Source organism: Bufo gargarizans, chromosome 6, assembly GCF_014858855.1.
Source record: "Bufo gargarizans isolate SCDJY-AF-19 chromosome 6, ASM1485885v1, whole genome shotgun sequence".
Lineage (NCBI taxonomy): Eukaryota > Metazoa > Chordata > Amphibia > Anura > Bufonidae > Bufo > Bufo gargarizans.
Window position 1 is genome coordinate 132,009,525 of NC_058085.1, and position 121,896 is coordinate 132,131,420.

The 121,896-nt window shown below is 46.5% G+C and overlaps 5 protein-coding genes across 10 annotated transcripts; 2 read left to right on the top strand and 3 right to left on the bottom strand.

Annotated features, from left to right (window-relative positions):
• The first annotated feature begins 25,121 nt into the window (after positions 1-25,121).
• ATXN7L3 (ataxin 7 like 3) lies at positions 25,122-42,840 on the top strand. Of its 5 annotated transcripts, none has more exons than XM_044296999.1 (12): positions 25,122-25,156; positions 25,979-26,096; positions 28,017-28,149; positions 30,498-30,669; positions 31,649-31,767; positions 32,022-32,044; positions 33,310-33,355; positions 33,781-33,812; positions 34,546-34,617; positions 37,177-37,292; positions 40,237-40,370; positions 41,548-42,840. In XM_044296999.1, the coding sequence occupies exons 2-12, from the start codon at positions 26,046-26,048 to the stop codon at positions 41,688-41,690; spliced, it is 1,041 nt and encodes a 346-aa protein (XP_044152934.1). In that variant the 5' UTR covers positions 25,122-25,156; positions 25,979-26,045; the 3' UTR covers positions 41,691-42,840. The 5 variants fall into 5 exon arrangements, with proteins under 5 accessions (XP_044152934.1, XP_044152933.1, XP_044152935.1 ...); XM_044296998.1 differs by having other exon boundaries at positions 25,141-25,226; XM_044297000.1 differs by having other exon boundaries at positions 25,141-25,226; positions 34,549-34,617.
• Positions 42,841-47,778: 4,938 nt separating this feature from the next.
• TMUB2 (transmembrane and ubiquitin like domain containing 2) lies at positions 47,779-69,789 on the bottom strand. Its single transcript, XM_044296435.1, has 3 exons — positions 69,685-69,789; positions 50,984-51,630; positions 47,779-49,215 (listed from the first exon to the last, which is right to left on the bottom strand). The coding sequence occupies exons 2-3, from the start codon at positions 51,625-51,627 to the stop codon at positions 48,852-48,854; spliced, it is 1,008 nt and encodes a 335-aa protein (XP_044152370.1). The 5' UTR covers positions 51,628-51,630; positions 69,685-69,789; the 3' UTR covers positions 47,779-48,851.
• A 22-nt stretch (positions 69,790-69,811) lies between these two features.
• SPRTN (SprT-like N-terminal domain) lies at positions 69,812-79,177 on the top strand. The gene is made up of 5 exons (XM_044296434.1): positions 69,812-70,175; positions 70,447-70,546; positions 71,228-71,356; positions 75,432-75,702; positions 76,741-79,177. Exons 1-5 carry the CDS (start codon positions 69,916-69,918, stop codon positions 77,394-77,396), a joined length of 1,416 nt encoding a protein of 471 aa, XP_044152369.1. The 5' UTR covers positions 69,812-69,915; the 3' UTR covers positions 77,397-79,177.
• A 1,675-nt stretch (positions 79,178-80,852) lies between these two features.
• Positions 80,853-95,875, bottom strand: ASB16 (ankyrin repeat and SOCS box containing 16). The gene is made up of 5 exons (XM_044298441.1): positions 95,481-95,875; positions 94,594-94,861; positions 87,001-87,493; positions 86,146-86,259; positions 80,853-81,313 (listed from the first exon to the last, which is right to left on the bottom strand). Exons 1-5 carry the CDS (start codon positions 95,788-95,790, stop codon positions 81,128-81,130), a joined length of 1,371 nt encoding a protein of 456 aa, XP_044154376.1. The 5' UTR covers positions 95,791-95,875; the 3' UTR covers positions 80,853-81,127.
• A 5,085-nt stretch (positions 95,876-100,960) lies between these two features.
• Positions 100,961-118,509, bottom strand: HROB (homologous recombination factor with OB-fold). Of its 2 annotated transcripts, XM_044297268.1 has the most exons (10): positions 118,391-118,509; positions 117,106-117,159; positions 111,541-112,410; positions 107,706-107,789; positions 107,441-107,581; positions 107,233-107,341; positions 106,829-106,914; positions 104,401-104,502; positions 103,738-104,014; positions 100,961-102,095 (listed from the first exon to the last, which is right to left on the bottom strand). In XM_044297268.1, the coding sequence occupies exons 1-10, from the start codon at positions 118,391-118,393 to the stop codon at positions 102,055-102,057; spliced, it is 1,767 nt and encodes a 588-aa protein (XP_044153203.1). In that variant the 5' UTR covers positions 118,394-118,509; the 3' UTR covers positions 100,961-102,054. The 2 variants fall into 2 exon arrangements, with proteins under 2 accessions (XP_044153203.1, XP_044153204.1); XM_044297269.1 differs by lacking the exon at positions 103,738-104,014.
• Positions 118,510-121,896: the final 3,387 nt, after the last annotated feature.

Sequence of the window (121,896 nt, forward strand, 5' to 3'; positions counted from 1 at the left end):
TTAGAGGTCAAAAAGAATTGCTCTCACCATCTTGAAGTCTGCAACAAAGAGGAAGTACGAAGGATCTTCCAGAGGATGTGATGTCACAAAAGAGGGAGGAGAGAATTGCAATGGAAATCTACATAACACACTATAAATGAATTATAAGAATAACCACAGGGTGGCAGCGTTACACAACATAATAAATGACAGGATAATGCGAACACAGCAATTAGTAAAATAGAAGAATAAAGCTGGAACAGCACAATGTTATTATTTTTCATGCAGGTGGCAATGTGGGTAAGGTAGGCATTATTGAGCTGGCATTTGGTATGAAACGGACCTTAGTTAGAATCAGGCGGTTGTTTCCTGATGCCAGTCTGTTTTTTCCCGAGATGGTTCCGAAGTTATTATAGCTGTCCTATGTGAATTTTAAATATTTAGACAAAATTAGAATTCGCATAAACAGGATTATGGCTCGCTTTATGCCGCTAATCTGGTGATTTTCTTTTAGACACATTGACTTGGAAGGTAGTTTGCCCAGGCCTATTTTTCAGACAAAATTCATCTTTCAGAAGTTGGTTTGGACATTTTTAACTTGAAGTGGCGAGCGGACAAGTTGATTCAGGTATTTAGGCCGAGCTTATGGCTGGTCTAATTCAGCCTTTGTTAATAATCTTAAATTGATATGGTTATTTATTGTTTGAGCTGTTCTTTAATAAAGTTGGCCGTGGCCTAATTCTATCCATTTATAATTGTGTCCATGTGTCTTATTTGTAGCATTATTGGTTTAATTTAAGAATATTGATTTAATTTAATCTATAATACCATGTAGAGATCCCAAGAATCCCATTTGGAGGGATCTGCATGGGATTATGATTATCCCATAGGTTGCTTAGGGCATTTTTGGTGGGATTTTTCCTGCCAAAGTCAGGGTAAAGAAGGCTAATTTTAGTATGGTTGCTGGGTTGCGGGGCAGATTACACGGATTGGCTAGTTGGGTTGTCCTATAGTGGGATTGCTGAGGCTGGGAAGTTTAGGGTGCCCAGAAACAGTTAGGGCATTGGTGGATGGGTTTGGGGGTGTGTGCATATAATGCGGTGACCGCCAGCATTAGGCTGTCTGCCAAGCCACATCTTTGTTCAGCTGCCCCTTCCACCCTCCCCATTATTTTGTCCTGTCACGGGCACTTTATTAGAAGGAGGGGTAAAGTCTCTAGTCAATAAGTGGCGAGCGGACGACTTGATTCGAGTATTTAGGCCGAGCTTATGGCTGGTCTAAGTCAGTGGTTGTTATTAATCTTAAATTAATATGTTTATTTATTGTTTGAGCTGTTCCTTAATAAAGTTGGCCGTGGCCTAATTTTATCCATTTATTATTGTGTCCATGTGTCTTATTGTAGCATTATTGGTTTAATTTAAGAATATGGGTTTATTTGTAATCTATAAGCCCATGTGCAGGTAGATAGATACCTGTGAGATGAATTGAGGTCAGATAATAGTCTTTCTCCAAAACACCATGAGTGATCAAACAGTCTTCATTTTAAATGTCCTATTCACCAGGAAACTTTCCCTTTCTCTGAAGATGATACTGCTGCTAAAATACTGCCTTTTATATACATCTCTGGAGAATGTGAAGAAAAACTGGATTCTCGTCTGTGTTGAGGAAAAAGACATCCAGAGGGAATTCTCTGAACGTGAGTGCATAGACTCTCCTTATTGTTAAGGAGACCCAAGTGTCTGATGGAGTCCTGGACCAAAGAGAGAGACGTTAACAGTCTGGCCCCTATATGTACACCCATTTGCCTGGCATGTATTCTTCTTGCTTCCTCTAAACCTTGGCAATCTTCCATTTTGCCCCCAAAAGGATCGAACGGGGCCCTCCTCTTTAGTGACTGCAAACTTGTCTTCCTTAACATTGTTCAGAGACTGAAATTTTCTTTACTTGGGGAACCTATAATGAACCTGGGTGAAACGCAAATTGCAAAAATGGTTCTTGGATGGAACATCACCAGGCCACTGTTTGATCCAATTAGCTCTCCTGGAAGCATTAGTGAGTTACAAGAATCCAGGGCAAATTTATAAATCTCAGAAAACAGTGATGCATACTTCAGTAAAGATGAGTTCTGTATGACCTCTTCTGTAGGTATCTTGACACAACTGGCCCAGTTAGATTTATAGTGCCCTTGCCACAGAAACAGATGTCGGGGCCATTTTACAGCCATCTAAGGTGGAGTATAATATTCAATAGTGAATATGTTTTCCTATTCATGGGTTCCTACAGGAGTGATGACTCTTCTGAGGGGGACACAGCTTTTTGTAGATTGTCTTGCCTCTGACAAATAAGTTTTTGGGGACAGCATCCCACACTTCAGAGAATTTTCATTTAATTTGCCTGTTTCAGTCATTTATACAGTACTGGAAAATCTCTCTCATTGGTTTTCAGGAAGAAGAACAGTCTCTCCCATCAGTGGCGTAGCGTGGGTTGCCAGCACCCGGGGCAAGCCAAGTATTGCGCCTCCCCCATCTGTGGCCACGCTCCTTTTACAGATAATGCGGTGGATATCACTTGCAGTCCTATGTAACACCACAGATAACACAGTGATAACTCTCTGAGTACAAATAATGTAGAAGATGGGTGTGAGTCCCCAGAATTCAGAACAAGCACAGAAGTCTGGGGCCGGACTGAGGCAGCGTGGGCCAAATTCTATATCCCCAATCCCCCCCAACCCTACCGTGAAACAGATATTTGGATGGACATTACATGCATTGCAACGAAATATACAGGAGAATACAGCAGCACATACCTCTTACATCCAGTGACATCACCTGTCATGTAGACTTTCCTCAATGTCTTCATTCAGAGATTAGACCACCATGAGACTGTGCACAGAAAATCTACTGCTAAACTAGATAGACGAGGCGGCAGATCATAATGAGGTGGTTATTATGGGGGACTTCAACTACCCAGATATAGACTGGGAAACTGAAACCTGTATATCTCATAAAGGAAACAGGTTCTTGGTAATAACCAAAGACAATTACCTCTCCCAACTGGTTCAGGACCCGACTAGAGGGACGACCATACTGGACTTAGTATTAACCAATAGGCCTGACAGAACAACAGATGTGCAGGTTGGGGACACCTGGGAAATAGTGACCATAAAGTAATAACCTTTCAATTATCATTCAAAAGAGCGTTTCTACAGGGAGGAACAAAAATACCAAACTTCAAAAAAGCTAAATTTAGCCAACTAAGAGAGGCCATAGGCCTAACTAAATGGTATATAGTCCTCACAAATAAAAATACAGCCACAAAATGGGATATCTTTAAAAGCATCCTAAAATCTCATTGTGAGAGGTACATACCGTATGGTAATAAAAGGTTAAGGAACAAAAAGAAACCAATGTGAATAAACAGAACTGTAAAGAAACCAACGTGGATAGAGAAAACAGAGGGTGGTTATTAACGGTACACACTCAGATTGGGTCACTGTCACTAGTGGGGTACCTCAGGGGTCAGTATTGGGCACTATTCTCTTCAATATATTTATTAATGATCTTGTAGAAGGCTTGCATAGTAAAGTATACATTTTCGCAGATGACACTAAACTGTGTAAAGTAATTAACACTGAAGAGGACAGTATACTGCTACAGAGCGATCTGGATAGATTGGAGGCTTGGGCAGATAAGTGGCTCCATATGGCCATATACAGTGCTTACATTGCCCTATAGCACACCTATACATGTATGGTTTGGTACCTTTGTCTTTGTCTTCAGACTTGCAGAAGCTGGAAAAACGAACTTTGATATGCAAATGAGCACTCGCAAGTGCCCAGGGGCGGCGTTTACTGTGTTGGTGCCCAGGCTGCCCTGCCTTTTTTCATTGTTCCCCCGCCCCAGCCTCTGCATAAGCCCGCCCTCCTATTCCCTTGCGTCATCCTAAAGTCTGACTGAGATCCTGCAAACCAGCCGGAGCATGCACAGTAGTTAAAGCGATGTCGTGCCAACAATGGGCATCACAGTGCGCATGCTCCGGCTCTTCTAGGCAGTGCACAGTCGCAGGATCTCGGACGGACTTTAGGATGAAGCAAGGGAATAGGAGGGCGGGCATATGCAGAGGCTGGGGCGGGGGAACAATGAAAAAAGGCAGGGCAGCCTGGGCACCAACACAGTGAATGCCGCCCCTGGGCACTTGCGAGTGCTCATTTGCATATCAATCAAAGTTCGTTTTTCCAGCTTCTGCAAGTCTGAAGACAAAGGCACAATAACATTCATGTATAGGTGTGCTATAGGGCAATGTAAGCACTGTATGTGGCAATATGGAGGTGACAGACTCCCTTTAACACTGACAAATGTAAAGTTATGCCCATGGGAAGGAATAATGCAAGTCACTCGTACATACTAAATGGTAAAACACTCGGTAACACTGACATGGAAAAGGATCTAGGAATTTTAATAAACAGCAAACTAAGCTGCAAAAACCAGGGGTCAGTACAGAGATCTATCCCATCATCTATTTATCCCCAGGACTGTGACTGTGACGAGGGGACATCCTCTGCGTCTGGAGGAAAGAAGGTTTGTACACAAACATAGAAGAGGATTCTTTACGGTAAGAGCAGTGAGACTATGGAACTCTCTGCCTTAGGAGGTGGTGATGGTGAGTACAATAAAGGAATTCAAGAGGGGCCTGGATGTATCTCTGAAGTGTAATAATATTACATATAACTTCTAGAGAGGGGTCGTTGATCCAGGGAGTTATTCTGATTGCCTGATTGGAGTCGGGAAGGAATTTTTTATTCCCCTAAAGTGGGGAAAATTGGCTTCTACCTCACAGGGTTTTTTGCCTTCCTCTGGATGAACTTGCAGGATGACAGGCCGAACTGGATGGACAAATGTCTTTTTTCGGCCTTATGTACTATGTTACTATGATACCTTCTTTCAGCCGCTTCTCGTCTCTGCAGAGTTTCACAGAATCTTTTTTTTGATTCCTCACTTTACTATCATCCTCCCCTTCCTGGTGCCTAAACACTGTCATCCTGCTGCTACCTCCAATACTGAGCTAGTTCCATTCAAATAGTCCCCCATAATAATATGCTCCCAAACTGTCCTTAATGGTATTAGCGTTCCCTACAGCAGTGTTCCTCAACTCCAGTCCTCAGGGCCCACCTGACAGTCATGTATCCAGGATTTCCTTAGTATTGAGCAGATGATACAATTAGTGTCACTGCATCAGGAATTACCTTCGGTATTCATTCTGTGGGATACTCTCAAATCATGACCGGTAGGTGGGCCCTGAGGACTGGAGTTGAGGAACACTGCCCCACAGTACCTCCAATAGCATCCCCATTAATATGTGCTCAATAATAATGCTCCCAGCAGTAACAAGGCCCCTCTATAAGATCAATAGTAATAGTCCCCTATAGTGTCTGCAGTAGTTATAATACCTCCTATAGTGGTCCGAGTATTTATAAAGACCCGCTGCAGTGCCCCATGTAGTTAAAATGACCCTCTGTAGTGCCACTAGATAAGACCTCCCCTCCCCGTAGTGCCCATATGTATAATGCCCGCTATATTATTTTACTATATAATGGCCCCTCTGTATTAATATTATTATTAATATTATAATGGCCCCCTGTGTATTATTATTGTAATAACGGCCCCCTCTGTAGAATTATTGTAATAATTATGGCCCCTCTATATTATTATTGCAATAATTATGGCCCCTCTGTATTATAATTGTAATAATTATGGCCCCCATTCATTCTATATATGATTGCCTACTTTGTACAATGTCCCCCATCCCCATAGTGCCCTCAGTCCATTGCCCCCATTCTTTCTATATATGATTGCCTCCTTTGTATAATGTCCCCCAGCCCCATAGTGCTCCCAGTCCATGGCCCCCATTATTTCTATATATGATTGCCTCCTTTGTATAATGACCCCCAGCCCCATAGTGCTCCCAGTCCATGGCCCCCATTTTTTCTATATATGATTTCCTCCTTTGTATAATGTTCCCCAGCCCCATAGTGCCTGCCCGCACTCCATGGCCCCCCATTATTTCTATATATGATTGCCTCAATTGTATAATGTCCCCCAGTCCATGGCCCCCATTCTTTCTATATATGATTTTCTCCTTTGTATAATGTCCCCCACCCCATAGTGCCCCCAGTCCATGACCTGCCTAATAAAAAAATACTCACCTCTCTTCCTCACTCCGTCACAGCTTATGGCCTGTCTTCAAGCGTCCCGGCGCAGGCGGTCACGAACACATCACCGCATCATCTCGTGAGAGCGGTGAGACCTGGCGCAGGAGGTCACGGTGAGGAAATTGCGATCTCCTGCACCGCTTTACTGCCTCATAGGCTTTAGGTCACTAGGCTGATTTTGCGCCCGGGGCAACAGCCCCCCCACGCTACGCCACTGTCTCCCATTTAATCTTATTCTGCACATTTTAGTCTGTTTCTGTGGTATCTTTAACAAATCACACCGTTTGTCTTTGAGCGTGATATAGCAATCTTCAGGGTCTGGTGCAGAAGATCTGATGAAGTATACACTTGTACAGAAAAGGAATGAGCAGATGATTTTCTGACATTTAAAGGGAACCTCACAAGTAGTAGGTAGTAGAGCAGCACAACCGGACCTTTAGACCAAAAAAAATGAATGCAACAGCAGCGATGGAACCGCAGATCCACAGCAGTCCAGGAACAGGAATGAAGAATGATAGTCACAGCAGCATATCCAGTGCGTCATTTATTGGAAGCCTTGAGTGCGTAGCGGAAACGTCGTACTTTGTTTGTGTGTGCACTCAAGGCTTCCAATAAATGACGCACTGGATATGATGCTGTGACTATCATTCTTCATTTAAAGGGAACCTGTCACCTCCAACAAACATCCCAAGCCGGCAGCAGTACCTGAGAGTATCCAGTAGCGTGTTTGTAACCATTATTTTCTTCCTGCAGGCATAGAAGCAAAAGCTGTAAAAACGTTCTTTAATCCCATGCCGGCGCGCTTCTCTAGTCAGGCTTGAAGTCACGGGGGCAGCGGCCTCCTTGCTTCAAGTCACGGTAACCACGCCCCTTCGCTGTTACTTCGCTGTTACTGAGCGCTTACGCACACAGTTTGGCTGGCTTTGCCGAACTGCCGGCTGTCAGTCACAGCGAAGGGGCGTGGTTACCGTGACTTGAAGCAAGGAGGCCGCTGCCCCCGTGACTTCAAGCCTGACTAGAGAAGCGCGCCGGCAGGGGTTAAAGAACGTTTTTACAGCTTTTGCTTTTCTGCCTGCAGGAAGAAAATAATGGTTACAAACACGCTGCTGGATACTCTCAGGTACTGCTGCTGGCTTGGGATGTTTGTTGGAGGTGACAGGTTCCCTTTAAGGATTGCATGACACTTTTACTTTCTCAAGGACAGCACCTCTGATACAGACCAGAACCTAGCTGAACTCTGCTTAGCTTCTCCCTTTAAGCAGAGTTGGGCCGGTTCAGGATTGAGAGGATTGAGGATTGCAGACCCACTGGTTAACAATTTTAAAACTAAGATATAAAATTCCCTGGTTTCATTATGCTGTGAATAAAGTCTATGTGACGGACAGGTAGTACACGCATGAGAAGCTCAGTCTTCTGGTAAAGGCTGCTGGCATTTCCTGCGGTGTCTGGATTTCCTAGACCTCTTCCTGGAGTCTTCATGAGAGCCAGCCATCTAATAAGAAAGCATACCCATTGCATGAGAACTCTAGGGGTGAGCACAACATAGCCAGAACAGATATAGTAACATAGTTTATAAGGCTAAAAAAAAGACCATCCTGTCCATCCAGTCCGGCCTGTTATCCTGCAAGTTGATCCAGACGAAGGCAAAAAAAACTACTGTGAGGTAGAAGCCAATTTTCTTCACTTTAGTGGAAAAAAAATCCCGACTCCAATCAGGCAATCAGAATTAACTCCCTGGATCAATGACCCCTCTCTAGTAGCTATAGCAGGGCTGGCCAACCTGTGGCTCTCCAGTTGTTGTAAAACTACAATTCCCACCATGCCCTGCTGTAGACTGGTAGCTGTAAGCAGTCTAGGCATGCTGGGAGTTGTAGTTTTGCAACAGCTGGAGAGCCTCAGGTTGGCCAGCCCTGAGCTATAGCCTGTAATATTATTACACTCCAGAAGTACATCCAGGCCCCTCTTGAATTCCTTTATTGTACTCACCATCACCACCTCCTCAGGCAGAGAGTTCCATAGTCTCACTGCTCTTACCGTAAAGAATCCTCTTCTATGTTTGTGTACAAACCTTCTTTCCTCCAGACGCAGAGGATGTCCCCTCGTCACAGTCACCGTCCTGGGGATAAATAGATGATGGGAGAGATCTCTGTACTGACCCCTGATATATTTATACATAGTTATTAGATCTTTCCTGAGTCGTCTTTTTTCTAAACTAAATAACCCTAATTTTGATAATAATTCTTGTAGTTTAACGATTCCAGTTATTACTATAGTTGCCCTTCTCTGAACCCTCTCCAGCTCTGCTATGTCTGCCTTGTTCACAGGAGCCCAGAACTGTACACAGTACTCCATGTGTGGTCTGACTAGTGATTAGTAAAGTGTCAGGACTATGTTCTCATCACGGGCATCTATGCCCTGCCTGACACTGGTTTCTACAGCTTAATTTGCTGTTCACTAAAATTCCTAGGTCCTTTTCCATGTCAGTGTTACCCAGTGTTTTACCATTTAATAAGTACGGGTGACTTGCATTATTCCTTCCCATGTGCATAACCTTACATTTGTCAGTGTTAAACCTCATCTGCCACTTATCTGCCCAAGCCTCCAATCTATCCAGATCGCTCTGTAGTAGTATACTGTCCTCTTCAGTGTTAATTACTTTACACAGTTTAGTGTAATCTGCGAAAATTGATATTTTACTGTGCAATTCTACAATATCATTAATAAATATATTGAAGAGAATAGGGCCCAATACTGACCCCTGAGGTACCCCACTAGTGATAGTGACCCAATCTGAGTGGGTACCATTAATAACCACCCTCTGTTTTCTGTCACTGAGCCAGTTACTTACTCCAAGATAGCATCTCTTAGAAAACCTTCAAACAGTTTACCCACGACAGATGTTAAACGTACCGGCAGGGCCGGACTGGCCATAGGGTAGACCGGGCATTTGCCCGGTGGGCCGGGCCGAACACAATCAGCTTAGCATTAGCCGGCTGAGTTTTTTTAATTTTTTTAATTAATGTGGCAGCAGCCGGGCAGGAGTGGAGATGAGTGCTTCCAATGTGTCCTCAGGACAGCGATACAGATGAATAGAGCAGGGGAGAGGCGTCTCCCTCGCCCATTCCTCTGATAGGCTACAGGCACTAGGCCTGTAGCCTATCAGAGGCCGGTGCAGGCGGAGCGATGATGTCATCGCGCGCGCCGCCCGAGCCGTACAGTGCGGGACACAGGCTGGAAGAGGCCTGCATCGCATCGCTGACAGCAGCATGGAGGTAAGTATATGAGTTTATTGTTTTTATTATTTAATCTTATACTATACTGTGGCAAGAAGGGGGCCCTATATACTGGCACAATATAGGGGGAGGTCGGCACTATGGAGAAGAGGGGAAGCACTATGGGGCCATATATACTGGCACAATATGGGGGGTCTATATACTGGCACAATATGCGGGGGGCACTATGGAGAAGAGGGGAAGCACTATGGGGCCCTATATACTGGCACAACATGGGGGGGCACTATGGAGAAGAGGGGAAGCACTATGGGGTCCCTATATACTGGCACATTATGAGGGGGCACTATAGAGAAGAGGGGAAGGAGCACTATTGGGGCATGTACTGGGGGCCCTATATACTGGCATGCATTATAGGTGGGCACTATGGAGAAGTGGGGGACAAGAGCACTATGAGGGCATTATATAGGGGCATTTAATGCTGGCACCCATTTTGATGCCACTATGGGGAAGGGAGGAAAGGAGCATTATGGGGGTATCTATGTGGGGCAGTCTATAGGGGCATTTTATAGTGCCACATTATGGAGGGCACTATGGAGACGGGGAAGGAGCACTATGGGGGCATCTTCTGTGTCTCTCGTCACTTGTGAGGCAGCACGTAAACGCCCTCTGTCTCACCAGCCTATGGCTGGATTGCAGGGAGTATTTAAAGGCGCTTCCTGCCCCAGGAAGGTGCCTGAGCAATCTTGGTCACTAGCTTGTCTAGCTCCAAGTGTGAAGGTGTTTTCAAGTTCTACTTTGGTGTGTACCGGAACCCTGCTTTTAAAATTATCGGAATTTCCCTGTTTGCCGCCGGCCTCTGACCTCAGACTTCATTCACAGACCTTGCTTGTTGCCGCCTACCTCTGACTTTGTTTACAGACCTTGCTTGATCGCTGCCTTGACCCCAAACTTTCTGACCACGTACTTCCCCTCGGTGCTTACACCGATATCTCTGACCCCCTGGTCAGCTGCCACTGACTCGGGGACTGCTCTGGAGTGGCAACTGGCAACTACCCTAACGGCCCAAGCCTATCCTCACCATCAGAGGCTGTAGTGAAGACCAGGTAGTTGCTTAGTCACGCCCCTCCAGAGTATAGCCAGTCAGTGGCGCAGTGGGTCCACACCCGCTTGCATAACAATTGGTACCACATTTGCTATGCGCCAATCCTGTGGAACACTCCCTGTTATTATAGAGTCCTTAAATATCAGAAATAAGGGTCTGGCTATGACATTACTTAATTCTCTTAGGATACGGGGGGGGGGGGGTGTATGCCATCTGGTTCCGTCAATTTGTATATTTTCATCTTTTTAAGGCGCATTTCCACTTGTTCCTAGGTCAGACAGGGCACTTTTAATGGGGAATTTACTTTTATATTCTGCATTTCATCTGACAGTTTATTTTCCTTAGTGAATACAGTGGAGAAAAAAATATTTAATAGCTTTGCTTTCTCCTTATCGCTGTCTGCAACTCGGGAGAAAGCAATGGGGGGGGGCCTCATCACTCTGTAAAGGGCCTACATCTTCAGATTTATACTTTTTACCATTTATATAATTGAAGAACATTTTTGTGTTAGTTTTAGGCTGCTTTCACACTAGCGTTCGGCTGTCCGCTCGTGAGCTCCGTTTGAAGGGGCTCACGAGCGGACCCGAACGCCTCCGTCCAGCCCTGATGCAGTCTGAATGGAGCGGATCCGCTCAGACTGCATCAGTCTGGCGGCGTTCAGCCTCCGCTCCGCTCGCCTCCGCACGGACAGGCGGACAGCTGAACGCTGCTTGCAGCGTTCGGGTGTCCGCCTGGCCGTGCGGAGGCGTGCGGATCCGTCCAGACTTACAATGTAAGTCAATGGGGACGGATCCGTTTGAAGATGCCACAATATGGCTCAATCTTCAAGCGGATCCGTCCCCCATTGACTTTACATTGAAAGTCTGGACGGATCCGTCCGAGGCTATTTTCACACTTAGCTTTTTTTTGCCATTTTAATGCAGACGGATCCGTTCTGAACGGAGCCTCCGTCTGCATTAATATGATCGGATCCGTTCAGAACGGATCCGATCGAACGCTAGTGTGAAAGTAGCCTTACTCTCTTTGGCAATGAATCCCGGTCTTTAATTTGGCTGCTTTTATTTGTCTTTTACATATTCAATTTTTTTCCTTATAGTTTTTCAGTGCTTCCTCGCTACCCTCCTGTTTTAGTGATTTAAATGCTTTCTTTTTGTCATGTATTGTTTTCCACTGCGCTGATCTCCAGGGAGCAACGGCCTAAGGGAGTACACGAAAACAATTCATTAGGGTTTTTACCACACCCATCCTTTGCATATGGACTAACAGGATCTGTACAAGGTATGCTCTACTACATCGCCTTATTGGCTCATAGTGCTCTGCTTTACGACAAGTTTTATCTGGTACACATTCCCATTCTTGTACTAACAGACTCCGCTGTATGGAGAGAAGCGATTGATATATAACGATTGCTTGTCCTTATAGAAAATCATTATTCTTGGGCAGTAGATCATTGTTTCGACAGAACCATCTGCTGCACAGGAACGCTGATTTTTGGTGCTGGCAGAACGACATGATCCCCTGATGAACGAACGTTTGCTTGTTCATCGTGTGACTGCCGACACCTTTCACACAGGCAGATTATTGAAAACGAGCATCTATACAAACACTCATGCCCAATAATCTGCCAGATGATCAGTCCGTGTAAAAGGACCTTAAAACCCATATGTGATCTTAGCAGTATTTACAGTCAATGGGAATTTACTATGAGAATAGACAGGTTATAAGGATACTGTACATGAGGTGGGGGTCCAGTCTCTGTGACCCCCCCCCCCCCCCCCACTGTCCTCACCCAAAGGGCAAGATGAGCTTGAGCTGTCTCTTTCCACAATTATAAACCACAGTTTTGGGGACACAAAGGGACATATTTCTAATATGTATAAGATTTGAAAAAAGAGGCTTTGTTCCTCCAGAAAGAGTGCCACCCTTCTCCACCGGCTGAGTCTGGTACTGCAGATCGGCCCAATTTATGTTCCTAGTGTAAAGATAACACTTCCCAGAAGATCTGTATAGACTTTGGGCCACCCAAGAATTATGGGAGATTTCAGCTCTAAGGTCTACAGAATTGTGACTGCAGCACTGCAGTACACTATTATTATTAAAGCACCATTCATTCCTATAGCACTGTACATATGATAAGGGGTGCACATACACTCACCTAAAGAATTATTAGGAACACCATACTAATATGATGTTGGACCCCCTTTTGCCTTTAGAACTGCCTTAATTCTACGTGGCATTGATTCAACAAGGTGCTGATAGCATTCTTTAGAAATGTTGGCCCATATTGATAGAATAGCATCTTGCAGTTGATGGAGATTTGAGGGATGCACATCCAGGGCACGAAGCTCCCGTTCCACCACATCCCAAAGATGCTCTATTGTGTTGACATCTGGTGACTGTGGGGGCCATTTTAGTACAGTGAACTCATTGTCATGTTCAAGAAACCAATTTGAAATGATTTGAGCTTTGTGACATGGTGCATTATCCTGGTGGAAGTAGCCATCAGAGGATGGGTACATGGTGGTCATGAAGGGATGGACATGGTCAGAAACAATGCTCAGGTAGCCCGTGGCATTTAAACGATGGCCAATTGGCACTAAGGGGCCTAAAGTGTGCCCAAAAAACATCCCCCACACCATTACACCACCACCACCACCAGCCTGCATAGTGGTAACAAGGCATGATGGATACATGTTCTCATTCTGTTTACGCCGAATTCGGACTCTACCATTTGAATGTCTCAACAGAAATCGAGACTCATCAGACCAGGCAACATTTTTCCAGTCTTCAACAGTCCAATTTTGGTGAGCTTGTGCAAATTGTAGCCTCTTTTTCCTATTTGTAGTGGAGATGAGTGGTACCCGGTGGGGTCTTCTGCTGTTATAGCCCATCCGCCTCAAGGTTGTGCGTGTTGTGGCTTCACAAATGCTTTGCTGCATACCTCGGTTGTAACGAGTGGTTATTTCAGTCAACGTTGCTCTTCTATCAGCTTGAATCAGTCGGCCCATTCTCCTCTGACCTCTAGCATCAACAAGGCATTTTCGCCCACAGGACTGCCGCATACTGGATGTTTTTCCCTTTACACACCATTCTTTGTAAACCCTTGAAATGGTTGTGCGTGAAAATCCCAGTAACTGAGCAGATTGTGAAATACTCAGACCGACCCGTCTGGCACCAACAACCATGCCACGCTCAAAATTGCTTAAATCACCTTTCTTTCTCATTCTGACATTCAGTTTGGAGTTCAGGAGGTTGTCTTGACCAGGACCACAACCCTACATGCATTGAAGCAACTGCCATGTGATTGGTTAACTAGATAATCGCATTAATGAGAAATAGAACAGGTGTTCCTAATAATTCTTTAGGTGAGTGTACATAATACAGACAATTGCATTAATCATAAACAAGACGAGTTACAAACTGGTACAGAAAGAGAGAGGGCCTACAATCTACATGGTATGGGAGAAGGACACAGTAGGTGCGGGTGAAGTTAGTCATAGCGGTATGGAGGCAGCAGGGTCACTGGTTATAGGCTTGTCTGAAGAGGTGGGTTTTCAGGTTTCTTTTGAAGGATTCCACTGTAGGTGAGAGTCTGATATGTTGGGGTAGCGAGTTCCAGAGTGTGGGGGATGCACGGGAGAAATCTTGGAGTCGATTGTGGGAAGAGGCGATAAGAGGAGAGGAGAGAAAGAGGTCTTGTGAGGATCGGAGTGTGCGTGTGGGGTGTATCGGTAAAGTAGTTCAGAGATGTAGGGAGGGGACAGGTTATGGACGGCCTTGTATGTATTTGTTAGTATTTTCAAGTGAATTCGCTGGGCAATGGGGAGCCAGTGAAGGGATTGGCAGAGGGGAGAGGCAGAGGAGTAATAGGGTGACAGGTGGATTAGTCGGGCAGCAGAGTTGAGGATAGATTGGAGGGGTGCGAGAGTGCTAGATGGAAGGCCACAGAGGAGAGTGTTGCAGTGGTCTAGGCGGGAGATGATGAGGGCATGTACAAGCATTTTCACAGATTCAAAGTTAAGGAAAGTGCGGATGCGGAAGATGTTTTTGAGTTGGAGGCGGCAGGTGGTGGAAAGGGCTTGGATGTGCGGTCAGAAGGAGAGGGCAGAATCCAAGGTCACTCCAAGGCAGCGGACTTGGTTGACCGGGGAGAGTGTGCAGCCATTGATACACTACACACTGTAACTCAGGATCAGCACAATTTAAGTATTGTATTGTATAGTTACATAGTTAATATGGTTGAAAAAATACATAAGTCCATCAAGTTCAACCAAGGGATAGGTGGGGATGCGAATCCCAGTTACTCAACTGTTTGTGTTCATCTTGGAGGGCAGGTATCATACCTTGAGGTACGGGTCAGGGAAGTATGGGGTCTGGAACACCAAAGCTTTTAGGGTCTCTGGTGTAAGAAGTTATCTTATATAAGCATGTGAGGATTCCAAGTCTGGGACTACATCTTAAATAAGAATTTCTGGGCATGCTGGACATAACTGCTTATTGCAGACCATGTAAGTGCTTTGCCCTTGTCACCCCACTAGAGGGAGTGCTAACATATTGCTAGGGCATGCTATTACTATTTGATCATTGAGAGTTCCGTGGCAGCCATCCATAACAATCCTCATAATGAAGGTGCCGCAGTTTTTCCCTGCACAGCACCACTCTCTTCCTGGGCACTTCACCTTAATGGACCTATGTTGCTGTGGATGTGAGTGGTACTGTGCAGAATCCCAAGGGTGGACTGGCCAAATACCCTACAGGGAAATTTCGGTGTGGGCTGATGCCCATGGGGCCACCCCTGGCCTCGTTAAGGCTGTTGGTACATACCGATCTGATGTTCTCAACGTTAATTAAAGGAGTTGTCCGGGTTCAGCAATGAACCCGGACATACGGTATACCCTTCTTCACCCAGGCAGTCTGTATCGCGCAGGGCAAGGGCTTTTTTGTTTACAAGCTTACACTGCTAGGCGGAAGCCTCAGCCTAGCAGAGACCTGTTCAGAGCAGGGCAAGGGAGAGCATCGGAGCATGCAATGCTCCACTCGGAGTGGATATGTCCGGGATCTGCTCTGAACCCGGACAACCCCTTTAATGCTAGGAGCATCAGACACATATGCACCTGACCAGTGGCCTCAGGTGCCCTCCTGAATACAACTGTGTCACCGTCCTCAGTATGGTGATAGGGCAGTATTTTATGCTGCACCGTGGTATTTGGTTTTGCTGGGGCGGTATTGCTGGCCCTGCCTACTTCTGTTGTCCCTGCCTACTTATGGCTTGTGTTGGTTCTTGCCTCATCTTCGGTCAATTTAGCCTACAACTTGGGTTCAATTTTACACTTTCAGGTCCCAGTCTGCCCCTGCAGGATCCTCCCGCAGCCTGTGTGCTCTTCTGCTCAGCTCTGCAGGCACGATGACGTCACTGCACCTATACCTGCTGCTGGGGAGAGTATGAAGTGCTCTGTTCAACAGGGGAACGGAGCTAGGCGAGTATTACTTTTATTTATTAAAGGGGTTTTCCAAGATGTTAATACTGAAAACCTAACCTCTGGATAGGTCATCGGTATCTGATTGGTGGGGGTCCAACAACCGGGACCCCTGATGATCAGCTATTTGAAAAGGCACTGACACTCCCGTCAGGCCTTCTCTGTGTTCACCAAGCACCGCGCCATACTTTGTATAGTGGCTGTGCTTGGTATCGCAGATCAGCCCCATTCACTTCTATGGGGCTAAGCTGCACCTAGGCCATGTGACCGAAGAACGAGGCGTCACATGGCCTAGACAAAGCAGTGAGAAGGCTGCGGCACTACTGTCTTCTCGAACAGCTGATCGTGGGGGTTCTAGGTGTCGGACCCCCACTGACCAGATACTGATGACCTATCCAGAGAATAGGTCATCAGTATTAACATCTTGGAAAACCCCTTTAACAATACAGGGACAGCACTACGGTAAGGGGGGCATAACTACTGTTTGGGGGCATAACTGTGGGGGCACTTACAGGGCACACTGTGTGGGAACATAACTACAGTGTAGGGGTGCTAAGAGGACATTATTACTATGTGGTTCAATTTGTGTTTATTGAAAACCATAGTAAGCAATAGATATAACGAATCACAGGTTGATTACATTTTCGAATACAATATTTCCATACAGACATGAATCAATAAATCATCAATCTAAAGATGAGTGGAGGAAGTGGGGGAGAAAGAGATGCAGAAGAAAGGGGAAGGGAGGGGGGTGGAAGGGAGTATACTAGTAATCCAGACAAAAATTCAAAGTAGTAGGGCTAATTTAAGTAAAGGTACCTGAGGTCAACCAACCTGAGAAATTAGCCGATGCCCGCAACTGGTACCAGGCTTTCCATTGTTTAGAGTGTGTAGCGCCAGTTCCCTGGTCCTCGGCACCCAACTCCTCCAAACGTGCCAGACAGTCCAGAGCTTTTACCCAAGTAACTCTAAGAAGGCTTTCTGTTGAGCGCCATGCCCGAGGTAGGATTTGGCGCATTGCTATAATAAAGAATCTAAGAATGCATTTTTTTAACCAAATTGGTTCTACCTGGGTAAGCTGAAAGAAGAGTTATCTGGGGAGATGGGGGGGGGGGGGTATGGGTCCTATAGAGGTGATCATGGAGTGTGAATATATCTCACCATAAGGGAGCAACCCCTGGACAATCCCACCAAATGTGTAACATGGTGCCTCTAGAGCTCAGGCACCTCCAGCATGTGTCCGGTACAGAGGGGAAAAACTGGTGAAGCTTAGGCTACTTTCACACTAGCGTTTGATCGGATCCGTTCTGAACGGATCCGATCATATTAATGCAGACGGAGGCTCCGTTCAGAACGGATCCGTCTGCATTATATTGGCAAAAAAAAGCTAAGTGTGAAATTAGCCTGAGCGGATCCGTCCAGACTTTTACATTGAAAGTCAATGGGGGACGGATCCGCTTGAAGATTGAGCCATATTGTGGCATCTTTAAACGGATCCGTCCCCATTGACTTACATTGTAAGTCTGGACGGATCCGCACACCTCCGCACGGCCAGGCGGACACCCGAACGCTGCAAGCAGCGTTCAGGTGTCCGCCTGCTGAGCGGAGCGGAGGCTGAACGCCGCCAGACTGATGCAGTCTGAGCGGATCCGCATCCATTCAGACTGCATCAGGGCTGGACGGAAGCGTTCGGGTCCGCTTGTGAGCCCCTTCAAACGAAGCTCACGAGCGGACAGCCGAACGCTAGTGTGAAACTAGCCTAACCGGGGTCCTATACCATCCAGACCAGATCTTGTAACTGAGTTCCTGTATCTTACAGGATATCGAGGACTTATGAGTGAATAATAGAGATCTCCTCCACTGGTCAGGTGTGAGGAAGCATCCCAGATCATTCTCCCAGGATTGAATAATTTTCTTAACCGGAGCAGGGAACTCCTCCGTGTCATCCCCGATCTCTCACAAATTAAGTATGGCATATATGAGAGATATAGGATGCCCAGGCGCAGAGGTAGCTAGACATATTTTCTCAAATTCGGATAAGGGGGATTGGAGTTGCGAACCGGGTGCCAGAGACCTAGTGAAATTGCGCAATTGGAGATAATGAAACCAACGTCCGGGTGAATCGGGAATGAGGTGCCCTAAGTCTTTAAGATCCATTATCCCCCTGGTGGAATGTATGTCCTTGACCCTGACCTGGGGCTTGGTTTGTGACCCGAAAGATGGTAGGGCCGAAAGCGTGGATGGTAGTGATGGATGTCCAGATAGGTTTGTGAGTGGTCCAGGAATCGTGGCTAGCTGGAACTTAGAAGCGAACCCAATCCAGATATCCACTATGGAGGATAAAAAACGCGAGAGCCGTTGGATGGGCAATTGGATCAAGGTGGTTTTCGGGAACCAGAAGACACCTGGACTTAGGCCTGGGGCCAGGGCATGTTCTAATTCGACCCATAGTTTTCTGTCAAGATTGTGTGTGAGGTCAATTATGCAGTTGGCAATCGCCGCTCTGTAATATGATAGGAAGTTGGGTAAACCCGTGCCTCCTTGGGTCTTTAATCTAGTCATTAGGTTGTAGTTCAGTCCGGCCCTGGACCTACCCCATACAAAACGAGAAGCTAGTCTCCTGAGTCGAGTGAAATAAGAAAGAGGAACCCGACAAGGGATCGTCTGAAATAGATAGAGGCGCCTGGGCAGGATGTCCATTTTCCATGACATTATTACTATGTGACGGCACAAAGGGGACTGGGCAGAATCAGGTGTGTATAGATTGGCACTGGGCAGAGTAAGAGCTGTGGCTTAGTGTAAAACAAGATGCCAGATTTGGTTCCGTTCTCCCTCCTTTGAGGGGCATGTGCTTGGCTGTTTCCATATTCCACATCCAGGTTCAGCCATCCTGAGGGGGGACCCTTTAAGGATAGGTCTTTATTACAAGATCAGGGAGGCTCCAGCTGACTGAAGGAGTCACTGCATTCCTTTCATTGTTTACCAGGCACCACGGGCATAGCTTAAGGCTCATGGACCCTGGTGCAAGACTTCAGTTTGGGTCCCCCCCTTCCATCAGTGGTTTGTGGCAAGGGGCAGGGAAGCACATAGCCTTCATGCTGGCTGAGGCAAAATTTGAAACTGTACCCCATGCCAGATTCTCAACCTTAACCCCTTCCCTCCAGCCAGATGTGTAACTTAACCAGCATGGACTTTCTATAATACCGGTGTCTTCTTGTGCAGCACAAGGGTCTTTGGGCCCCCTCAGGCTCCTGGGCCCGGTAGCGACTGCTACCTCCTGCCAGGCACCACCAAAGTCCTAGACACCTTTAACCACCTCCGGACTGCCTAACGCAGATGTGCGGTCCGGAGGTGGCAGCGCTGCGCAGAGTCACGCATATACGCGTCATCTCGCGAGACGCGAGATGACGCGAATATGCGCATGCGCAGTTCGCGCCGGCATTTCGTACAGGAGTATTTCGTCAGCAACCTGCCAGCCGCGATCATTGGCTGGCAGGTTGCTGATTTTTAAAAAATCCAATCAGAAGCCAGATAACAGATCATATTTGTAAATATGATCTGTTATATGGCTGCCTGCTCCTCTGCTGGTTCTTTTCGTCGGTTGGATCCAGCAGAGGAGCAGGCTTCACAGTGAGTACACCAAACACTACACTTTAGCCCCAGATCACCCCCTGAACCCCAATTAACCCTTTGATCACACCTTTGATCGCCCCTGTCAATCACAAGTGAAAAGAAAAAAGTGATCAGTGCAAACTGTCACTTTTTTTTTTCACTGGTTTTTTCACTGGTATTGACCGTTAGGTTTCAGTATAGTTTAGGCTCCTTGGTTAGGTAGTTTAGGGATCGGTTAGCGCCCAGCCCACCGCACCGCAGTCCGTTATTCGCTGATTAGCGTATCGCTAATCAGCATTTGTACTTTTATAGTATCTGGAAGTGATCAAAACTGATCACGGTCAGATCTATAATTGTATTAGTGTCACTTTAGTTCTCCCTCCACCCAAAACGCAGTGTTTGCCCGATCAGGCCTGATCGCTCGCCCACACGTGCGTTCGCCCACACCCGCCCCACCGCAGTGACAAAAAAAAAAATTTTTTTTTGATCGCTGCACATTCACTTTACACGCACTGCGGCGATAAAAAAATCAGTTTTGATATTTTTTATCAACCGCAGCGGCCTCCGGTACTTCGCTAGCCTCCCCTTTTGTAAGACAGGCTTGCTTTTTTTTCTTGGGTAGTCTCAGGGAATACCCCTAAATTTAGTTGCCCACATGTCTAACAGGGGGTATTCTTCTGAAGAGGCCTACAGGCTTCTGACCCAGTCGGATGAGGAATGGGAACCCTCATCTGATGAATCTAGCGGGTCAGAATACGAACCTGTAGAAAGCAGTGGCTCTCTGACCCAAAGTTCGGACGAGGAGGCTGAGGTCCCTGATAGCACCAGGCGTACCCGGCCCCGTGTCGCTAGACCGCAGGTTGCGCAGACAAATTTCGTGTCTATGAGGGAAAAGATCAGACCCCGGAGCCGGTCGGTTGCCCTGACTACCTGGGGAGCAATGGGAAGACAGTTTAGGACTTGGTGTCACCCTTATTCGGCAAGGGGTACCATCTTTATGTGGACAATTTTTACACAAGTGTGGCCCTCTTTAGGCATTTGTTTCTACAACGGATTGGCGCCTGTGGTACCGCGCGAACTAGTCGCGCGGGCTTCCCCCAACGGCTCGTTACCACCCGTCTTGCAAGGGAGCAGAGGGCCGCACTGTGTAACGAAGAACTGCTCGCGGTGAAATGGAGAGACAAGCGTGACGTTTACATGCTCTCCTCCATTCACGCAGACACGACAATACAAATTGAGCGAGCAACCTGTGTCATTGAAAAGCCCCTCTCAGTCCACGAATATAACCTTCACATGGGAGGGGTGGACTTCAATGACCAGATGTTGTCTCCGTATTTAGTTTCCCGCAGAACCAGACGCTGGTATAAGAAGGTGTCTGTATATTTAATTCAATTGGCTCTGTACAATAGTTTTGTTCTCTACAGTAAGGCTGGGAGAACTGGATCCTTCCTCAAATTTCAGGAAGAGATCATCGAGAACCTCCTGTACCCAGGAGATTCCGTGGCCCCATCCACCAGTGTAGTTAGCCGTCTACACGAGCGACATTTCCCCAATGTCGTTCCTGGTACCTCAACCCAACCGTCACCCCGAAAAAGATGTTGTGTCTGTAGCAGGAGTGGAATAAGGCGTGACACCTGCTATTTCTGTCCTGACTGTCCTGACCACCCTGCCCTATGCTTTGGAGAGTGTTTCCGGAAGTACCACTCACAGGTACACTATTAGCATAGGGATCATCTCACCAGGATAGGCACACAGGGCTATTAGGGCCCATTCACTCACACAGCTGCTGCAAACGTCTCCTTTCACCTGGGACAAAGTGCATAACGCACTCCGCCACATCTTTGGGCGATTTGCGCTTTGCACATTGACCCATGGGGAAGGAGAGGTTTGTTCTATAAAGGTAAAAAAAAAAAAAAAACACCAGTAAGCAAAAAAGTTAATGTTCAGTTAAAAAAGTTAAAGTTTATATGTTCTGTTGCAAAGTTAATAAAATTATTGGGTTGCGGCCTGGTTTTTTCTTTTTTTTCTTTCTTTTTTTACCTTCCAGGTGGACCAACCGATCGATTAGCTGCAGCACCGATGTGCATTCTGACAGAAGCATTGCGCTGCTGTCAGATTACACGCAAGTCGGTGTATGCGGCGCTGCAAGACGAGATTTCTACTCTGCAGTAACAGATACGTTTGCCGATGCATACGAGCTGAGGAGGAGGCGGCGTTCCTATGCTTTGGCAAACACTTTGTATATATATATAAAAAAAAAAAAAAACCCCGGCAATGATTTATTCAAACCAGAAATCTGGTTTGCCAGGCCATACGAGCTAAATGGGTATGGATGTAGGGCGGAGCTCCTATGTCCTGGCAGACGCCTTTCCCCTCCATTTTTTTTTTTGGGCATAGATTTTTTCATCCACATTGATCGATGCGAATAAAGAAATCTGTGCCGTTCATTTTTTTCTTTCAGCCCAGAGGCTGAACGGAAAAAAAAATCTCATTACCTGTATGCTCAATATAAGGAGAATAGCAGAAACTCCTAATGCTGGCCATACATGTAATGATTGCGGAGACCCTCAAATGCCAGGGCAGTACAAACACCCCACAACTGACCCCATTTTGGAAAGAAGACACTCCAAGGTATTTGCTGAGGGGCATATTGAGTCCATGAAAGATTTTAATTTTTGTCCTAAAAAACAAAAAAAAAACAATTTCCGCTAACTTATGCGAAAAAAAAAAAATTCTATGAACTTGCCCGGCCCCTCATTGGATACCTTGGGGTGTCTTCTTTCCAAAGTGGGGTCACATGTGGGGTATTTATACTGCCCTGGCTTTTTAGGGGCCCTAAAGCGTGAGAAGAAGTCTGGGATCCAAATGTCTAAAAATGCCCTCCTAAAAGGAATCTGGGCACTTTTGCAGCCTAGATGCGCAAAAGTGTCACACATCTGGTATCGACGTACTCAGGAGAAGCTGGGGAATGTGTTTTGGGGTGTCATTTTACATATACCCATGCTGGGTGAGATAAATATCTTGATCAAATGCCAACTTTGTATAAAGAAATTGGAAAAGTTGTCTTTTGCCAGGATATTTCTCTCACCCAGCATAAGTATATGTAAAATGACACCCCAAAACACATTCCCCAACTTCTCCTGAGTACGGCGATACCAGATGTGTCATACTTTTTTGCAGCCAAGGTGGGCAAAGGGGCACATATTCCAAAGTGCACCTTTCGGATTTCGCAGGCCATTTTTTACAGATTTTGATTGCAAAGTACTTCTCACACATTTGGGCCCCTAAATTGCCAGGGCAGTATAACTACGCCACAAGTGACCCCATTTTCGAAAGAAGACACCCCAAGGTATTCCGTGAGGGGCATAGCGAGTTCCTAGAATTTTTAAATTTTTGTCGCAAGTTAGTGGAATATGAGACTTTGTAAGGAAAAAAGAGAAAGAAAAAAAATCATCATTTTCCGCTAACTTGTGACAAAAAAAATAAAATTCTAGGAACTCGCTGTGCCCCTCACGACATACCTTGGGGTGTCTTCTTTCCAAAATGGGGTCACTTGTGGGGTAGTTATACTGCCCTGGCAATTTAGGGGCCCAAATGTGTGAGAAGTACCTTGCAATCAAAATGTGTAAAAAATGGCCTGCGAAATCCGAAAGGTGCACTTTGGAATATGTGCCCCTTTGCCCACCTTGGCAGCAAAGAAGTGTGACACATCTGGTATCGCCGTACTCAGGAGAAGTTGGGGAATGTGTTTTGGGGTGTCATTTTACATATACCCATGCTGGGTGAAAAAAATATCTTGGTCAAATGCCAACTTTGTATAAAAAAATGGGAAAAGTTGTCTTTTGCCAAGATATTTCTCTCACCCAGCATGGGTATATGTAAAATGACACCCCAAAACACATTCCCCAACTTCTCCTGAGTACGGCGATACCAGATGTGTGACACTTTTTTGATGCCAAGGTGGGCAAAGGGGCACATATTCCAAAGTGCACCTTTCGGATTTCACCGGTCATTTTTTACACATTTTGATTGCAAAGTTCTTCTCACACATTTGGGCCCCTAAATTGCCAGGGCAGAATAACTACCCCACAAGTCACCCCATTTTGGAAAGAAGACACCCCAAGGTATTCCGTGAGGGGCATGGCGAGTTCCTAGAATTTTTTATTTTTTGTCGCAAGTTAGTGGAATATGAGACTTTGTAAGAAAAAAAAAAAAAAATCATCATCATTTTCCGCTAACTTGTGACAAAAAAATAAAAAGTTCTATGAACTCACTATGCCCATCAGCGAATACCTTAGGGTGTCTACTTTCCGAAATGGGGTCATTTGTGGGGTAGTTATACTGTTTGGGCATTGTAGAACCTCAGGAATCATGACAGGTGCTCAGAAAGTCAGAGCTGCTTCAAAAAGGGGAAATTCACATTTTTGTACCATAGTTTGTAAACGCTATAACTTTTACCCAAACCATTTTTTTTTTTTGCCCAAACATTTTTTTTTTTTATCAAAGACATGTAGAACTATAAATTTGGCGAAAAATTTATATATGGATGTCGTTTTTTTTGCAAAATTTTACAGCTGAAAGTGAAAAATGTCATTTTTTGGCAAAAAAATCGTTACATTTTGATTAATAACAAAAAAAGTAAAAATGTCAGCAGCAATAAAATACCACCAAATGAAAGCTCCATTAGTGAGAAGAAAAGGAGGTAAAATTCATTTGGGTGGAAGGCGATAAACGGTGAAAGGAGTGTAGTGCCGAAGTGTAAAAAGTGCTCTGGTCATGAAGGGGGTTTCAGCTAGCGGGGCTGAAGTGGTTAAAGGGATTGTCCGGGCTACAGATACTGATGACCATGATCCCATACTCATGGGGCGCTGCAGCACCCTGGCACCCCTACTATACAGTGGACAGAATCCTCTGCACTGTGTAGTTTTCTATGGGGTGGCTGCGCAGGCTGGACTCCCACCAATCTGATCCTGAGGGCAGGTCATCAGTATCTGCAGCCCAGACAACCCCTTTAAGTCAGTCCCAAGAAATGCTCCTTGAAGTACTTGGAAGGTATCACAGTGGACGTACATCATGCTTTGTAACCAGCCTTTAAAAATGAAAAGCCTGGCTACCTCTAGGAAGGTTGTAGAGCCGGACACATCAGTAGTCACCCAACTTTCTCAGAAACAGATCAACCAAACACAAGGGTTTCTATTCATTGGGAATTTCTTGGTTCTAGATAAAGACAATTAAAGGACGGGTCGCCGACCAGTACCTATAGTATCATTAACATGCTGCTCTCACATGAGCCCGAACCGAACTCACTGCCCTGTTTCCATGACAACACCCTATCACCACTCCCCCTCTGCCTCCTACTGGCAGCCGCTCAACCTTCCCCAACACTTTCCCGCCTCCTGATTGGCTGGCCCACTTTGTCCCCACCCAGTGCCGCAGTGGATAGATCGCCGAACATGGATGTTGATGCTGCTGTTTACAGGCACGCCCAGCGGGGCGTGGCCTCTGGCTCGATCTTCTCAGCCGGTGATTGAGTCCGCCTGGTAAGGTAAGATGGCGGATGGTGCTATTAGGTGCTAAGGAGACCGGACAGAAGAGGCAGGCGGGGGTAATGCTGGGTATGAACAATGAAATCTCTGTCAGGGGCGCGTCGTATACTTGTGTACCCCCTGGTTCTGTGCCCAGGATTGCTGTAGGCTGCTGTATACTCCCATAGCAGTGTGTATTGTGCAATGCCCTGGTATTTAGCTGTTACTCCCCATAGACTGGCAGCACAGGGGCATAGCAAATAGCTCAGCATGTGGTTTATCCAATAACCATAAGTGCCAGTCATTTAGATAGCCTTCCAAGCTTCTGGAGGACTACAAAGCACAGTATGTCTTGTTAACTGCTTGCTGAGAGTTGTGGTTCCCCAGAAGCTATGTTGCCTGCCTCACTGTCCACCATTGGTTACGCTGAGGCTACACAGTGACCCCCGTCACATGATATCTCTCGCAGCTCTTTTCAGTTTTCTCAATGGAAATGTTCCGCCGCTAAAATCCGGTCGGCCGCATCGTTTAGTGGCGGCGGTTGTTGCGGTTCACATTGGCCAGAATGTCAGTTTCTGCAAATCAAGATGGCGCACAGCGTATAAAACATTAGGTGCAACCCATGGCGTACCGGACACACTCCTCATTATGCCACGTCATGAGATCGATGCCAGGTGTTTAACTTGGCGTGAGCGTTGCGAGCTGTTTATCCACACCCCTTTGAGGCATTGGTTACTCAACGGTGTCATATATGGCGCATTTAGTTTGGTTGTGTGTGTCGTTCCCCCCCCCCGGCGTGTCTCCCATGTGGTTAACGTGTCCTCTCTCCTGTTGGATTACAGATAGCGGGCGGTGGCTGCCCATGTTCTGCCTGGCCAGGCATTGTCATCCCCCAAGTACTGGACGCAAATGAGAATGGAAGACATGTCTCTGTCTGGCCTGGATAACAGTAAACTGGAGGTGAGGCGGCTCAATAGTGTTGTTAAGGCTACGGCTACATGGCGACTTATAGGGTACAATCGCACTTTTTATAATGCTAGTCTATGGTGTCGCACTAAAATCCACCTTGGATGGGCTTTTTGTGACGTGTTGCCATCTCATGTGTATTGGGATGTCCACACCGTCCCCGATGGCAGATGTTTTCAAGGGAGAAGCAGTCGTAAGAGGTGTCTGGCAGCGACTGATTCTCCCTGAGAACACACGCACACTCTGAAGGAATAACTATCAGCCAAACATTCAGCTGCCAGTTATCTGTACAGGTGTTTGACCATGAACAACACTTAACCGGGGTCTGACTGTTGATCGCAAGATTGGGGGTCCTAGGGTCGTGCATAGGACTGCTGGAAATAACTGAGCGCTGTACTCTGTTAGGCTACTTTCACACTCGCGTTTGGTGTGGATCCGTCATGGATCTGCACAAACTCTTCCATTCAGATAATACAACCGCATGCATCTGTTCAGAACGGATCCGTTTGTAATATCTGTAACATAGCCAAAACGGATCAGTCCCCATTGACTTGCATTGTGTGCCAGGACAGATCCGTTTGCCTCTGCATCGTCAGGCGCTGCAAGCAGCGTTTTGGTGTCTGCCTTCAAAGCGGAATGGAGACGGAACGGAGGCCAACTGATGCATTCTGAGCGGATCCTTTCCCATTCAGAATGCATTAGGGCAAAACTGATCCGTTTTGGACCGCTTGTGAGAGCCCTGAAACGGATCTCGTAAACGGAAACCAAAACGCCAGTGTGAAAGTAGCCTTAGCTTAAAGGTATTATGCCCCTTGCAGACAAGCGTGTATGGATGCGTTTCAGATGCTTTCAGTGAAAACTGCGCGATTTCGCAAGCAAGTCCATTCAGTTTAGTATGCAATCGCGTTCAGTTGTTATCGCACGGGTGCAATGCCATTTAATGTGTTTTTCACCCGCGTGATAAATAACGGAATGTTTGCAAACAACATCTCTTACTAACCATCCATGAAAAACGCATTGTATCCGCACTTGCTTCCGGATGCAATGCGGTTTTCTCGCAGCCCCATTCACTTCTATGGAGCCAGGGTTGCGTGAAAATCACAGAATATAGAACATGCTGCGATTTTCATGCAACGCTGAACTGATGCGTGAAAACCAACGCTGATGTACACAGACCCATTGAAATAAATGGGTACGGAATCGTGCGGGCGCAAAGCGTTCGCATCGCGCCCGCACGGAATACTCACTCGTGTGCAAGGGGCCTTATCCGACTCTTTGTCGGATGAGCATGGTGAACATCTGATCGGTAGGGGTCTGACACCCGGGACCCCTGCCGATCATCTGATTGAGAAAGCGCCGGCGCTGCTGTGAGCCAGTAACCGTCACGACCATCGGTCTCGTGACTTAGGCGCAGCTCTGCCCCATTCATAAAAAAAGCAACAAAAAAATGCTGCTTTTTTTTTTTTTAACAATTTAGTAAAAATGGCTATGATAGCTTGAGTCCGGATACACAGCTGTAATATGCTTTTCCTGTGTTCACAGGGACACTATAAATAAAGTTAATTGAGTTCTTGAATGCACTCACCCTTTACCATATTTTAGCAAGTCTACATTTATCATTGGAGGTGGTAGCTTACATTACTTTGTTAATTCCATCTTATAAAGTGCTGTTACTAGGATATATAATTTGGTGGGGGTCCGACCTCTGGTATACCCCCGGATCCTGAGAATGAAGGGGGGGTCACAGCACTGGTTTAGCGCTGCGTTCCCTGCACACTGGTGTTCCCCGACGCCCTTCCCCATGCAGGTGAATTATGTACCACCTTAACCAGTCCCTGATGGTTATACATTGATATCTGCCTGGTGGATATGCTTATGTGCCACTTACTGACACTAATTCCCCCCCTTTCTTAGGCTCTTGCTCATGACATATACACTGACCTGGTGGAGGACACGTGTCTCGGGCTGAGTTTTGAGGTTCACAGAGCTGTTAAGTGCGGATACTTCTTACTGGACGAGACGGACCCTGAAAGTATGAAGGATTTTGGTAGGTAGCTATTTACTATGTATGTGTAATCTGTCTTGTGTCACATCTTAAATAAAATAAAAAAAATAAAAACACACACACACACACACACACACACACACACACACACACACACACACACACACACACTTAGGTGCATATCTATTTGGACAGAGACAACCTTTTTCGGATTCTTGTTCTGTACATTACTACAATGGATTTTGACCAAAACAATTCAGATGCATTTGAAGTTCAGACTTTCCGCTTTAATCCAGTGGGTTGAACAAAATGATTGCATAGAAATGTGAGGAGCTAAAGCATTTTTTTTTAAACTCAATCCCTTCATTTCAGGGGCTCAAAAGTAATCGGACAAATTAAATAATTGTAAATAAAATGTGAAAACCCTTTGTTGGCAATGACTGCCTGAAGTCTTGACCTCATGGACATCACCAGACGCGGTGTTTCCTCCTGTTTAATGCTCGGCCGGCCTTTACTGCCGCGGTTTTCAGTTGCTGTTTGTTTGTGGCATTTCTGTCTGAGGTTTAGTCTTTAACAAGTAAAATGCTCTATCGGGTTTAGATCCGGTGACTGACTCGGCCATTCAAGAATATTCCACTTCTTTGCTTTAATAAACTCCTGGGTTGCTTTGGCTTTGTGTTTTGGGTCATTGGTCGGCGTTTCATAATACAGATGGACAATCAGTTTGGCTGCATTTGGCTGGATCTGAGCACACAGAATGTCTCTGAAGACCCCAGAATTCATCCAGCTGCTTCTGTCCTGTGTCACATCATTAATAAACACTAGGGACACAGTGCCACTGGCAGCCATGCATGCCCAAGCCATCACACTGGCTTCGCCGTGTTCTACAGATGATGTGGTATACTTTGGATCATGAGCTGTACCATGCCTTTGCCATACTTCTTTCTTTCCATCATTCTGGTAGAGGTTGATCTTGGTTTCATATGTCCAAAGAATGTTCTTCCAGAAGTGTGCTGGTTTTTTACGAAAAAAAATAAATATATATATATATATATATATATATATAATATATTTTTTTTTTTTTTTTTTTTTTTTTTTTTTTTTAGCAAAGTCTTATTCTTGAGGCTTATGAGTGGCTTGCACCATGCAGAGTGAACACTGTCTTCTCTTTATGGTAGATTTGGTATATTGATACGTCTATCCCGGAGAGTGTTGTTCACTTGGTTGGCTGTTGTGAAGGGGTTTCTCTTCACCGTGGTAATTCTTCTGGCATCATCCACCACTGTTGTCTTCCGTGGGCCTCCAGATCTTCTTGCATTGTTGAGGTCACCAGTGCTTTCTTTCTTTCTCAGCATGTACCAAACTGTAGATTTTGCCACTCCTAATAGTGTAGCAATTTCTCGGATGGGTTTTTTCTGTTTTCGCAGATGAAGGATGGCTTGTTTCACCTGCATGGAGAGCTCCTTTGACCGCATGTTTACTTTTCAGCAAAATCTTCAAAATGCAAGCACCACACCTCAAATCAACTCCAGGCCTTTTATGTGCTTAATTGAGAAATAATGAAGGAATTTCCAACACCTGCCCATGAAACAGCCTTTGAGTCAATTGTCCGATTACTTTTGGTCCCTTTAAAAACAGGGTGCCACATGTAAAGGAGCTGAAACGTCTAAACCCTTCATCCAATTTTAATGTGGATACCCTCAAATGAAAGCTAAAAGTCTGGACTTTATGTCCATGTCCATTATATAACTATAACTTGAATATGTTTTAGTAAACAGGTAATAAAAACTAAGTTTTTTGTCAGTGTCCAAATATCTATGGACCTAACTGTATAATGTGTAGTATGTCTCTTAACATCAGAGGATATAGGTGACATCTGCCTGTACAGTGGCATATGTTAGAGGCATCCCCCTGAGGTGTACATTGAACAATTCTCATTTTATACTACATTTCTTCTGAGGTGCCCATATACCACACATGACTCTGCAGCCAGTCACTGGTCAGTCTTTGACATCAAACAGCACGTGTAAGGCCTCTTTTACACTTGCGTTGTCCGGATCCGGCGTGTACTCCACTTGCCGGAATTACACGCCGGATCCGGAAAAATGCAAGTGTACTGAAAGCATTACATGGGTCGTTCAATTGCAGCACCCCCTGATCTCCAAATATGACACCCCCACAAGCAACAGGCAATCTTTAGTACAGAAAGTGGTATTATGGGACTAACAGTTTGTGTGACAGAGCACAAACAGTACAGCGGGGTCTATGAGAAGCAGATTGCCCGGTTTATTTCATAGACGTGTAACTGAACATCATTCCTGCATACTACGTTCCAGAAGACCGGCCTCTGTTCTCATTTTGTTTTCCTCTGCTCCTGTCTATTTTTGCAGAAATCATAGACCAGCCGGGTGTAGACATCTTTGGCCAGGTCTATAATCAGTGGAAGAGCAAAGAGTGTGTGTGTCCCAACTGTAATCGCAGTATAGCAGCCTCACGCTTTGCCCCCCACCTCGAGAAATGTTTAGGCATGGGCCGGAACAGCAGCCGCATTGCTAATCGAAGGTAAGTGGGGAAAAGGGGGGCTTGCTGGCAGTCTGTAATGATAATGTGTGCCCTTCTCCTCTCAGACACGTGGAAGGAAAAGCTGAATTGTGCATGCAGTTATTCCGCCCCCCCCCCCCCCCCCCCCCCACTTAGATAGGCATAACTGATTCTTATCTGTATCTATTTCTAAAGCTTGGTGATCAATATGGCCTCCTTTCTAGTTTCCATGGGGTTAGCACTCAGCTTTCCCATATTCCTGAATGTTAAGTTGGTGCCTAGAAAAGCTGGGTTACAACCCCCCCCCCCCCATTATCTTTTAAGATGACTCTCATGACTGGAGGATTTCACTCATAATACAAATGGCCTGTGAATTTACTTAACTCATCTGGACAGGATCCCAAAACTTTGTCAGATGAGTACAGTGCTCGGCTATTTCTACCGCTCCTGTAGAAACGAATGGAGCAGCGACGCATATTTCTGGCTAGCCTCTGCGTCCATTTCAGGCGAGCTCCAAGAGGTATGGGTTCCCTGTTCTCGTGATTGGTGCGGTAGGACCCCCACGATCTAATAGTTATCCCCTATCCTGTGAATGGGGGATAACTTTTTCTAAGTGGAAAAGCCCCTTTAAATCTGTACCTCAGGACCCTCCACTCACGGCTAACAGTGGTTCTCATTCTGTGAATCAGGCCTATACGATCAACCATTTACCTGAATGACCAGCATATAAGTGCTACATTTTCCCTGCATGTGAAGTGTACTACCACATGTGTCTGGAGCTCGGGGAAGCTGATCAGTTGAATCTCATTTTTAAGCGCTAAGTTTGGGGACTGACCTTCCCTGCTCCAATCAATAGATGGCTTCTTACAGTGCCGCAGAAACTGCATGGTGTCCTGGACTTCTTGGGTTGAACCCAGGCTGATTGCAGTGGCAGGCGCTTGTACCTACATGACATGTCCTGTGACCATAGATTGATTATGGACTTGTAACTGATTTTCAGGATTGCAAGCAGCAACAATATGAATAAGTCTGAGAGTGACCAGGAAGACAATGACGATGTCAATGATAATGACTGGTCATATGGAGCAGAGAAGAAAGGTGCGTTTAGTCAATCTGGAGGTAACTAACACGCTGCATTTATTACTATACTGCATTATTTTTTTGTTCCATACATTGACCCAAACTGAAAGTTTTTGTTTTGTTTTTTTTTTCCTTTTTTTTTCGCCCTTCCTCTGTGTCTTGTGTTCCTTTTCTTTGTCCTGCCTGGTAAACCTTTTCTACTCAATATGTTCTGTTCCCATGTTGTTTCCTCCTCCCCTGCTGTGTCCTGGATCACTACTCCTGTTATATCTGTGCCCACCTTCCTTCTGTAGCTAAGAAGAGAAAATCAGAAAAGGTAAGAGATTTTCCTACTCTGTCTCCTTAAGTCAAATACAAAAATATCTTACCTTGCATAGAAGTAAAGCAACATTTTATGTAAAGGAATTTATATTCCGTGTTATATACCTAGTGCAGGACCTGATGGAGGTGGAGCATGAGCGGGGAAGAACACCAGAGGATTTGTGTCATGCTCCACTCCCTCAAGCACAGCACTTGGCATACAGCTATGTATTAATTATGCCTGGAGTGTTCCTTTAAGCCATGGGTGTCAAACATGCGGCCCGTGGGCCGCATGCGGCCCGCAATGAATATTTTTGCGGCCCGGCAGTCTAGTATCTCTGAACATGAGCGCGCTGCTATCGGCGCGCTCATGTTCTCTCAGCAGCACAGGGAGAAGGAAGCTGTCCTCCCTCCCCCTGTGCTGCTGCCGCTGCCACCAATGAGAAGAGAGGGGGCGGAGGAGGGGCGGGCGCACTGCGCCACCAATGAGGAGGGAGGGGCGGGCGCACTGAGCCATCAATGATGGGACTATTCCCATTTCCTACACAGAGCGGCGCCCAGCGATGTCTCAGCACTCACCATTAGTCCTGGGCGCCGCTCCGTTCGCCCGCAGTGCCCCATTACTGTCTCCTCTCCTGCTCCACATGCTGCTGATTACTATCGGAGCGATGGGAGGAGACATCAGCTTCACTAGTGGGCGTTCCTTCTCCCTGGTAAATTAATTGTTCAGAGTATTTTGGTCGTGTGGATACCTAAGTGTAGCTTTTTCTTCTTTTTTTTTTTTTTTTTTTTTTTTTTTTTTTTTTTTTAGTATTTTATTTTTTGGTACTTTCAATTTTTATATTTACTTATAATGTATTGGCTTACTTCTGTACGTTGATAGATTATGCTGTGTCTCTGTGGCACAGGCTGTGGTTAGGGTAACACTGGTGTGTCCTAACAGCAGGATTACTGAAGTTATAGTTCTGGTGACTATTCTAGATCTTCAGGGCTGACTACAGAGGGTTTACTCAGATCAGATCACTGGGACACAATCAGAGGGTGAAATCCCCTTTGATCCTGCCCTGCTCACATACTTCAGGGTTAAGAGTTGGGATTGGAGCTACCTCTGATCCTGGCTGTAGAGCAAAAGGCTGTTCTAAGAACCAGAGCTGTTACACTTTAGTCGTCGCTGTACACGCTCCTGCTCTACGAACAAAGACTGGTGATTATTTTTTATTTATTTATTTTTTTTTTTCATACACTATCAATGTGGTTTTATAATTTTCATTCTACTTTCAGAATCCAAACTCTCCGCGGCGATCAAAATCTATAAAACACAAAAATGGTAAGTTGTACATTTAAAGTAAGAACTAACACTTGGCCCTCTCCGTTTCTATAGACTAGAAGAGAACTTTTCTCTTGAGGACCATATGCGGAACCATTCATTTCTATGGGTCTGCAAATAAACTAAACTGAAGTTACGCCGTGTGCATTCTGTTTCCATATGTCCGTTCTGCAAAAAAAAATTGAACATGTCCTATTTTTGTCTGCATTATGGACAAGGATAGGACTGTTCTATAATGGGCCAGTTGTTCCGTTCCACAAAATACGAAATGTATACAGAAGTCATCCGTATTTTTTGTGGACCGCAAAATACATATGGTCGTGTGCATGAGTCCTAATAGTATTGGGGGAGGGGGGGATATTTACTGCCTCTGGAGGCTGCACTGTATGTTCTATCAAAAGTTCATCCTTTTCCTATTCTCCTAGGGGACCTCTCCGTAAACACAGACTCGTTTAAGGTACTTTTTATAACTCCCATGTAGATGTGGTTATCTATGTTTTTTCTTTTTTATTTGGTTAGTCATTTGATGAAATTCTTAGGCAAAGCAATAACACTAATCAGCAGTGGTTTGCTGCACAGCGCCATTCATGTATGTGTGGCTGTGCCTGGTACTGCAGCTTAGAGCCACTATTTGTCAGTCATCACATTGACGAGCATTAGTCAGCATCTCCCTAGCCTGAAATGGCTGATAACAGGCAACAATGGATTCCATTCAACTGCAGAGCAGAGGACAATCAGTTTCTTTGTGCCCATTTAGGGGGGGAAGGAGGAAGTCATTTTGATGCACATACTGTTGTAAAAATAGAAATTTATTGGTATTTTATTAAATCCATAATTTTTCTTATGACTACGTTCACATCTGCGTCGCTAATCCATTCTCCTGTCCTAGTATAGTAACTGTACAAAAAATAAAATAAATGAAGCACCAGATGCAATATATGCAGCACACCAGCCGTGCCCAGCGGATCACATGGACTGTATTGGGATCTGTTGGGTTTACGTAATTCTGCCAGACAAAATACTTCCATGTTTGTCCCACTTTTTTGTTGGAATCAGCAATGGAGACTCCTGACAGAATCCCCGTCGCAGATCTGAACCAGGCCTAAGAATTGTCAGCCGCCAAAATGACGTGCACGCTTACGGCAGAGCATTGTGCAGATTTTTCATGATCTTATATCTTTTCTCAACAGCAGTACAGTAGCAGTTCAGGAATTAGTTATGAAAATCTGGGTCCAGAGGAGTTACATACCCTGCTAACTACGGTAAGAGAACGTCCTCGTTAGCCTGCCATGCCTTGCGTCAGGCTCACTCCCCAGCTTTTGCCTTTTGAAACTGATTTCTTCTGTAGATTTTGCATCTTCACGATATATCAATGTAAAGTGAAATCTTCCCAAACTAAGGGTCCATTCACATATCAGTGTGTGTGTTTTGCGGATCCGCAAAACACGGACATCGGCAATGTGCGTTCCGCACTTTGCGGACCGCACATCGCCGGCACTTGATAGAAAATGCCTAATCTTGTCCGCAATTGCGGACAAGAATAGGACATGTTCTATTTTTTTCGGGAATGGAATTGCGGACCCGGAAGTGCGGATCCGCAATTCTGGATCCGGGCAGCACATAGCGCGGCCCCATAGAAATAAATGGGTCCGCAATTCCGTTCCGCAAAATGCATAACAGAATTGCGGACGTGTGAATAGAGCCTGAAGCCTCTTTCACACGAGCGATACGGATTGTGTCAGGATCTCTTCGGGGAACATCTGAATCAGTTAATTCTGCAATTGCGTTTTTTTTCCCCCAGACGGATTGTATCCATTTTTTTTTTTTTTCACGTGCATGAGGGGAAAACTGAAGAATAACAGAATAACATCTCCTAACAACCTTCAATAAAAAATGCATTGCATCTGACCGATTGTATACTGATGCCTTCCGTTTTTCACGCAAGCTCCATTAACTTCTATGGAGCCAGAGCTGAGTGAAAAACTCACAATATAGAACCTTATTTTTATTTAATTTTTTCTCCTGAACGCAAAGGCGATGGGTGAAAAACTCAGAGCCATAAAAATGAATGGGTCAGGATTCAGTCCGGATGCTATGCGTTTGCTACACGCATCACATCCGGATGGAAAGCTTGTTCTTGTGAAAGAGGCCTAACCATAATTCAGCTTTAGAAGGCTTCTGCACTTTCATTTTAACTGATGATCTATCCTTCTGATCGCCAGGGGTCCGACACCCGGGACCCCCGCCGATCAGCTGTTTGAGAAGGCAGCGGCGCTCCAGCAGCACGGCCTTCTCGCTGTTTACCGCTGGCCCACAGACGTCACGACTAGTATCAACTAGCGTGGGCGGGGCTAAGCTCCATTCAACTGAACAGAGCCTAGCCCCCCCCCCCCCACGCTAGTTGATACTAGTCGTGAAGTCACTGGGCCGGCTGTAAACAGCGAGAAGGCCGCGGCGCTGCTGGAGCGCCGCTGCCTTCTCAAACAGCTGATGATCTAGCCAGAGGATAGATCATCAGTTAAATGAAAGTGCAGAACCCCTTTAATGAGTGATAATCACTTAGGAGAATAGAGATAAAAGCCAGACAGTCCGCCATCACGCTGCTTCTCTGACTGATTTCACTGACCAGGGGACAGGCGTATGTCTATAGAAGACAATCGGAGCAGAATGTTTAATGAAAACCTATTAGAAAAATGATTTTTAGCCCATAATAGGTGCAGTGCAAGTATAGTTTTTTAAATCCCCCAAAGATTATATAGCCTTAAAAGGGGTATTCCCATTTGGACGTTGATGACCTATCTTGAACAGGACCTCACTGGGCGCTGCAGTGAATGAAGAGCAGGTCACGCATGCACAGATCGCCATTCACTAATATAGGACTAGCGCACTGCTAGTTTCAGAAGTCTCATAGCAGTCAACTGAGAGAGCCGCACATGCTGCTTTCCGTTCTCTGTAGCAAGTGAATGAGCCTCGTTCTTGAGATGGGAATGTGTCCCAAGGTGAGACCCACACCTGTCAGACCTTTATGGGGCCCAGATGGGAACGGCCCTTTAAGTATACCCAAGGTATAGTGCCCTGGAAAAATGGCATCTGGAGCATTCTTTGAAAAGGGAATCTGACATAAAATATGAAGCCCATAAACGATGTTGGCAGCATCCGGAACATGCGCAGATGAAGCAGAGGCCTGTAACCCATACTTCGCTAGAGCTCTGCATGACTACTCCGGAGACCACGACCGCCCACATAACTATTCACAATGCAGTGTGCTGCTTCATAACTTTCTTTTTTCCATTTGTGCTGAAAGTGATATTTTAGAAAGTGACATCCTTACAAACCTATTACCAGCCTAACATATATTACAATATGGTGGTGGTTTAAGGGCTGCATATGTGATGACAGGTTCCCTATGAAGGAGGCCCCTATGTTCTAACTGCATCGTATACATAGCGTTGTGCATTATGTCAAGTGGTTTCTACAGGGCTCTTTACGCCTAGGAAAGGGGGCCATTTCCAGCATGAATGTAATAAGCGCTCAGCTTCTTTGTGTGAATGATCTTCAATTGAGTCATAGCAACACCTCCTCACAAGGCCTTCATACACATCATACGTTGTATACTGGTATTTCCAGTGTTGTTACTGCCGGTTGTGGCATAAGTATCTTGGGTGGCAAACCTTGATGCCACCTTGCATAGCTTGTTACTGAAGCAAGCTGGGGGTGTGGCACTGCAGGCACCATCATGCCCAACTCTTGTGTTTGAAGAACATAAAAAACACAAGTCTTTAGCCTCAAATGTGTCACTAAAATGTGTTTTTCATTCCTAGCAATGTGGTGTAATATCCGAGCATACCAAGAAGATGTGTACCAGGTCTCTACGCTGCCCCCAACATACTGATGATCAGCGGAGGTCAGTTCGGGTTTACCTCCTCGGATCTTCAGCGTAAGTGATTTCTGTATAGTTCTAGACCCGTGAACCTGTAATAAAACACTTGTTGAATTTTACATAATCCCAGCTTGACTGGAGCTGGAAATAATAAAAAGAGGATGTCTGAGGTCCCTACAAGCAGAACCAGTACTACCTACCTCAAGTACTGTGAAGCAACCTGGAGCAGACCATAACTGTCAGGCTAAATGCAAATTGCTGATCCGCAAAACTTGCGGAACAGCATGGACAACCTTTAGGCCCCTTTCACACGGGCGAGTTTTCCGTGCGGGTGCGATGCGTGCGGTGAACGCATTGCACCCGCACTGAATCCTGACCCATTCATTTCTATGGGGCTGTGCACACGAGCGGTGATTTTCACGCATCACTTGTGCGTTGCATGAAAATCGCAGCATGCTCCTCTTTGTGCGTTTTTCACGTAACGCAGGCCCTATAGAAATGAATGGGGTTGCGTGAAAATCGCATGCATCCGCAAGCAAGTGCGGATGCGGTGCGATTTTCACGCATGGGTTCTAGGTGACAGTCTATTCACTGTATTATTTTCCCTTATAACATGGTTATAAGGGAAAATAATAGCATTCTGAATACAGAATGCTTAGTATAATAGTGCTGGAAGGGTTAAAAATAATAAAAAAGTTAACTCACCTTCTCCTCTTGTTAGCGTAGATCCCGGTCTGTTCTTTAGCTGTGGCTAAAGGACCTTTGATGACGTCAGATCACATGCTCCATCACCACGGTGATGGACCATGTGATCTGACGTCACCACAGGTCATTCAGTCCACAGCTAAAGAACAGACCGGGATCTACGCTAACAAGAGGAGAAGGTGAGTTAACTTTTTTATTATTTTTAACCCTTCCAGCACTATTATACTATGCATTCTGTAGTCAGAATGCTATTATTTTCCCTTATAACCATGTTATAAGGGAAAATAATACAATCTTCAGAACATCAATCCCAAGCCCGAACTTCTGTGAAGAAGTTCGGGTCTGGGTACCAAACATGCGCGATTTTTCTCACGCGAGTGCAAAAAGCATGACAATGTTTTGCACTCGCGCGGAAAAATCGTGCATTTTCCCGCAACGCACCCGCCTCTTATCCGGGCAAAAAACATGACGCCCGTGTGAAAGAGGCCTTAATGTAACTGCCTATTCTTGTCTGCAAAGCGCGGACAAGAATAGGACATGTCATTTTTTTTTTTTTTTTTTGCGGGGCCACAGAACGGAGCAACGGATTGAATTGAATGGGTCCACATCCGAGCCGCCAAAACTGTGGCTCGGATGCGGACCAAAACAACAGCCGTGTGCATGAGGCCTCAGGCCGCTGCACCTACCTAGGCATTAGACTTTGTTCACATCCTGATGCAGTTGAGGTTTAAAGAAGTTTCTTTGTTCTTACATTGATGGCCTCAAATACATCCATGGGTTTTAGATGTTTTTGCTGGCATTTTTGGAACATTTGTAATGTGAGTGAGCGAAAAGCCAGAAAAAACCCTACCAAACCCAGAGCATGCTGGCCCAGATTTACTAATCTTATAAATGAGGTAAACATAGACAAGCTGTTAGTCCTGCACCATATTTATCACAGGGTTCAGGCTATATTCATCTATACCAGTGGTGCCCAACCATTTTTCATCTGAGGGCCGCACTAGACATGGTATAAATTTTGCGGTCCAGAACCAGGTTGCTTTGCCAGAAAGAGATGCAAACCCTGTGAGGGGGCACGTGTTAGCATTACTAAAATACATAATATGTACGCCTTCAAATCTGCGTTGGAGGCTGCGTTTGGAGCCTCTGTTGCAGATTTTGTCGAAAGAACAGACAAAAAATCCTTGAATTGCAGCACTTCTGTGTCTAGTAAAAAGGAAGGATCGTGAATGGAAACTGAACAGATCCCATCATAGTCAGTGAAGTCTGTTCAGCTTCTTCCCTGTAGGGTGACAGGAAGAGGGGGGAGCAGGGTCACTAGTAGGGTGACCGGGGACCAATCACATGAGTCCACAGCTCCTTACCTCTCCAGCGGCTCTAAGGAGCTTTGCTATTGGTCATTTTTAAGGCACAGACAGCATCGCTGTGCTGCCTGTGCCGTTCACAGCACTCACTGCGCTGATGAATGTGGGGGGAAAGTCTAAGGCGCAGAGGTTTTTTTCACCCTGGCTACAGGTACTTATCTCAATTAATAAAATCCGGTGAAAAGTCCTCTTTAACTCTTGTGGAACACCTCAGGGGTTAACAAAGTTTGTAACATCAGTTTTGAATAATTTGAGGGTTGTCATTTCTAAAATGGGGTAATTTTATGGATGGTTTATATTATGTAAGCCCCACAAAATCACTTTATATCTCAATTGGTGCTGTTTTGGACATTTCCTTTAAATTCTAATCCTTAGAACGTCCTAAAAAATAAATGACATTTACTAAATGTAAATATAGAGTAGACCTATGGGGAATGTTGACTGGTAACTATTTTATGAGATATTACTATCTGTCTTAAAAGCAGAGAAATTCAAATTTTGAAAATTGTTAATGTTTCCAAATTTTCTGTAAGGTTTTTAAAAAATTTTTATAAATAAAAAAGAATATTGACCCAATTTACCGCTAACATGATGTACAATTTGTCTCAGAATCGGTTAGATAAGTAAAACCATTCCAAAGTTATTACCACATAAAGTGACACATGTCAGATTTGCAATAATAGGCCTGGGGCAGGAAGGTGAAAACTGGCCTGGGGTAGAATGGGTTAAAGTAACATATATGGTTGCAGTGTTTTTGAACAAAATTAAAAAAAAATGCAGTGAAAAGTAAGATTATATATGATTATTTATTTATTTATTTATTTTGCCCTCCACAAATTATACTGTTAGCGTAGTCCTTTAAAATGTATGCAAACATGTCTGACATATGCCCCAAATGTGATGTGGACACCTCCCTCTCCCTTCCCACGCAGCTCTCTCCCGGAGCCTGATGGCAGTACGGATAATGACAGTTTTGATGTGGTGGAAGGACAGGCGTTGATGGGTCGATTGCCGTGGGATGGCTCCTCTGATATCTCGCCATCTGATTCTGTCTCCTCCAAAGCGAGTAAGTGGTTTTACGAGAAGGCTAAGAGACATCAGCTGCTTCTTACAGGGGTTGTGCCAAGTTCTTACCTGTGGGGCTCTGACTGCTTGGTCCTCCACGATCCTGAGAACACCCCACCCAATGAATGGAGAGGCAGGTTGCACATGACCAGTGCCACTCCATTCATCTCTATGGGAGTGCCAGCGATTGAGGAGCACTGTACATCAGTTTGGCCCATTTCAACCATAAATTAAAGGGGATGTGTGGGATTTTAAGAAATATGATTTAGCAATCGCGGTCCTCAGCTGTCACGTGCTGTACATGCAAGCGTCACCACGCAGCTGTCATGTAAATGATGTACGTGATCTCAACGCTGCAGGACTGTTGGTGAAATTTAACAGGTGAGTAATGGTGAAATTTTAGTTTTTGTTTTTTGATCCAAACACGGATCCTGGCTGTGTGCATGCTGCCATTTAATAAAAAAAAATATTTTTTTTTCAAACTCCTGTAGAAATGTCCTATCCTTGTCTGCAAAACGGACAAGAATAGGACATGTTCAGTTTTTTTTTTTTTTTTTGTGGAAACGGGGCTATGGATACAGACATGCGGTCTGCATCTAATCTGCAAAAACATGCGGACCGAAAATATGGTTGTGTGCATGAGGCCTGAAGGGCATCTGTCGGCAGATTTGTACCTGTGAAACTGTCTGACGTGTTGCATGTGTACTTGGCATCCAATTTGCCCACATTGCTGAGAAAAATCTAGTTTTAATATATGCAAATGAGCCTCTGTGAGCAACGAGGGTGTTGCTGTTACTCCTGGCGGCTCGGCTCTCTCTTTAACTGCTGTGCCCTTCGGACATTGACTGCCAGAACCAGGTAGTGTAAATGTGATCACACCTGTGAACGTGGAGAGGGCGTGACAGCTGCAGGGAGAGCTAAGCCTCTAGGAGTAATGGCAACGCCCCTATTGCTCCTAGAGGCTCATTTGCATGTATTAAAACCCCATTTTTCTCAGCAATGCGGGCACATATGAACATGGGACCAACACAGATGCCTTCAGATGCCAAGGTCAGTCAGTTTCATAGGTACAAATCTGCTTTACAGATGCCCTTTAAAATCACAGCATACCCCTTTAAAGCTTTACGCCCGCTTAGATGTAATTGAATTCTGATTGGTCTTTGTTATCCTACGCTTAGGTACAAATAACTCCGATACACGGAAACCCAAAAAGAAAAAGCCAAGTCACATCAACATGAGTAGTGCAGGGGGAGCCAGCAAGAAGAAGAAACCCAAAGCCCCTGCACCATTAACGCCAGGAATGTACAGTGAACTCAACTGAGAGCAAGAGACGTTGTGTCATGGATCCTATGGCTCTGAGCCTGTGTCTACATGGGCTGTTACCTCTGCCTGCTTAGCCCACTGGCTGCAAATGGTTAATACCAGGCTCATCCTCCTCTCCCTCCCTCCCTCCCGTGATAAACCCTTTACTGTGAAAAAAACGAAACATGTCCTATATCAAAGGAAGAAAAACGATGCCTTCTATGAGGCAACGTCCTCCTTCCCACCACTTGTGGTGTCTGCGTGCTGCCATGTTCTGTATGCTGCATCTGTGCTGCCAGTGATGTCAGAACTATAATGGGTGGAGTTTGTTGGGGGGGGGGGGGACCACAGAACGAACGGGAGGTTATAATGGAGTCCTTCGCTGAGACTAAAAGTGTTAGACCCCTGCTGCTGAAGTTGAATGGAGATTTGGGGTCTTTCAGCAGATAACTGGACTGTGTAACACAACGGGACTCCAGTTTGCCCGTGCTAAAACTCTCATCTCTGGAACATTCTGGAATGCGAGACCTAAAACTTGAAGATTTTCACACAAAAAAAAAATCATGCAAGAAAAAAACGAAACAAACAAAAAAAAAAAAAACACGTGTGACCTCATCACTTCTGAAAAATAGAAGTGCTATAGGTGTTTGGGTGCGGGCCCTGACACATGCCCATGGGGCGACCAAGTGTTTCTGCCCCCGGCGGGTGAAGGGTGGGAGGATATCTTGCACGTATTAAAAATTCACACTAAGTATTTCCTTGCAAGCAGCTCTGCTTCATTGTGTATATAGTGGGAGTATCCGTCACAAGAGCGTCTGCGACGGGCAAGGGACTTCAGCAGCTTTCTTCCTTGGCATGACAGGGTTCACACAGGAGATTAGATTGCACTTGTATTCAGTGTTCTGGTGTCATGGGCAAGAGGTGGCCATTGTGCGGTCATCGGGTATATGAATGAGCAGACAGTGCTGAAACGGCAACCCCCAGCTTGACTTGACAAGTGCAGGCAAGCGGCTCATCTGGATGTGCATATTAAATGGAATCTCCGCTTTGGGCAGTCCCTACTACTAAGAGGGTGCCATTAACAAGGAGCACTCAGCTGTAATCGATGGGGAAACCTGGCAGTTAGGCCTCATGTACATGACCGTATGTGTTCTGCGGTTTGGCTGTGTGCATGCCGAAAAACAGAGATGGATAGGACTGACGGATGCGGACAAGCACACCAAGTTCTGTCTGCATTTTGTGGCCCCGTTGAAATGAATGGGTCAGCATCCAGTCCTCAAAAACAGCGGATCAAAAATCCGGTCGAGTGCATGAGGCCTAACTCTTCCCTGCAGCGCTGCCACAGGGGATACTGAGAATTACACTTTTCTGGTCTGTGTAAAACAGGACAGATCCTCCAGAGGGGAGCTGCTCTTCACTCTGGCCAAGACATGATCCTTCACCGCGGACCCCACTTTCTATCAACTCAGAATTTGCTAATGGGAAACAGACAAGTGGGCGCCATTTATCTCTGAAGGAACAATAGAATAGCCTTCCCATTACATTCTTCCCTGATGTAGATGTTAGAAGACATTAGATTGGGTGTGGGACTTGTGGCTAACTATCTGCTTTCTAGGGTTGCTTAAAGGAGGCCTACCAGAAGTGTATGAGAAGCCTTGAATATGCATTTTTCTGTGCTGGGATATGTTCGCTTGAGGCTGCACTACCAAGAGATTCTTAGGAAAACTTTTCCCTTTTTGTAAAGTTTTGGCAAATAGAATATAAGTGCACTAGAATTGCCATCCAAATCAATGTCTACATCTTAGGCTACTGTCACACTAGCGGCACAAACCTCACCTGTCGGATCAGTCCTGCTGCTAGTGAACGTGTGCCCCCCCCCGGACTGCCGCTCCGTCCCCATTGACTATAATGGGGGTGGGGTTCCGGTGGAGGCACGGCAAGAGGCTGCCGGAATAAATGTCGGACATGTTGTAGTTTTATTCCAGCAGCCTCTCTCAGTGCCCCCGCCCCCATTATAGTCAATGGGGACGGAGCGGCAGGACAGATCCACTAGGCTGTTCACACAACGGAACAGCCTGCTGGAGGTCCGTGCCGCTAGTGTGAAAGTAGCCTCGCTGCCTGACGATGTGGAGCCAAACGGATCCATCCTGGCACACAATGTAAGCCAGTGGGGACGGATCCGTTTTCTCTGACAATAGAAAACTGATCCGTCTCCTATTGACCTTCAATGGAGTTTAAGACTGATCCGTCATGGCTATAGAAGACATAATACAACCGGATCCGTTTATGACGGATGCATGCGGTTGTATTATTGTAACCGAAGCATTTTTGCAGATCCATGACAAATCCGCAAAAAACGCTAGTGTCAAAGTAGCCTTAATATGTGTCTAAATGTATGACGGTGGATGGAGATTTGAATCCACAGAAGGTCTCCATCACAACGCTGCACCGGAATAAAATCAGAATAGGAAAGGTCATCAGAATTTCAGTGGTGCAGCCTCAGTGTAATAAGCCAGAACTCTATTGTGACACCTTGGCCATTACTCTCCTTATAGCCCAAGCATCTGGCACTGTAAGTGCATTAACATGCCCCTTCTGCTGCGGATGCTGGCTGGTTGCTATGGTAACTACTCCTCTTTCCCCTCACATAAGTATTGATTAATGTCACACACAGTGTTTGTTGGTGACCTTGCTGGTAGATCACTGACAGATTTGGCACTTTACAGGACCCCAGTCTTGAGACGCTCCTGTGTGACTGTACGCTGCTTCTGTGCCCCAGCTGAATGGACAGATGTGCAGCACAGTGATAAGGAACTGCCGCTGTGTGCTCAGCCGTCCAATTCAAGCGGCTCCACTCTTAGTGCCCCCCTTAGGGTCTCCTCACGGATGCACTTTACAAGTTTAGTTTAGTCTGCATGTGTCGTTGCCAAAAGCAGGATAAAAGGTAACATGTTTGTCTGTCTGCAGCCACCACTAGGGGGAGCTCCTTGCAGGCGACATATACATTGAATTCCATAATGATGCAGGAAGCTCTCCCTAGTGGTGGCTGCATGCAGACAGAATTTTATATTTTTTTAAAGGGTTTGTTCCATTATAACAGCCGCCAAAGGATAGGTGATATCTTGTGATCCCTCAGTGGTCAGACATTGAACTGTGTGAAGGGTTTTAGAAGAAAATAGCTGCTAGAAAAATAGTGCCACACCCATCCACAGGTTGGGTGTAGTATTGCAGCCTATCCTCATTCATTTCACTGGAGCTAAGCTGCAATGCCAGACAACCTGTAGACAGGTATCGCATGGTTTCTGGAATCAAACAGCTACGTTTTTCTAATTGTGGACAATTCCTTTTAATTCCTCTGATCAGTAATGATCATCTAAGTGAAGCCTAAGCCCATCTGTCACTTAATATATAGATACAATCTACATAAACAGTGAATCACATAGTAAATGCATTACTAGCCTATTCCTCGGCTACAGCCTTTATTAAACTCCAGAGCAGTATTCACAATTCTGCTGCGTGTTTTTGGAAGCAGTCAGTAAGGTGATGTCAGACATGGATGTGCGAATATGTTCTGCACTACAGTCTGGGGCTGCTTGGTGTAAATGCTACCCTTTCTAGAATGCAAGCTCTGTAGAAATACTGGGGAGACTTCAGATACATGTCACTAAACTTTTTACATAGATTAATATGTAAAGAAAAGTTAATGCATTACATATAGTACATACCAGACATAGATGGAAATGGGCTGCAAGGGCCTCGCGTATCAAAATGGATTCAACCCAAATGGGAGGCACTTGTATGTGGGCCCTAATCACCATGTGCCCGCCAAAGCTCAATGGGCCCTGGCATCTGCCTGGTGCTGATGTCTGACCTAGACAGAACATATCCTTGTTTTTACCCCTGGCAACCAATTGGTCTTGAAGTTCAAGGAACAAAAGCTGAACTCTGCCCCCCTAGCTGCCTGCAACAGAAACGACAGCATTTGCAGTGTGGCCGACGAGGTAGTTCTCTATTCTACGTACCTAGAGAATAACCAATGGCTGGACTCAATTTCATATTTTGAAATTCGTTCATGCTTTGTTTACTGGTAAAAGGTGAATTGCGTTATGGATTCAGTTACCACGGACCATAATGCATTCCGTCATAATAGAAGTCTATAGGCTGCATAACAGATCCGTCCCGTTTCCGTTACGCAGGGGCGCCCTCTCCTCAGGCCTTAGACTTCTATTATGACTGAATGCATTATGGTCTGTGGTAACGGAATCCATAACACAATTCACCTTTTACCAGTAAACGAATTTCATAACCGGAAATTCGCTCATCTCTACCTATTACGCCTCGTCTGACTGGCATTAGATACGGGCATGCACAGTGCCTCACACTGTCCTTGTTTCTCCTGTGGGACTGACCGCTGGTTCTGGTCACTATATAAATGGATATCATACTGTAAGATATAATTCATGTACTGTATATATAAGGGGATCCATTCACCTATCCTGGACCTCCTGAGGAATAGGATGTTGCATATATGACTCTGTAAATTTTATGTGTAATAAAACAGTGTGACAAGTGCGGTAGTATTACTCTCATCATTGCTTTTGAAGACCAGGGGTTGTCTGGATGGTTGGTTGTTGGCTGCTCCGCTCACTACCTATGAACATCTTTACACAACATATTCCACACGTAACGTTCAGTGTCTTTGCATCACTTCTCTTGTCCTTGAGTTACCGCAAGTCCGTTGTCCTCCAGGGATGTATCCCCGATGCTAAGTTCGCAGTAACACCTGCTGGTTCAGTGTCTATACAAAGCATATCATTTTTTTCTAAATGCTGTTATTCCATTTACTAAGTTCCTAGAATGCAAGGCAGGGTTAAACGCCTTAGGGACTGGCCTAATTTCGGTACTAATGACCTAGCAAATTTTTTAATAATTTAGCTTTTCATCTGCGTATTCAGAGAGCCTCAAAGGGGTTTTGTCACTTCAGCAAATAGCATTTATCATGTAGAGAAAGTGCATACAAGCCCCTTACGAATGTCTTGTGATTGTCCATATTGCCTCCATTGCTGGCTGGATTCATTTTTCCATCACATTATACACTGCTTGTTTCCATGGTTACGATCACCCTGCAGTCCAGCAGCAGTGGCTGTACTTGCACACTATTAAAAAAAAAAAAAAAAAAAAAAAAAAGCACCAGTCCAGGTATGCGCCCCATGGTCCCAGCCACCAGAGAGGCCGGCACTTATCTATAGTGTGCAAGCACGACCACCACTGATGGATTGCAGGCCGGTCAGTCATAACCATGGAAACGAGTAGTGCATAATGTGATGGAAAAATGAATACAGCCAGCAAAGGAGGCAAAATGATGAACAGGTTAAAACGTGGCATTATTGCATCCATAGAAAAAGACAGCACCATAGCCTAAAGCAGCTTAGAACCTACCGTAAAAAAAAAAAAAACATTTGTGGTCACTTAGGGGTTAATCAAAGCTGTTATGGGTGTGTCTGTCTGCAGTGTTGACAGATTCCACGTAGCCAATTGCATGATTTTGAATGTGGCCCTAGATACGACTGTGGTACAGGATGTGCTGTTATGAAAGATCCCTACAGGCTAAATGTAAGCTATGAGGTTGTCTCACTTCACGAAATGGCATTTATCACATAGAGACAGTGAATACAAGGCACTTACTAATGTATTGTGATTGTCCATATTGCCTCCTTCGCTGGCTGGATTCATTTTCCATCACATTATACACTGCTCGTTTCCATGGTTACGACCAGCCTACAATCCATCCACTATAGAAAAAAGCACCAGCCTACAGAGCTCCCATGGTCCTGGCTACTGGAGAGGCCAGCACTTTTTCCCTATAGTGTGCAAGCACGGCCACCACTGCTGGATTGCAGGGTGGTCGTAACCATGGCAAAGAGTGTATGATGTGATGGAAAAATGAATCCAGCCAGCAAAGGAGGCAATATGGAGAATAATAATACATTAGTAAGTGCCTTGTATTAACTTTCTCTACATAATAAATGCCACTTGCTGAAGTGAGACAACCCCTTTAACTTTATACATTCTCTGGAGTAAAAGAAATAAGGCTGTCAACCCTAAAATCCAGTTCATGAAGAAGCAAAATTATTTTATTCATATAACCCTGTAGATTTAAGTTTAAAATAGGATGGAAATGATCAAACCCATCCCCCCCTGTCCCCTCCGGGGTCGGAACAAGTAGAGGGGGTGATGCAACCTTCTCATCAGCAATGCTCTCATGTCTTACTTTTTGTCCTTCATGGAAACATCTACAGGTCTCACCATTTTCACTCCATCAACAATACAGCACAGATAAATAATATCGGATTGTAAGACAATTCAATGGACTCCAGATTGTGATCACAAGGCTTTAGTTAACGACCACCCCATCGGTGTCTGGTTGAACCCTGAATGACACGTAGTAGGCCAAACGATGAGGATTATCGGGGGTGTAGTACCATCCCCATTTTTGAAGCAGTCTTCTCAATGAGATGAAGTGCATATACTGCTATAATAAAACCTGTGTGGGTCCTAAAATAGTGCATCACAACATGCACACAATTCCCAAAATCTGTGGTTTGCTCAGCGTTAACATGCATCATCTGAATGTCATACAAGATGTGGAAAAGAACTCAAGATCTCCAGAAAGACCATGTGCAAGGGCCATATATTATGGTCTGAATTTGACTTTTAAGGTGGCACACAGGAATAGAATGTATAAATATTGCTTTAGGACCAGAATTCCACCTTTACAGGAGTCTTATTTCCAGTACAGTATGATGCCTTCTCTTCTGGAGGTGGTATTGTAGTCTAAGAGACCATGCCTGCAAGATATAAAACCGTGCCACTTCCTCTACAGCACAGCAATGACCTCAATGCCTGCATTGCGTCTTAAAGGTTGTGGGGTGATGTATGGCATACTATGGACCTATTAAACAAGGCCTTTAGAGATAGATCAGGGCACCATCACAATAGGCATATCTGATACCGCACAATAATTTTATACCGCATAAAATCATAGTACCACCGGATTAAGTCTGATTAAGGTACTGTGAACTGATACAGAATACATATCAGAGGCTTTCTTGGTTCATCCCATAGAGTCATTCTACCCAATAGTCCAATGTTCCTGTACCCTCATTGCCCAAGCTCTCTCTTATCGTCCATACATGCCAAAGACCAAAAAACTGAAGAATACAGTGACCCCCACTAAGGAGACAGTGGCCGGAGCCGTGAAAAACTGACGGTAATTGATCCGGAAATACCAGATCAGTGCCAACATAACCACAAAGACTGGGATCATCAGGTTCCCGATGGGCGGCGTGAGGCCAGCATGCTCCTGGGAAGTCCCTCCTGATTCAGGTCCTACAGGAGAAGCGGAGACAGTGGCCTGAGAACGGTGGCAGTGGATCACACAGTTGTCTGTAATATGGAGGGAGCGCAAGGTCTGGGTGGAGTCATGAAGAAGCTGTCCCTGGAAGATGAGCTTCATTTGCGGCTCCTGACCCGGAAAGTATTTACTGAGGCAAGAAAAAGAATAATGACAAGTGAGATAAGAGAGAAAACATGGAACAATGGGGTAATTCAGATTAAACTCAACATTAATATACAAATCTCTGTTCTCAGCATCTTCACTCTGATCCAGCCTCAGAAGTGCTAGGAGGTAATGATGTACATTTGGCCATATATGTCATTTGAGGTTTTACTCTCCCCCATTAGTTAGAACAGAGTTCCCCTTGGTAGTTTAAGCTGTGCTCTTCCTCTTCCCCTCTAGTAGTGAAAGTCCCCTATTGTTCTCTCTACTTCATAGCAGATCACTACTTTCCAAATATTCACATCAGAACATCAGTTTGTCTACTTCCCCATTGGTCACAGCAGTAATCATCTTTCTTCCGCTGTAGTCACAGCCGTCCCCATCACATCTGAGAAGTCACACCAGCTACACTCCTTTCCCTAGGAGTCATAGCAACATTCTTCCTTCTTCCCCTGCAGTAACACCTTAATAGTCACAGCAGTCCCCATATTTCCCTAGTCGTCACAGCAGTCCCTTTCTACTTTCCCAGTCGTCACAAGAGTCCTCACCTAGATCTAAGTAGTCACAGCAGCCTCTTCCTACTTCCCCAATAGGCACAGCAGCCTCTTCCTACTTCCCCAATAGGCACAGCAGCCTCTTCCTACTTCCCCAATAGGCACAGCAGCCTCTTCCTACTTCCCCAATAGGCACAGCAGCCTCTTCCTACTTCCCCAATAGGCACAGCAGCCTCTTCCTACTTCACCAATAGGTACAGCAGTGCCTCCTTTATACTTCCAGAACAGGACTAACAGCTTAAGGGCTCATGCACGTCACGGTTGCCGTTTTTTGTGGTCCGCAAATGGCAGAATTGCAAGACACAGATACCGGACATGTATGTTGTGCATTTTGTGGAACAGAACGTCCTGTCCTCTATAGAACTGTCCTATCCTTGTAAGTAAAATGGATAAGAATAGGACATGTTCTATTATTTTGTGGAGCCACGGAACAGACATACAGATGCGGACAGCACATGGTGTGCTGTTTGCATCTTTTGCGACCCCATTGATAAGAATGGGTCTGCATCTGACCCGCAAAAAATGCGGATTGGAGGCGGACCAAAAATATGTTCGTGTGCATGAGAACTGCCCCGAGACCAACTCCTCTCACAGTAGTTACAGAAAAGAAACTCCCACTCCCATTATGTTCCTTCTGCTGGAAGGCTACATAAAAGCACCCCTTTGTCGACTGCTGTATGTGGTAACAGACCAATGCAGGAGGACCCTATTATTGTAAGACAGTTTGCACATTTGATTTGATACCCGACTTCTGGAATTTATCCAGTTCAAAGCCATCCCCTCAGAAGAGCATCCCAGACCTCTTCATTTGGAGGCTTTCAATATCTGGTTTCTCAACATTCTTCAGGGAACTCCACAGAAATGGCTCATGTATACAGTAAAGATACACGGTACTGTGAAGACATTACATGCACAGAGCTATCTGTACACAGCGACGTCTTCTACAAGCCACCTGGCTTATGAGGTTAACTGGCATAACAGCACATTGTAACCAGCTTGCCAAGCATGGAGAACATAAGGTGTCCAGCAAGAAACAGAGTATGGTATGCCGTACTTATAAACTAGAGCTCCAACCTGTAGCTCTCCAGCTGTTGTGGATATACAACCCCCAACATACCCTACAGTTGTCAGAGGATACTTATAGTTGTGGTTAAGCAACAGCTAGAGACATGCGTTAAAAACCAGACAAGATCTCCTCACCTTTTTAATGTGCCAATCGTGTCATCCGGCCTCACCAAAGCCAGTTCTTCGGTTTCGTTCAGGAACTTGAGCCTAACTGTGATCATTCCTTCTTCTGGCTGGGTCTGCTCCTGGACTGCTCCACCTTTTTTCTTCCATTCATGATCTCTGCCTATACTTCTATGTCCAATACTGTTATCCTGCTCTTTACCTTCTTCTTCAGGATCTTGACTTCTAGCTACTCCCTGAGAACTATCCTGACCTGCAGCATCTCCTGCTCCCAGCAATTCCTCCTCCTCACTCACTGGGGGCACTGGCTGACCACGCTTAGGCACTCCTTGGATATCCAGCATCTGATCAAGGGTGGCATTTTCGGTATCTGTATCTTGCTCACCGCCTTGTTCCCCTTCTTCTGGTTTTTCTACTTGAGGCTCCACAGCCCTTGGTGGTTCTGGACTTGGAGGCACTGGGTTACTGAGCCCTAGGAGAGGTTCTCTACGTCCAGTGGGTATCAGGCTACCCAGCAGAGGATCGCTGCCTTCAGCTACATAAGTGGACAGCCATGCCAGGATTAGTGCAAGGAGTAAAATAAAAATTCCCACTACAACAGTCACCTCATCGCCGAGCCCCTCTATCATGGTGGGCGGGGGCGACTCCATGCCCATGTCCTATGGGGAAAAGGGAAAATTACAATAAATTAAACCTTTTATTAAGCGTACACAAGGCTTCACCAAACGTCACACTACCAAGAAGTCAGGTTTTGAGCAATAGAGGTAACCTGCTACTGAGATGGATGGATCTGAACCTTAAACTTTTTCTTTCTGCCCAAGACAGGCAGATTCAATGACTTCCACTGACCAGTATATGTAAAGAGCTGCTACGATCAGCTGTCACCGTGGAGGTGCACCTTGCAGTTCACACAGTGAAATCAGTAGGTGCCTACTGATTTCTATGGGTGCTTGCAGTGGACCAGGTGCTAGCCATTAGACGTGTAGACCTATCACAGGACCCCATCTAACAGTATCACACATTTATACTAGTAACAGTGCCACACTTGTCCAGTATTGCAGCATGTCATGTTGGCACTCCACACCTGCTGCCGTTCTGCAATCCAGGGTGGGCGCCACATCAGTTACTATTTCCAATCTGCTCAGTGGCCGACTCCTGCAAGCCCTCCTCTGGCAGGATCGGTCGCTGGAATCTTTGGTTCTCGGCTGGAGGCCTCTTTCCTTGTCACACACACCTCCCTGCTCTTGAAGGGCCAGAGCACCTGTTCTGTATTTTTAGCAGCCAATGGCTGGACATCTTTAAGGTGTTTAAAAGGGCTATCCCGTGATTTTTGTAAAAAATTAAAATCAGGCATCATATAGTACATGACATCTCTTTCTAACAAAGCTAAAACCAGCCCAGTACCTCACATGGGTCCAGAGAACTCCCTATTCATTGCTCTGCAAGATTTATATCAAGCAGACAGTGGGTAGTTTCTTTGTCCAATGAGGCTTTAGTGCCAGCTTTCTGGGAGGGTCTCTCTGGGCGTATAAAAGGCAAGTTGGCAGGTCATGATGTTCCCACCACTTTGGACGACCTGGTCTCCCTGGGTGGGGTAGAACGTCAGACGGAGTCTGCACGAGAGAAGAGGGTTCCCACATTGGCACCGTCTTTCCAGAGGTCCATGGTTCCTCCACCTTCAACTTCTGCCCATTAGTCTTTGCAGGTCAACTGTCTGAGGAGGAACAGCAACATAGACAGTCCAGTGATCTGTGCATGTACTGAGGAGCCAAAAGGCCACTACATCAGAACCTATCCTATAAAGGTGGGTCTCCGGCACCTTGGGTTGATTGGAGAGATGACAAATTCTCTCTGAAATTATCTCTACCTGTATCACTGAAGTTTACTGAGACACGGTTTACCGTGATGGCCTTTCTGGACTTCCTTCATCATGCTTTGGTAACCTGATACAGCATCCCCACTAAGCGCCTGGAGAAATCCTTGGTGGGGACATCTATCAATGGGATGATTTTCCTAAAGCCTATAGAGTATGTCACTGAGCCCTTGGAGCTCCATGCTGGAATTGTACACACTGGGAGGATTTCTTTCTATGTCTTGCCTGTCTCTACTACGGTTGCACCGAGTATCGAATTATTGATACTTTTTTGATACTGTGATACCCAGTTCGATACCATACTGGAGTGGGAATGGCATTTTTTTTTTATACTAAGCTGCACTATTGTACAGCTTAGTATCAGTCCCTATCAGAGAACATGGTGCGCACAAAACGGCCGCACAGTGGAGACTGTCCCTCCTTCCTCACTGAGACGCCGTAGGCTACTGCCACCATTGAAATAAAGAAGTGGTCCAATGGGGGGGGGGGGGGGTATGGGGGAATTAACCAAGATCCTTGCAGTGCTGGATGCTGATAAGTTAATGGACCTTTGATGAGGTCATTGGCATGTGACCAGTAACATGCACTTGTTACTGGTCACATTGTGATGACATCATCAGAGGTTTTTTAACTTATCAGCATCCAGGGAGATCTAACTGCAGGAGGAGTTTCCTGCAGCTTTATAGGTATGTGCTTTACGCTGTATGCCTGCATTAATGTGAGGCACATGGTCCTATTACTTTAGTGCCTCCATGTGCCTCACATTAATAGCAAGTGACCCTATCATGTACTACTTCATAATGGGCAACATAGGGGTTAATGATGGTGTCACTATTAATATGAGCCACATGGAGGTTTAAAATTAATTACGCCATGTGCCTCCTATTAATCCTTTAATGCATAATGCCGTACATGTAAGGCATTATGTGCAGGGAATTGTATGGAGTGGGCTGCTGGCTGTATAATACAGTAGGCATCCGACCGCAAAGCTAGGGAACGCATTCAACAACGAGCCCCCTTCTGCCTTCCAATCTGAGCCCCACAGTGGAATTGCGGGGCTCCGATCGGTTACCATGACAACCTGGGTGCTGCTGAAGCTTCCCAGGCTTGCCATGGTAAACTGTCTGCTAAACTGTGCATGAGGCAGATCTCAGCAAGGAGTGCGTCAGAATCAGTGATGGTCAGTTCGCAGTGTTCGCCAGCGAACACATGCAGGCTGCCATCTTTAGTAAGATGACTCACCCGTCCGGCGATGCACTGGTAAGCCCTTACCTGTGCCTGTGTCGGAAGCCAGTCTGAGAACAGCCGGAGCAGGCAGTTCCGAGAACAGCCGGATGAAGGTCCCCGGAGGCTTACCTGTGCATCGCCGGACGGGTGAGTCTATCTTACTAAAGATGGCAGCCCGCATGTGTTCGCTGGCGAACACTGCGAACTGACCATCACTGGTCAGAATTCCATTCACCATCATAGATCTCTATTAGGGTGAATTGGACAAGTGATCAAAAGATACCAGGTTCTAGCCCCCTAAGGAAGCTAAACATGTAAGCTTTTTTTTTTTTTTTTTTTTTTTTTTTTAAAGAAAAAAAGTAAAAATAAATTAAAATAAACCCACAAAAGTATTTAACGTTTAAACCGCCTTTCCCAATTTTACATATAAAAATATAAACAATTAAAAAAATAAAACATCTCAGGTATCGTCGGGTCTGAAAATGTCTGAACTATTCTGTGTGGTGGACGCTGTAACATAAAAACTATACAAGTTTTGTTTTGTTGTAATCGTATCGAGTTGGCAACATGAGGTTAATGTGTGGGTATTTGTGACTTTTTTTTTGCGTTTTATTGAATGGTATTGAGTATCACAATACTTTTTCTTAGTACTGAAACCAAATAAAAATTTTGGCATCATGACAACTCTAGTCTCACTCTCTACTAGTCCCCTCCTATTGGGCCTGCCATGGCTCTCTCATAAACTGGAACTCAAGGCAGATCCTGCGCTGGGGTGTGGTCATTCCCATTGTTTCACTTCATTGAGTCTGCCCAAAGATCCTCAGGTTCCCAAAGGTTTACAAGGTCTACCTTATGCCTATGCCTACCATGCTGATGTCTCTGACAAGGAGGAGGAAGAGACTCTACCACCACATTGGCACTACGACTGTCCCACTGATCTGCTGCCTGGGACCAAACCACCATATGGCCGGGTCTATCCACTTTCCCTGCCAGAAACACAGGTCATGTATGAGTATGGCCAGTTTCACACTGGCGTTTATCATTTTCGGCAGGCTGTTCCGGCAGGGGAATGCATGGAGCAGTATTTGTCCGGCTGCCTCTCGGCATATGGGGCGTGCTGCGGCCGGATCTCTGCCCCTTCCCATTATAGTGAATTGGGCTGGGCGAACTTCCGGCAGCACACGTGTGCACATTATAGTACGGATCCGGCAGGCTGATCCCATGCCGGAACACAAACGCAAGTATGAAACTGGCCTATGTCAACGAAAATTATGATTACTTACCGGTAATTTGATTTCCCAGAGCCCATGACAGCACCACGAGAGAGACAGGAAAATTGCAGAATAAAAGGGCGGACACTCTCCTCCCAATTCAGTGTGATATCGAAGTATCGGAGGAAGTCCGCCAACATAACGTTAGATAATCCATAATAATTTTTGTTTAACAAGTTTTTTGTTTGTTTGTTTTTTTGCTACACCCACGTGAACATAAGCGAACCATAAAAAAAAAAAAACAGCAGGGAGGGAATATAAGGGTGCTATCATGGGCTCTCGAAAATCTAATTACCGGTATGTAATCATTATTTTTCCCTTCACCCATGACAGCACCACCAGAGATTTACCAGAGGAAATTTCAGGGTGGGAGAGTAGAAAGAAGCACCTTTTCCCCAAAGGAAGACCCCGAACGGGAGGAGTTGAAATCAAACCAACAGTGTTTGAAAAAGGTTGAAGGAGAAGACCAGGTAGCTGCTCTGCAAATATCCTCTATGGGAACAGAGGATCTTTCCACCCAGGAGGTAGCAACTGCCCTGGTAGAATGTGCCTTAAAGGGAACCTGTCACCTGGATTTTGGGTATAGAGCTGAGGACATGGGTTGCTAGATGACCGCTAGCACATCCACAATACCCAGTCCTCATAGCTGTGTGTGCTTTTATTGTGTAAAAAAAACGAGTTGATACATATGCAAATTAACATAAAAGAGTCACATCTTACTTGTGTGACCAGAGAAGAGTCATATTTTCAAGCTTTGACTCATCTCAGGTTAATTTGCATATGTATCAAATCTGTTTTTATACACAATAAAAGCACACAGAGCTATGGGGACTGGGTATTGCGGATGTGCTAGAGGCATTCTAGCAGCCCACGTCCTCAGCTCTATACCCAAAATCCCGGTGACAGGTTCCCTTTAAGACCCACCGGAGGAGATAACCCGGATGCAAGATAAGACAAGAATATGGCCGAAACAATCCACCTAGCAATAGAGGCTGCATTACACTTATTCACTCCTTGAAAGAGAAGATTTGCGCCAATCTTTAGTGCGAGATAAATAAGTAATCAAAGCCCTTCTGACGTCTAGGCAGTGAAGGGATCTTTCTTCTTCTGACCCAGGGTTTTTAAATAGGGTAGGAAGAACAATTTCTCGGGACCTTTGAAATGTGGAAACGACTTTTGGAAGAAAAGCCGGGTCTGGACGTATCAGAAGTGAACTTTATCTTCTAAGATCGTGGTATAAGGAGGATTGATGGAAATGGCCTGCATCTCATTAATTCTGCAATTAGAAGACATAACTTCAAGGTGAGACATTAAATGGAGCTGGTCTTCAGAGGTTCAAATGGAGGTTGGGTTAGGGCCTTTAAAACTAGGTTTAAATCCCAAGGAGGAGGTCTAGCTGAAGTTGCCGGAGTAGATTTGGCTACTGCTCTAAAGAACCTCGATACCCATGGGCACCCTGCAATGTCTTGATTAAATAGGCCCAACAGGGTTGAGACGTGTACTTTTAAAAGGTACTACCCGCTAGTCCCAGATCTAGTCCCTTCTGAAGAAACTCGAATATTAGATGAATGGGAGCAGAAAAGGGGATGTCATTAATTTGGATATAAGCAAAATCCCAAAATCTCTGCCATATCCTAGAATAGATGGCTACTCTTACCTTTTTTCTACTCTTAAGAAGAGTAGAGATCAAGGCATCAGAGAATCCGTTCCTCCCTAGCAAGTACCTTTCAAGTTCCAGGCAGTTAGGTGGAGATTCTTTATGCCTGGATGAAAAACTGGACCCTGGCTCAACAGACTCCGGATCTCTGGAAGAACCCACGGATCCGAGATTGACATGATCTGGAGCCACGTGAACCAAGACTTTCTCAGCCAAAACGGAGCAATGAGGATAACCCTCGCCCCATCTTCCCGGATTTTTCGTAGTACACAAGGAATCAAGGGAAGAGGAGGAAAGGCGTAGGCTAGGGGAAATTTCCAATTCTATAGGAAGGCATCTATCCCACAAGGAGATCCCGTTGGATCTAGGCAGAAGAATTTCTGAACTTTCTTGTTGTGGTAGGTAGCAAATAGGTCTATGTCTGGCGGTCCCCAGAGGGCTGTTATTTTCTTGAAAATGAATTGGTCTAAAGTCCATTCGCCCTGAGAGAGAAGATGACGGCTGATAAAGTCTTTTTCTGCTAGTAAGAATATCCTCTGGGCTTCCTGCATTAGAATTTTGCACCTTGTGCCCACCTGTTTGTTCAGGCACGAGACTACTGTTTTGTCGTTAGGGGGTGCTAGTTGGCGCTGACTGAGTCACGCGCATAACAAAACACAAGGTGTATATTCAAATATATAACACTATAATTATTATGACTAAATAAACTGACTAGGGTCTCTGCTGCACCGTACTGTTTTTTTCGCCCTATAAGACGCACCTAGGTTTTAGAGTAGAACAATAACAAAAAATATTTTTCATTACACCTCAAGTCAGACCAGCAATCAGACCCCCAATGTTAATCAGACCTCAGACCAGACCCCCAATGCCTCAGATCAATCCCCCAACCTTTAGCCATCCATCAGCCCCTTATGTCAGCCATCAGGGCAAAAAAAAAACACTTACCTCTCCTGCTCCTGGTCACCGTCGCGATCCTCTTCATCCTGTTGTCGGCTGTGTATGGCGGCGCACAGTGTGAGGTCACAGAGCAACCTCACGCTGTGCACAGCCCTACACAGACGATAGCCGAGCCGAGGACCAGGAAGCGGCGAGTACAGATCTTTCACAGCTTCCTGGTCCTCCTGTACTAAAGAAGCGCTTCCATTAGGGGTGGGCGATATGGCCTAAAATCTATATTGTGATATAATTTTAAGCATGTGCAATATGCAATATATTCTAGATTTCGGGGAGGGGGGGTTAAACTTTTTAAACTATTAGCCTCCTTAGGGGCTAGAACCCTTGTTCTATTCACCCTAATAGAGCTCTATTAGGATAAATAGGACTTCACACTCTCCCTGCTGCCCTGTGCATAGCAGCAGGGAGATTACCATGGCAGCCAGGGCTTGAGTAGCGTCCTGGTTGCCATGGTAACCGATCGGAGCCCCACGATTACACTGCTGGGGCTCCGATCAGAAGCTGCCACCCTGGGTCCACTGCCACCAATGATTAAATTGTGTGGAGGGGGGGCCCACAATGAATATAATACTTAGAAGAGAGGGAGTAGAAGGGAGGGGCTGTGGCCACTGCACCACCAATGAATATAGTTAATATGCCTGAATACAAACGTAGCATTAATGTGCCGGCCATATCCCATACCTGGCCTCTATTACTGCGTGCCGTAATCCGCCTCAGAGCTGAACCCGGACATATCGCCATTTTCACCCAGGCAGCCCCTCTGACTTGAGCATCGGTGCAGTTCATGCTTTGATGCTCTCCTTTGCCCTGCGCTAAATCGCGCAGGGCAAGGACATTTTCTGGAGTTCCGGTGATGAACCGGGCTCTCCTTAGAGCTACCAGGCGGAGGCTTCCGCCCAGCAGTGAGCCCAGTGACGTCACCGGCACTGATGAGCAGGCTTTAGCGCTGCCATAGCCTGTAAAACGGCTAGAGCAGCCCTAAAGCCCGCCCATCAGAGCCAGTGACATCACCGAACACACTGCCGGGTGGAAGCCTCCGTCCGGCAGTGTGTTATTGTAAATAAAAAAGCCCTTGCAAAGATGCTCCGATGCTAAAATCAGGGGGGCTGCCAGGGTGAAATTATGGGTATGTCCGGGTTCAGCTCTGAACCCGGACAACCCCTTTAAAAGCCCCTAAAAGCCCTCCTTTGGCAGGGTCAGTCACCCAAATCCTTAGTCCCCCAGCTGGTAGACCTCTGTCCTTGTCCTGTACGGCGCTAGCCCCTCTTGGCTCTTAAAGGGTGTATTTTCACCAGCCAATAGTTGGACAACTGCGGGTAGTTAAAGGGGTTGTCCAAGTTATAAAAAAAAAAATATATATAGCACTGTAAATCTGAAGATCAGCAATATATAACTAAGCTAAACAAGTTTTAGGCCCAAAAGAATATTTTCTGTGATTTCCCTGGTTCTCTTCTGGCCCTTTGCTTACCTGTAGTAACAACAATCTCTGCTCCTCCCCTGCTCTGCAAAGGGAGTGAATACAAGAGCTGCCCTGAGTGACATGTGTGCCTGCTGGGAGACTCAGCAGCATGTTGTATGTGTAGGACAGTGGACTACAAGTCCCAACTGTACAATGACACTGCTGATACACACAGGATCTTCCCACTACCTGTTCTTGTGCAGAAATCCTCTAGTCTGTAAGCTCCTGAGCCCAGAATTTGTCACCTCACTGCCTGTTGCTACCTTGTAAAGCCTTCAGCCCCAAGTCTGTGCTGCTGAAAAGGTTAAAGTTTTTCCTGAAGAATCCAGGAAGAGAGCAATAAGCAGCAGACTGCAGTGCAGGGGGCGTGGCCAGCACAGCGATTTCTCCTGTACAGACACACATCTGTTCTCTCAGGCTTGTGCACAAAACATCATCAGAGCAGGGAGAGAAGTTGACATCACAGGGGGACCTACTAAAAGGAATGAAACAATGGAATGCCCATAGACTTTAGCAGGAAAGGGGAATGCTCATAGAAAATAATGGACCAGAGTGGAATGCCCATAGAGAATAATGGAAATGTAATATTTGAATTAGAGACAAAACCATTTGGCATATCTAATAATTATTTAGCAGACATACTCTCCAAGTTCAGTGGGATTATTTAATGGTCAGATTAAGTGGAATTATCACTGTTTTCTGCAGAATGTCGAGTGTGAATGACACAAAGGAATGCCCATAGACTATAATGGAAAGTAAACTATGAGCTCATTTGCAGGTAAATCTGTGTTATGTAGGACATTAACCTTTACTGCAAGTGTTCCCTGGGTAGAGTAGCACATTGTAAAATGAAAATTACCTTGGATTATAACCGTTTTCTATAGAATGCAAATGTGATGGAATGGCTATAGACTATAATGGGAAGTAAAATGTGACTTTGTGTCTGAACTAGGGGCAGTGGCGGATCCGGGGGGGGGGCAACGGGGCAATTGCCCCCCCCCCCCCCCCCCGAGCTGGCGGCGGGCAGCGGCGGCGGCTGGGCACAGGGAGATGAGCGCTTCCATTGTGGAAGCGCTCATCTCCAGTCATCTGTATCGCTGTTCTCAGGACAGCGATACAGATGCCTGCCTGTGCTGCGGTAGGGGAGGGAGAGGCGTGCCCCTTTCCCTTCCTCTGATAGGCTGCAGGCACTAGGCCGGCGCAGGCAACGCGATGACGTCATCGCGCCGCCTGAGCCATACAGCGTGGGACACAGGCCAGAAGAGGCCTGCATCGCATCGCTGACATGGAGGTAAGTATGTGGTTTTTTTTTGTTTTGTTTTTATTATGTACAATACTTTTACTGGCACCTGGGGGCTGTTATTACTGGCAAAGGGGGGGGCTGTTATTACTGGCAAAGGGGGGGGCTGTTATTACTGGCAAAGGGGGGGGCTGTTATTACTGGCAAAGGGGGGGGCTGTTATTACTGGCAAAGGGGGGGGCTGTTATTACTGGCAAAGGGGGGGGCTGTTATTACTGGCAAAGGGGGGGGCTGTTATTACTGGCAAAGGGGGGGGGCTGTTATTACTGGCAAAGGGGGGGGGCTGTTATTACTGGCAAAGGGGGGGGCTCTTATTACTGGCAAAGGGGGGGCTCTTATTACTGGCAAAGGGGGGGCTCTTATTACTGGCAAAGGGGGGGCTCTTATTACTGGCAAAGGGGGGGGGCTCTTATTACTGGCAAAGGGGGGGCTCTTATTACTGGCAAAGGGGGGGGCTCTTATTACTGGCAAAGGGGGGGGCTCTTATTACTGGCAAAGGGGGGGGCTCTTATTACTGGCAAAGGGGGGGGGCTCTTATTACTGGCAAAGGGGGGGGCTCTTATTACTGGCAAAGGGGGGGGCTCTTATTACTGGCAAAGGGGGGGGCTCTTATTACTGGCAAAGGGGGGGGCTCTTATTACTGGCAAAGGGGGGGGCTCTTATTACTGGCAAAGGGGGGGGCTCTTATTACTGGCAAAGGGGGGGGCTCTTATTACTGGCAAAGGGGGGGGCTCTTATTACTGGCAAAGGGGGGGGCTCTTATTACTGGCAAAGGGGGGGGCTCTTATTACTGGCAAAGGGGGGGGCTCTTATTACTGGCAAAGGGGGGGGCTCTTATTACTGGCAAAGGGGGGGGCTCTTATTACTGGCAAAGGGGGGGGCTCTTATTACTGGCAAAGGGGGGGGCTCTTATTACTGGCAAAGGGGGGGGCTCTTATTACTGGCAAAGGGGGGGGCTCTTATTACTGGCAAAGGGGGGGGCTCTTATTACTGGCAAAGGGGGGGGCTCTTATTACTGGCAAAGGGGGGGGCTCTTATTACTGGCAAAGGGGGGGGCTCTTATTACTGGCAAAGGGGGGGGCTCTTATTACTGGCAAAGGGGGGGGCTCTTATTACTGGCAAAGGGGGGGGCTCTTATTACTGGCAAAGGGGGGGGCTCTTATTACTGGCAAAGGGGGGGGCTCTTATTACTGGCAAAGGGGGGGGCTCTTATTACTGGCAAAGGGGGGGGCTCTTATTACTGGCAAAGGGGGGGGCTCTTATTACTGGCAAAGGGGGGGGCTCTTATTACTGGCAAAGGGGGGGGCTCTTATTACAGGCAAAGGGGGGGGCTCTTATCTTATTACTGGCAAAGGGGGGGGCTCTTATTACTGGCAAAGGGGGGGGGCTCTTATTACTGGCAAAGGGGGGGGGCTCTTATTACTGGCAAAGGGGGGGGCTCTTATTACTGGCAAAGGGGGGGGCTCTTATTACTGGCAAAGGGGGGGGCTCTTATTACTGGCAAAGGGGGGGGCTCTTATTACTGGCAAGGGGGGGGCTCTTATTACTGGCAAGGGGGGGGCTCTTATTACTGGCAAGGGGGGGGCTCTTATTACTGGCAAAGGGGGGGGGCTCTTATTACTGGCAAAGGGGGGGGCTCTTATTACTGGCAAAGGGGGGGGCTCTTATTACTGGCAAAGGGGGGGGCTCTTATTACTGGCAAAGGGGGGGGCTCTTATTACTGGCAAAGGGGGGGGGCTCTTATTACTGGCAAAGGGGGGGGGCTCTTATTACTGGCAAAGGGGGGGGCTCTTATTACTGGCAAAGGGGGGGGGCTCTTATTACTGGCAAAGGGGGGGGGCTCTTATTACTGGCAAAGGGGGGGGGCTCTTATTACTGGCAAAGGGGGGGGCTCTTATTACTGGCAAAGGGGGGGGCTCTTATTACTGGCAAAGGGGGGGGGCTCTTATTACTGGCAAAGGGGGGGCTCTTATTACTGGCAAAGGGGGGGGCTCTTATTACTGGCAAAGGGGGGGGCTCTTATTACTGGCAAAGGGGGGGGGCTCTTATTACTGGCAAGGGGGGGGCTCTTATTACTGGCAAAGGGGGGGCTCTTATTACTGGCAAAGGGGGGGCTCTTATTACTGGCAAAGGGGGGCTCTTATTACTGGGGGCTGTTATTACTGGAGGCTCTTATTACTGGCTCAGAGGGGCTGTTATTACTGGGGGCTGTTATTACTGGCACAGAGGGGCTCTTATTACTGGGGGCTGTTATTATTAGCACAGGGGGGGCTGTTATTACTGGCACAGGGGGGGGCTGTTATTACTGGGGGCTGCTATTACTGGCACAGGAGGGCTGCTATTACTGGCACAGGAGGGCTATTATTACTGGCACAGGAGGGCTATTATTACTGGCACAGGAGGGCTATTATTACTGGCACAGGAGGGCTATTATTACTGGCACAGGAGGGCTATTATTACTGGCACAGGAGGGCTATTATTACTGGCACAGGAGGGCTATTATTACTGGCACAGGAGGGCTATTATTACTGGCACAGGAGGGCTATTATTACTGGCACAGGAGGGCTATTATTACTGGCACAGGGGGGCTATTATTACTGGCACAGGGGGGCTATTATTACTGGGGGCTGCTATTACTGGCACATGATTGGGGGCACTATAGGGGCATCTACTGAGGCCACAAAGAAGGGGTATTTTATATGGGCTCTCTGTACAGTACAATTTTATACTGGGACACATTATGGTGGGTACTATGGGGAAGGGGGGAGAGGAGTACTATGGGGTCATCTACGGGGGGCACTAAGAAGGGGTATTTTATACTTGCAAATTATGGGGGACACAGGGCATCTACTGGAGCATTTTATACTGGTACATTATGGGGGGCACTAGGAGGAAGGAGGGTGTGGAGCACTATGGGGTCATTTACTAGGGGCACTATATAGGGGTATTTTATACTGGCACATTATGGGGGCACTATGGGGACATTAGCTCAACTGGGGGCATTACAAGGGGGTATTTTTTGCACTGTCACATTATAAGGAGAACTATTACTACTGGGGGGGCATTATGGTGGGCTTTATTACTCCCCCATGGTATGACCCCCTAGTAGTAGCACCAGCATCTCCCTGTTCTGCTCTCCCTCTGCCCCTTCTACAAATACTTATTATGAAATCTTTCTCATTAGGATAAAACACATCAGCTCCGCCGAGCCCCGGCCAAAGTGTGGAGGTGGCGTCCGAGATCCCCAAGGGCCAAGTGACTGTAAGTGTTCATGTGGAATATGTTTGTTATACACATATAGCCTACACTGTGTAGTCTGTTCTATAAGCACCATTGTTTTGTGGCGGCGGACAGAAAATGATCTGAAAGTGCCCCTCCCGAGACCAGGCTCTGGATCCGCCACTGACTAGGGGTGGGCGATATAGGCAATATGCGATATAAATTTGTGCCACGATATGGATTTTGTGCATATCGCCGGACCGCGATATGACCACGGAGTGGTAGTGAAGATCGGTTACCATGGCAGCCAGGAGTCACGCTACTGAAGTCCTGGCTGCCATGGTATGTTAGTGAGCAGCATTATACTCACGTGCGCCGTGGCTGCCGGTCGCTCCTTCTTCTGTCTGTGCGGCGCATTCTGATTGTCTGCTGGGATTAACCTCTTCTCCCTGCCTAGACCTTAGACCAGGGATCAGCAACCTTCTGCACTCCAGCTGTGGTGAAACTACGACTACCAGCATGCTCACTTGCTTAGCTGTTTTCAGAACTCCTATAGAAGTGAATGGAGCATGCTGGTAGTTGTAGTTTCACCACATCTGGAGTGCCGAAGGTTGCTGACCACTGCCTTAGACTAACTTCTGAATTGACCCAATGCCGACTGGGGCTAGTCTCTTGGTTACGCACATATTCTGCCTGCCCTGACCATGGCCTGTTACTGGACTACGAGTATCATCTGACCAATTCTGTCTCTGACCCCCTTGGGTCAGCTGCCCACTGCACAAGGACTATCCCAGGAGGTAGTGGCCTGGCGCCCCCCTGCAGCGAAGACCAGACCCCTGTATAGATGATAAAGGGAGAAAACCAGGGGACTGCCAGGATAATGCCCTTAGGGATAGCCCAAAACCAAACCAGTTAGTCCACACAGTGGTTCCACACCCACTGGTCATTACACAGCACTGCCCTATTCCTTTGTAGAAGGATGAGTTGCAATACCGGATGAGGCCCATGGATGACAGTGGCACTGTTTTAGGCCTTTTTTTTTTTTTAAACCCCATAACGATGCCTATATCTCCATTTTAGTACACGCTCTAGACAGGATCAGGGGCATCCAACAACTCAAGATGAAAGTAAAGCCTGCCCTTCCACTATGTTCAAAAGCAGTCTCAGCCACACACAGGGTGCTGAATGTGGCACATAATGTACTTTAGATCAGGATCATGGCGCAGTCATAGCCGTTTAATGTTCATGAGATAAAGGGCACCTTTACAACTTGCAATACAGTGACTCATACATCTCTGAAATATCTGCAGAGCATCTCAACCCGCAGAGAGTGCCTTCTTGTAGTCATGTCCCTCTTCATTCCCATTGGGTGCAGTGAGGCATGTACAGAGAAGACAGCAGAGCCCACACACAGCAGGGACGACCACATCCCCATCCCAGTAATGCAGGGAATTAACGTTCTCTAGTAGGAAGGTCCTAGCAGAGCACAATCTAGGTATCTCCCAAAACAAGTGGTGGCCAAAGCCTGGGTACAAATCCGTTAGAATTTCCTTGAAAACCTGTACAGACCCAATAAATCAGCAATTTTATCCAGTCTAGACCAATAGGTTTCGGGCACCACTTTCTATAGGGACGCTCGGAGGCCTTTGGCACTGCCCTGGTGTTCATCCTGACAGACCGGAAGCCACTTTAGGTGTGTCAGTACACCTGCCTGCACCACTCTGTAACCTGCACCATTTTGTGGGACATTTGAATCAGGTTTTTTTTCTCTCCATAAACAGGGTTAGACACTCTGTGGCATTATGAATTTCATGGAAGTACCATGCTTGGCACAGTTATTTTGTGAGACACTATGGCACTATTACTAGTGGGGCACACTGTGGAGACTCACTGCTGGAAACACACATCCATGGCACTATGGGGGCACCAATTGCCACAGTTACTTTGTGGGCACTGTTAGACTGAGGGCAATCCTTTTTGGTAGGTACGGTGTAGAACTAAATCACTGTCAGGGGCACCATGTGTACACAATTATTGATGGGGGCATTGTAGTAACGGGCACTAACTGTACACAATTCTTTCTTAGGGTGCCATCTGTGGCAGTACTTACTGGGGGAGAAACACTGTCTGTCCACAATCATTTTAGAAAGCACTATGGGTGGCGCTATTATTTTGGGGTTGGCCATATCTGTGTGGAGATATTATTTTTAGCGTGGCTATAGTGATATCACTCTAATCTTTGCAGTACTGCGTTGGGGGGCACTTGGCAGCACAGCGGGCACAGTATTGTGAGAAGTCTCCAGGCTTCTCTCTTCTTCTGAACCCACGACCTGTAGCAGTGATCCTATTCCATCACACCTCCTCCAGTCCCTCTCCCCGGCTGTCATCACTCACCTCTCTCCCCCCTCTGGTATCTTTCCCTCCTCTTTCAAACACTATTATCACCCCACTACTAAAGAAAGCATCTCTTGACCGACCTGTGCTGCTAACTGCCGGCCTGTTTCTAACCTGCCCTTTATCTCTAAACTCCTTGAACGTCTTGTCTACTCTCCTTAATAAGCTATCTCTCAGCAAACTCTCTTCTTGACCCCTTACAATCTGCCTTTCGCCCTCTTCACTCTACAGAAACTGCCCAACGATCTCCTAACAGCAAAAAGAAATGGTGATTATTCTCTACTGATTCTGCTGGATCTCTCTGCCGCATATGATACCGTAGACCATAAACTCCTCCTCACGATGCTCCACTCAATTGGCCTTAAAAGGGTTGCAGCCATGGGAAAAATCGTTATGTAGCTGACTGACATTAGTAATGTGATAATGTCAGCAGTACATAACAGTATGTTTGTTAACTCCCTGCCTGCCGCCGTTCTATTACAAAACAGACTTGTATAATATGCTAATTAAGCCTCTAGGTGCTATGCGGACATTGCTGCAGCACCTAGAGGCTTGGTCTTCTTACCTTTGGCACGCCCAGGTCCACTTGATTGACGTCCTTCTTCTTCGCATCTTCCTCATAATCCCGCGCCTGCGCTGTCCCATTTAGTATTCGAGCATCCTTCACTTACTGCGCCTGCACCGAATACTAAACGGGACAGCGCAGGCGCGGGATTATGAGGAAGATGTGGAGAAGAAGGACGTCAATCAAGTGGACCTGGGCGTGCCAAAAGGTAAGTAGACCCAGCCTCTAAGTGCTGCAGCAATGCCCTCATAGCACCTAGAGGCTTCATTAGCATATTATAAAAGTCTGTTTTGTAATAGAACGGCGGCAGGCAGGGAGTTAACAAACACACTTATGTACTGGTGACATTATCACATCGCTAATGTCCGTCAGCTACATCACGAATGACAGAAACCCTTTAAGGACACTGCTCTCTCTTGGTTCTCTTCCCATCTCCCAGCTCCTTTAGTGTATCATTCGCTAGGTCTTCTCCTCTTCCTCTTGATGTCAGCGTTCCTCAGGGCTCAGTACTAGGTCCCCTACTCTTCTCCCTCTATACAGCCCCCATCGGACAGACTATCAGTAGATTTGGCTTTCGATACCATCTCTACGCGGACGACACCCAACTATACACTTCGTCCCCTGACTTCACCCCTGCTGTACTCCAAAACACCAGTAATTGTCTGGCAGCCGTCTCTAACATCATGTCCTCTCTGTATCTAAAACGGAACCTCTCAAAAACGGAACTTCTTGTCTTTCCCCCATCTACTAACTCACCTAAACTTGATATTTCAATTTCAGTCTGCAGCACTATCATAACTCCTGTGCAACATGCCCGCTGTCTTGGGGGCACATTTGTTTCTGATCTTCCCTTTGTTCCCCATATTTAATCACTTACACGGTCTTGTCGTCTGCACCTCAAGAATATCACCAGAATCTGCCATTTTCTTACGGTGGAAACGGCAAAAACTCTTGTTGTTGCCTTGATTTCTCATCTTAATTACGTCTTGATAATCGGTCTCCCTCTCACTAAACTCTCCCCTCTTCAGTCTGGCCTAAATGCTGCAGCCAGGCTCATCTATCCATCCAACCGCTACACTAATGCTACTAGTCTGTGCCAGTCACTTCACTGGTTGCCCATCCATCCCAGAATACAGTTCAAACTTCTCTCCCTCACCCACAAAGCTCTCCACAGTGCTGCACCTCCATACATCTCATCTCCATCTACCACCCTACTCGTGCTCTCCGTTTTGTTAGCGACCCAAGATTAATGAAGACTTTTCTCGAGCTGCACCTTCTCTCTGGAATACTCTGCCCCGGAATACTAGGTCAATCCACAACTTCTCCACCTTCAAACGTGCCTTAAACACATCTTTTCATCAAGCTACTAAACCTCCCCCCACCAACTCCTCTGGCCTAAACTCGATCCTCTAGTAGTCCCAAACCTGAAGCAGATCGGCCGGCACCACTCCTGTCAGTTCAATAATGGCTCAAATCCTACTTATCACAATCAACTACCTTATGTGTCACCCCCAATTCCTCATAGATTGTAAGCTCTTGTGAGCAGAGCCCTTTCAGTTACATATTAGCCAGTTCCTTTTGTTTCGTACATGAACCCTATGAATTTGTAAAGCGCTGCGGAATATGGTGGCGCTATATAAATACATTTTTATTATTATTATTGTGGGCATCAACAGCATGATACAGTTATGGCACCAAGATGAGTTTGTGCTGAGGAGGTGGGAGGAAGAAGGAAAAAAGAAACATCTATGTCTAGGCAGCAAACTCTGCAGAGATGATCTGCGGCTAGAAGACCTGTCATGGTGGACCGGGCTGTAAGGATGAGAAGTGAATGGCTGAAATCAGAGAGGACGTCACTGGATGCAAGTTTTGTGTTCTCTGCCTATGACTGATCGGCCGTGACTTCTCCTATGTGGTCTGTAGGGCTGACAGTGATATCCATCCTGGGTTGAGTGTCTTTTAAGACCCCTTCAACATCCCCAAGACCTAAGACACACACCCCCCCCCCCCTGGTCCTGTCATAGTCAGTACCAGGAAGACCCTCCCAAGTTACAGTAGATCTTCACCTCTCTTCAAGACACCTGGTCTACACCCTCTGTGGCAAAACCTCAGCTGTGACCAGCATTAGGTCTGTCCAGGTTTTCAGCACAATTCACTGACAGCAACCAGATCTGGAGAAACGGTGAGAATATCAGAACGCTGTTATATAATGTTTTCGGGTTAGTTACATAAACTGAAGAACCCCTGGTATATTTACGGATGCCGCACCACGGCTCTGCCTCCGATACTGGTCGCCCACCATACGTGAAGGTCCTGCAGATAAGCTGCTCATAGGTGCACTGCCCATCCGGACGGTATAACCCTACAGCGCACATCAGTACCATCCAACTGGTGTGGAACTACAACTCTCAGCACAACAGCTGGAGACCAGAGATGTCCACCATAGAAAGACACCTACAGCATAATGACCTCACATGTGAGAGCAGTATGCTATAATGAAGGAAGGGGGGCATATTCGTTTCCATGGCGACAAAAACTATGCCCACTTAAAAAAAAAACGCGTCCGATGAGTGAAGCGGCCAATAAGCCGCCTTTCCCTGGGTCACCTCTAGGAACACTTGCCTACAGGCCATCTGAGGGCTGCTAGTGTACCTGTACAGCGCCCTATATATATGTATGGCCGCGGGGCAGGCACAGCGTCTTGTTTACTCTGACACGTCCTATAGCACAGCAAGCTAGTCACCCGCACGACACAATGACGTCAGAGAGTGAGGTAAGAAATGACGTCACTCACCGCCGGCCACCGCTGGGGTCCTGACAGTCCCAATCCAGACCACCCGACACAGGAAGGCGTGGCGTCAGCTAGACTGCGACCGAGGAGGCGTGTGCGCGTGACGTCATCCCCGGGAGACGGAAGTTATCGAAGGCGAATCTAGGCTGGGTCATATGACCCAATGTGGGAGGAGCTGCGCTGCGCCTGTCAATCAATACCGCAGACGTTTGGGAAGTTTATTATGGCGGATGCATGATGGACGCGGATCTAGTGCTGGCTATCCAGCTGCAGGAGCAGTATAACCGGGAGGAGGCCGGGGAGAAGCGCCGGGGTCAGGCCTCCAGGCCGTCCGCCAGCAGCGCCCAACCCCCGCTCACGGCAGTGGTGGACCCCTCCTGGGAGCTGCTGGACCCCAGCCCCAATATCCACGAGCTCTTCCTGCAGTTCAATGAGATGTTCTTCTGGGGGAAGCTGGTCGGGGTGGAGGTGAAGTGGAGCCCCCGGATGACGCTGTAAGACCTCCATAGTGAGGAGTCAGGCTGTGCTAGATCTCTTAAAGGGGTGCTCCAGCATCAAAAAGAGCCCCATGACTGTCTGGTACTTCGGCTCAGCGCCATTGAAGTGAATGGGGCTGAGCTGTGATACTATAGGCCACCTATGTTTCTGGACAACCCCTTTAACCCGAGCCTATGTTTACCATATACTCTGCAGTACCCCCTTAGCCCCCTTATTGCCAGAGCGTTGACGGAGGAAGAATGATGTGATTTGTGTTTGTCTCTCCAGATGCGCCGGAGTCTGTTCTTATGAAGGGCGAGGAGGTTTGTGCTCTATACGTCTCAGTAAACCTCTCCTGATGCTCAGACCAAGGAAAGACCTTGTAGAGGTAGGTGTCCCTGACCGTACGGAGGGGTTAGGGCACTGGGTAGTGGGGGCCATCTAGTCATCTTGATCGTGGGCCTCCCCTATCCATTGGCTTTAATGTATGTGTTCACACACCAGTGGTTTTCCACATACCACCCACTGGGTCTATTGTCTGTGCCATAGACAGCAGAGGTGAGCAGCTGATCCTGAGGATAGGTCATCAATAGTTAAATCCCGGACAACCCCTTTAATCGGAGATGCTGAGGTTTCCGGATGAGAGACAAACAAACCCAAATTCTTCACGGATCAAACACTGACCATCTTGTCACGGTTGTCATCACGGACACAGACTTGTGAAAGAGGCCTTGGTCATCAGAGGTTGGGTCATTCTCGCAACCCAATGTTTAACGGAGTTCCTGCGCGGCTCATCTGTCTGCGCCGGCTCCATAGACTTTGAATGAAGCGGCACGGAGCATGCTCGACCTGTATTCCATTCAAACTCCTCTGCACTGCTGTGATCATCAATGATAAATCCAAGGAAGCCTCTTCAAAGGGTTAAAAGCACTTTGCATGAGGCTGGAAAGTCTTAGAAGGGTTGTAGGATTTAAAAGTGAATTACCCAGTAATCCAGGAAATCTGGTAATCCAGAACGATAATGATATTTACTGGTTATCTGATGATTATTTTTCTTTTTCCCTCACAGACGCTCCTCCATGAGATGATTCACGCTCTTCTGTTTGTTACTGACAACAATAAAGACCACGATGGTCACGGGCCTGAGTTCCACAAACACATGAACCGTATAAATGGTCTCACGGGTTCTAAGATATCGGTAAGTGTGTCAGAAGTCAGTACCTTCTAACGCTCCTCACTGTTTACAGAGATTTACAGGATTTTATTATTGATGTCCTATGCAAAGTGATCTGCAGGGGTCCGACACCTCACAGTCCTTTGGAGAAGCCCCACTCTCAGAGCTACACAGCTCCATCTGTTGTATAGTGGCCGGAGCTGGTCATTGCAGCCCTGATGCCATTCACTTAAAGGGGTTCTGCAGTTTGTTTAAACGGATGATCTATCCTCTTGATAGATCATCAGCATCTGATCAGAGGGGGGGATCGACACCCGGGACCCCCGCCGATAAGCTATTTGAGTAGGCAGCAGTGCTCCAGGAGCACTGTGGCATTCTCATGGTTTACTGCAGGCCCAGTGACGTCACAACTAGTATCAACTTGTCTGGGCGCAGCTAAGCTCCGTTCACTTCTCAAACAGCTGATCGGCGGGGGTCCCAGGTGTCAGACCCCCACCGATCAGATGCTGATGATCTATCCAGAGGATAGATCATCAGTTTAAACAAACTGCAGAACCCTTTTAAAGGGGTTCTCTGGGGTTTTAATATTAATGACCTATCCTCAGGATAGGTAATCAATTTTAGATCAATGGGGGTCTGACACCCAGCTCCCCTGTCGATCAGCTGTATGAAGGGAAGGAGCGCACGGGGTGCACATCCAGTCTCTCTTCCTGCTCGCTGCTGCTATGTCTACGGCAAAGCAGCAGGAAGGGAGACGGCACTTGCACACTGCGCGTGACGTCTCCTTATACGGCTGATCAGGGGTTCTGGGTGTCGGACCCCCATCGATCTGATATTGAGGACCTATCATGATGATAGGTCATCAATGTTAAAAGCCAGGAGAACCCCTTTAAACAGCCTCTGTCAGCATGGCCAACCTTATTAAACAATGCATACTGCCTGATAGGATTGATCATGCTGATTAAAACAATGCCTTTCTTTAGTCAGTATGCTAAACAGCTGCAGGGATATCTGTGTTTTCATTCCTATGCAAAAGTGCACATAAGAGCACCAGGGGACGGGGCTGAATCCTCAGCGCACTGCTGTCAAAACTACGCCTCCTTCAAAAGGCCATCCTCGACTTCATATGCCAAGGTAAACGACACTGCATCCCCCACAGGGTCATGTTTGTGACCGATCTGTCCCTTATATCATGCACTATTACTGGGTCTCTCATTTGCGTGTCATTCCGTTTTGGGCATCCCAACAGGCATACACCAAATAGGTAGAAGTCAAAAAGCTCTGGATTTCCCCGGTTCATCCAAACACCCTACTATGGCAGTGGACCCCCACATCCCCCTCCTGGGGCCTATGGCCTTTACCACATATGGGACACCTGCCACAGTCGATTTGCCTTAGCCTCCCAGCACTCTTCTATGATCTCTTTTCTCTACAACCCAGCTATTCCCTCCAGCTTAACCGCCCCTATGGTCCAGGTCTGGTCGTCGTTGGGTCTCTTCCGCCTGGCGGACATTGTAGACACTTCTACTCTGCCTCTTAAACCCTTTGCGCAACTTCAGGAGCAATCGAAAGTACCGACCACAGAGGCTCCACTACCTCGAGGTTCACTATTATGTGAGCACTATTTTTGGATCGCTTAAGGTGTCACTCCCCGACTAGGCACCGAGACGATAGATAAGGGAATCCGACCTATCGCCTTTTGGCCTCATTGGCGGAAGGTGAGATTCCTCTTCATGTATACATGGACAAATGGGCTACCGCCCTTCTGATTGCCTCTTTCTCGCAGTGCCTGGCAGACTGTATGGAATAGGGCAGCCCATTCCTCTATTTGCACCACGTATAAGGAGATCTAGTATAACCTGCTCATACACTGGTACCATACTCCTGCTCTCCTACATTCCATAAACCCTACTATTCCATCTGTCTGCTGGCTGTGCTTGAACGACGTGGGTTCTTTGTACCACTTTACTTTTTTGGACGTGTCCCAGTATCGCCCCATTTTGGGAGGAGGTGAAGGACGTGGCTCAATCCATTTTGGATCCCCCCGTTAACAAGTGCTCCTCCAGGCTGTTCCTCTCCCTATGTACCGCAGCCAAATCCTTGATCGCCAAATCCTGGAAGCAGACTACCCGTCCCACCAATCTACAGTACATGCTAGGGCACATCCATGTTCTCCGCATGCTGATGTCCAGCCCTGTCAATCAAGGAGAGGCGGGAGTGTGCAGTGTGCAGAACACAGGGGTAAAGCAGTGCTCCAAGGAAAGAGGAAATAATCCAGGGGGAAATAAGTTAATCCTTTATCGCAGGCATGCTTAACCAGCGGCCCTCCAGCTGTTGCAAAACTACAACTCCCAGCATGCCCGAACAGCCTACAGCTATCAGCCTACAGCAGGGCATTGTGGGAGTTGTAGTTTTACAACAGCTGGAGGGCCGCAGGTTGAGCATGCCTTCTTTATCGCATCAGACTGTCTGATTAAGGACCCTTGCATACGACCGTATGCCCTCTAAGACATACAGATGCGAGCAGGCCATATGTCCCGGTGCGGCAGTGATCGGGAGCGCACAGCATCATAGATTACAATAATGAGGTGGACGTTGGGCCGCCAGTGGTGCTGTTGTCCTGTACTCATAAGATCATATGAGTGCGGGACAATAGCCCCGCAGGCGGCCCGACGTGCACGGCATTATTGTAATCTATGATGCTGTGCGCTTCCGATCACTGCCGCACCGGGACATATGGCCTGCTTGCAGACTGGGCCCTAAGACCGCTTGTTGGTCAAAACATGTTAGAGGATACTGAGGATTTGCATTTTTTTTAATGCTACTGATGCAATAAAAGATTGACTTATTGTGCGTGCTGGCTTCTTTCCCCTTTCCAAGTTCTGTACTACTAAGGACGTGAACAAGCCGTGAGTCCGTGCAGTTACGGGTACTTTACTGATGACTTCCAAAATTTGGTGCTGGATTACATTTGACACTCAAATCTCCAAGGATCTAGCTCTGCCCCCTTGTGCTCCAACATCTCTGCTTCTGTTTAACATACAGTTGAATGGTTTAGAATCGGGGCTGGGTCGATTATGACAAAAATGTAAATCGAGATTAATTGAACATGTAACCTCAATTTTGAGGTCGCTGGCAGGCTGAGTGTTGGGGGACCCTTGTGCACAAGGGGTTAAATTGGCCCTCAGCCAGCTTGTGACGTGCCTCTCCTCCCCAGGATGGGTAATGATGGCCGCCCATTCTGTGGAATCGGTAGACAAGATTTACCAGTCTGTTACTGCTAAACATCAGCGGAGCACGTCTGATGTCATTGTCGTGTGACCGGTCACAGAAATGGCGTTCACGAGTCATGTGACTGAGTTCAGGACTGGCGGATGTTAGGATGGGTGGAGTGTGAGACGGCCTTAAAAGAGGCTTCCTGTTTATCACTGCTAGTCCACACATAGGGGGCAGACTGCTCAGATGCCGTAGTCACCGGGGCATCTGAGCAGTGAAATGTATGCGATCAGCCTTATGGCTAATCGCATACATGTGCCGGGGGTCTCTGCTGTTTGAAACTTGACAGCTATGGCATGGTTAAAAAAAAAAAAAAAAACTAACCAAATAAACGGACATAGGCAAAGTGCCGTTGGTTTATCAGGCTCATTGTCGGTTTCTTTTTTTTTTTTTTTTTTTTTCGATTATCCTGGACCACTCTTTACTAAAGCGGCACTAACCAGTCACCACCCTAAAACACCATAAATGTACCTATTAACCACTTTACTGCCCATGACTAGCACAGATTATACTGCCACACTCTGCAGGCACTATTGGATGGCACTCAGCTGGTGCAGTTTATAAGGGGCACTCTGTTAGCGGTGATTGTGCAACTAATGGGGGCTCTCCGGTGGTGCTGTCACTATATGTGCATATTGTGTGTGTACTGTATAGCAGCATTGTCTGTAAACTGTAGGGTGCCGTTATTCATTCTATTATGCGGGCAGGCGGTGTTGCAAGCCTATTAAGTGTTGTTATTATTATGTTTTTATATATATATATATATATATATATATATATATATATATATATATATATATAATTTATTGGTCTCTGCATACAGGTTTTTCACAGTTTTCACGATGAGGTAGAGGAATACAGAAAACATTGGTGGCGCTGTAATGGACCCTGTCAGAATAGACCTCCTTATTATGGTTATGTTAAGCGTGCAATGAACAGGGCTCCATCCAGACTAGATCCATGGTGGGCCGAACATCAGAGGTCTTGTGGAGGAACGTTTATAAAAGTGAAGGAGCCAGAGAAGAAAACTGGAAAAGACAAGAAGAAAGAAGACCCCTCTGAAGTGCAGCCTAGTAATAGCCCCGAAGTAAAAGGTATTGTGGGACATATCATTAAGCAAAATGGGTCCCTCCTCCATATCATCCTGTGCCTTCCTCTGTTCCAGTTCCAAGGCTCTGACCCCACCCTTGAACCTTTTCTCTCCCTTGTCCTTTCTCATTTGTTCCCATGTCCTTTTATGTTTTGCATTTCTGAGTAATAAAGTATTAGGTTGAATGTGGCCATGGTGTTGCATAACAATCCAGTAATGCACTGGGTGCCCACCACAGATCTCCATAGCCTCAGGTGTTCTAGTAACATACGGTAGTACATAAGGCTGAAAAAAGACATTTGTCCATCCAGTTCAGCCTGTTATCCGGCAAGTTAATCCAGAGGAGGGCAAAAAAAATCCCTGAGGTAGAAGCCAATTTTCCTCATTTTGGGGGACAAATTTTCCTTCCCCACTCCAGGTAGTCAGAATAACTCCCTGGATGAACGACCCCTCTCTAGTAGCCATAGCCTCTAATATTATTACGCTCCAGAAATACATCCAGGCCCCTCTTGAACTTTTAGTGAATTCTCCATCACCACCTCCTCAGAGAGTTCCATAGTCTCACTGTAGAAACCTTCTTTCCTCTAGATGCAGAGGATGTCCCCTCGTCACATTCATTCATAGTAACATAGTTTATAAGGCTGTTATCACCGAGTCTTCTCCATGATTCATGTCGATGATACAAGACATTGCCAGCCAAATCTCTGCTCGTTCCTGCAGGGGGCTGGCATTATCACACTGCTTGTGACAATCGTGCTGCTGCACAGCACACTGTCTGCTGCCTCCCATGGGCCTGTGGTTGCTTTTTATGTGATCTGGCCTCCTTATGTGATGCCTGAGCAAGGCATTGTGTGACATGTGGTTTCCCAAGCTACTTCTTGCAGGCATTATTATGTTTTGGATTTGAAATGGTCATGTCCTGATAACATATCTGCAAGGGTAGAGCTCAGTCTCCATTTTTGAAGAATGTCCAGATCTTTTACGCTTCAATGTATTTTTGTTTTTGCCCATTTTATATAATGATATATTTTCCTTTCTTCAGGAAAAGCACATGGACCAGACATACGTTCATTTTTCCCATTCAGTGGCACCGGTTACAGACTCGGTGCGCCCAGCCAAACCTCCATCTTGGTGAATGTCCATAGCGTTCCTTCGTCTTCCAGTAAAGCCTTATCCAGCTCTCCTGTAAAGCCAGTTCAGACCACCAGTGCCTTGTCCTCTCTTACCAACAAGAGCATGAACCCAAGGCCCAACCTACCCAAAGTGTCTGTGGCAAACACCAAAGCATTCAAACAAATCAATGGATCCCCAGTAAGAATCCCTGTGAAAGACTGGAACACTTCCAAACCATCAGGGTCAAAGCTTGGCACTCTTGATGGCTTTACCCAGAAGAGGCTTTCATTTGCACTTCCCACCTCATCTCAGGGTGCCCCACCTACCTCCCAGGGATCAAGCCATGATCAGAGTCAAGACCGACCTCCAAAAAGACCTCGTCTGGACACCAAAACCTTGAATGACAATTTCTCAGGTGGAAACTCCTTTAAGGAAGAACCAGTCATAGTTCTAGATGGTGGTCCATCATCTAACCCTACAGCCAGCAACAGCAGTCAGAGTAAGATGGTGAACTGCCCGGTATGTGCGGCAAAGGTTTTAGAAACAAAGATCAATGAACATCTGGACAACTGCTTAAATAGCTAATACAGACGAGCACTGTTGCCACCTATCACAAGGGTGTCCTGTGTCTTATTCCACATTCCTTGACTATCTTGTGGATGTTCAAGTAATTCCCACACTACTGCTGCTGAATATCATGATGTGGTCTATACCACGGACCACTGAGGAAGTGGTAGACTTGACGACAAGTCAGACAGACTTTAATGGCCACTTTTTATTTTGGTCATCTTTGATGCCTTTTGTATTAATCATAAGTCCTTGAGTCATCGTCCTCTCTGCTGATTAGTAGTAGTATATGGTACTAGACAGCTGGGTGACAACCAGTATGGCTGCCATAAAGCTTTCTTAACGAGCCTGAGCAGGATTAGAGAAACATGGCTACTTTCTTTGAGAAATAGCGCCACATTTGTCCACAGGTTGTGTGTGGTATTGAGGTGAATGGGGTTGAGCTGTAATGCCTGTGGATAGGTGTGACATCTAGAACCCCAGCTTAGTGGGCACCCACTTAGCTGTTCCCATAGTGTTGTATAAAGTGCATTGCACTTACACTGGTACACACTGTAGATCTGCTGGTGTGGAGGCACTGGGGCGTCCCTGTGGTTTAACCTCTACCAATGTAATAGCATTTATCCTGTGAACAGATGAATCATGTTTATGGTTGGAGTACCCCTTTAACAAATTTGATGGCTCGGGAATCTAGGTGAGTTGCAGTTACTCAATCAATTTGCACTTTGTATTCTATGGAATGACAGATCTGCTGAAACTACATCATGGCTGCCTTATTGGTTATCGACCAGCTTTCCTAGAACTGAGGACAATTTAAGGACTTGTATTTACAGGTGATTTTATTAATGCTTGCTCAGTGGGCACTGTGTTATTCAGTGACATTTTAATTGTCCTGCGCATCGATGTTGGGTGCAGGATTTTCTCGCTTGATACCTACCGCATGCAGCTGTTCACTTGCTTGTTTTTTTTTTTATTCCCCTTGAAACAGTGCCACCATCTTGTCCATAGGCGGTGACTAGTATTGCAGCTCAGCGCAACTCACTCAATTTTTATTTAATTTTTTTATTTTGTGCCAGCAACCTGCCCCCTGAAACAGGAGATTCATACTTACCTGCTCCACACCGCTCCAGTCTTTCTTTTGCATTGTCTCCATTTCCTGGTCCCCGCACAGTTTTCTTTCGGCTGTTCATGGTCAGCCAATGACTGACTTCAGGGGTATAATGGCCACAAGTTGCACATCACTGCTGAAGCCTTTCTTTGGCTGCAGCGGTGCATGTGACCATGCCCATGCACTGCTGGACGAGAACAGTGCAGCGACCAGAAGATGGAGGCGGTGTGGAGCAGGTAGCTATGAATCTTCTGTTGCAGGGGGCAGGCTGCAGGCACTTGCTAAAATATAAGTATTACTGCAGAACCCCTTTTAAAGGGGTTATCTGGTTTCAGGAGGAACCTTTACAACCCTTGGGATCCACCTGCACTAAAGAACTGGTGGAAACGTTCATGAAAGATCTTGTGCCTCTCCTTCAGTTTTCCCAATAGCACATGACCACTGCAGCCTATCACTGGCAATACCAGACACCGCCTATGGATAAAGTTGGTCCTGTGTGTTTCTAGCTTTACTTGGCTGGAGTAGTAGTCACTGAATGAGGATTTCCACAGAAATTACCTTAATGGTGAAACAATGTTTGGTTTTATCTTTTCTATGTTAAATTGAAAAAAATGTTTTATTATAATATTGAGTGAATGGTTTTATAAAGTTCTGTGTTATAAACAATAAATAAATTGGCAGAGTGTCTGTGTATATGGCGTCATTTCTCATCACTTGTTCTTTGTATTGTGAGGATACCAACGGGTTATGGGATGGAGCCTACAGTCATGGATGTGCAAGTGTCCAGTAGCACCTCTCTACAGCACATTGCCGCTATGCTCCCTGCCTGTTTTGCGTGCGCCGCTATGCTCCCTGCCTGTTTTGCGTGCGCCGCTATGCTCCCTGCCTGTTTTGCGTGCGCCGCTATGCTCCCTGCCTGTTTTGCGTGCGCCGCTATGCTCCCTGCCTGTTTTGCGTGTGCCGCTATGCTCCCTGCCTGTGCCGTTCTGAGGTTGCCACTCCCTCCATGATGTCTAAAAGGTCCTGCAGCTGTGCCCACAACACAACAGCCCTCATCAAATTTTCTTTACCTAGGAGTTTATTGTAACACTAAGGTCCACACACTTTAAAGTTAAAAAACGTACACAGGGCCAGTTCTAATATTATCCAGTTTTCCGTTTGTCGCAGGGGAAATCGATGATCTCATGTGTCACAGATACGTTCACCCGTCACCAGGAAATCCACTGTTAGGCCAGTTTTCCACAAGTGCATTCAGCCTGGGAATGATGCTCCGCGTGGGAGCTGTATTTCCCGGACTGAACACTGCTTCTCTGAAGTGAACTTGCAGCATCATACTGATTTAGGATGCTGTGAATTCCCATCTCAGCGCAGGGTCTAGTGAACTGTACTCACAATGCGGTGACTACAGTTCAGTAGACCCGCAGGTGAGATGACTATGCAGTAACCTATCAATCTAGAGGGAGGAGGAGGAGCAAAAGTGCACAGAGTTGCTTGGGACCGCCCTCCGTGCACTTAACTGCTCATTCGTATATGGATTAAAAATACATTTTCTCCAGGATGAAGCAACAGCTAGACCTACAAGACCTGGTTCATCAAGGAATTTCCTGGTGATAGAACTAATGTAAAGGTACGGCGACGTGTCGCACAACACAAAAATATGTGTAACTTGTATTACACTGATGGCATTATATCGGTGTAATTCAGTAGATTCCAGGTCTCACAGGGACACATACTATTAATCATTGTACGCTGTGCGATCCTGGCAGGTCAGAACGGGACGTCACACTGACACGCTGTGAGTTTCTTGTATTGAACTCGCTCATGTGTGTTTGGCCTTAGAAATCCCAAAGGGCCTTGCAACAATCTGATAACAGAGACTGCAGTGTAAAGCATGGAGGATTTTGAGCTGGGCAGTACAGTAGCTAACGGTGAAGAATATTAACTGAAGGTAAGCAATGCCTAAACGCAGTGGCAAATTCCAAAACCATAGCCCATACAGGATGTTTGATCTGTTGCCTTTAGGCCCCTTTCACACAAGCGAGTTTTCCCGCGCGGGTACAATGCGTGACGTGAATGCATAGCACCCGCACTGAATCCTGACCCATTCATTTCAGTGCGGCTGTGTACATAAGCGTTGTTTTTCACGCATCAATTCTGCGTTGCGTGAAAAACGCAGCATGTTCTATACTCTGCGTTTTTCACACAGCCCTGGCCCCATAGAAGTGAATGGGGCTTCAGTGAAAAACACATTGCATCCGAAAGCAAGTGCGGATACAATGCGTTTTTCACTGATGGTTGCTAAGAAATCTTGTTTGTAAACCTTCAGTTTTTTTTTTTTATCACACGCATATAAAAACGCATTGCACTCGCACGGAAAAGAACTGAACGCAATTGCAGACAAAACTGACTGAACTTGCTTGGAAAATAGTGCGAGTTTGACTGAACGCATCCAGACCTAATCTGGCACGCTCGTGTGAAAGGGGCCTTACCCCTCCCGTCACTGTAGATGTCTGCCTTGGCGATGGAAGGAGAAAACCTATTCTCCACAACAGTGGACATTTCTGGACTTTCACCCTTAAGAAAATACAGCAATAATTTATCTTTTAAACATGAGTGCCCCCCTGTGGACAGTTCACAACGTTTAGTGGATGAGGCCCTCTGGAAGCAGCAGGAGGTATGCAGTGAGTGCAGCTGGTAGTCTCAGGTCTGGAATCGCCCGGTGGCACTGTCCTTTATATAGATTCCTCACAGCGCAGCGGGCGAGGTGCTGAAGACGACGAGGTTGATTTGTAACTTGCAGGACGGACTGATAAAATGTGAGACGCTCCTGCAAACAGATAGGAAGACATGTTATTCAGCCTTTACCTCTGGGACCATTTTTTAGACTCCAGATTGATCAATCTGCCAGATTTCCCTTCTGAAGATTCCTGCAGCTCTCTTAGCATGATATAAGAACAGGGACGGTCATTTATCAAGATGAAATCCAACTAAATTAGGTGTATTTCAGGTGCAGATTGTGGCACAACTGTGAGTTGTGCCACAATCTGAAACTTCGCCCCGCTCATGCCAGGTCTAAAGAAACTGGGCAAAGTGCAGGCAGGGAAGGGGATGGGCTGGCAGGGAAGGGGACGGGCTGGCAGGGAAAGGGACGGGCTGGCAGGGAAAGGGACGGGCTGGCAGGGAAAGGGACGGGCTGGCAGGGAAGGGGACGGGCTGGCAGGGAAAGGGACGGTCTGGCAGGGAAGGGGACGGGCTGGCAGGGAAGGGGAAGGGCTGGCAGGGAAAGAGACGGGCTGGCAGGCCCGTCCCATTTACCATTTTCTACTCCTGTTTCGGGCGTAGAAGAAGGTCTAAATGCAAGACAGCTAGGAAGCTGTCTTACATTTAGAAGTGGAGCTGTATACGCCGAAGTTATGAAGAGGTATGACGCCTCTTCATAACTTTGGCGAATCCAGCATCCGTTATAGGGCTTATTAAGAACGGCATCTAAAACGTCGGTCTTAATAAATGTGCCCCAGGGTTTTCAGAGCAAACCGAAATATTTGTGTTCACTGAAAGCAGGCACTGATCTTGAAAACTGTAAGGCATCAGAATGCAAAGAAGCAAATTAGAACGTTTTCTTCCCAAATCTAGCCATTAAAGGGATTGTCTTTCAGTTAGTTTTTTTTTTTTTTGGAGCCGCAGTCAGCCATTGATTTCAGTGGACCACCATGTAACCACCGGAGGAAGCAAGGCTGAGCCAAATAAGGAGACAAGGTGCTTTTCTACTGGCACTTTGGTCTAGCGACTGGCAGGAGTCACAGCAGTCTGACCCATGGCCTTGAACATTGCATGTCCTAGTGAGATGACATAAATGTTGGTACGGAGAAGACTTCTTTAAGATTGATGTGCAGAAAACTGAAGACCCTTTAACCACTTCAGCCCCGCTAGCTGAAACCCCCTTCATGACCAGGCCACTTTTTACACTTCTGCACTACACTACTTTCACCGTTTATCGCTCGGTCATGCAACTTACCACCCAAATGAATTTTACCTCCTTTTCTTCTCACTAATAGAGCTTTCATTTGGTGGTATTGTATTGCTGCTGACATTTTTACTTTTTTTGTTATTAATCGAAATGTAACGATTTTTTTGCAAAAAAATGACATTTTTCACTTTCAGCTGTAAAATTTTGCAAAAAAAAAAAACGACATCCATATATAAATTTTTCGCTAAATTTATAGTTCTACATGTCTTTGATTAAAAAAAAATGTTTGGGCAAAAAAAAAAAATGGTTTGGGTAAAAGTTATAGCGTTTACAAACTATGGTACAAAAATGTGAATTTCCGCTTTTTGAAGCAGCTCTGACTTTCTGAGCACCTGTCATGATTCCTGAGGTTCTACAATGCCCAAACAGTAGAAAACCCCCACAAATGACCCCATTTCGGAAAGTAGACACCCTAAGGTATTCGCTGATGGGCATAGTGAGTTCATAGAACTTTTTATTTTTTGTCACAAGTTAGCGGAAAATGATGATGATTTTTTATTTTTATTTTTTTCTTACAAAGTCTCATATTCCACTAACTTGCGACAAAAAATAAAAAATTCTAGGAACTCGCCGTGCCCCTCACGGAATACCTTGGGGTGTCTTCTTTCCAAAATGGGGTCACTTGTGGCGTAGTTATACTGCCCTGGCAATTTAGGGGCCCCAAATGTGTAAGAAGTACCTTGCAATCAAAATCTGTAAAAAATGGCCTGTGAAATCCGAAAGGTGCTCTTTGGAATGTGGGCCCCTTTGCCCACCTTGGCTGCAAAAAAGTGTCACACATCTTGTATCGCCGTACTCAGGAGAAGTTGGGGAATGTGTTTTGGGGTGTCATTTTACATATACCCATGCTGGGTGAGAGAAATATCTTGGCAAAAGATAACTTTTCCCATTTTTTTTATACAAAGTTGGCATTTGACCAAGATATTTCTCTCACCCAGCATGGGTATATGTAAAATGACACCCCAAAACACATTGCCCAACTTCTCCTGAGTACGGCGATACCAGATGTGTCACACTTTTTTGCAGCCTAGATGCGCAAAGGTGCCCAAATTCCTTTTAGGAGGGCATTTTTAGACATTTGGATCCCAGACTTCTTCTCACACTTTCGGGCCCCTAAAAAGCCAGGGCAGTATAAATACCCCACATGTGACCCCACTTTGGAAAGAAGACACCCCGAGGTATTCAATGAGGGGCCTGGCGAGTTCATAGAAATTTATTTATTTTTTTGCATAAGTTAGCGGAAATTTTTTTGTTTTTGTTTTTTTCTCACAAAGTCTCACTTTCCGCTAACTTAGGACAAGAATTTCAATCTTTCATGGACTCAATATGCCCCTCACGGAATACCTTGGGGTGTCTTCTTTCCGAAATGGGGTCACATGTGGGGTATTTATACTGCCCTGGCTTTTTAGGGGCCCTAAAGCGTGAGAAGAAGTCTGGAATATAAATGTCTAAAAATGTTACGCATTTGGATTCCGTGAGGGGTATGGTGAGTTCATGTGAGATTTTATTTTTTGACACAAGTTAGTGGAATATGAGACTTTGTAAGAAAAAACAAACAAAAAATATATATATATTTCCGCTAACTTGGGCCAAAAAAATGTCTGAATGGAGCCTTACAGGGGGGTGATCAATGACAGGGGGGTGATCAATGACAGGGGGGTAATCAATGACAGGGGGGTGATCACCCATATAGACTCCCTGATCACCCCCCTGTCATTGATCACCCCCCTGGTAAGGCTCCATTCAGACGTCCGTATGATTTTTACGGATCCATGGATCGGATCCGCAAAACACATGCGGACGTCTGAATGGAGCCTTACAGGGGGGTGATCAATGACAGGGGGGTGATCAGGGAGTGTATATGGGTGATCACCCCCCTGTCGTTGATCACCCCCCTGTAAGGCTCCATTCAGACGTCCGTATGATTTTTACGGATCCATGGATACATGGATCGGATCCGCAAAACACATGCGGACGTCTGAATGGAGCCTTACAGGGGGGTGATCAATGACAGGGGGTGATCAGGGTGATCACCCCCCTGTCATTGATCACCCCCCCTGTAAGGCTCCATTCAGACGTCCGTATGATTTTTACGGATCCATGGATACATGGATCGGATCCGCAAAACACATGCGGACGTCTGAATGGAGCCTTACAGGGGGGTGATCAATGACAGGAGGTGATCAGGGTGATCACCCCCCTGTCACTGATCACCCCCCCTGTAAGGCTCCATTCAGACGTCCGTATGATTTTTACGGATCCATGGATACATGGAACGGATCCGCAAAACACATGCGGACGTCTGAATGGAGCCTTACAGAGGGGTTATCAATGACAGGGGGTGATCAGGGTGATCACCCCCCCTGTAAGGCTCCATTCAGACGTCAGTATGATTTTTACGGATCCATGGATACATGGATCGGATCCGCAAAACACATGCGGACGTCTGAATGGAGCCTTACAGGGGGGTGATCAATGACAGGGGGGTGATCAATGACAGGGGGGTGATCAGGGAGTGTATATGGGTGATCACCCGCCTGTCATTGATCACCCCCCTGTAAGGCTCCATTCAGACGTCCGCATGTGTTTTGCGGATCCGATCCATGTATCCATGGATCCGTAAAAATCATGCGGACGTCTGAATGGAGCCTTACAGAGGGGTGATCAATGACAGGGGGTGATCAGGGAGTGTATATGGGTGATCACCCCCCTGTCATTGATCACCCCCCTGTAAGCCTCCATTCAGACGTCCGCATGTGTTTTGCGGATCCGATCCATGTATCCGTGGATCCGTAAAAATCATACGGACGTCTGAACGGAGCCTGACAGGGGGGTGATCAATGACAGGGGGGTGATCAATGACAGGGGGGTGATCAGGGAGTTTATATGGGGTGATCAGGGGTTCATAAAGGGTTAATAAGTGACGGGGGGGGGGTGTAGTGTAGTGTAGTGTTTGGTGCGACTTTACTGACCTACCTGTGTCCTCTGGTGGTCGATCCTAACAAAAGGGACCACCAGAGGACCAGGTAGCAGGTATATTAGACGCTGTTATCAAAACAGCGTCTAATATACCTGTTAGGGGTTAAAAAAATCAGATCTCCAGCCTGCCAGCGTATATGCGTGACTCTGCGCAGGGCCGCCGCCTCCGGACCGCACATCTGCGTTAGGCGGTCCGGAGGCGGTTAAAGAAGCACTCTGGGGAAAATGTGTTATCATTGCCTATGTTTGTAAAATACATCAGGTAATTGATAATTCAGGGCATTCTCTTTCTGGTCCTTGTGACCCGGATCTTACAGCGTCTGGCGTGTGGACCGGATGCCAATCTCTGAACATGTCTATGGGACTCATATTTAGACCATCATAGGAATGCACAGAGAGACTGACTTCCGGTCCAGACGCTGTAAGATCCAGGTAGTCACCGTGCAGGGTCACATGGTATAATGGCAGACCAAAGCTGATAATTCGGCAATAAAGTGCCTGGTAAGTGAACGCCCCTGAACTACCTTTTACCTGATGTACTTTACAAATGGAGGGAGAGATGGGTAGAACCCATTCATTACTGGTTGATGCCATGTCCTGTTGTGGTGCCAGCGACTGATATTACTGATATACATACCACTTGTCTTTCTTACCTCCCATATTTCAGTGGGCAAAGCTTCTACCCAAAAATCCCCTGGTGGAATTCGGTCATATGAGTTGAGAAGGATTTCAAAGGCCAGGGGTGAAGCAGCGCAGCATCGCCACATCTGTGGGAACATCATAGACGTGAGACACATCTCCATATCCAATTAACAGATCTGTTCTTCTATTAGACTCCCTGATGAATGCCAATGCAATGGGGGTAGCAAGAAACATAAAAACCAGTGCATGACTGGCATTGTACCCTGCCATTCCATATTGTGCCACCACACCACCACTCAGGGTGTCTCCTTGGAAGAGAGTAGACAATACTAAGTGATGGAGTCAAGAATGCAAGGTACAATGTTTTATTATTTGGTCAGTTTAATGGTGGAGAAGGGCATATGTACCATAGGCAGCCACTGCGGGGCCCTTGGTTGGCCCTGTTGGGAGAACTGGCATGAGGGTCATGGTAAGAGGCAATAAACGCCTAGGGGTAGATTTATTAAAACTGGTGTAAAGTAGAACTGGCTTAGTTGCCCCCAGCGACCAATCAGATTCCACCTTTCATTTTTCAAAGGAGCTTTGAAAAATGAAAGGTGGACTCTGATTGGTTGCTATGGGCAACTAAGCCAGTTTTCCTTCACACCAGTTCTGATTAATCTACCCCTAGTGCATCTGTTCTGGGTGGCATACCCAGCACCAAAATAGGAGGCCATGTGCTAGATGACTAATCCTAGATTAAAATGACATGATACGGATTTGCTGCACACAAATCCATGTCCGCAAATCCGCAACATGGGAGCAGACCCTAAAAGTACAAAAATAACTGCATACATCAGGTTTGGGGGGTGACAGTTTACACTTACCTTGACACTAGGGGGCGCAGCACCGTGATTAAATAACGTCTGCACCAATTGATGGGGCTGACACTCCGGATAGTCTGTGCACACCTGCAAAGCACAGTCCAGAGGCGTGTAACCAGCGCTATTCATCACGTTAACAGATGCTCCATGGTCCAAAAGCAGCTGAACCAACCTAAGATGGCAATTGGAGCTGGCATTGTGGAGGGGTCCATGGCCCTTCTTCCCTGGCATCCCAGGATCACCGCCGGCTTTCAGGAGTATTTCTGCCACCCTCAAATAGCGATCAAAGTGTTGAGGGGAATCACAAGCAGCGCACGCTGCATTGAGAGGTGTCTCACCCTCACGATTGCGGGCACATGGGTCAGCACCAAGGCTTAGGTATAATGCCACATGTTCTTCCAGACCTCGTACAGAAGCCACATGTAGTGGGGTGGCACGGGTGTAATGGCAGGGAAGGCTGATGCGAGCGCCATAGTCCAAAAGTAATTTTGCACAACTGAAATAAAACAAGTAGAGTGGGATAAGTTGTGTATATACTCCAGGTAGATATATACAGAACTGTATGCTATACATTGCTTCGTAATACAGCGCCTATACACTTCTCTGGGTGCCACATGGAGGTCCTACAGACCCATAATACAGCCATGTGCATGATGACTAAGGCATCTCCATATGACAGCGCAGGGAAGGTAGCCTGGTGGTCAGATGTTTAGTACAGCTATACTGCATCTTGGGCAGCCTCTTCCATGCCAGAGTATGAAGTATGGCCGCCTGTCTAATAGAGGACAGCATACGTAGGACACAGTGTTTGCTCCTATCAGATTGGGAGTCCATAAGAATCCCACAGAGCATCTGGTGATAGGTATCATTTATGTCATGGAACTGAGGCACTATAAAGGCGAGCTATACCACACCTGGAGTTTGGGGGTGCTGTAAAGTGCCTTAAAGGGATTGGCTACTTTCTGGTTAAAATTTGTGAGATGCCTATATGGCACTTACTGATATAACCTTTGTTGGAATTCTGCACCATTTTCTATATTTTATCAAGTATGCTCCCTTGTTTGCAAAGTCTTTTGTGCTGTCCATACAGGTCCTGTCAATAAGATGGCCACTGATGGAGGGTCATGTGACCAGGCAAATCACCTCCATGTGATGGATCCACCATTCAAACACACTGCATTGTACTAAACTTCCATCAGAACAAGTGCAAATGACAGATGCAGTGTATTTGAATGGAGGAGACATCACATACAGGTTATTTGCCTGGTCACATGACCCTCCATCAGCGGCCATTTTATAGACATAATCTCTGTGTGGACTGCAGAAAATCGTTAATTTCTAACGATAATTTGTTTTCCCTTAGTCCTAACAGCAGCACAGATGGGGGTTAACTGCCCCCCGTGGACTGGTAGGACCGGCGGAATTTTTAATGAGCCCAAAAGAATAAACCAATAAAAGAACTCCAGCTCCCTTAAAGGGAGGGGTTCATCCCCCAACCCACCGTGTATATCACAAGAAAAATAAATAAAAAATACTTTAGGGCGGGAAATTTGTGTGCTGCTGTTAGGACTAAGCGAAAACAAATTATCGTTAGAAATTAACGATTCCCTTACGGCCTACCAGCAGCACAGATGGGGAGATAGCAAGAAGAATCCCCTAGGGAGGGTCCTCATGCTCGGCAGAAGTAAGGACTGTCTGCCCAAAGGCCGAGAACTCTGATATCCTAGCATCAATCCTATAATGGGAGATAAAGGTTGATTCAGAGCTCCAGGAAGCTGCCTTACAGATCAACTCTAGGGGGAGAAGACTTCTCTCCGCAACAGAGGTAGCTACGGCCCTTGTAGAATGGGCCCTCACAAACTCCGGAGGATCTAAGGCTTGGGAAATAAAAGCTTCCCTAATGGCTTCCTTAACCCAGCGACTAATAGTCGTTTTAGACGCCTTACAGCCTTTTGACTTACCGGCAAACAGGATAAAGAGATTATCAATCATCCTGAATTCTTTGGATCTATCCACATAGATCTGAAGGCATCTAAATATATCCAGTGGATGTCGGACTGGAACATCAGAGGAGTAGGCAGAGAGTAATACAGGTAGGGAGACTACCTGATTAATATTTTGAAAGGTAGAAACCTTAGGTCTAAAATAAGGTAGAAATTTTAGAAGGACCCTATCCTGTAGGAACATGGTATATGGGTATGACGTGGAGAAAGCTTGGGGGGGGGGGGGGATGCTAGCCCCCTTAGAACAACTGACAAATCCCATTGAGGAACGGGTTTCAGTATTGTAAGCTTCAATCTTTCCGCTCCTTTAAGGAAGTGCTTGATGAGCGGGTCCCGAGAATATGGTCTGTTGAGACAGGCCGAGATGGCAAACACTTGGACCTTCAGGGTAGAAGGGGAGAGACCTCTGTCTATCCCATCCTGAAGGAACTGTAAGATCACTGTGAGGGGCGGATCTGCAAACGCCACCTGGTTGGAGCTACACCAAGAGGTGAAGATCCTCATAATCCGGGAGTAGGCCTTTCTGGTAGACTCTGCTCTGGAATGCGATAAAGTTCTCTGGACCGACTCAGAGAGCCCCTCCATTCTGGGAAGGGACTGATCAACCTCCAGGCTGTCAGGTTGAATCTGTGCAGATCTGGGCAGAGATGAGTGTCCCACGACACCAGGGTCTGCTCCGGGGGGAGTCTCCAATATTGTCCCTGACTCATCTGAATGAGCTGGGCAAACCAGGATCTCCTGGGCCAAAATGGTATGATGGCTATTACCGAGGCCTGATCCTGACGGATTTTCATCAATACCCTCGGAATCATGGAAAAAGGAGGGAAGATGTACGCCAGCCTGAACCTCCACGGTATTGTCAGAGCATCTATCGCCAGAGGGTTGTCCTCCCTGTATAGGGAACAGAACCTCTGTACCTTGGCGTTGAACTTGGTTGCCATGAAATCTACCTCTGGCATCCCCCATCTGAGGACTAATTGTTTGAAGATCTCCGGATGTAGTGACCATTCCATGGTCGGTAGGCCGCGACTTAGGCGGTCCGCGATGACGTTGAGGGAGCCTCTGATGTGAGTGGCGGATAGATGGGATAAGTTCAGCTCTGCCCACCGTAGAATTACCCCGATCTCGGAAAGAAGGGGTAAGGATCTTGTGCCTCCCTGCTTATTTATATAAAGCACGGCAGTCATGTTGTCTGACTGGACTTTCACTGCTTTGCCCCGAATCTGAGGGGCGAAGTGAAGGAGGGCTAGCCGGATAGCACGCATCTCGCGGAGGTTTGAAGAAAGATGCCGCTCCTGAGGAGACCAGGATCCCCGAACTGGGGACCCGTCTAGATGAGCGCCCCAGCCTACAAGGGACGCGTCCGTGGTCAATATGAGCCAAGCTGGTTGGGTCATAGACTTCCCTTCTGGTAGATGGAACCACCATCTGAGGGAATTTCGGGTTTGGTTGGATAGGGAGCACAGGGAATCTAGCCCCTTGGGGCTGCCGTTCCATTTGTTTAAGACCTCCGATTGAAGGGGTCGGAGGTGCCATAAAGCCCAAGGGACTGCATCCGCAGCCGCTGACATGAGCCCCACGAGTCGATTATGAATCCCAGATAATGGATCGAAGTCGAAGGGCTCACGTTCGACTTCTGCCAGTTGACAATCCAGCCTAGGCGGAGCAGAAAAGAAATTGCGACATGAAGATGATGGGAAAGTAGAGGGACTGAAGGGGCTAGAAGAAGCCAGTCGTCCAGGTAAGGGACAATGGTCAGACCTTGGAGTCTTAATGCTGCCACTACCGATACTACCACCTTGGTGATGATCAGGGGGGCAGACGAGATTCCGAAGGGAAGGGCGGCAAACTGGAAATGTTTGCACACTCCTAATATCTGGACCGCGATCCTGAGAAATTTCCGGGAGGAAGGATGGATCGGGATGTGGAGGTAAGCGTCTTTGAGGTCCAGAGTAGCCATCACATCCCCAGGGTTGAGGAGGTGGCTGACTGACCTTATGGTTTCCATGCGGAACCTGGTCCTCCTTATGAAACGATTGAGAAATCTCAAATCTATAATCATCCGAAGATCTCCCGTCTTTTTGGGTACCAGGAATACTGGAGAATAAATCCCTAGACCCTTCTCCCCTGCCGGTACCTCCTCCAGGGCTCCCTTGGAAAGGTAGTCTTGAATATAGGCTTCCAAGATCCTTTGCCTGGCCGGCAAAAAACTGCGTGTAGCAATGAATCTTCCTGGGGGGGGGGGGGGGGGGAGAAACAAGGTCTATTAGATAGCCTGTGGCTACTATATTTTGGACCCAGGGATCCAGGATTTCCTGGGCCCATAGGTGCCTGAAGAAGAAAAGACGCCCCCCTACAGGGAGGTGGGGGAGGGGTACGGGAAAATCCAGAGGCGTAACGACAGGGATAGCAGGGTTTATCCAAGAGCCTCTGAGAGGCCCATAGTCAGGAGGGCTTTGCCTCCCTGGTGGGTTTGCGGGAGCGTCTAGAAAACTTTCTAGGCGGCCCCCCCCAATCTTTACGTCCAGCCTGCTGTCCTGGTCGGCCCCCGCGGGCATGTCTACCCCTGCCTCGAAAGGGCTGTTGGGGGAGACTCTTCCCCTTTTTGTCTGAGAGACCCTCCATAATGGTGTCTAATTCAGATCCAAATAGACGACTAGGTTCAAAGGGGAGCCCACAGAGGTTATACTTGGACGCATTATCTGCATTTCAAGGTTTCAGCCACAGAGGTCTCCTAGCGGCAGACACTAAAGCCATTGTTTTGGCCGCCAACTTTAACTGAAGTTGGGCTGTGTCACAAAGAAAATCCATGGCCAAATTGACGGATTTAAAGGTAGCGTGGATATCGTCGCGAGAGACACTCTGGTCGACATCCGTCTGGATCTGATTCAGCTTGGCTCTGAGGAAGGAAGAGACCTCTGTGGCAGCAATGGAAGTCGAGGCCGAGGCTGCAGCCGCCGAGTAACCCCTTCTGAGGGTGCACTCTGCCCTCCTATCTAGGGGGTCCTGCAGGCTAGACCCATCGTCTGCAGGAACCAGAGTGCGCCTGGACAACTTGGCAATCGCCATGTCCACCTTAGGAATGGAACCCCATGATTCCACTAAGGGTTTAGCCATTGGAAACATTAATTTGAACTTCCTGGTAAGGACTGGGCCTTTCTCCGGCTTTTTCCACTCTGTGCGCATCACAGAGAGAAGGGTCTCATCTGCCCTAAAGACCCGCTGGGTCCGGCAGGCGGGATCAGAAGACTCCCCTACGTCAACATCATGGTCCCCCGACCTGATGGACCTTAGAAGCTTCTGGGTCTTTTCCGGTGGAAAGAAGCCAGAAGTCGATTCTTCCTCATTTGAGGAAGATGACCCCACAGAAAGGGGCATTGGCCTATCGGTGGGGGCGGCCACCTCCATAGGCGTTTGGGAGGGAACAGGTAGTCTCTCATTAAGGAGACGTACGACCCCTTTAATGGAGTTGTCAACATAAGTCTTGGCCCACTGGTACATGTCCTGCATCGAAGGCTCTGTAGCAGTAGCGGAACGACAGCTGTCGCACCTGGAAAACTGGAAGCTCTCATCAAGAGGCGTATTGCAGTCATAGCAAGCCAGGTGTCTCCTCTTGGTGGCTGATTTCCGTGGCTGATCGGGCTCTCTGGGAGAGGCCATAGCTGAAAATAGAACAAAAGGAGAAAGAAATTAAAGCATCCTAAGAACGGAAATAAGGGAAATCCCTCCATGATTTTAGGAGCACGAACCAGAGGAGAGTCAATGATAAGCTGAACAGCAAAAAAAAACGTTCTGAATAGCAGTGTCTCACAAATAGCAGGAGACTCTGGAGCTAGCTTGTAAAAGCAGCGCAGCCAGAGACCGACTGAGGGAATCAGGGAGCTTAAATAGAGTAGCTCCGCCCAGGGGTGGTGAAGTCTAAGCTAACCCTCCCCCTTGATACTGCTAACCAAAACTGCATTCCTCTTTGCAAAAAAGGGAAAAAAAGGCCTATGCCTAAGTGAGGGGTACCCTCACACACATACATATCCCCCCCTGGAAAAAAAGCGGCCGGAAAAAAACGGCCCGACTGCCGGCCGAGAGACCGGAAGTGATGCCGCGGCTAGGCCCGCGTCACTTCCGGTCATGGTGGCGCCCATGTCAAACTTTGCAGCGGAGCGCCGCCGAGCCATCGCAGGGGGGGGAATAACGGAGGCAAGCATGCCGCTAGTAAGTGCATGAAACCACCGCTCAATAGGGCGCAAATACAAGCGCACTAGGATAAAGGGGACTAAGGGTGACCCGAGGTCAGAAAAATGTCCCCAACTCCCCAAAAAAAGAAAAAGGGAGAGAGAAACTCGCCAGTCCACCTGTCCAAAGGACAGAAAAAAACACGGTGGGTTGGGGGATGAACCCCTCCCTTTAAGGGAGCTGGAGTTCTTTTATTGGTTTATTCTTTTGGGCTCATTAAAAATTCCACCGGTCCTACCAGTCCACGGGGGGGGGGCAGTTAACCCCCATCTGTGCTGCTGGTAGGACGTAAGGGAATACTTTGTAAACAAGGGAGCATACCTTATGAAATATTGAAAATGGTCCAAACTTTCAGTAAAGAATATATGAGTAAGTGCTATATAATCATCTCACATTGGTCAACAATAACCGGAAAATGGCCAACCCCTTTAACGGTCATGGGAAATGGACATCTGTGGACCTGAAGTAGGAGGAGACAGAAGCATAACATGAAGTCCCTGGGTGCCAACACTAACAGGACTATACCCCCTATAACTATAACCCAGGGAGGAGAACCCTATTTATCAGCAGTTCTCCAATCAGAAGCATGATCGTCTTGGTCTAGATTTTGCACACCTTGACTCCATAAGGGAAACCAAAAGGAGCAACGTCTGAGTCCTGTGATGTCTGTCTAACTCCATTGGTTTTATGACTATGGATTCTGTCCATGAATGATGATCATACATGGGTAATTAACACTAGGTTGCACAGTGCTAAGGCCATCAAAGACCAAAGCCAATCGTATTGTTGTGCAGCACTGACTATAGCATCTTCACATTCTATTGGTGGCTGGATGTTCCAAAATATGGTCCATCATCATTAACAGTAAATAATCGTGCTCAAGGGAACCTGTCATCAGTGATTTCAAAGAAGTTCTGTGTTCTAATGTGCGTCAGAATTCAGTAAGTAGGAGCTGCTCCTTGAAAGATTTGCTCTGGCTGTTCCCCCTCTTGGCTTTATCGATGTCCTCCAGGCTGGGTAGGTCATCAAAAGCCACCACAATCGCCAACCAGCATATGCACAGTGAAGGGAGATGCACTGGCCAGATTCAACTTGAGGTGACCTGTTAAAAAATACCCAACTTGTGGAACATCAATAAAGCCAGGAGGGAGAAAGGCCAGCATGACTCTTCCAATGAGTAGCTTCTTCCCCATGACTCTTAACACACATTGGAATACAGCATTCAATCTTCTTTTCTAACTTATGCCGACTTGCACAGAATATACAATATTATTATTGTGAAGCTAGCTGTCACCACGCTAGCTAACAGGTTGGGGGCAGATTCCCTGTAGTATTCCCAAATCATCCAACATTAGGTACCTACTCCAGTGTTTCCTTGCTGGTACAGAGGTGGAGGGGCGCCTGGCCATCTTCATTCTGTAGATTGGGGTCAGCTCCACGGCTCAGTAACAGTTGAGTACACTCATCATGGTGACCCTCACAGGAGTCATGTAGGGCACTACGTCCACCTGCTAGAGAGTTGGGGTTTGCCCCACGGGATATTAGATGTCGCACACATTGAGAATACCCTCGACCAGCGGTAATACGCAATGGACTGGTGTGCGACTTCTTAGGTGTCAACGAAAAGAGGCCTGAGAAGAAAGCAAACAAAAATGAATACTAAAATCATTAGTTGGTTATAGGGTTGGATTATGGTTTCAACACCTGGACCTCATGCGTTTATACTGATCTGGACATCACCAGAAGAGACACCACTGATCATCCTTAAGGAGGTTGGATTAGAAAAACATAGCCGCTTTCTTTCAAAAACAGAGACACACCTGTCCATGGGTTTTATGTGGCATTGAAGGCCAGCTCCATTGATGTGAATGTGGCTGAACTGCCATACCACACACAACCTGTAGCCAGGTGTGGCAGTATTTTTGGAAGAAATAAGCCATGTTTATCAAACCCTATAAAAACTGTTTAGGGTACAACTTAAACGTGCAAGTCCTGGGCTGGAAAATACTTTCCACATTTCATCCCTATAAGGCTTCATGCACAAGGCCCTGTCTGTATTACGGTCCGCAAACCATGGATCCGGAAAATACATATATTATCTATCTATCATCATCTCTCTCTCCCGCTCAATGTCTGGATATTTTCCAGTGTTCTTGCAGTTGGCGTTTCTTTCTGCCACGATGACATCTGCTCAGTAGCTTTAACCCTTTCTAACCTACAGTGAACATAACACCGCAGTGACTCTCTCACCCATTTCCGGGGACCACTGGAGCTCCTCAGTGACTGTCTCCACCAGCACTTCTGCTGAACCATCTTCTTTGAATATCCCCTTTATCCTTTCCACATCTCCTGTGTACAGGGCATTATGAATGGCAGTATCCCGGCAGTACTGGCGTCTTCGGTTGGCAGTTGGGTATGAGGGCCGGCTGTCAGACATAAGCCTGCGGGTGAGACACTGACTTCTCACTGCCCTTCTCCGTTCCTCGTCCTCCAGCTCTTCCCGCTGCTGCTGAAGGGATCGTAGGGTGGCAGCTGAGTAAGGGAAAGTCTCTTTGGCCATGTTACATGGGTTTTAACATTCCCTTCCAGAACCCAGAACCTCATTGCACTGAGAGTCAGCGAGGGAGAGGAGAGCTGCCCTATTTATAACCCAGCTCTGCTTCTCCACATGGTAAACATATTTTTGCAGTGTCACCTTCCTGAATAGAATTATGGGGTTGCTTGTCCCTATCAGGTCCCTCATTGTGACTTCACTGTCTTGTCACTATTGGGCACATGCAAATGCAAGCACAGTATCTTAACATATAAAATTAAAGTCATTGAATCGCCCTCCACAGCCCAAAATCCTACTTTAGCAAGGAAGGGCATTGTTCACATTGCAACCATGTTCACGTCCCCATCGTGAACATCCAGGACTAGAAAAACATGGCCGCTTTCTTCCAGAAACAGTGCCACAGCTGTCCATGGGTTGTGTGAGATATTGCAGCTCAATTACATTGAAGTGAATGAGGACAAAGCTGCAAAACCACACACAACCTGTGGACAGGGGTGTCACTTACTACATAACCATGCTTTTCTAATCCTGGACAACCTCTTTACAGCCCTGTGCACGCGACCATTCATTTCTATGTGAACGCAAGAGATGTGGACACCGTGTGCTGTCTGCATCCGTATGTCCGTTCTGCAAAATGAAAAGTAGAACGTCTTATTCTTGTCCGTTTTGTGAACAAGAATAGGCATTTCTACAATAGCGTGGGACCTGCAGAATGGGAAAGTGAAAGGCGCACACGGGTGGCCTCCGTGTTTTGCAGTACTGCAAAATGGAAATGGTCATGTGCATGGGGTCTAATGGAGCTGCGAGACCTGGACTCTTCACACGACCGTAGGTGTCCCGTTTCTGTGTTGCGGACCGCATATGCGGATCCGCAATACACGGGCACCATTCCGTGTGCATTCCACATCACGGATGAGGACCCATTGACTTGAATGGGTCCGGAGATGCGGAATGGTGCGGAATGGAAGCACAGAACTGAATCCTATGTAAGCACTACAAAGTGCTTCCATGGGGTTTCGTCCTGTACTTCCGTTCCGCAAAAAGATAGAACATGTCCTATCTTTTTGCGGAACATGAGTATCGCGGACCTATTAAAGTGAATGGGTCCGCAATCCGCTGCGGCTGCCCCACGGTCGGTGTTCGTGGGTTTCGGCCCGCAGCACGGCCACGGGGTGCACACGTTCATATGCAGGAGGCCTAAGGGAACCTAACACATAAATCCTCAAAGTGTTTAAACTTTGGGTCATTTGAACCACAGGGGGCCCCGTCTTTACATCCAATACATAGATGTAAAAGGGAATCTGTCATCCAGATTTTGGACCATTATCTATAATACTAGATGAGTAGTACTGCAGATATGGAGTCCAGTTCACTATTTTTTTTTTTCCTACAGCCCCCCCCTTTCCTGCGCTGTGAGTGCTCAGAGCTGCTTTGAAATACATTGTCAGGACTGCTGTGCATGCGCACGAGTCCTCTTCATTATGTTAGAGCAACGTAGCAGTCCTTTCAGTGCAGCTCTCAGCACTGACAGCGGGGGAACAGGGTACGGTAGAAAAATACAAACTAGTAATCTGGATTCCTTATCTGCAGTAATAAGTATGTATTACTGTAGATCATAGTCCAAATTCGGGTTGACAGATTCCCTTTAAAATGTAATCATATTATGGCCATCTGGACTAAGCCATGATCTGGAGGACTCAGCGCTGACATGTATCATTGATTCAGTTGTTCGCTACAAAAAAGAAAGTTGCTAATGGTTTTTGTGACAACTGCAAACATTAAAACTGTGTCGTGACACAATTTAACGCTTTTCACTCACAACTTAAAGGGGTTCTCCGAGGTAGATCAGTTGGGTTCCAACGCCTGGTAGCCCTATTAATACGCTGTTGTGGTCTGCCATGGCGCCAGACACTAACCTTGTGCAGATGGAAGCTGAAGGCTCCGTACATAGTGTAGTTTCTGGCGCCAGCGTACTGAAGCTTAGCTCCCAGTTCCCCAGAATGGCCACTACACAGTACGGCATGACTGAATAAATAAGGGACTTAAAACATCATTTGTATTGAGAAGTCTCCCTGAAAGTGTCAAATTGACACAATATGGTGACCACATTTTTTCCGCTGCTCTTAGTAAGCCTTTTTACATTAATCAGTACATAAATTGCAATACTACGTATGTAGTATACTGTATGACTTGCACTTTGTGTTGTCTCCAATACGTTGGCTGCACCTCTAGAATCTGCAGACACGTCTCTGACCAGAAATGTCTCTGCAGCTAGTTCACATTACGCAGCGGTTCATGGAGGCGTCACTAAGGGAATGCAAGTCCAAGGTCTGGAAAAAGTCAATCCACCGGTCAGAGGAGGCGATTATAGGAAGAAAAAAAAACTGTTGAACAGGGAATCATATTGGATTTTTCGAATGGGCTCCTCCATTCCTAATGGCTTAAATCACAGACATGATTTAATATTGCACTATTGATCGTTCTCATTTTCTTCTGTATTTTTGGTTATGTTCCATTTGTTATATAGTGATTTTTACTTGTCTTGATATATTTTAGTTAATCATTTTGTACGGAGGTGTGGCTATGACTTTTGGCCACCTGTTTGCTTTCAGCTGGCCACTATTTAGTCTTGCTTCACACAATCCCTCTTTTGTCATGAGTAAGGATCAATATTGTAGGACCCAAAACGCGTAGACTTAGATTGCCCTTGGTTTTTATTGCACTGAATTATTAAAGATCCCACATCATTTGGAAGCTGGACTTTCTCTTCTCTTTGTTTGGATACGTACCTTCACGCCTTGGCTCCCGGCATTGTCCGTGCCTCCTTCGATTGGCCTCAGGTGAGCGCACCACCCTTGCTTTCTTTGATACAAATTGACACAATGGAACAGAAACCCAAGACATTTTTACTGTACATATAAAGCGTGCAGTCCAGGAAACCTCCCAAGGTACACACTAAATAGCTTTCTATTGCCAGATGAAGGTCAAGAGTGTATGGCGGGTATACATCAAACTGCTATGTACAGGGAGCTGCATATACATATGCAGTGTCATACCCCAGGGACAACTGTGGAGACCTAGCATTTAGCAAAGGTGCTTCCCTGCGATAGGGGGATTCAGGAAGAAGGGCACATCATCTGCACAGGCTCCTGCCAGGTGGCAGGGAAGCTGCTGGAGAAAGGCTCTCCTGCACATGTGTACCAGCTCATCTGAGACTGTGGGGCAGCAGCAGTGCCTGGTCCATTCGAGTCCCCAAACAATTCAGTTATGAGCCGCCTGGAAGATAGACCAAGTATGGACAGAGTGTTACCTCACTAGTGCCCACTGGGGAAGCTTCTTGGACATAACTGTTGAAATACACGATAAATAGTATTTGTACTTGCCTCTTAATCAATGAATTCAGATACTTCCTTCAGTCCCATTGCCACAGGTGTATAAAATCCAACCCCATGGCATGCGGTCTGCCTTTACATTTGTGAAAGAATGTATTGTTCTATAGATCTCACTGTAATAGGATGTCAGCGGTGCAACAAATCAGTTCATGAAAGGTCTTCCCTCCTAGATATTCCACCATCACTTGTGAGTGACATTATTGTACAGTGGAAGCATTTAGAAACCACATACATCAACCATGAAGTGATAGACCACATTAAGTTACAGAACAGGGATGCCACGCTTTGAGGTGCATAAGGGTCACCAACAATTTACAGAGTTCCAAATCTCCTCTGGCATTAACATCAGCACAAAACCGGTGCTGTGCAGGGAGCTTCAAGGCATGGTTTTCCATGGTCGAGCAGCTGCATGCGAGTCCAACATCACCATCACCACTGGACTCTGGAAATGTGTTCTGTGGAGTGATGAATGACACTTCTTTATCTGGCAGGCTGATGACAAGTCTGGGTTTGGTGAATGCCAGGAGAACATTACCCGTCTGACTGCATTGTCCCAACTGTAACATTTGGAGGAGGTGGGATAGTGCTATGCGGTTGTTTTTCAGGGTTAGCCTAAGCCCATTAGTTCCAGTGAAGGAACCACTTAATGCTTCACCATACCAAGACAGTTCAGACAATTGTATGCTTACACCTTTGTAGGAACAGTTGGGGGAAGGCCCTTTTCTATTCCACAATGACTGTGCCCCAGTGCATAAGGCAAGGCAAAGCATAGCTGGGTGGGCACAAAGTCCTGACCTCAACCCCAGAACACTATTGGGATGAACTACAGTGGAAATTGCAAGCGAGACCCTCTAATCCAACATCAGTGTCTGACTTATGAAATGCTCTTCTGGATGAATGGGCAAACATTCCCACAGACACACTAAATTATTGTAGAAAGTCTTCCCATAGGAGTGTGCATGCGATTTAGAATTGGATGGCATAGCCTAGAAGCTCCTGTAGGTGTAATGTATAGCTGACCCAATACTACTACCCATCTAGTTTATGTCCAGCAGAAGGAAGCAGCTGCTGCCATCAGACACCACGGGCTCCTCTTTGGCTTCAGTAGGTTTTCACCAGTGCACCGCAGGAATCCAGCAGATTGCTGTGGTGCAGGAAGGTGAAGAAGGATTTTGGGAACGGGGGGCTGGAACGGCCACATAGCCCACTGTCTGCCTATACCATGGGATATGTTGCAGCCATCCGTGAGAGCCAATGTAAACCTCTGTCAGAAGGCTCAAACCGACATGAGAACAGGGCACTAGTGTAGTAATTACTAGTCCACCAAATGTTTCTTGTACCGCTGTAGAGGGGTACCAGTAATACAACAAAGCATTTTCCACACAGCAGTAAGTAAAAAATAAAAACTTCAGGGAATCTGGCCAAGAGGTCCAACACCTGTACTTGCCCTACACTTGCAGTCCTATAATGTGCACCTACAGACTCCTGAGATGTAAAGTCAGGTATAGAAATGCAGAATAATCAGGAGAAAAATCATGTTCTTGTATGAAGGAGACCAGTAGAAGACTCAGACTGCACCTTCATGGTAACAATAGGTAAGGAAGAGCAGCTATGGAGCTTCAACTGCTGCTCGATCCGGTGAAATTCTAGGCAGCAATCACATTTTACATTTCCTTTAAGTACATTTGTCAAATGGTTGGAAGTTTATTACTTGCACAGCAATTGTAAGGTACGACCATCTTCCCCAATATGGGGGGGTTGGGACGAGTGTCATCATGTCTAGCCCAGCTCAAAAGCATTTATTCACTTTATTACAACAGCTTCGAATACAAAATATATAGAAAAATAAGGCTTCTTACTAGGGATGAGCAAACTTGTGTTTCAAGAACAGTATACAAGGTTCGGGTTATCTAAGAATTCGGTTATGGATTCCGCTACCACAGACTATAAGTTATGGTTCGCGGAATCCATAACGGAATTCTTAGATAACCCGAACCTCAACCTTGTACGGCGAACTTAAGAACACAAGTTCGCTCATCACTACTTCTTACTTTTCACTCTCACCTACATGCCTTTGAATGCGGACGATCAATTTACTAAGGCCTGGAAACTACAAGTACAAGTTCCCTAACTTTTCAGGCCACGAAGTTGTGGATACGCATGCTGCATAAGGATGGAAATAAATGAGTGGTGGCTCTCAAGCTGTTGTGAAACAGGGGCATGCTGAGGGTTGTAGTTTCACAACAGCCAAGGAGCCACAGGTTATAACCGCATTAGTAATAAACCCCTGATATTTATCCGTTAGGCCTCATGCACACGACAATGTGTTTTGCGGTCCGCAACCTGCAATTAGCAAAACATGGACACCGGCCATATGCCCACTGCCATTTTTTTACACCTTCTACAGAAATGCCTTATCCCAGTCCACAAAAGGGACAATAACAGGACAAAAGGTATGCGGATTGCGCACTGTGTACAGCCTGCATTGTTTGCGGTTCCACTAAAAAGAAAGGGTCCGCACCTGATCCACATATTTTTATTTCTTTTACACGGTCGTGTGCATGAGGCCTTACTCTAACCACAAGCAGAAGGAAAGGCCGTGAAGTCCCCACAGCAGAATGCAGCTATATGTAAATGGGGAGAGCAGAGGGGCTGTCACAATGTGCCGCTATCTGTAGATCTGCCTCCTCATTCGCAATATAGGATGATGAAAAAGTACATTGAAGGTCTATGTAAACTGAGCCTCATTAGGCAAGGTCTGACACACATCTATATTCCGAAGCACTTTTTAAGCATAGTATATTTCTTTTAGTTTTCTACATTTACAAGTCCCAGCAGCCACTGCTGAAATACTCTTAACTCTCCGGTTCGACACACGTTAGTCTTCTGGTAGGTCACAAAGCATCGAGTCAAGGTCATCTGCGGAAAAAAGAAAACGGTCTAAATATATGGGACAACGTCACATTAGCAACGATAGTGGGTCCTTTGTGGTACATCTATCCATTCCCTGCTCATAATCAGAACATTTGCTGACCGCTTGGAGGTTCTGGTCTATTGAATTATATGACGATATGTAGACATAAGTGACCTGGATGAACTCGGCACATCCTGTTCTTTTTCGTAGGTGCTGCTGTGTCTCATGTTTCACATATGCCCTTTTTTTTTAGATAAAGCTGCAGTTTTTGTGGCAGTTATTTAAGCCAAAGCCAGGAGTGAATTCAAAAAGGGAATAAGAAATATAAAGGAAGGACTTATGCTGGTTTCACGTCACATTTTTCCCATCCGTTTAACGTATAAAAAAAAAAAAGTATACGTTTAACGGATACCTTAGACTGATGCCATACAGTGGCCATAAGTCTAAGGCATCCGTTTAACATATACTTTTTTTTCCCCCCATAAAAAAATAAAAATAAATTACAAATAATATTTTTTACCTGAACGTGGTGTGCTGCGTGTTTGTATCCTCCCCCCCCCAACGTATACGTCAAATGAAGGCTAAAATGTGATGTGAACCCAGCCTTAAACTCCTGCCTGTTGGATCCACTCCTGGTGGCTTTCACTGAAACTGCACCAAAACCTGCTGCTTTAAAAAATAAAATCTGTGTGTGAAATCACCCTTAGCGTTCATTCACACGTACGGACTGCAAAGCACAGGCACCGGCCGTGTGAATCCCATATTGCAGCACGGACCCATTCACTTGAGATAGGACATGTCCTATCTTTTGAGGTTCGGCGGCACGGACCAAGTCCACGGAAGGGCTTTCAAGTGCCTCCATGGGCTTCAGTTCCGTGCCTCCACACCACGCCGTATCTCGACGATTGTGGACCTATTCAAGTCAATTGGAGATATTGGATTCACACGACCGATGCCGGTATATTGCAAAACCGCTGTTTGCAGTCCGCAATGCGGGCACGGGCGGCCTAGGGTTGTATGAATGGACTCTTAGCCACAAACATGAATTCTTATACATATTTTACACAATCTTATGCTTTAATACAAAATGACACAAAAGGTGCGCAGGTGTGTAAAGTACTGGCCAGTATTTTTACAATATGTTAGAGGTCTACTTTTAGTAGATTGAGGATATCATGTGAATTTTCTTTTTAATTTAGGTTTTATTGGTGCGTGTCAAAATATGAAAATTGTCCTGGCAGCAAAGATGTTAGAGGGGTTATGCCACAAAAAATATAATGTGGATAGGTGGTAAATATAAAAACGGCAGGGGTTCTGGGAATGAGGGGTTGCCGAGACCTCTTTCTGAATGGAAATGTCAGTCCACCACTTCATTCACTTCTAGAAAAAATTAAGACAGCACTCAGTCAGTCAAGTAGTGGTGGGCTTGCGGGGGTCCTAGTGGTTGGACCACCAGTGGTCTGATATTTATCACCTCTACTGTGGATAGTTGATAAATACCTTTCATGGCATAAAATCTGTAAAGGGGTTGCATGAGATTGGATATGGACTATAGTCGGTATTGCAGCCCGTGGACAAGAGGAGCGCTGTTAATGGGGTAAAGAGAATCATACCAACCCTTTAGGGGAGACCCATTATTTCACTTACCCAAATCCCAGTCTGGCTGCGGGGTTTCTGACTTCTCTGCGCTGAACGACAGATGAAAAGATGGTGGTTGGGCACTTCTTAACCGTGTAGTGTTGGAAGGTGTATGTGATCCTGGAAGGTGAGTTACAGGTGCCTGGAAGGCTCTGGCCTGTGATGTGCTGGACAAAGGAGTAGGAGAGGTTTGTGCAGCACTGGGCAGATTTGTGCTGGACGAGGGAACGAGTGGTGCCCGTGTCTGGTTGCTGTTCAAATCCACCTCATCATGTGGCATGGGCACCTGGAGGTAGAAAGGAGCAGCAATGTTTAATCCAAACAAAAGTGACATTCATTGCGCCATTCCTCTGTTACTCCTCCTGAAAACTGAGTGTTACCATTCTTCTGGTTAACAGGAGGTGTCCCTACACAGTCTGAATGGAGATTGTCAGACTGCGTAGGGAACTGTCAATGTATTCATTCACTACAGAGCAATGACAACACAAAGTTCTAAGAAAAGAGGCTCCAGAATTGTTCGTTGGTGGAGAATTCAAGTATTTACTAAAATTGACATGTCAGGAGAGGCGACTGGCACTCTTTTATATTTTACCAGTCTCCTGGATGCTGGGGGGGGGGGGGGGGAATGAAGATTGGATGAGTTAGGAGGCGAAAGCAAGCCATATTCCTTACCCCTGTTTTCACACCATCTTCATGAGGGGCGTAGATTTTTACCAAGTTGCTTGGCGTCACATTAAGATAATGATTGCGATGTGATGGTGAGAACACGCCGACCTGTGAAGGTAAAAAAAAAAAAAAAAGATATTAAAAGGGCATGTACAGCTACAAGGCCTAACTGTATCAAGTCACAAAACCAGGACAGCATTTCAGTCCCTGGATATAAACATAAAAGTTTCCATTCAATGACAGCAAACAGATCTCGAGAACCAGGAGAAAAAGGATGCACAATGTACATGACAACACCATGTAGCTTTTCACTGTGCAATCAGTAAGCTTTACTTGCTAAAGTGGAATACCCCTTAAAGGGCATGCATGTAGACTGTGTAAAATGTATATTACTTCACCTACTGCTGCCCGTTCATAGCGTCTGCATTATCCATGTTGTATTAAAAATTAAGTTAGCACATGAAAGGCACGGTAAACCAATATCCTAAGATCAATATACAGTGAAACATCTCCAAAAGACCTCATCTGCCAGAAGACTGTAAAAGATTTTCAGTTCCATCATATATGACCCATACCGGCCATCTTCTTGGCTCACTTCCAATGCAATTCTGAGCAGTTGTCTCAAGGAGGTTTCACTGTATATTATATTTTTGATGTAAAGACCCAGTAACACAAGTGTAAATCCCACTGCCTAGTCCAGGCAGCACAGTAGATTATATAGAAGACAAAAGGTGCCATTGCGGTTTTGGGAAGAGCTTGGCGTTTGTTCCCCCCTGAAACCCATCTCATGACCGTATTGTTATCATTTCTATGTATAGGAAAGTTCTGCAGTTCTTGGCAACCAATGGCAAAAAGGGTAGAACGTCCCCTAAAGGGGTTTTCCGAGACTTAGGCTACATGCACACGACCGTGTGTGTTTTGCGGTCCGCAAATTGCGGTTACGCAAAAAAATAAAAAACTGATGACATTCCGTATGGCATCCGTTTTTTTTGCGGATCCATTGTAATAATGCCTATCCTTGTCCGCAAACTAGAAAAAAATAGGACATGTTCTATTTTTTTTTGCGGAGCAAAGGAACGGACATACTGATGCGGACAGCACACGGTGTGCTGTCTGCATTTTTTGCGGACCCATTGAAATGAATGGGTCCGCATCCTATCCGCATAAAAAACAGATCGGACACTGAGACAAAATACGGTCGTGTGCATGTAGCCTTATACTGATGACCTATCCTCTGGATCGGTCATCAGTATCTGATCAGTGGTGCGACACCTAGGACCCCTGCCAATCAGTTGTTTGAGAAGGTACCGGTCATCAAAGTCCATTTGATAATGGCTGTGCTTGGTATCACAGCTCAGCCCCATTCACTTCAATAGGGTTGAGCTGAGCCTAGGCCATGTAACCAATGAATGCGAGTTCACTGGCATAGGTTAAGACGTGCTACTGTGAGCGCATCTTAACAGCTCAAACAGCTGATCGTCAGGGGTCCTGGGTCAGATACTGATGAGCTATCCAGAGGATAGGTCATCAGTATAAATGTCTCGGAAAACCCCTTTAAAGTCATCAGTATCTGATCGGTGAGGGTCCAACACCCGGGACCCCCGCCCAATCAGGCTACTTTCACACTAGCGTTCGATCGGATCCGTTCTGAACGGATCCGATCATAATAATGCAGACGGAGGCTCCGTTCAGAACGGATCCGTCTGCATTATTTTGGCATATAAAAGCTAAGTGTGAAAATAGCCTCGGACGGATCCGTCCAGACTTTCAATGTAAAGTCAATGGGGGACGGATCCGCTTGAAGATTGAGCCATATTGTGGCATCTTCAAACGGATCCGTCCCCATTGACTTACATTGTAAGTCTGGACGGATCCGCACGCCTCCGCACGGCCAGGCGGACACCCGAACGCTGCAAGCAGCGTTCAGCTGTCCGCCTGTCCGTGCGGAGGCGAGCGGAGCGGAGGCTGAACGCCGCCAGACTGATGCAGTCTGAGCGGATCCGCATCCATTCAGACTGCATCAGGGCTGGACGGAAGCGTTCGGGTCCGCTCGTGAGCCCCTTCAAACGGAGCTCACGAGCGGACCGACGAACGCTAGTGTGAAAGTAGCCTTAGCTGTGTGAGAAGGCACCGGCAACTCACGTTTATTGGTTACATGGGCTAGACACAGCTCAGACCCACTGAGATGAATGGGGTTGAGCTGCAATACCAAGCACAGCCGCTAAGAAATAGACGGCGCTATGTTTGGTGAGCGAACAGAAGGCCGCGGCGCTCACAAAAGCGCCGGTGCCTTCGCAAACAGCTGATCGGCGGGTGTCAGACCCTCAACGATCAGATACTGTTGACGTATCCAGAGGATAGGTCGGCAGTAATAATGTCTCGGAAAATCCCTTTAAGGCAGCAAAAGCCAGTATATACTTGTGGCCATAAATACCTGCTGCAGCAAGAGGACACTACCAATCTTCAGTTCACTCTCTCGCTCCTCTAGCAGCAGATGGTGGACAGTTCCCTGAATATCCCCTAGAGAAGAGCAGATACATTTGTGTTCAATGTGAAATGACCGGGAAAACCAAGAAGAAAAATGAATGAGGAAATGGGGGCTGATGGAAGTGTGAACCAGAGGAGCAGAGTAAGGTACTGCAGGACGGGGGTAGGCAACCTCCAGCACTTCAGCTGTTGTGAAACTACAACTCCCAGCATGCATTCTTGCTCTGCTCCTCCTAAAACTCTCATAGAAATGAATAGAACATGCTGGGAATTTCAGTTTCGCAAAAGCTGGCGTGCCGAAGGTTGCTGATCCCTGCTGTAGGAGAACGGGAAGGGTAGTGCTCAGGTTACCTGTTGGGTCTCTGAACACTGCACTGGCATCCCCATTAGCAGGGGTTAATGTCTTAAGAGCCACTGCCATTCTTGGGACTTTGTTCTTTGGTAGCTGCTTCAGGGCTGCCTATACATATGTATTGAAAGGAGAACAAAGGGTGAGTAGTAGTATGAAAGAGCTATATAACCCCCATCATGTACTTAATAAGGTGAAGGGGGTTGTCACCTTGCGCAGTACCATCACCACGCTGTACGTTCGGAGGAAGCAGGTGGGGTCGTTTTCATCCAAGGATAGCTCAGCTTTCATAGTAGCCCACGGACCCTTGATAAACTGGTCTTCTGCTGGATGCTGTGTGGATACCCCTTCCTGCAGACAAAAGAAAATCATGAGCCTACGTGCTTTAGGCTGCTGTAGAGAACGCCACAGAGACACTAAGTGCAGATAGGAAAGAATACATGACCAGCCAAGTAGCTGTCCAATCAAGACCTACCTTACTATTCACCTTAGCACGTGCCCCATGGCTCGGGGTGTGAGGAGTGGACACCAGGATTTCATCCAGCCGCCTGCCACTGCCCTAGGAACAGATGTAAAGCTAAAGTTTATTTCAGGACAAAAGTCCTGTAAGTCAGATGACATAAAAAGTTTATCGGGTTACAGTCTGGGCACTATCCTTGGCACCAACTTTTCTGCCAGCAGATGGCAGGCCGGATCACTGGCACTAGCATACCAATCATTACTTTACATCCATTGCCCAGTTATAAATGTCATTTGTATGAGAAGTGGCAAGCTGTGTAATATATAATTATACTAGACATGGACTGGTAGTTCCTAAGGTGGATGCTGCAGAACCCCAGGGTTCTTCTGAGGGTTCTCTGGGCAACTTTGGACTGTCTCCTAATAACGACGGCTTTTTTGTGGGGCTTTCTATTACAGTGCAGGCGGCAGCACTATTGTGCGACTTGTGGGGCTTTCTATTACAGTGCAGGCGGCAGTACTATTGTGCGACTTGCCGGGCTTTCTATTACAGTGCAGGCGGCAGCACTATTGTGCTACTTGTGGGGCTTTCTATTACAGTGCAGGCGGCAGCACTATTGTGAGACTTGCCGGGCTTTCTATTACAGTGCAGGCGGCAGCACTATTGTGATACTTGTCGGGCTTTCTATTACAGTGCAGGCGGCAGCACTATTGTGCTACTTGTGGGGCTTTCTATTACAGTGCAGGTGGCAGCACTATTGTGCTACTTGTGGGGCTTCTATTACAGTGCAGGCGGCAGCACTATTGTGCGACTTGCGGGCTTTCTATTACAGTGCAGGTGGCAGCACTATTGTGCTACTTGTGGGGCTTTCTATTACAGTGCAGGCGGCAGCACTATTGTGATACTTGTGGGGCTTTCTATTACAGTGCAGGCGGCAGCACTATTGTGCGACTTGTGGGGCTTTCTATTACAGTGCAGGCGGCAGCACTATTGTGAGACTTGCCGGGCTTTCTATTACAGTGCAGGCGGCAGCACTATTGTGCTACTTGTGGGGCTTTCTATTACAGTGCAGGCGGCAGCACTATTGTGCGACTTGTGGGGCTTTCTATTACAGTGCAGGCGGCAGCACTATTGTGCGACTTGTGGGGCTTTCTATTACAGTGCAGGCGGCAGCACTATTGTGCGACATGTGGGGGCTTTCTATTACAGTGCAGGCGGCAGCACTATTGTGCAACTTGCAATGCAGACAAGACTGGGGCAGAGGGAAGGAAAGTTCCCAATGTGCTTTCCTGATAGCTGGCCATGTTGCTTCCAGCCCACCTGCAGCAGGTGCCTACATCTGTTAAAAAAAATAAAAATTGGGTCACATACGCATGCTTTTCAGACTGAAAGAACTGCAAAACCCAAACATAACCTGTTTTTTGCATATGCATTAAAGAGGTACTGAAGCCAATCATACATAGTTGGCAGAGGGGTCAGAGAGGAGTGCACACAAAAGAAGAGATTCTCACCTCAACCAGTGACCTGTACTATCTAGAAATAGGTTGGCAGAGCATTCCATGGCATTTTCTGTGTGCAGAGATGGAACCTGGGCATTGGCAAGGCATCGGTGGTGCAGAGTATATCTTCTTTTATGTTCTTAAAGGCCTATGTACACCTTTGGTAGTAATTTTTTTTTAATGAATGCATTGTACTCAATTTAAGCTAAAAATAATTTGTTTAGTTGGTCTTTATTAAACATGATGAGCTGTTTTCCCTGCACAGCTTTGAGTTTATCTACTAGCAGGATCTGCGTTTTCTCTCTGCTCCCCCAGGCAGGAGCTACTTATCTCCGACCTTATAAACACTCATTATAGCTCAGTTAAGAAAGTGGCTTAGGCTACTTTCACGTTAGCGGCAAGGAACTCCGGCAGGTGAACAGCCTGTCGGATCCGTGCTGCTGCTAGTGCACGCGTGCCCCCGGACTACCGCTCCAGCCGGAGTTCCAGCGGCAGCACGGCAAACATGCCGAGAGGCGGCCGGAATAAAACAACTAGCCTTAAATAAGTGTTTATGACCTTTAAGTCATTTAGAGACAAGGGCTATTATATAACCAGCACAAATTGAAACTACCATTCACACAGATTAAAAAAAAAAAAAAAAAAAAATTTTTAAGTTAGCCATTTGAAAACGGCTCAATATTTGTAGTTGTCCCCGAAGGTGTACATTACCTTTAAGCCCTCTGACAACTATTTTTGCTTAGCTAGAAAACCCCTTTAAACCAACAATATTGAATCAGTGAATGTATATGTGAACCAGTTTCAAAGGAAAGAACTGATGCCCATGCGTTTATAGTTGGACAGAAACAGGTCTATCAGTCGGAGCTTTGTGGGTATGTCTCCCCACATACGCACTAAAGGATCTACTCCCTATTACAGCAACCTACAGTGCTACCCTGCACAGTCACAATGTGCTATGCACGAGCTCTCCTCCCGTTTCACCATTGGAACAGCTGCTAGCAGCTCCAGCAAAACGTCTTAAAGTGACTGGCTCCCTTCCATAGTCACCGATTATTCATGTTTACTGCATATCCAATAACTTTTAAAGGGGGTTTTCTGGGATATCTTCAGGATAGGCCATCAATATCTGATCTGTGGGTTCTGGCCCCACGCATGCTCACTGATCAGCTATTCTGCAGTAGCTGATGTGAATGGGAACGGCACTGCAGTTACCAGCTCTGGATGCAGATGTGTAATCCTGATGCTGGAGCTGACCACCGGGGTGCTGGGAGTCGTACCCCCGCCATTCACATACTGATGGCCTATTCTGAGGTCGTTTCCTCCGAGGTGAATATTGAGGACAGCGTTTCCTCATAGTTAGTTGGCTGGCGTTGAACACGCTCAGGTTTAGACACAAACCAAGAAATATATTTCACATCCCTGGAGGTCTAAGGAAATGGAGGGGTTAATGTCACTAGCTTTAGTGGTCTCGGTTAGTTCCTCCTTTCTTGGTACTTTGGGGTAGAAGATAGGGGGTCAGTATTTTATTCCATAGTGATCATGTAAATCACTGTTGAGGAGGGGGTTGCAGCTATAAAGTGGACAGGTGCTGCCCCCTGCCTGCGGGCACAGGGAATTTTAGCATGATTTTCCAGGTTGCTAAAATGTGCATCTTACACTCCAAAAATATAGCATACATATGTCCTGCACACACGGCATTCAGATCCTACTGTGTAGACATCCAGTAATAAATGGCATTATAAAACCTGTGCACACCAACACCACAACACCACTTCGGTAAGAATGTGCCGCCCAATCTAATCATCTTGACTACTGCCAGAATAGAAAAGAAAATTCTGACATACAAGACGGCACTTGAACTGACTGGGACGTCTGGACGACTGCCCGGTCTTCAGCTCAGCACCCTTGACAAAGGTAAAGTGCCAATTTGTCGAACCTGGCGAATTACAAGCTAGTGCTGTACTGATGTGACTACTGATTACACAGGCGGGCTAGTGACTCACATCGCACCACCCATACACCCATGAAGCACCTTCAGAAAAAAAAACTACACAAAACATGGTAAAAATACATATTTAGCAATCATATTACCAGACTTCTATAACATGTGAAATACGTAACAAAACCTATATTAGATATTAAAGGAACACTCCAAATACACTGGGTTGTGGTAGATGGAGGGGGCAGAGAATGACAACTCTATCTTTGGTGTTCTTTGAACGTTTGTCAAGCGCCACCCCTTCTGACCCTACTCTAGGGATTATAAAGTGTATCTGTTTTGCATGGAACATCCCTTTAAGCTTGCATCCAACTCTCACACATAATTATAACTAATCCACCGTACAGATCACCTGCTGTGGAAGGAGTCCAGCTGGCCCCGGAAATTTCCTCTCTTTGGGTGGAGGCGTCTCCCATGGCAAATTCTTGGGGGTCTTATTAGCAGCTGTCATTAGCTGTAGAAGATGATTGGTGACCACTGGTGTCTGCAGCGTACTGGGTGGATGTGGGCGGGGCGATGAGAGGGGAGTTCTGGGAACGGGGTGAGAGTTGGCTGGTCCAGTCTGCCAAACGTTTGCTGAGCCTGATGCACTAGGTGACATAATGGAACGTGGAGACACAAAATTTGAAGGGTTATTAAAGGTGCCACTCCTCACGGGGGTAACAGGCTGAGGTTCCACACCAGGCCTTAAACATGGCCTTTTAGCAGTGGGTCCTGGAGACTGACATAGTCCATGTCCTCCACCACTTAGATGAGAACTGTGGATTGTGGGATGGTTGGCACTGAAATCTGGATGCTGTGACTGTCCAGTGATGCCACTCAGACAGTGACTGGGTTCCGCATCATGACTTCTTCGAGACGGACGCAATTGTAATGAGAAACTACTTGGGGGTTTTTCAGTCTTTTGTGAAGTCTGGTTAACTGTTCTGAGGAGCAGATGAGGTCCTGGAGCTCGACATTGATCGTTAGACACCTCTTCCTCCAGCTGACTACACAGAGACAATAGTTCCTCATCATCCACATCCTGGACTGAGGAGGGGGCGCTTCGTGTCTCTGGAGAGCTTCTCTCAGCATTAGCCGCTTTCTGCACTGGTAAGGGCTGTAGACTCTTTCCTGCCCCTGCGTCTTCAGTAGTGGTTTTAGGAATAGGCCCGAGACAGACAGATGTGGCTTCATGGTTACCATAACTGGACTCTGTACCCTCTAGTACAGACAGGAAATCCTATAAAAGAAAATGGATGGCATAAATAACAATGTAACAGTCAACAGAATAAGCCAGAAAGGTGGAGACTGATGTCTGTAGTATCCCCACCTATCGCAAGTATAGAGGACCTATGTTCACCATAGTGGATAGATGGCAGCAGCCATATTTATTTTAACTGAAACAACCAAAGAAGCTTCTGTACCCCTTATAGTTGTGACTCCCAAAGGTGGCTGTCCCACCTACCATACATTTATGCCATAAATGTCTAAGGCCAGGATCACATCTGCGTTTTGAACTCCAGCACTGTAATCTGGTCACTGCTTCTGGCTTACATGCTGGCTTTCAGCCAGACAAAAATGCTACACGCAATTTTTTGTCTGGCCAAAAAGGTCGCGTATATGCCAGAAAGCAGCTGGATCCCATTACAGTGAATGGGAATCTGGCGGTGCACGGTGGTCAGAGTTGAGGGAAAGATGGATGGTGCTGAATACAAGGATATTCTTCAGCAAAACCTGTACCACTCTGTGCGTGATTTGAGGCTAGGATGGAGGTTCACCTTCCAGCAGGACAATGACCCCAAACACACTGCTAAAGCAATACTTGAGTGGTTTAAAGGGGAAACAAATGTGTTGGAATGGTCTAGTCAAAGTCCAGATCTCAATCCAATAGAAAATCTGTGGTCAGACTTAAAGGGAACCTGTCATGTGGATATTTGATTATAATCTAACTAATTATATACAATCATTAACTACTAAAAAGTGCCTTAGATGTACTCACTTACTGGTGTGACAGATTGTTACCGCATAATATACACACAAAGATGCCGCATGCTAATGAGCTGATTTGAGTCCGGCGTGATGTCATTGAGTCCAGCGTATTTTTAATTCAGAGCTATAGCCACTCCCCTGCCCACTTGCTGCTGATTCCTATGGAAACAAACTGTCACTCAGCAGCAAGTGGGCGGGGAGAGTCAGGAGCTCATGAATATTCATGGCTCCTCATTATCAGCTGGAGCTTTTCAATACAAGATGTTGGCAGATTGACTGGGTCAATTAAAGAAAGTGACCCAGCATTTTGCTAAGAGAATCAGTCACTTATTTATGTTGCCCTTAGTTAAGACACCATAAAACTGGCGACAGGTTCCCTTTAAAGATTGCGGTTTAGTGTTGAGTGAACTTGTTTTTTTAAGTTCTGCGTCCAAAGTTTGGATTATCGAAGAATCCCGACATGGATTCTGCTACCACTGACCATAGCGGAATTTGGAATCCATAACGGGATTCTTCGATAACCCGAACTTTGGACGCAGAACTTAAAAACCAGGTTCGCTCAACGCTATTGCTGTTCACAAGCTCAACCCATCCAACTTGAAGGATCTGGAGAAGTTTTCCAAGGAGGAATGGGCAAAAATGCCAGTGGTAAGATGTGGCAAGCTCATAGAGACTTATCCAAAGCGACTTGGAGCTGTGATTGCCGAAAAAGGTGGCTCTACAAAGTATTGACTTTAGGGGGGTGAATAGTTATGCACATTGACTTTTTCTGTTATTTTGTCCTATTTGTTGTTTGCTTCACAATAAAAAAATAAAACCATCTTTAAAAGTTGTGGACATGTTCTGTAAATTACATGATGCAAATCCTCAAACAATCCATGGTAATTCCAGGTTGTGAGGCAACAAAATACTAAAAAAGTCAAGGGGGGTGTGAATACGTTTGCAAGGCACTGTATGTTGGTACCGTTTGCACGCAAGGCAAGATGGCTGATCCATAATCATGTATTAAAATCTAAAAACTGACTTGGGGAAAAAAAAAAAAAGGTTTATTAGCATATGGTATTAATTAGTAAAAAAATATCTGTCTGGTGCACTCCCTTTACTTGCACACATAACATAAATGGTATTAGAAGCCTATGCAGAATCTAATTTCTTTTCCCTGGCTGTGGTTTCCTAGCAACCATTTAACTTCCTGCCTAGGTGACCACTACTGGAGTGTGTAGACTGTAGGTAGTGTCACTGAAGTGGTCACAGGCATTATAACAGGCTCGTCTCAGGCGTTGAAGCTGGCTTGCTAAGCACAAATCTTTCTCCATTACTGCAATGGAGACCAGGCGACACTAAAATGCACATTTAGTTAAAAGGGTTCTCTAGGATTTTTTTATATCTATGGATTATCCTCAGGATAGGTCATCAATATGAGACCGTCGGAGGTCCGACTCCCGGGACCCCCACCGATCAGCTGTATGAAGAGGTTGCCGTGTTCTATGACTAATTATGCCTGGCCGATTGTTGACCAGTTCAATGTTAACGAGTGTTCGCAGGGACGCTTGTTAGCGATGATCTGGCAGTGTTCTACGCTGAGTCAAAGTGTGACTCTAAGGCCCCTTTCACACAAGCGAGTATTCCGCGCAGGTGCAATGCGTGAGTTGAACACATTGCACACGCACTGAATCCTGACCCATTCATTTCTATGGGGCTGTGCACATGAGCTGTGATTTTCACGCATCACTTGTGCGTTGCATGAAAATTGCAGCAAGCTCTATATTCTGCGTTTTTCATGCAACACAGGCCCTATACAAGTGAATGGGGCTGCGTGAAAATAGCAAGCATCCGCAAGCAAGTGCGGATGCGGTGCGATTTTTACGCATGGTTGCTAGGTGACGATCGGGCTGGGGACCCGATCTGTATTATTTTCCCTTATAACATGGTTATAAAAGGGAAAATAATAGCATTCCGAATACAGAATGCATAGTAAAATAGTGATGATGGGGTTAAAAATAAAAAAAATATTAACTCACCGAGTCCACTTGATCGCGTAGTTGCGGATCTCTGTCTTCTTCTGTAACGTTGAGCTGCCGGCTAAGAACCTGTGGTGACGTCACATCACATGATCCAATCACATGGTCCCTCACCATGGTGATGAACCATGTGATGAGCACAGTGATGTCATCAAAGGTCCTATTCCTGTGCACAGCAAAGAAGACAGAAGAGATGCCGGCTGTATTCAGAATGCTATTATTTTCCCTTATAACCATGTTATAAGGGAAAATAATACAATCTACAGAACACCTAACCCAAACCCAAACATGCAGATTTTTCTCACGCGCGTGCAAAACGCATTACAATGTTTTGCACTCAGGCGGAAAAATCGTGCATGTTCCCGCAACGCACCCTCACTTTTTCCTGCAACGCCCGTGTAAAACCAGCCTAAGTCAGCCTAGGATTGGAAACGTACGGGAGTACAGTAATTGATTATAGTGTAATACTGCCACTGATTACTTGATGAATGCGAAAACGCTCATTCATTGAGCAATCCAGATTTTAAGCATGCTTAAAAATTATTGTTTGCTGGCGGCAGATTGTGCCGTGTAATCACATTCTGCTGCCGGCAAACAACTAGTCAGTATGGGGACGAGCGATGGCAAAACGATCACTCCTCCCCCATACTCTGGAGGAGTGATCACTGCATGTAATAGCAGCACTTAGGCTTCTTCCTAGACCAGTGATGTTATGTTGATCGGTCACGTAGTCTAGATGCAGCTCAGCCCCATTCAAGTGAGGATAGGTCATTGATATGTAAATCCAGGAGAACCTCAACTCTTCCATGATGAAAATGCAGTCTGCATCTGCAGCGTGTTACAGAGCAGACTGATATATAGTTTGTGCAAAAGGATTCAGTATAACATGTATGTAAAGAGGACTGGTCACCTCTCCTCAGACATCTGTTTTAGTACCATATTTTTCGCCCTATAAGACACACCTAGGTTTTAGAGGAGGAGAATAAGAAAAACTATTTTTCATTAGACCTCAGATCAGACCACCAATCAGACCTCAGCTCACAGCCCCAGTCAGAACCCCAATGTTAAGACCCTCAGATCAGAACCCCAATAAGACCTCAGATCAGACCCCGATGTGAAGGAATCCCAATTTAAATAAGACCCCTCCATTCAGGCCTGAGATCAGACCCCATGCCATGAGCAAATAAAAATAAATAAAATAAAAGTACCACTCCTAGAATCCAGCTTTTTTTTCCTATTCCTTCTGCGTACTGCACTGTGACCCGACGCAAACAGCGCAAGGTCACAGAGCGCCGATGTCCTCATGCTGTGCGCAGTCACAGCACAGCGAGCAGCTGCAGCAGACCAGGAAGCGGTGAGTACAGAGCCTGGGGAGAGCTGCGTTCACCGCTTCACGATTCTATGGTACTGAGCGCTTCTATAATGGAAGCGCTCATTAGTATTTGCCCAATAAGATGCAATTACATTCCCCCCCCCCCCCCCCACTTTGGAGGGGGGAAAAAAGTGTGTGTTATAGGGCGAAAAACTACTTGCATTACCCAAAATTTTAATCTGCGGGAATCAGAGCGATGAGACCCCTGCCGATCACTAGAAGGAAGAGCGAGAAGCACTCACATAGCGGGCTCTCTCCTCACTACAGAGATGGACTCAAAAGAAAGTCTATGAGCCTGCATCTATTCCATCTCCTGCAGCGAGGACAGACAGGACATGTGGTGAACGCTCCTCGTTCTAGCGAGCAGCAAGGATCTCAACACCTTGACCTCCACAGATTCAAACTTTTGATATGTCGCTATGATACATCACATTTTTCCCACAGTACGGGGGCACTTATCACCTATATATATCAGTCTGCTCAGCTCCGCTATACTCTTTCTGACAAGAAAACCTGTATATTACCACAGTGGACACTAATGACTACCATTTACCTCATCATCAAAATCTTCAGACCCAGAGCAGAACAGGTTCTGGAAGCTTAAAGCCTGGAAAGAAACAAAAGTTAAAAAAATATAAATATTGAATGAACGTAAAGCATGAGGAATATTACACAGATCAGCGGTCTACAATTTGCTGCAGTCCAGCAGTTTTGAGACTACAAATCCCAGCATGCCCAACATTTCAATTAACTTTATTTAGTCAGAGAACCTTTGGCATTACCTGCAAGAAAAAAAAAAAAAAAAAAAAAAAGCAGTTGCAAGTGGAGAATCAGTACCTGTATTATTATTCCTACTAAAAGTTTCTGAATGAATTGCCAGCAGGCTGCTATAAAAGGGGGCGTGTCCCTGCACAGTTTGACTGACACTAGCAGCACCAGACTGTGCAGGGACACAGCCCCAACTAGTAACCCCCAGGTGGACCTTAAGGCTAGGTCTACACAACGACATTTGTCGCACGTCAATTTTTATAATGGCAGTCTATAGTGTTGCACTGCAACATGCTGCGACTGCGACGCAACACTCGCAGAAAAATCAATTTCTAATGGATTTTCTGCGACTGTTGCGTCGCAGTGCGACACTATAGACTGCCGTTATAAAAATTGTCGCGCGACAAATGTCATCGTGTAGACCTAGCCTTATTGCAGACTGCTGCCAATTCAGTCATATACTTCTAGTAGGGATAATAGAGAAATGGCACTGCATAGAGTTATAGGAAGAGATGCTCTGGAATGGTTATTACACGGGGACTTTTTTTTAAAAAAGGTAGCACTCTTTATATCAGTTGCCATTCTAACCAGCATCGAATGAGGTCTTCCTTAAAGAGGCTGCTCAAAATTAGGCTACTTGCACACCTGCAGCCAGATCTCTGCCGGTCCCCATTACAGTCAATGAGGTCCGGTGGGAAGGCGGCAGTACCCAGCAGGTCTCTGCCGCAGATGTGAAACTAGCCATAGAAAAGGGGAGCCTCAGGAGCTTTGGTGACCGTTATCCAGACTAACGTAATGGAAAAGAGCAGCAGCTGTCAATCAAGTTGTTGCTTCCATGTTCTAAACGGTTCCTAAATTATGTCAGCTGTACTCTGATTGCTCAGAGCAACTTCACCTGTCCCTTCCATGTCAGCTGCCATAGTGCTGCTGCACAGGAAACGGCTGTCTGGACATGCAGGGACTTGTGGTCTCCTGCAGCTGAAGAACACAATGTGTACACATAGGAAGCGAGTCATATTAGGCGCAGTACTACAGTCAGTGACTTTGGAGAGGACAAAAAGAAAATTCACCATATATCAAAGGTGTAATAAGCTTCCGCAGCATCAGCCAAACGGTCCAGGCGGCTCCAGCGTTGCAAGGTACCCCGGGAACAGCTTCCGGACGTACACTTCCGGCGATTGGAACGCAGATTTCCGCTGTTTGGAATGCAAAGAACCCTGTCTGAAAGAGACAACAATTCGACATTTGGCTCCACCTGCATTTCCATAAAAGGGCATAGGCCCGCCCCCTGTAATGGACGGAGCGAGCCACTAGAGAGCACAGTTGTTTTTCCCCTTCTTTTCCACATCACCGTCCAGCCTTTCCGTTGTCCTGCAGCAGGAGAACGGAAAAAACGGAGAAGGCACAGCAAACGGAGCCCGGCTACTTTCACACTTGCGTCAGAGAGTTCCGGAGCCCGGCTACTTTCACACTTGCGTCAGAGCTCTTTCACACTTGCGTTGTCCGGATCCGGCGTGTACTCCACTTGCCGGAATTACACGCCGGATCCGGAAAAACGCAAGTGTACTGAAAGCATTTGAAGACGGATCCGTCTTCAAAATGCTTTCAGTGTTACTATGGCACCCAGGACGCTATTAAAGTCCTGGTTGCCATAGTAGTAGTGGGGAGCGCGGGAGCGGTATACTTACCATCCGTGCGGCTCCCGGGGCGCTCCAGAATGACGTCAGAGCGCCCCATGCGCATGGATGATGTGTCATGTGATCACGTCATCCATGCGCGTGGGGCGCCCTGACGTCACTCTGGAGCGCCCCGGGAGCCGCACGGACGGTAAGTATGCTGCTCCCCCGCTCCCCGCTACACTTTACCATGGCTGCCAGGACTTTAGCGTCCCGGCAGCCATGGTAACCATTGTAAAAAAGCTAAACGTCGTATCCGGCAATGCGCCGAAACGACGTTTAGCTTAAGGCCGGATCTGGATCAATGCCTTTCAATGGGCATTCATTCCAGATCCGGCCTTGCGGCAAGTCTTCAGTTTTTTTGGCCGGAGCAAAAAGCGCAGCATGCTGCGGTATTTTCTCCGGCCAAAAAATGTTCCATTCCAGAACTGAAGACATCCTGATGCATCCTGAACGGATTTCTCTCCATTCAGAATGCATTAGGATAATCCTGATCAGGATTCTTCCGGCATAGAGCCCCGACGACGGAACTCTATGCAGGAAGAAAATAACGCAGGTGTGAAAGAGCCCTCAGAGAGTTTCGTCGCCTGAACTGCCTGCCGAATCCGGCAATCCGGACACAAACCATGCATTTGTCAGACGGATCCGGATGCGGATCCATCTGAGGGCTCTTTCACACCTGCGTTCTTTTCTTCCTGCATAGAGTTCCGTCGTCGGGGCTCTATGCCGGAAGAATCCTGATCAGTTTTATCCTAATGCATTCTGAATGGAGAGAAATCCGTTCAGGATGCATCAGGATGTCTTCAGTTCTGGACCGGAACGTTTTTTGGCCGGAGAAAATACCGCAGCATGCTGTGCTTTTTGCTCCGGCCAAAAATCCTGAACACTTGTTGCAAGGCCGGATCCGGAACTAATGCCCATTGAAAGGCATTGATCCGGATGAGGCCTTAAGCTAAATGTCGTTTCGGCGCATTGCCGGATCCGACGTTTAGCTTTTTCTGAATGGTTACCATGGCTGCCAGGACGCTAAAGTCCTGGCAGCCATGGTAAAGTGTAGTGGGGAGCAGCATACTTGCTGTCCGTGCGGCTCCCGGGGCGCTCCAGAGTGACGTCAGGGCGCCCCACGTGCTTGGATGACGTGATCGCATGGACACGTGATCCATGCGCATGGGGTGCTCTGACGTCATTCTGGAGCGCCCTGGGAGCCGCACGGACTGTAAGTATACTGCTCCCCCGCTCCTACTATGGCAACCAGGACTTTAATAGCGTCCTGGCTGCCATAGTAACACTGAACGCATTTTGAAGATGGATCCGTCTTCAAATGCTTTCAGTTCACTTGCGTTTTTCCGGATCCGGCGTGTAATTCCGGCAAGTGGAGTACACGCCGGATCCGGACAACGCAAGTGTGAAAGAGCCCTGACAAATGCATTGAAATACCGGATCCATCTCTCTGGTGTCATCCTGAAACACGAATCCGGTATTTATTTTTTCACAGATTTAGGGCTCTTTCACACCTGCGTTATTGCCTTCCGGCATAGAGTTCCGTCGTCGGGGCTCTATGCCGGAAGAATCCTGATCAGGATTATCCTAATGCATTCTGAATGGAGAGAAATCCGTTCAGGATGCATCAGGATGTCTTCAGTTCAGGACCGGAACGTTTTTGGGCCGGAGAAAATACCGCAGCATGCTGCGCTTTTTGCTCCGGCCAAAAATCCTGAACACTTGCCGCAAGGCCGGATCCGTAATTAATGCCCATTGAAAGGCATTAATCCGGATCCGGCCTTAAGCTAAACGTCGTTTCGGCGCATTACCGGATCCGACGTTTAGCTTTTTCTGAATGGTTACCCTGGCTGTCAGGACGCTAAAGTCCTGTTTGCCATGGTAAAGTGTAGTGGGGAGCAGTATACTTACCGTCCGTGCGGCTCCCGGGGCGCTCCAGAGTGACGTCAGGGCCCCCCACGCGCATGGATGATGTGATCGCATGGACACGTCATCCATGCCATGCGCATGGGGCGCTCTGACGTCATTCTGGAGCACCCCGGGAGCCGCACGGACGGTAAGTATACCGCTCCCCCACTACTACTATGGCAACCAGGACTTTAATAGCGTCCTGGCTGCCATAGTAACACTGAACGCATTTTGAAGACAGATCCGTTCTTGGGCACTGCAGGGGGGCGTCACTGGGCACCGGAGAAGGAAAAAAAAGCTTTTATATCAAAAGGACAAAACGAAATAAAGTAAAAAGAAGACTGCAGGAAATAAGGTACTTTAGTGAACATAGCGATGGTGCCAGCTTAAAATGGTAAAAGCAGGTGACAGATTTCCTTTAAGAGTCTAGTCATAAACTCAGACTCCAATACCATAAATATATCAATCAGAGTCCGTCCCATCACGGGATGATTATCCTTACCTCACCCTTCCTCAGGTCATGGCCAAACCACCTTTAAAAAAGGAGGCGGGCGGGAGGGGCACAAAGAATCCGGCTCCACAGGCAGGTGCAGATCAAAGGCCAGCCCAGCCTGCGGAGCTCGGACACCTATAGCCCCAAAACCTCCCACCACCAATCAATTACTGTCTCCAGGGCTCCGCTAACCTTCCCCCAGACCCTGGGACACCATAGGCTACATGCCCAGCCAATTTAGGGAAAAATCACCGGGCAGAATTAAACTTCTGCCCAGCGATCCCACAAGAGCGGGAAACCATTTCCCTCCAAAACTGGGCTCCTTGTCACCGGGCAGAATACCTCAGCCCCAGGGACAAGACAGCCATCAGGCAATGCCAGTATGGCCATGCGTCCCCCTCCATAATGTATGGGTTCCTTCCATTCTATGATGAAGACAGGAGCTTCTTTAGGCTGGGTTCACACTTGAGCGTTGCGCAAACGCGCGTTTTACGCGCGT

Coding starts and splice junctions, on each gene's coding strand:
- ATXN7L3 (XM_044296999.1), top strand. CDS start 26,046: ATGAGAATGGAAGACATGTCTCTGTCTGGCCTGGATAACAGTAAACTG. Junction 28,150..30,497: donor TGAAAGTATGAAGGATTTTG/GTAGGTAGCTAT, acceptor CTATTTTTGCAG/AAATCATAGACCAGCCGGGT. Junction 33,813..34,545: donor TAAACACAGACTCGTTTAAG/GTACTTTTTATA, acceptor TTTTCTCAACAG/CAGTACAGTAGCAGTTCAGG.
- TMUB2 (XM_044296435.1), bottom strand. CDS start 51,627: ATGGGCATGGAGTCGCCCCCGCCCACCATGATAGAGGGGCTCGGCGAT. Junction 49,216..50,983: donor ACGATTGGCACATTAAAAAG/GTGAGGAGATCT, acceptor TTCTTGCCTCAG/TAAATACTTTCCGGGTCAGG.
- SPRTN (XM_044296434.1), top strand. CDS start 69,916: ATGATGGACGCGGATCTAGTGCTGGCTATCCAGCTGCAGGAGCAGTAT. Junction 70,547..71,227: donor CAAGGAAAGACCTTGTAGAG/GTAGGTGTCCCT, acceptor TTTCCCTCACAG/ACGCTCCTCCATGAGATGAT. Junction 75,703..76,740: donor TAATAGCCCCGAAGTAAAAG/GTATTGTGGGAC, acceptor TCCTTTCTTCAG/GAAAAGCACATGGACCAGAC.
- ASB16 (XM_044298441.1), bottom strand. CDS start 95,790: ATGGCCAAAGAGACTTTCCCTTACTCAGCTGCCACCCTACGATCCCTT. Junction 94,862..95,480: donor CCAGTGGTCCCCGGAAATGG/GTGAGAGAGTCA, acceptor CTTTCTTCTCAG/GCCTCTTTTCGTTGACACCT. Junction 86,260..87,000: donor CTGCGCCCCCTAGTGTCAAG/GTAAGTGTAAAC, acceptor ATGTTCCCACAG/ATGTGGCGATGCTGCGCTGC.
- HROB (XM_044297268.1), bottom strand. Junction 112,411..117,105: donor CTGAAGATTTTGATGATGAG/GTAAATGGTAGT, acceptor TTTCTTTTATAG/GATTTCCTGTCTGTACTAGA. Junction 104,503..106,828: donor GTGTCCTCTTGCTGCAGCAG/GTATTTATGGCC, acceptor TTACCTTCACAG/GTCGGCGTGTTCTCACCATC.